The following is a 144,179-nucleotide window of genomic DNA, read 5'->3' on the forward strand; positions in this document are numbered from 1 at the left end:
TTTATAAATATAGAAAAATGTTGTTAAAAATTTATAAATGAAGAAAAATGTTGTTAAATATTTATATTTTAAAAAAAAAACGTTTTATTATACATAGTTTATTAGTGGAAACTTATAAAAAATTATAAAAAATTTTAAAATTTTATTATACATGATTTACATATATATATATATGTATACAAAATTATAAAAAATTTATAAATATAGAAAAATGTTGTTAAATATTTTTTAAAAATTTTAAAAACGTTTTATTATATATATTTCATTACTGGAAACTTGAAAAACGTTTTAAAAAATAAAAAAAAAAACGTTTTAAAAAATCAAAAAACGTTTTTAAAAATCAAAAAACGTTTTTAAAAATCAAAAAATGTTCCAAAAAAAACTAAAAACAACAATCCAAACAACAATCCTAACTTATATATCCTAAACTATCAATCAAACAACCTAAAATCCGAGATCGAACATCCAAAACCCTAAAAAATTGAGATTAAAAAAGGTTTGGGATGATTCTTACATGATTTAGGGTTTGGGGGAGGAATCGCTGGTGTAGAGGGAGGAATCACCGGTGTAGAGAGAGGAATCGCCGGTGAATCGCCGGTGGAGAGAGGAATTTAGAGAGAGAGATGCGGAGATAACGAAGAAAGAAGAAGGAGGAGGGTTATTATATCAGACGATTCCGACGGACACGGGTTCGTCGGTATTCCGTCGGTATAATTAAAATATACCAAATGCCAATTCGCGAAATTTTTCAAGCGGTTTGGTTCTCCCGGGCAAATTGAAATTCCGACGGAATGTGTCCGTCAGTATATTCCGACGTACACATTCCGTTGGTATATTCCGACGGAATTCCGACGACTTAGTGTTTAGGGTGTTGATTTCAAGTTTCTAAATGCAAAATCCAAATCTTTGATAATATATATAGTATTTGCATAAAGATTTAACAATAAAAATGTTTTATAACACGATTTTACACAATAACATTTTTTGTAGTGTAAGCTTATATAAATATGATTGTATAAGTATATAATGTTAAGATGAGATGTTATGAAAACAATGATATGCATACATAAATATTTTAATGAGTTGTTATATTTGAACGGTTGCGATCTAATACTATACTAAACACTTATTATGTGTTATTTTCATAGTTTTGGCATCTAAATTTATAGATTTTTATGATTGAAACTTTATAGAAACACATGTCGTCGGTATTTTCCGACGAAATACCGACGACCTTTCCAATTTTCAATGAAACCCATTGTCGTCGCTATGTCGTCGGTATATTGCGAGGGATTTCCGACGGACCAATAAAAAAAAAAAAAAAAAAACTAATCTGAATCTTCTGAATCTTCATCAAACTCCCCAACCTCGGCTTCCGGCTCTGAATGTACGACAGCATCATGTCCAAACACAGTCAAATTCTCAACGAGTTGAACATTTTCCAAATCTTCAACTGCCTGGGCGTTGCTGGTAGACTCTGGTTGCAATGGTTCATCATCATCAGAAGTTCCATCCACTCGTCCTCTTGGGTTGATTTGCGTTACAGTAACCCATGGATCGTCTCTGTACGTCACCCGAGGGTAACTGATGTAGCACACCTATACATATCAATTATACAAGTATTAGTAAAATATATAACATTAATTAATTATATTGGTAAAAAATTATGAATAGATTGACATACCTGATCAGCTTGCGAACCAAGAATGAAGGGATCATAATATTGAAGTTTCCGCCGCGAATGAACTGATGTAACACCAAACGCATCAATCTTCACTCCTCTATCTGGGGTGGTGTCATACCAATCACAATAGAATACTACACAACGCAATCCAACCATTCCAGGAAATTGGATTTCCAATATTTCTTTTATGTTGCCGTAGTAGACATCGTCACCAGAAGAAGATGAAACACCAGCATCATATGTTGTCTTAGAATGACCTTTCCTTGTGAATGCATATCCTCGCGTACAAAATTTAGGATATGATTTGACCACATAGTTTGGTCCCTGCACAAATTCGCGTATCCAATCATCGAACACAAGACCTCTGGCCAAACCATCATTCACCTATAAATTAAAAACATATATGATTGAAAAGTTAATTAGTTTATATATATTAAATTTAAACTAATCATTTGCATAGGGTAATATGATATATGACTCACATAACTACGAAGCCACGCAGCAAATCCGTTATCTCTAAGTTGTCGAAGCTCATCTTCTGTTGCATGCCTGTGAGTCATACGCAACTCCGCCATATATACACTATATACAAAAATATTATCAATATGAAATAAATTTATTGAATATTAATCTAACAATAAATGAATAAATATTTTTACCTCTCATATTGTAGAACATCTTCACAGTTGGTGAGCAAATATGTTTGCAAATGAGCGTGCTCAGTGTCCGTAAGTCTCCGCTTCGTGAATTTTCCACTAAGTCGTCCTATTTCCTTGAACATGCTTGGGACAGTAACATGATATGTTGCTCTCTCCCCTCTATCATCATGCCGAGCAGGTCTTCGGTGTTTTGTATGCACTTCTGGTGGAAAATAATTTTCAGCAAAGATTGCAGTTTCTTCATTGATCACCTGTGCCACTATAGATCCTTCCACCCTGCTTTGATTTTTGACCATCTTCTTCAGATGATGCATATAACGCTCAAAAATATACATCCATCTGTACTGCACAGGACCACCAAGTTCCAATTCTCTTGCGAGATGAATAGCAAGATGTTCCATTACATCAAAGAATGATGGAGGAAATATCTTCTCAAGGTTGCACATGCTGACTGGTGCGTTTGTCTTCAAATTATTAATACCCTCTTCAGTCACTACTCTGCTGCATAAGTCGCGGAAGAAAACACTAATCCCTACATAGATAAAAGACATAATTTTCGTAAGTATTAAGTTTTTATAAGCATAATTGTTAAATATAAAAATAAATTAAATTGTAAAAATATAATATACCTGCAATTGCTTCATGAACATTACGTGGCAATAATGCTGAAAAAGCAAACGGAAGGAGGCGCTGCATAATTACATGACAATCATGACTCTTCAAGCCAGTAAACTTTCCTTCGCTTCTATCAACGCAGTTCCCCAAATTTGATGCATATCCGTCAGGAAATTTCACTTTATCTGTAATCCAATCAAAGAACTCTTCTTTTCTAGCACCATCTAGCCGATAAATGGGAAAAGGGGCCGTACCGTTCTCATCAACGTGAAGTTCAGAACGATCACAAATATCGACTAAATCCAACCTTGACTTCAAATTATCCTTCGTTTTACCTTGGATGTTAAGGACTGTGTTCATCAGATTATCGAAGAAGTTCTTCTCAATATGCATGACATCTAAATTATGCCGCAATAGATGACTCTCCCAATATGGCAGATCCCAGAAAATACTCTTTTTGTGCCAGTTATGTAGCTCTCCAACCGCATTGACTCGAATGTTTTCATGTCCACCTACATCTGGCGTCCTTTCTGCATCAAAATACCTAAACTGCTTCAACAAATCTTTCCCACTAACTTCCTCAGGTGGACCATCAAACACCTGCTTGTTCTTCGTAAACGAAGTCTTACTCCTGCGGTATGGATGATCAGGTGGTAGAAATCGTCTGTGACAGTCAAACCAACACGTTTTCCTTCCGTTCTTTAGTTGGAAAGCATCTGTGTCATCTTGACAATATGGACATGATAGCTTCCCATGTGTTGTCCATCCAGATAACATACCATATGCTGGAAAGTCACTTATTGTCCACATAAGTACTGCCCGCATCTGAAAGTTTTCTTTGCGCGAAACATCGTATGTCTCAAAACCATGCGCCCATAGTTGTTGCAACTCATATATTAGTGGTTGAAGAAACACATCTAGTGATCTTTTAGGATGATCTGGCCCGGGGACGAGAATTGAGAGAAACAAAAACTCTCGTCGCATGCACAAGCTCGGCCGTAAGTTGTACGGTGTCACAATAACTGGCCATAGAGAATACTGTCTTCCATGCTTTCCAAATGGGCTGAAACCATCAGTAGATAATCCAAGATAAACATTTCTTCTCTCTTCCGCAAATTCTGGATATGTTGACTGGAAATGTTTCCAAGCCTTTGCATCTGAAGGATGTCTAATCTCACCATTTGTGGAATGCTCTGCATGCCATCTCATTGCTTTTGCTGTGCGCTCACACTGATACAACCTCTTCAATCTTTCCGTCAAAGGCAAATACCACATTCTTTTGAATGGGATCGGAACTCTTCCCCTCGTCTCCTGATAACGAGGTTTCCCACAAAATTTGCATACATTCCGTGTCTCATCCGCTCTCCAGTAGATCATGCAGTTGTCAATACATACATCTATCACTTCATACGGTAGTTGAAGACCTGCAACAAGTTTCTGAACCTCGTAGTATGAACCCGGTGCAAGGTTATCCTCAGGTAGAATACCTTTGACAAAATCAGTAATCGCATCCATACATTCTTCAGCCAAATTATAGTCTGTCTTAATACCCATTAATCTAGTTGCAGATGATAAGACTGAATGACCATCTCTACAATTTTGATACAAAGGTTGTTTTCCTGCATCCAACATGTCAAAAAATCTCCTAGATTCGGGGTTTGGTTCTTCCCCTCTATAATGATCATGTACCATCTGCTCAGTACCTACACCATAATCTATATCCGTTCTAGATTCTTCTAACCTAATATCAGGCTGAGGTTCACTAACAGGCTGAGGTTCGCTAGTACTACCATATTCATAACCAGTTTCCCCATGAAGGTACCAAACTTTATAATTACGTGAAAACCCTTTCATATACAAATGAGTCCAAACATCAAATTCTTTTATAACCTTATTATTATTGCAAGAAGAGCAGGGACATCTTAACATACCACTTTTTGCATCCGGTTGCTGTTGAACAAGCCTCATGAATTCTCCAATCCCTTGAACGTATTCTTCCGTAAGCAAATTGGTGTTCGGATCCAAATGAGGTTTATCCATCCACGAACGATAATAAACTTCTGAAGACATGATTTTCACGGAATTGTTATGACTAAAGAGAATGAAGAGAGAATGAAGTGTGAATGAGTTGAATGAGGAGGGGTTGTATTTATAGGAAATTGCTTACGGACCTCCGACGACTTTCCGACGAAATTCCGACGGATGTAAAGCAGTCCGTCGGAATTCCGTCGGAATTCCGTCGGTATTGTCCAATCTCAAACGGCTATACAACGGTCATATATATTTGTCGGCAACGGTCACATGGTTCGTCGGAATTCCGTCGGAAAATACCGACGGAATTCCGACGACTTTGTTGTTAATCGGAATGTCGTCGGAAATTCGTCGGAATATACCGACGACTACAACAGTTACATTTTTTATCGGAATGTCGTCGAAAAGTCGTCGGGAAATTCTGACGAACCATGTTTCGTCGGAATTCCGTCGGAAATGGCCGACGGAATTCCGACGACTTAATTTTTTTGGATTTGGTCGGAAATTTGTCAGTATTCCGTCACAAATGTCCGACGACATTGGTGTCCGTCGGAACCTCCGTCGGAATTCGGTGTGTTTTCTTGTAGTGTTTATGGGTTCTATGATGTGATACAAAACCGATCTGAACCCGATGTGTTATATCTGAACCCGACCCGTACTTGCAAATTTACTAGAATGGGACCTAAGAGGTGTTATAAAAGAGAACCGAAACTCGAAAAATCCGATCCGAATGCCAACGGATACCCGAACGCCCAGGCCTACCTCGTAGCAATAAAAAAATGCTTTTAAACTATTGCTATGGCTACTTATCTGGGCTCCGTTTTAGGTTCTTAGACTCATACTAGAGTTAAAAGTCTTGGGTAAGTAGTACAGTCTATTATAGGACTAAAAGGGCTGGGCTTAGATACTGTATATCGGTTAGGGTTTGGATCAGAGTTTCAGACGTGCTTATCTAATTAATCAGAAAATCACTTTTTATTTATATATATACGGTCTTGACAAATCTATATTATTATTTACAAAATAATTTTTTCGATCCGAACTCTCACGTAAAAGCTAGAGCGGTTAAAATCTAGGTTAACTTTAATGAATAACTAAATTATTTATTTTGTTAGATAATTGATTATAAATTAATACAGTTAAAATTGTGGAAAAATAGAAAAATATTTTTAAAAATAAAAAAAAATAATTCTTACATATACTTTGTTACTATCCAATTTTTCATAAATAAAAATAGAAATTAAGATATAAATAGATGCATAGTTAAATATTAAATTGAATGTAGTGTACGTATACAAATATTTTCAATATATTAATACATGAAACTTTCTAAAAAAATTAAAGCAATTGCGAAAAAATCAAAATATTTATAATACATGAGAGTTTCTAAGAATTTAATACAGTAACAAACTTTTCAAAATATGTATAATACATGATTGCAAAATTTTTAAAACAATAATAAGAATATATATTTTGATGAACAACTTTTTTATATATCAATAATGTGATGTTTGTTTAAACTATTTGAGGGCAATGCCGACTTTAGGCATGTGCGGACGGTGCAAATGCACAGGGTCCTAAAATTTTACTTAACTTTTCTTATAAAAAAAGGGCCCAAAATTTAGAAGAAAAAAATATCTCTGGAAACGTAACATAACAGCGGGTGAAGAAGAACAGTCTGAAACAAAAAAATTAGGTTTTGTCCTTTTGACGAAGGAGAACAGTGATTGTTTAAAAATGCACGTGAGATTTTAAAGGGCCCATATTTGTTTTTGTTTGTAACACCAAAATGACCCATATTTAAATGAGGTTTTGAAATGGACCTAAAACGTTTGTGATCTTTTTTAACTATAGCACCGGGTCTGTCATAAGTTTGAGACGTTGAGAGCACAAACAATAACGTATAATGATGGTCTATAAATTAATAATGATATTAATAAATAATTTTGTAATGATTATGAATGCATGCTGAGACTAATCACCTAGTAACTAAATACATAGTTACATTGTTATAAATGTTGCAAATAGAAATATTTATCTATTACTTAGTCGATCAACTATTGTTGATTTCGTTTTGAACAATACTTACGTTCACCCCCCGCCCCCCCTAATGAATGGTTAAATTCACCTTGGCTGAGAAAAACAACACCGACGTTAAAGCGGTCTGCAAAATCTAGAACTCTAAAAATTTAAAATCTAAACCCTAAATCTAAAACCTAAATTTTAAACCCCAAATCTTAAACCCTAAACCCAAAACTCTAAATCCTAAACTCTAAACCCAAAATCCTAAACCCTAAACTCTAAACCCAAATTCCTAAACCCTAAACCCAAAACTCTAACCCTAAATCCTAAATTCTAAACCCTAAACCCAAAACACAACTCTAAATTAAACCCTAAATCCATCACTTGATCAGGGTTCGAGTTTATAGTTTAGAGTTTTAGAGTTTTGGGTTTAGGGTTTATGATTTATGATTTAAGGTTTAGAGATTAGGGTTTAAGATTTATGGTTTAGGGTTTAGGATTGATGGTTTAAGATTTATGGTTTAAAGCTTTGGGTTTAGAGTTTAGGATTTTGGGTTTAGAGTTTAAGATTTAGGGTTTATGGTTTAAAGTTTTGGATTTTAGGTTTATGAATTAGGGCTTAGAGTTTAGAATTTAGAGTTTTAGTTTTAGAGTTTAGGATTTGAGGTTTAAGGTTTAGATTTTAGATTTTTAGAATTTCGGGTTTTGTCGACGGCATTAACGCCAGTGCTGAATTTTTCAGCCATTTAAAAAAAAAATTATTGTCTTTTTAATTAATCTTACGTGACACTTTGGTTGATTATAAAAAGCGAGGTGAATTTAACGATTCATCATAGGGATGAACCCAAGTATTGTTTTTTTTTTAATTAATTCCTGAATTATATTTCGTCTATTATCTCTTATGAGTTATAAAACCCAAATGAAACTTATATATGTAACTAAAACTGAAACGAGCGCAAATATTATTTTTCGTAAATAATAGATTGACAAAAATACTTTATCAATAGATAGATATGAATATGATGAGCGATACTCTTTTCTTTTTAATTTTTTATACCACTTGTATATAGCTATATCAACTTCAATCGCATCACCATACGAAGTCGTTAAAGCTCATGTGATCATTGGAGGAACCACTATACTGAGGATTGGTCATGTAATCCACAGGTGGCAACGAGGAGGTGGCTTGATGATGCTGATGAAGATCGATTGGGAGGTCCATAAGATTGTTTGGGTTGGGATAGTGATCATTTAGATTTCCGATGAGCATTGCAATAGAATCTTCGTCTTCATCTTTTGGTATGAAATCAAACGCAATATCTTCGTAGAAGTTCATGTCGTTGGCTTCCATCGACTCATCTTCTCTTCCTTCATTTGGTTTGTCTGCGTGCTTTCTTATGGAGAAGTACTGTAGTACGACCAAACAAACAAAACATGCATATATAAGGTGTCTTAGCAATTGGCTGAATTTATAAATAATTAACAACTGACAAAGTTAGGAGATTTAAATGTTATAAATATTAGATTATTTAATATCCAAACGAAAATTAAATAACCTATGAAAAACTGTAGAGTAGTAAATAAGTTCCATGTTTTTGAACCAAAACACTACTCCTACTCAGTTAAATGCCAACATGACATTTACAGGTTTCTAATTACAAAATAATTTGTCTTAGTTATAAAATTCAAGTACGTATGAACTAAATTTCGCACATTATATTATGCTAATAAAAAGTATTTTGTGAGGATAACTTGAAAATAGTATACTAAATTTTTTTATTAAATTTTCACTTGGTCGAAAATAATGGGGAAATAAATTATCTTCAAAATTGACAAAATTTAGATAAATAAAAATAGTATTTTTCTAAAAGAAATTATTTCTGATATGAAACCAAATCCTAAAAACAGTTTGTTAATTTGGTAGAGTTTATGTAGGCTTTTTTTGTGTCAACATAGAGTTTATGTAGTCAAACCAAACAAATTGGCTGTTAAAAAGAACAACTTTTTAGAGAAAAACATATTACATCATTCCCTACTTAGCAAAGAATAAAAATATGAGTAAATAGAAGAAGCATTTTATTAAACATAAAATTTAAATTAATACTAGTCACCCTCATATATTTCACGTCTTTTTTGAAAAAATATATCATGTCTTTAATTTTCAGTTTAGCAAAAAAAGAAAAGAATAAAGAATCGATTTTCAGTAGTATATTAAAACTAGGGTTTGAAATTCTTATAGTACCTTCCTCATACGGACAGCTATCATCGACAGAAAAGGTCAAAAAGGCAATAAATATTTGTCTGGATGCTTAACAAACACAATTTAATGACTCACTTTTTAAATTTCCAATTTCGGACTGCTAATCAATCATTATTTGTTTATTTAAGAGTTTTGTCTTTTTCAAAATAAAACAAGAAAAGAGAGTTAATAAGAGAGCTCACGAGATTCTTGCTTTCGTCCTCGTAGATTGTTAAAAAATCTCCAATCTCAACTCTTTTTTCAGCCACAAATTCTCCTTTAATTTTTAAGACAAAAGGAAAAACATATTATAATAAAATAGTTTAAATAAGTAGTATACTTTTAAAAGAATGTAGTAGCTCCTTAATTACCTGTGTTTTCAAGGACATACATTCTGCTCTTGTTATTGGACCAGAACCTATGTTCACAGTGATGCAAGCTTTTTTAAGTATAACATTAAATTGACATTGATAAAAATTCTAACTTGAATTCATCAAAAAGTGAGCTTAAAAGATTGTTAGTATAACCCCATTGGTAAAATAAAACGATTAAGAAATTGCTTTTGTGAATATAATTGAGTTCATATAAGAGATGAAAACGACACTTAACTTGTATTTGAAAGACCAATTCTGCATAGAGTCCGCATCTCTCATCTCTACTATCATTCCTTCTTTAGTAGATAGCTCCGGAAGATTCCCTTCAGCTTCTCTCTGCGTTCCAAAGCCATGACTTATTTAAGGGATTATTTAATGACTTTTCTTATCGAAAAATGACTTTTTTACTGTTTTAATTAAGACAGATAAGAGACACAATTATAATTTGTTTCAATATAACTATCAAGTAATATCGTTGAACCTTTTTTCCAAATTGTTTTTTTTTTGTTTCTTGATACTTTCCCATAATGATTTCGAGGTATACCATTTAAGAGGCAATTAATTAGGAAAGGCAAATAGACGACTTTATTTTTCTTCAGCATCATTTTGGAATAAATTCATTTAAACAGTTTCACTTTATCTAGTAGAATAAAATTGATTATTTCTCATGTTCTTTCACTCATGTTTTTTCATTATTGGTTACTAAAAGGAAACTATATTGAATCTATTTACATTTTTTCACTCCAAAACTTGAAGAATTTGTAATCCTTCAAACTCCAGATATCTTTAAATAAATCAGTTTAGTTAGAATTTACAAACAATCCATATTCTTCCTAAACTAAAAAACTATAAAAATGTCATAAAAATTCGTACTTGAACAAACACAAATACTATAAACAACTTTACTACATTCTACATTTTGTTGTCATCTTTCATATTCCCCTTGTTTTCCGTGTTGTTTTTAGAGACTGAACTTGTAATTGGTTAAACAATGAAATCGCTAAATATACTACTACTATATTTTAAATGTGGAATGAAATGTTAGAAATAAATCTCTGTGAAATTTCTTAATGAGAGTTTGTGGCCGCAATGACTTATGTACTTTTGTTCCACAAACCTTCTTTGAAAAAGGGGCCAGCCAAATCCTGAAACCATATTACTTTTCTAAAAAATTTCCATGGAATTGAGGTTTCAAATTTCGTAGTTACGTGACTGATAACTATTTCATATTAAAGTTAACTATTTCATATTAATGTTTTACCTATAAAATTTATTTTATCTAACCGGGCCTCGTGGTCTGGTGGTATAGGAACCTCGGCTGAGGTGTCCGCCATCACGAGTTCGAGCCCCGGCCACAACGGATTTAACATCCCTTCCGTTGGGGCGCTGGACCCCCTACGGGGGATAGTTGGGAATGTGGCTGCCCAGATACCAGAGTTACAAAAAAAAAAAAAAAATTTATTTTATCTTTATACCTTAACGAAAACGATGGATAAAAGAATTGTAAGAATTTACACACCTTTGGTAGAACGATCCTCCCAAGTGATCCAACATCGCTGTTCTTCAAGTGTTTCACCAGCAAAACCCTAAGCTTCTACAGTCAACCACAAAATCCAAAACGTTTGATCAAGTTTTATATATATATAAAATCTAAAATATCTAATATGTGGAACAAACCTTGTTATCGAATGAGGAATATCGATAGAGATCTTTCCTTGCTGCAATCTCGGCATTATTTTTCATGGTAAGAACCACTTGTCTCCTTGAACCAACCAGCTCATTCGAACTAGAGTTAGGGCTAGAATTGTTTCTTGATCTTATCATCGCTTTCTTTCTGTTGATCCTGGCCATCTTAGCCGTGTGTGGATCAAGGAATCCACCTCTTGCTTGTCTGAAACCGGGATTACAAACCAGAGAACCGAACTCACTTCCGGTTTGTATAACCGAGATCTGAGGATTCATAGCCGCCGTCTGATCCACAGGACATGCAACGTATGAGTAGGGTTGCAACGAGTGATGCTGCGCCTGATGATGATGATCATAAGTAGGGAACGTTGATAAGCGTGAGCGATTGTTGTTAAGATCCATTGAGAGTTCTTCGACAGAGTTTGCGTTAGAAGAGGAAAAGGGCAAGAAGTTATCCATTTTTCCCGGAGAGAGAAAGAGTTATGAATGGAAGAGAGGGTCGTTGGGGAGATTGAAAAAGGAAAGAGCGAGTGAAGAAGAGACACTTGCTGGAAAACACACAAAAGAAAACGAGTCAAAATGTTGCAGATGGTTCGATGCTGCACCTTATAGGGATAACCATCTCACCACTCATACAAGGAGAGAGAGGAAGAGAGTATGTGTGTGTGGCGCCAGATTGGTGTTTGAATGTATATAATGATTTTTATGGCACAGAAGACCACGAGAAGGTCATTGGCTGTGTTTTTATGAGAGAGAGAGAGTACTGAATGCTCTTTATTTGTTTTGGAGTTACTTCACTATCGTCCTTATATTAATATCCTATTGATTATTGACTACAACTAAATTAATACTACCTTATTAAACATAGAAGTAATATGAATTCAAACATTGAAAAGTAAATATTTTTAGTCTTAGAAATGGTATATCAAAATTTGGGGAGACTGAATTAATTGGCATTCGTATTTTGTACTCCCTCCGTTTCATATTAAGTGTCGTTGTAGAGAAATTTTTTCGTTACAAAATAAGTGTCGTTTTCAACTTTCAATGCAAAGTTTATTAATTTTATTTAACAATTTATTTTCATATTGGTTGAAATATAGTTAGGTGTATAGATAATTATATTTTTATATAGGAAATATATAAAATTAATTGCTTTCTTAATTTGTGTGCATAAACCCAAAACGACACTTAAATATAAACAGAGGGAGTAATTTTTAATTAGTTGGTCATTACAATTTTTCTCCTTTTATTTATATTTTTGAATTTTATTTATTCGTTTACATAATATACTAAATTATTTGAATTAAAAATTTGAAAAGAAAAAATCAATAGAGTTTTAGAAACGATAAATATTTGACCCAATATTAAATTTTGATATTTTTAATTAACCGTGATTCATATTTTGCAGAAACTCAATTAATGCCATTAATGTTTATATTTTGTCGATTTTTTCATATCATTAAAATAACGCTTTGTTAGAGCCAAAATAATCAACAACTATATTTTAAAATAATAATTTTATTTAGCATTTAAATTTTGCATAATAACAAAATTATAAGTATATCAACTTAAACATTTTTTGTGATAGGTTGTGGCGATTACCTTTCTGTGGAGGTGGTCCCCACTCGTCAAAAACTTGAAGTTGTGGTATGCAGTCTTTGACTATTTCTGGTAGTTATTGATTATTTTCCTTTAGATTCTTTTTTTTCAAACAAACATATTTTTTTACATAGAGATTTTTTTAATCTAGGCACGCGCATTTGATTCTGATCTGTGTTCAGTTCGATTAATTCAGATTTCAGATTATTCAGTTTTTCACTTCTAGTAGTCAAATAGGAACCACAAAGAAATTGATTCTGATCAGTTCAGGTTAGTAGGGGTGTGGCTTTTAAGAACCGGGGAAACTCCAATATTGTCGATTCTAAGACCATGATTAACTCCGGTCTCTTAACTGGGTTTTTACTTTCGGTTAAAAGACGGTTCTTAACTTTTCTTAGATTTTAACTAAAAAAAGTTAAGAACCGTCTCTTAAATAAGAGATATAAGAGCCGTTTCTTAGCTGAAAAGTATAAAAAAAAAAAATGTCAAATCATGAATTAAGAACTCCGGCTAAGAGACTGAGGTTAATCATGCCCTAACTCGATTTGGTTCCTTTGTATTCAAACTATTAAAAAAAAAACTGATTCGAGATTTTTTGGGTATGTATATCCAAATTACAAAAAGTACGCATAAAACCTAAAAAGTACTCATTTCATTCGAACAAAACTTAAAATCATACATAACCAAATAAATATGCGAAATACAAAAAACTTTAATTCAACAACCTTTCATGGTTCAAAAACAAAACACACATAAGCAAATATAACAAGTTCCAAATAGTATTGAGAAGACATAATCAACTGATTACTGAACATACACTCCCAAACCAGTTTAGAAATTCTATTGTCTCTCAAACTCTAAATAATAAGTAAAATCACAGATAGTTAATCATATATACGAAAGTGTAAATAGTTAAAACTAATTTCCAAATCAGTAAAATCTACAATATAACATGATCTAACAATATCATTAAAAATGGAGATGATTTTGGGAGAGAATGGGAACAGAGGAGAGTTTCATGCTTTTAGAGAGAGAGAGAGAGAGAGAGAGAGAGAGAGAGAGATAGAGAGAGAGAGAGGGTCGAATGGGGAAGACGAAGTGTTTGGAATAAGGTATTAAAATTTCTCGTCAGAAAAATCTGTCTGGAATCCGTCTAAAAATTCTTCTGGAATCCGTCTTGGCTTTTCAATGAAGTATCAGGATTCGATCCGAAACCACAAACTGTTGGGAATCCATAAAAAAATTCCCGATGTATTGTGGTCTTCGTGTCACAAAAGTAATAACATCTATAATATTATAAGTCAATTTTATGAGTCGTTCTCATATTAATTTTAAAATAGTTAATTATAGTTATCCTTAATAAATTAAAAATATTATGGACAATACCATTACTAAGATTTTTATTTTATTTTTGTTTCCTTTTGCACTTATAATATTTTAAATAATAAGAAATAACTTCCCCTATTATTATTTTTCTTGAATAACATAAATTTATATTAAAAAATATTTCCTAAGAAAAATATGTCAATATATAATAATATTAAAATAAAATAGTTAACAATATTTTTAATATATCTATTATATCAAATAATTAGAAATGATGCAAAGGTATTATAAATAATAGAAGTAGATCATATATTGATCTTTGATCATCTGATCCAATCATATTTTTTTATGTTATAACTAACTTGAAACTAAATAACCAATTGAAAGATTAAAATTAAATTGGGGGATAATTATTAGTTAATCCAAACTAAACTTGGCTAAAAACTGATACCACTTTAGTTTATTTTTCATACTTTTCTCAAAACACTATATAAGAAAATATAAAACAATTAAGAAAGCATATTTTACAAAACTAAAAAATATTCAGGACACAATTCATTTTAACAAAATTAATCCGATTTTATCTATTTAAAACTCAAACCAGTTCTAATTTAACTTTGAAGACTAGCTGCAACTTGATGTACACCAAAAATAAATAAGTGAACCGTTCATATTTTAATATAAATTTGCACGTATAACTAAAACACCATATTATTATTTTTAATAAATTTTTTTATTTTTTCGTATACATAAAATTGTAAAATGAGATAAATTTTATAAGCAATAAAGAAAATTCAATTAATTATTACCATTTAGTTAGTTCATAAGTATTTATATCTTTGCATTAGTATGGGATGCAGTACTTGTATGAAATCTTGAACTGGTCATTCTTTTTGTGTGTACTTTGTATTTAAGGATGGGAATCCATACAAAAATTCCCAATGTATTGTGGTCTTCGTGTCACAAAAAGTAATAACATCTATAATATTATAAGTCAATTTCATGTGTCGTTCTCATATTAATTATTGAAATAGTTAATTACTGGTATCCTTAACGAATTAAAAATATTATGGACAATACCAATACTAAAATTTTTATTTTATTTTTTTGTTTCCTTTTGCACTTATAATATTTTAAATAATAAATAATATTTTAAATAATAAGAAATAACTTCCCTTATTATTTTTTCTTTAATAACATAAATTTATATTTTAAAAATATATATTTCCTACGAAAAATATGTCAATATATAATAATATTAAAGTAAAATAGCTAACAATATTTTTACTATATCTATTATATCAAATAATTAGAAATGATGCAAAGGTATTATAAATAATAGAAGTAGATCATATATTGATCTTTGATCATCTGATCCAATCATGTTTTTTTTATGTTATAACTAACTTTAAACTAAATAACCAATTGAAAGATTAAAATTAAATTGGGGAGGAGATAATCTAAACTATTAAAACAGGAGCACATTTTGTATTTAACCCAGATTTTTCCACAATAATTACCAAGCTATGCCACTCATCAAAACACTATAGTCTTACATTTTGCTATCACATTAATTTCCTAAACAGATAAAATCGCTACTCACGTTTCTTAAATCATTCCACATGCTCAGTCTCAAATAAATTATTATTAACCACACCTACCTTATATAATTCGAAACCAATACTGAAGCTTAACCAAATAAATCGTTACTCTCATTACTCAACCATTACGTACGGTACCGAATCTATATTATAATAGTTGAGTTTTTACTCACTTCTCAGCGCGTCACATCAGCGTTTTGTGGTCTCACTTTTAAAAAGTGTGAAAAAGTGTCAAGTCCATGGCTCGAACCCGGGTTATTAAGATATAAACACCAACATTTATACCACTAAGCTAAATGATACTTTATACATTGATGACTGAACCTAATATATATTTATGAAGGTCAGAAGCTCTTGCTTCTTCAGCTTCCTCTGAGGGTCGGGCCTACAAGTGTATTATGGGTTTCATTTTTAAATGGGGTTCATCACGTTATATAAAAAAAACTTAAGTTTGCAACGATTATGGTTTTCCTATATTGTAAATTGTTGTCGTTTAACACGAGTTCGGATTCTTTTCATCATTGTCTCAAACAAGTCTGAGTAACAGAGTTGTGCCGTGTGTGTTCGTAATCTATTTTTTCACCGGTAAACTCTTTATCATGTCCCCATCTTAAATAGCTTTATCATAAATGTTCCTGATTTGTAGCCCTCTGTAAACCATATATATATATGATTCTCATCTTTGATGAACCCAATCTGCATCTCCACAAAACTCATTGATTCCTCTTAGCTTTAACCATCTTCTAGAAAATGTTTCTCTTTGCCTCTCTAGTTCCTCAAACCAGCGTCCCGACGTCCGTCACTCAACCTTCGAGTCTCTCTGTCTTGGTCGTAGTAGTCAGAGCATAGCCTCTGGCTTCCTCTGCTTATGGGATTCCCTGAGCTTCAAGAAAGACAGGGAGTTTGTGGGAATCACGGTTCTCTTCCTTGATGAAAAGGTAAGTTAATCTTCGATCGATCATACTTATTTAACATAATTGTTTTAATTGATTTCCTGATTCTTTGTTGAATAATATTATTTGTAGATTCCGTGATTCATGGGTTTACTCCCGTCGGACGTGCTAATCATTACAAACCATCTTTGAAAGCATGTTCCATTGTGAAAGTCGATCATTTTGAGGTTGTTAGGTGCTCAAGCATGTACAAGATAACTGATCATCCATTCCCCATTCGTTTCATCTCACTAACCATTATTGATGAAGTCATCACGGGTGCTCCTGAGATCAATTTCCAGTCAAGATTAGACTGTTCGACAATCTTTAAGTGATTGCGAACACAAACCTAAAACTCCCAGGTATATTATCATATTGCATCTGGGTTTATATTATGTTTCGATATCATAACTGATATTTAAACTCGCAAATGTGGTTGGGCAAATCTGTTATGTCCAGGGCTCTGACCTCACCAAAGAAACAACTCGAGTCGTTATCTGTCACCTCATTGATCCGTAAGAAACAATCAACACATAATTCCCTTTATATTACTCTCTATATTGTGCTAACATCAATAATGAAAAATATTTCATACCCAAGATTTGTGGTCATCTATTTATCTCCCTTACTTATCAATATAATTTTACACAAATCTTTATTTTACAGCTTAAAAGAAACCACAATAACCCAAACAATCAAAACATCAAAAACTAAAATCCCAAAAAAGACGAATCATTAATGATCACCTCTCTTTTTGTCTAATTTTACCAATAAAATTCAAAACAAATATATACCAAATCAACCAACTCAACTAAAACTCAACGACACATACATTGAGCTAGCTAAACAAATACAAACTATACGACCAGCTATTTAACAATTTACAAATTTACTTTCGCAGATGCTTACGAAGAAGACGAAAATGAAAACCAAGATAAGTGAAATTACCTAAACAAAAAAGCAGAGTAAGTTACAAACTCTGATAAATACAACTAACAATGATTTTTGTTTACATATTACTCATCAAATAAAAGAGAAACAAACACAACCACACCAGGAGATACAATAGACAATCCCAACATACACAAAGGCGGCAACAACATCTCCACCTGCTCACTCCTCTTGTCTTATGAAAATAATTTACATGATCAATGTCAACAGGCCAATGCTATTGTTTTCTTATGAGAAATACATATATTCGTTTACACCCCATTAAGGCTCAAATACTTATTGTCACTCATTTTATAATTATTTTTACAAGTCTTCATGTATTTGTTTTAAAGGTCCGGTAAAAGCAACAAGTTTTAAAAAAAAGACATATAACCAACGTAATAAGAATAAAAAAAGTTATTACTTAATACACACAACTTACACAAATAAACTGGAGAAAAAATATTCAGAAACAAAAGGTACTCTCAACAACCTTAATATAATTTATGTAATCTCAACAGTACAAGTAACAAATTGAAAAGACAAACAAACAATAAGTTTCAGTGACACAACAAGCAACACCACGAACTATATCAATCACATTACTAACACAATTTAGTCCTTCAAGAGTGGAGAACAGTGCATACACAGTTCATCGTCACAACTCTAACCCTATAACAATAAAAAACTTGAAAAACAATGATCACCCCAAAGACGCAAAATTCACAGCTACAATAACCCTAACAAATATTGAGACGACATAAGAACTCTTTCTACACCCCGCGCTTGTGCGGGGGCAATGCCACTAGTCAAAATAATTATGTAGAACCATCACCTATCTTATATTATTCATAACGAATCCGAACTCGTGTAAACTTATGACCATACATACGTAAACCAATAATCATGTAAACCTATAACCAAATGATTGATCCTAAACCAATAATCATGTAAACCTATAACCAAACGATTGATCAATAATCATGTAAATTTATAACGAAACGATTGATCATATTTGTTTTGCCAATTTTATGATATACCTAATTTGTTAATTTGACATTTTACAATATAATCAACTAATCAAGGTATGGTTTACCGTTTTTGTGGTTTACCAAATTTATAATTTATTTTTAATTCGGACTTATGAATATCATTATAATTTTTTTTCCTTCCAAAACTCGATTCTATTCAACTAATGATTCTTAATTCTACGCAAACAACATTAACTGCAGAAAATCATAACACAATATTCTTCAATTCAAAAACAAAACAGCATCCAAAGATTTTTTCCTATTTTTACTCTGTCAAATAATCAAAACAGGTATCTATTAATTAACACAATCAGCATATTCTTTCATTTAAACTTGCAAAATAAGTATTCCTTATATGTAGTGTGTATATTCGAATGTTAATTATTGTATAATTAAAAAGGAATGTGCATATTCTGTTTTGATTTTGCGTAACAATGAAAACTACCAAAAGATTGTGATTTATCCTATTAAACCTATCATTCACATTGCCAACTATATATATTATCTATCCTACGTGAAAAACATATCAACGCAACCCCCCCCCCCCCCCCCAAGAAAATAAACATGTCTAAGCTACAACTTTTTCCCTCTCACCAAACTAAGACCTTTTCAAAGACAACTGGCGCGTTCGAGTGAAGTGTTTGGACTCATGGAAGAAAAAGACACCTTTTGGAGGGGATTCCTTCGAGATGATTTTCGCTGATGAATGGGTAACGTTTTCTTTATAGCTTTGTTCCATGCTTTATACTGCTTTGCTTTACTTCATTCTAATATGAACGTTTTTTTTTTATTAGGGTAACAAGATCCAGGCTACTTGCAAACGAACTCTCATGTACCGAGCTCAACGTGATTTGTTGAAAGAGGAATGGAGAGTTATTGAAAAATGTCACCAAAATCCAGCTGGTGGTAAATATCGAGCTACAAATCATCCTTACAAGATGACAATAGCAGAGGATGCCTTCCTATCCGGTTCGAATTTTAGTGATGATAGAATGTTCCTAAATCTTGCCAGTTATGAAGAAATTGGAAATGGAACTCTAAAGGCACCTTTCCTCATAGGTAATCTCTAATTTGATTGCATTTATATATTTTGTGTTGTTTTTAATTTATTTACAATATAAGAAAACATAAACTATGTTTTTTGGATTTTCTGGCAGATGTAATAGGGAGAGTCCATGAACTTGGTGATGTTCAAACCGTCCAGGTGTCAGGAGAAGACAGAAAAAGAGTTCAATTTTTCTTGGTTGACACCGAGTTTGTTATTCGAAACCTCTGTTTTTACATTGTATTCTATAGTTGTATTCTCCATTTTTGTCTACTAATTACATATAATTTATTAATGATCAGAGGACACAATATTGCATGTTGTCTTTGGGGAACTTATGTTGAGCAACTAGAACCTTTTACTGAGAACACCAAAGATCAAACAATTGTTTGTTTGATCAGGTTTGCTAAAATCAGCTTCTTTAGAGGTATGAATTTGATCATCATATAAACTGAAAAATAATATGATCACCATATAAACTGAAAAATATGTTTTGTATATATTATAATATAGAACTCATATTATGTTCAAACATGTGAAATTATGTAACACTTGAATGATAAATAAATAAAAAACATTCAGAAAAATATATCAGTTATTAGTTAATCCAACCAAACTTGGCTAAAAACTGATACCACTTTAGTTTATTTTTCATACTTTTTTCAAAATACTGTATAAGAAAATATAAAACAATTAAGAAAACAAATTTAACAAAACTAAAAAATAATCTCGACACAATTCATTTTAACAAAATTAATCTGATTTTATCTATTTAAAATTCAAACTAGCTCTAATTTAACTCTGAAGACTAGCTGCAACTTGATGTACACCAAAAATAAATAAGGGAACCATATTATTATTTTTAATAATTTTTTTTATTTTTCGTATACATAAAATTATAAAATGAGATAAATTTTATAAGCAATAAAGAAAATTTAATTAATTATTACCATTTAGTTAATTCATAAGTATTTATATCTTTGCATTAGTATGGGATGCAGTACTTGTATGAAATCTTGAACTCGTCATTTTTTGTGTGTGTACTTTGTATTTAAGGTTTTTAATTTTAAAATCCTTTCCAGAACAATCAGAAAATAAGCATTTTGCTCATGCCAAAATGTTTTTTTTCGTTTCCATATTCTTTGCTTATGTCATCTAAAATGTATATACGGAAAATGTGGAAGCTAGTCCTGAAAATGTAAAAACTACACGTAATAAAAAAGTGGAAGCTAGTTTACCCCGTTTAATATAATCTTTAGATGACAAAAAAAAAGTGGAAGCTAGTAAGTATTGTTTTTTTCCTCAAAAGTGAAATTAAATAAAAGCTCACGCAAGCTGAAGTCAAAGTCTAGATACTCCAAAAACATAGCATAAACAAAACTCGAAAAACAGCATACGAACTTTACTTAAAACAGAGCACATGTTCAGTCTAAATCATACAATAACAGAATCAAGTTTTTTTTCTTTGATATACATATCAACTGATCCGGCCAGCTCCGGAAAAAATGCACTTAGTGCTAAAGAGTAGAATGATTACTATATTGTCGGATCCAAGTTTGGAATGCTTTCCGACTAATGCCAAATGATGAACCGATCATCTGTTTTTTTTTAATACAAGATTGTGTTGTTAAACTTTTTAGACAAATAATTCTAAACAATGATAACTAACAAAACAAATGTAGAAAAGAGAAACACAAGTATGGATCCAAAATAAACTAACACATCTGTTTTGCTTATGGAGAACTAAAATTTTTTCATATAAAAGCTCCTTAATTGCTTCTGAAATAGTTGAATTTTAAGGGAGATAATCTTCGTATTAATCCATAAGTACCACAGTTCAGACTGACTTGAGAACGGTTGTCACTCTCATTTTAATACTCCAGTATGAGTCACCGAGACAAGACAACTCTTTATATTGCTCTATTGATAATAACAGAGTCAAAGAGATTACTGTTCCATAGAATGTCATGCTGCCTTTCAAAGTAACCATTAACAATTGAAGCCGGTAAGACCCATCACTATCAAATGAAGAACCATCAACAATTGAAGCCGGTAAGACCCATCGCGGCCATCCGCAGTAGATTTTTCAATTAACTTTTCTAAACGTTCAATTGAACCAAAATTTTTGTCTTACCAAATCCATTGGAAGAAACATACAAATGAAAAATAAAAAACTTTACAAGATTTAAAATAAATTGACAATAAAAAAATCAAGTGACATGAAGTAAAGAAAATCAAAGAAAAAAAAGCAAAACAAATCAAATAAGCCGATGTTGGAGCTATAGAAGCCTCCAGCCATCGGCTTGAAACTATAAAATCTATCTATCTCTCTCTCTCTCTCTCTCTCTCTCTCTCTCTCTCTCTCTCTCTCTCTCTCTCTCTCTCTCTCTCTCTCTCTCTCTCTCTCTCTCTCTCTCTATCCTGACGGCTAGGGTTTTGGGACCGATCATCTGTTACGATCCACCATGTTAACTACATGGACCAAAGCCCAAGTCCACATTAGCTAAATAATGATAATTTAGTTTCCAGAAGAAATCAATTCAGGATCAACGTGGATACACGCTGAGCCTCAAGAGATTACTACTAGAATACCACCACTTGGTTAACTGAACTGAGTTTGGTTAACTGACTTGAGTTAGAGTGAATGCAACCATGGTGACTGACCTTTCCTTCTCCCTCTCTCTCTCTCTCTCCTGACGGCTAGGGTTTTGGGACCGATCATCTGTTACGATCCACCATGTTAACTACCTGAACCAAAGCCCAAGTCCACATTAGCTAAATAATGATAATTTTTAGTTTGCAGAAGAAATCAATTCAGGATCAACGTAGATACACGCTGAGCCCCAAGAGATTACTACTAGAATACCACCACTTGGTTAACTGAACTGAGTTTGGTTAACTGAATTGAGTTAGGGTGAATGCAACCATGGTGACTGACCTTTCCTTCTCAAAGAATTCATTCATCCAGCAGGGCATTCTTATGCCACATACGAATTTGTAAGATTATATCCTAAACTACACTTTGGGTTCCTGAAAAGAAATATCTTACCCAACTTGGGCTTCTATGAGAGTAAGTAATCACACCCGCAGTATGTCCCATGAAAACTTGCTAGTCTAAGTGCTTGTGCAACGCTTTGATAATTTCCAAAAATATTATTGAGTTTCAAGCTTCTCATACTCTCCAAGAAGCATTCCCAACTTTTGATTTTCCAATCGAAACAAGACATTATCTGAGAAAAGGATAGATGGCTATAGCAGAGTACCAAACTTCTATTGCGAACAACCCATGATGCACATTATATATCTTTGTACAATCGTGTGCAATCCTCAACACATGATCCATAATTACTAAGATTGAGATGCAACAACCATTAACCGGGGCATACACATTCCAAATAGCCCATACTTCTCAACATAGGACTTTCAGATAAGATCCTTGTAAAATCATGAAATTTTGTGCAATCGTGTGATAATTGAATTTTGATCCGTAGATTATCTGCAAAAAAATTTTTGATAAAAAGTCCATGTGTCCAAACAGTACCGACCCAAATGTTTTAGAATAATAATGTCCAACTCTTGTACGAAAATCATTTCTGAGAACATGACATGAAGAAACTGGTAACGAACTCGTGCCCACTTTACAAAGACACCTACTAAACTCCCAGCCTGGACCAAATCCGTGCTCATATATATATGACTCGGTTGTAATATACACGGAACCATGAGTTGTAAGGCTTGTAGCCAAAATTCTAGAGAACAAAATTATCAATATGACATAAGTATACGAGCAATATGTCTTATATGAATAAAATATCTAAAATATTTGTCCGCTTTGTCGGTCTAAGTATACTAATTGTATCCATTGACGACGTTTCTGCGAGTTTATTTCGTATTCATGAATCTCCCAGTTGACATTAGCCAAAGGACATTTTCCGTTAGGACAATCCAAGTAATCCACATGTACATTCGTCTCATATCTATAGTGATAACAACATATTTATAATATTATACATATATAGACATGCATCCAAAAGAACCGTAATAACATAACTCATACGTGAATAACCAAAGTTATAGCAACACAAAACACCAACATTCCTCCCTCTGCTTGTATACCCAATGAAAGCCATACCAACGAAGAAATGTGAAACACAAAAATCTAAAACTTGAAAACTATTGAGTTCTCCGGCCCCGTGAGAAACTAAAATTAACCCAAATATACCCTCCTAATCCCAGTGAAAAGAAACACCAACCCATGTGGTGGACCTCAGAATTACATAGGTGAAAAGAAAAGATGATGGAAGTCAGGATCATATTATGTACATACAAGTATAATTTACCTTGGTGAACTTAACAGTCAACCATAGTAAACCTTGAACCAATCTTGAGCCCCAAGAGATTACTACTAGAATACCACCACTTGGTTAACTGAACTGAGTTTGGTTAACTGAATTGAGTTAGGGTGAATGCAACCATGGTGACTGACCTTTCCTTCCCTCTCTCTCTTTCTCTCCTGACGGCTAGGGTTTTGGGACCGATCATCTGTTACGATCCACAATGTTAACTACCTGGACCAAAGCTCAAGTCCACATTAGCTAAATAATGATAATTTTTAGTTTGCAGAAGAAATCAATTCAGGATCAACGTGGATACACGCTGAACCCCAAGAGATTACTACTAGAATAGCACCACTTGGTTAACTGAACTGAGTTTGGTTAACTGAATTGAGTTAGGGTGAATGCAACCATGGTGACTGACCTTTCCTTCTCAAAGAATTCATTCATCCAGCAGGGCATTCTTATGCCACATACGAATTTGTAAGATTATATCCTAAACTACACTTTGGGTTCCTGAAAAGAAATATCTTACCCAACTTGGGCTTCTATGAGAGTAATCACACCCGCAGTATGTCCCATGCAAAACTTGCTAGTCTAAGTGCTTGTGCAACGCTTTGATAATTTCCAAAAATATTATTGAGTTTCAAGCTTCTCATACTCTCCAAGAAGCATTCCCAACTTTTGATTTTCCAATCGAAACAAGACATTATCTGAGAAAAGGATAGATGGCTATAGAAGAGTACCAAACTTCTATTGCGATTTGCGAACAACCTATGATGCACACTATATATCTTTGTACAATCGTGTGCAATCCTCAACACATGATCCATAATTACTAAGATTGAGATGCAACAACCATTAACCGGGGCAGACACATTCCAAATAGCCCATACTTCTCAGCATAGGACTTTCAGATAAGATCCTTGTAAAATCATGAAATTTTGTGCAATCGTGTGATAATTGAATTTTGATCCGTAGATTATCTGCAAAAAAAATTGATAAAAGTCCATGTGTCCAAACAGTACCGACCCAAATGTTTTAGAATAATAATGTCCAACTCTTGTACGAAAATCATTTCTGAGAACATGACATGAAGAAACTGGTAACGAACTTGTGCCCACTTTACAAAGACACCTACTAAACTCTCGGCCTGGACCAAATCTGTGCTCATATATATATGACTCGGTTGTAATATACACGGAACCATGAGTTGTAAGGCTTGTAGCCAAAATGCTAGAGAACAAAATTATCAATATGAAATAAGTATACGAGCAGTATGTTATGTTTTATATGAATAAAATATCTAAAATATTTGTCCGCTTTGTCTGTCTAAGTATACTAATTGTATCCGACGTTTCTGCGAGTTTATTTCGTATTCATGAATCTCCCAGTTGACATTAGCCAAAGGACATTTTCCGTTAGGACAATCCAAGTAATCCACATGTACATTCGTCCCATATCTATCGTGATAACAACATATTTATAATATTATACATATATAGACATGCATCCAAAAGAACCGTAATAACATAACTCATACGTGAATAACCAAAATTATAGCAACACAAAACACCACCATTCCTCCCTCTGCTTGTATACCCAATAAAAGCCATACCAACGAAGAAATGTGAAACACAAAAATGTGAAACACAAAAATCTAAAACTTGAAAACTATTGAGTTCTCCGGCCCCATGAGAAACTCAAATTAACCCAAATATACCCTCCTAATCCCAGTGAAAAGAAACACCAACCCCCATGTCGTGGACCTCAGAATTACATAGATGAAAAGAAAAGATGATGGAAGTCAGGACCATATTATCATACAAGAATAATTTACCTTGGGTGAACTTAACAGTCAACCATAGTAAACCTTGAACCAATCTTGAGCCCCTTTTGTTTTTCTTGAACAACGCGAATGAAAATGATGGAGATGGTGAGATGAAGAGGATCCGAGGGAGATTTATAGTGGCCAAGAACAACATTGCCCCTGATTTTATCTCTCTGATCCAAGCTTCTTCTCTCATCTCAAAACACAAAAGAAAAAGTGATGAAGATGAAACCCTAGCTAGTTATAACCAATAAGTTTTGGTTTATATCAAGGACGTAAGGGAGGATCCAACGATATTATTTGTTGGATCAAGCCATGCTCCACTGGAAACACTTGCATTATTCCAGTTGTTGTGGTAGTTTGAAGGATCTAAGGATGATGATGACATGAACCCATTCATGTCCCCGGAGATCTCACCAAGCTTCCCTTCTTTGTTCACATCTTCATTGTCACCTCCAACATGCAGATCTTGAAGTGATGCTAGGGTTTGGAGATGGGACTGTCCCATCATCTCACCATTATTGTTCATGGGCTTGTGTGCATGCTGGAGAAGAGTAGATGAAGAGGAAGATACCGAAGACCCAAATAGACTCGAGGGAAGAAATGGTTTGTTTGTTGTAGAGTTGTTGATGAAGCTACCATTAATGGTTTGGTCGTGACTCATATGATTTTGAAGCCCTAATCCAAGACCATTAAAACCAGATGAGAGAAACTCACCCTCTAAACCACTTGAAGTCTTTGGAGGATCACTGAAACGGCTTGGAAACATTGGAAGACTATTACAACTGCTCACATGATCTGATAAACCATAGAACAAGGGATGATGATTCATGGAAGGGAAATGGGAGATCTGATGATGAGGATTATTAAGGGATGAAGAAGTAGTCGTCGAGGCCGTGGAAGCCGCGGTTGCGGTTGCTGGCCTTTTCACACGTTTGTTCTTCCGGTAGCTACCGCCTACGGGAACGTTACGGAGGGTCCCACCTCGTGTCCAATACCTTTTGCAAGCCTTGCAAAAGTGCCGCGGCTGAGAGAGGCTGTAGTTGTTGTAGTAACAGAACTTTGTGTTCGATGAATCGCAACGAGGGCATTTAAGTTGCGGTTGAGGCGGTTGCTGCTGATGAGACGGAGAAACGATCATGTTCTTGCTCTGCATACTTGCCTGAGAAGAGAGGAAGAGAGAAAGTTTTATTTTTTTAGATTGTGTGGTTTAACTGAAGGCAAGAGACCAAAGAGAGGACAAAAGGATATTATTCGGATCCAAAAGCTAAGAAACAAAAGATAAATGGGTCAATATTATTTAGAGAGAGAGAGAGAGAGAGAGAGAGAGAGAGAGAGAGAGAGAGAGAGACCGGTGGATTTGTATTGGGAGACTGGATGATAGGCATCTTCTTCTTTTGGTCACAATTGCCAAACATATCTTTCTTGATTAAGCTCTTTTGATCTTGTATTCTTTCTTTGTTTCTTCACTTCTTTAAAAGAGAATCCTTTTGAAACCAGCAGTGTAGAGACAAAGTGCTGTTGGTTAGTGAAGCCACTAACCTATATTACTTACTGTTTTAACTTTCAAAGACTGCAGCACAAAGATTCTTGGTAGATGCTTTTTAAGCTTATATTTTATTTGTAATATTGTTATTTGTGTCACTATTTATTAACTTATGTATATATAGATGTCACTAGGGTTTTCTCTATCTAGTTGTACTTAACATATAGCTACTGGCTGTTAATTAAGATTAGATGTTCAAGATGCCTCTGTACTAGAAATGGTCCTTACACTGGCTTAGTTTTACTAAACTATATAATTAGATATCAAGAATTTAAACATCATTTTCTGTAAAAAAGAAAATAGATCAGTTTCTTTAATTTTAATTTAAAATCATATTTTTAACTCAGAAATAGAAAACAAAAAAAATCTGCGATTATTTGTTTAGAAAATTTTGCTCCCCAATTACTACCTAATAATTTGAAAAAAAAAAAAACTGGTTAGAAAAATCTACTTCCATCGTCTGAAATATATCAATCCCTTGGAGAGGAAAACATCCATCCAATTATTTTGAACCAATCATAACTGAAATTTCAAGACATTGTTAAAAAATTGCTAAATGAAATAGTATACCAGCTTTATCTGCCCACTTCGGGTCCTCCCTAATCTGTATTCAAAATCGTCTACAGATATCTTATGGTCTCCACCATTATATGTACAACTTGTCATCGCATGTTTGCTGTATTGTTGTACTGCCTTTTTTCTTGAGTTGTCACTATTATGATTTAACACGCATATATAAATATATAATGATGTTCAAATCAGTAAAACAACACGTACGAATTGGTGGAAACGTTCATAGTTTGGTGGAGCTTATTTATTTAGTATTGGATCCCAAAACCGATGATATGTAACAGAAAAAGAAAAAAACTGAACACAATTTATAGTGTATCATCTTTAATGTGAGAGTTAAGTCCATTTTCAATCGCTGCAGATTTCACTATAATCGATTTTTGGAATCTACAAGTTTTTTCTTCTCTTTTACGGAAAGAAACAGTCAAAGTTTGTAGGCAAAACCTACGCGGTGGTGGGCTAGTGGTCTCGAGAGAGCAACAAACCCAATACGGACCCGGCTTCGAAACCCCATGGAGTGCCGTGGGCCTTGTGGGACTAGTCGGTTGACTTCGGTCGCCGGATCCTACGGTTATCAAAAAAAAAAAAGTTTGTAGGCAAATGAATGCATGTCTAAACTACTCGAAATACCTATAATGTACACTTAAAATTAAATAATAATTAGCAAATCCGTATTTATGCTTTACCATTTTAACTAGGACAAAATATGTGCTTTGTGCAGGATAAAACTACTTTTACATTATAAATGTTATATAACATTACATGAAATATAATTTGTTATATAAAATATTTTAACTTGAAAAATTTTCGATTAAAACGTGAATTTCATACTGAAAAAGACTAAATTGGATTAACTAACCGGACCATAATTTTGATAAAAGTACATTTTAACTTCATAATGGACTTTGATCAAGTTCATTATTAAGTCAACCTAAATTGTAAAACACATTATGAGTGAACTACTTATTTTCTTTTAAGGTAAAAATTTACGGAAAATAAGTGCAATCAATTCCCAAATAAAAGTCAAAGATTTGAATCGCACATCACGAATCAGACAATAAATTATATGGTTTTATTAGGTCAAGATATATTTAAAATTATGGAAACTTAAATTTGCATAGCGCTAATTTTGCTAAAGTTTTGTTGTATGTCATGAAACTTAGATTTACGGAGGCCTGCCCATATCACTTCTTTGCAGTATAGTTTTAACCGTTTATCATAATATTAATATTGTCCTGTTAAACTATAAGATATGTATAGAGTAGATGAATGTAAATGAACTATTCAGATAAATATGACATATATATATATATATATATATATATGCAGAATTTGTCTGTTCAAATTTTAATTCTTATAAAAAACATCAGAAACATCACGTACCTTGATGGTATAGTGACACATCAGAGGAAGTATGTCCTTCTGAAAAATATTGAAAATTGTTTCTTAGTTCTAATTGAATTTTTTTTTGGTATAGCTAAGCAACAGATTTCTTATTAAGCAAATGTCATAGATTCTTCTAAAATACGAAACTTTTTTTTTTTTTTTTGCAATTGATGATGTTGGTTAATGTTGATATTAGAAACTTGAAAGAAAATGATGAAAGGTCACGTTTTAGTTATTTCCAATTAGGTAATACTTCAAATGGTATTATTATTGTATAAAATTATAATCTATATTATTAAAAAAGAAGTACCCATTTGAAAATGTTCTTACTTCATTAATTAAACTTCTTTTTTTTTTGTCTTTTTCAATTGCATTTATGAAATATCCTAAAACGAATAAAACTGTCTAATTTATTACTTGTCTTTTCAGTTACATTAATGAAATATGCTTAAATGAATTTAATCTTTCTATTTTATTGTTTATCTTTTTCAGTTACCTTAATGAAATATTCTTAAATAAATTAGGACATAATGTCATTTAATCAACCAAAAAAATTCATGAGTTATTTACGTGCATAATTTTAATAATGGAGATTTTTAAAAACGTGCATCATTAAAATATTACCTAAAACATGCAGCACTAATATATAACATGCATCAATAAAACTAGAATTTGACTCACACAATTGTACAGATATTATTTTCAGTTGATTAAATTTAAAAATAATTATTTATTCAAAAAATATTTAAGAATGACTATGTTTTTAAAAATTATATGGTATTATTTGTTCATAACTCATTTGTCATTTGATAAATTGTTAGAAAGAAAATTTTAGCATAATATAACTCAGTTGTCATTTGCTAAATTTATGGTTTTTATTTATATTTTTATTATTTAATTATAATATTTTCATTTTATATTTGAAAGATAAATGGATTTTCTTTCAAACAATATTTTTGTAAATGTATTTTTTAAAAATAATCAATTAAAATTGTTATTATCATTGAATATCATTATTTTTGACATAATTTGAGTTTTCGTTTACATCAAAACTTATCATATTTTAGGATAATTTTAATTTAAAATGTAATTTTCATATTTTTCAAACAAATTCTAAAAATATTTTTTAAATATTTTGTTATAATTGTTAAAAACATATTGAGTTGCATTTCAAATAAAAAGGTAAAGATATTAAAAATATTTTAATTAAAATATGTAAAATTTAATATAGTTTTAAGGAAATGGTCAAAATAAAAAAAATTACACATAAAATAATCATGATTTTTGTTAACTGGGCGGATCATTATTTATATGATATCGCATACGAAAGAAAAATTTCTGTTTTTAAAATTATCTAATTAACTCTATATTCATTTTTTTTTATATGATATCACACATTCGTAAAAAATAGATAGTTTAAGATGCAAAAAAAAAATATTTACTTAATGAATATAATATGAACGAATATTACAAATACATCATTTAATAAAATAAATAATTAAAAACTAAAAATTCATATCTGCGCTGGTCCGCGGGTCAGTGTCTAGTATGTATTAGAGTGATACCAATGTCAATTTATGTAATATGTCTAGTAATTAGAGGGTAATTTTAATGACGAATTGAGAAGAGATGTGGTGATGACACATCAGTTAAAATGGCAAACTTGTGAATAAACTACAAAACTAAGGTTGCTCTATTAAAATGCTTGTCTATTAATAAGTAAGGGATTTTTTGGAATCGAACCTGAATTACTTTTATTAAACTAAATTTCTTATCTACATTCTCCCTGATTTCATTTTCTTGTAATAGAATCCGAATTACTTTTAATAAACTAATTTTTTTATCTACTTTGTCCATGATTAAATTCATTAAACATTTAATACATCTATATGTTTATGTTGGATCAATTGGCTTTGCATTTTGGTGATTGTACACAATAAGCTTACACATCTGACATAGCTGACCTAGCACTTTAGTCCGGATCACCATAAATCTTTTTTTTGTCCAAGAAACGATTATATTAATCCAGAGACAGAAACAGTTTAAATGAGTATAACAGGAGGTAAACTCAACGGTAACCTGACAAACAAGAACTACAACAACGAAAACAGAGATAGATGTGTTTAAAGAGTGAAAGGACCCGAAGAGATGCTTCACTTGATACCCAAAAACTATTGTTCGAAAGAACAATCGATGATAGTTGAAAATGACGTTGACGCACCGATACGAAGACGTTGGAGATCGATATAAGACCGTCTCCGATGATGGAATGTTGACATGTTAGATAGGACCTCTTTCTCTCGATGTTGCCTATATGGTTCTGGAGCTTCTCACCATAAATCTATAACAAGGAAAAAGAATCCAATTAGCTCTCTTAACTCCTAAGATACATTTCATCGTAAGGAAGTATATGGAATAATATATAACTCGGTTAAGATCCGCGCCTTGCGCGGAATAAATATTATATATAAATTAGTTTTATGTATTATATGTATTTTAACATATTATATATTCTTTTACATATTATTAAATAATACATATATATTGATAATTAAAATTCAGTAACTATTATGTATATGATTAAATTGGTGCACACATAAATAAATTTTATTAATTAAAACAAATTTTTTTTTCTATTTTATATGATATAAAATTAAGTTTTAATGATATTAACATAGATATATAGTACATTTTTAATATTGATATCTGTTAAATAATATTTTATACTCATATTATTTTTTGATAATTTGTACTCCCTATGTTCATAAATATAAGATGTTTAGGTAAAAACACACATATTAAAAAAAAACTATTTTTTGTCTAGAAATATCATTAAAAATATTAATTAGTGGTATTCAACCAATTACAAAATAAATTATTATATATGATTGGCTACACAGTTTTTAATAAAGTAAAAGTTGCATAGAAAAATGAAAACTTCTTATATATTGAAACATCAATTTTTTTTAGAACATCATATATTTAGGAACGGAGGGAGTATTTTTTATAACAAAAATTTTGAATCAGTGATAACAATTTTTTTTGTGGGATGTTTAATAGTTTTAGTCATTTATAATTTTAAAAACATTACGAAAAGTTTTAAAAATAAATATTAAGTTGTCAATATTTGTTCAAAATTTTTATCAAAAAAAAAACAAAGCAAATTTCGAAATTAAAATACATATGTATTTTTATATGGTACATAATTTATTTTAAACAATATTAATATATTAATATTTATTAAATGAGACTTCTTATTATATAATTTTGTAATCATTCATATCTTGTTATGAAAAAAAAATTTAAACAATGGATCAAAAAAATTTCAAAATGAGATTTGTAACAACTTTAGTAATTTATAGTCGTTTTTTAAAAGAGTATTTGCACTCTATAGCTATGATTCATAAAATAATTAGCAATATGGCGAAGCTGTTTAAATCTACTGTTATCAATTCGTAAATCCCTGCAATGCCCCTACATGTAGCCCTGCGTTTAGACTGACAGTCTGACACAGCTTTAGTCATCTCTATTCCTATAACTAGACCCTACGCCTATGCCCCTTTATCCATTTCTCTCTCTTTATTTCTATTCTCTTGTTGATTTGATAGCCGGAAGCTCTCTGATTTTTCATTGAATCATGAATCTTTTCTTTGGCCAAAGATCTCATTCAATCCTACAAACTCTAATTTTCTCAATCAGCTCTGAAGTTTTTTCTGTCTCTTTGGTAATAATTCAATCTCTCTATTCATTTTTTTTATTTCTCTTCTTCAAGGATTGGAAAAATCTCTGCAATGATCTTGTGTTGTAGCATCTGCCCAACCCTTTCATTATGTTTCATCAATGAAGGTTTCTGGAAAGCCATGTTTTTTTTTGAAATTCATAGGCCTTTTTTGTTGGTTTCTGGAAAGTCACATGCTTTTTTTCCTATAGTTTAATTTTCATTTGGTTATGTTCGTTTAGTTAGTGATTTTGTTATGTTGCGGACAGTGCTAGAGAAACGATTGTGTAATGTTATCTTGTTTCTGTGCTCATAGGTGGCTTTAGATTTCATGGAAACAGAGATAGGAAATCAAGAAACAGCAAGAAGTACGAGCTTGATCTGTGATCCGGTGATGGCGGATTCAATAGACAAGATGGTGATTGAAACTTGCAAAGTTCGGGACTTGTGTTCAGATTGGTGGAGATTCGATTAGATAGTCTTCAAGATTTCAGAAGTCTCCTCTGCCTATTCTATTTACTTGCAGGTTTGTGTGTGTGTACAAGCTTGGGACTTTTATTGTGTTTGATATATAACTTCTTGTTTTCACCTCTGCTGAGCTTTTGATGGATGAAGCTGCCTTTTTTCCTCTTAAATTATGAGCTAGTTTTTGTGTTGCAGTATGAGTAACGTTGTTGTGTTTGATGGTGTATGTTCTGTAGGCCAAAATGGGAGGTAGTCAGTATGGTGGATGTGGTCCGTTTAGCCTTGGAACTAGGAGCTGATTACATTGGTCTTTAACTTCATGTCAGCATCGTTAAAAAACTGAAGAGTTCTGTTTTTCACAAGGTGTTTTGTAATACATTGTACACATAATAATGATGAATATAATGTATCTGGTAGCATTTGTTATCCAGTTTAGCTTAAGTATATCCAGTAGCGTGAAAATGTATATGGTAGTATTTGTTAAAAATCGGATAAGCATGATGGTTTGTAATCCTTTGCACTAGTAAAAACATGGACATACCTACGAATTTGCTACGCAAATTTCGTAGCAAAATCGAAAAAACCACGAATTTGCTACGAAACGCTATTCGTAGCAAACAGTATCAATTTCGTACCAAATTTTGCTACGAATGTAAACGTGGCAACATAATAGCTACGATTTTGCTACGAATAATTCGTTGATACATAATAGTTACGATTTTGCTACGTTGGTGTTACAGAATAGCCACGATTTTGCCACGAAAAATTTGTGGCTACATGAAACCCTATACCCTAAATATGTGTTAACCCCATAAACTCTAAGAATAAACCTTAAAATCTAATCTTTTCATACTATAACCTTAAAACCTAACGCTCCAAATTAACCTTATCTAAAAAATATTAACCTTATATCATAACACAATACTAATTAAATAACTTTATAAATTATATTAAATCAAGTTGTGTTACCCTTTAACCCAAACCTAACCCCAATTCTATTAGAACTTTTCAAGTTTATATTTTCAATTTAGTCTTTTAAAATTTTAAACTCATACAATAAAATATATACCTCATTACCTATTTTCTTAACTCCAAACCTTTAATCATAAATATAAACTTTCAACTTTAAATTTTTAATTATCAAACCCAAATTCTAATATATCTAAGTTGCAATTCTATTGAAATCAAAACATTAACAACAAAAACATAAATATAATCCTAAACTATGGTTGTTCCAAAAAAAAAAAAAATCCTAAACTATGGAATCTAATAATAAACTATTAAAGAAATTGAATGCTGATTTTTTATTGGTTCATTTTGGAATGGTGTGGATCACCATTTTCTGTTCCTAACCATTGATAATATTAGATCCAACGGATCAGATTGATTTGGTTTTGTTTTAACTTTTTCTTCTCTTCTCTCCCCTCACAAGCTTCATCGTCTCATCTCCTCTTTCTTTGTTTTTGACTAAGATTATTCTTTCTTCTCCTCACGTACTCCATCTTCTGCTCCTCATCTACTCTTTTTCTCCTCTTCTTCTCAATCTCAACTTATCTCCTTTGCTCAATCTCCATTCATCTCCATGTCTATCCCTACTCTACCTCCATTCACACCTGCCGTCGTTAGCATTAGTCGCCATTGTCGTAGAGACCAAGCCGATTTCATGACTCTCTGTTTCATCTTCTTTCTTCATCGTTTGTGAAGAAGCAAGGTGTTTCACTCCTCTTCTAATCTCTTTCTCTGCATCTCTTAAGCTATTTCTAATTGTTTTTCTTTGTTTTGTTTACAGATCTGAGAAGAAGCAGACACGTCGGAGGTGGTGGCGTGACGGAGGAAACGCGCTGGAGGTGGTATCGTGACGGAACAGACATGCCGGATCTGGTGGTGTGATGAAGGAAACGCGACGGAGATGGTGGTGAAGCACTGAAGCTACGGCGGTGGAGGTGCTGAAGCCGACGGTGACATTCCTCTGTACCCGTATAGATGACGATGTATTTGTGTGTATATCTGTGTATTTGTGTAATATATATAATAATGATAATTTAAAACAAATTTTTTTTTTTCTGAATTTTTTTGAAATACCCACGAATTTGCCATGTTTCGTTTCGTAGCAAGATTGGTACGAATTTAATCGTGACTATTTCGTAGAATTTTGCTACGAAAATTTTCATAGTAGAATAGTGGCTTCTTTGCTACGATTTTGATACGGCCGAAATTTGCTACGATCGTATACCCACGTTTTTGTTTTCGTAGCATTTTGTGGCTTATCCTTCATATAGTTACGAAATTTGGTTCATAGCCACGGAAAAAAAACGTGGCTATAGCGTTTTTTTTTTTTTACTAGTGTTGTGCATATTAATAGTTGATTATGACAAATATATGAATATGTTGCTGTCTTATTCATTGTCTTCTAACTAACCACAACACTTATGCAAGTTATATAATATCACGAAGACATAATGGTAGATAATAGACTAATTTTTATCAAATCTTTATTATTCAAAATCATTAATTGTCATATATATTTTAGCCACATTTGGTAATTCTGTTATTTTTATTTAAGGAAACAATGAAGAACATTAATAATTAATTTATGATTAGTTTAATAAAAAGTTTATCATATATTTTGATGGACCAACATATTTTTCTAAAGATTCTAAGAATGATTGCGGTGATGACACGTGGCTACAAAAAATGTTGTAATGCTTCTCTTTTAATATATAGGGGATGTTCACACAAAATTAAAATGTGTTGTTAAAAATAAAATAAAATGTCTAATTATTTTACAAGTAAATACTTTTTACTTTTGTTTATGGATAGTGATTCAACCACAATAGCAACATAAACCATTTATATGTACTAATCATGAAAAGTAATTATATAAATATTATCCAATTTATTTTATCTTATCTTATTAAAATAGAATCATCATATGAAAATAAAGTTGCATTTATGTGATACTAGGTGGACGGCATGCACGCATGTGCGGACACTAATATAATTCTTAGATTGATGTTTAAATTCATATGATTCTTCATGATCAACTTCATGATCTTAAGTTAACATATCATATATGTATGCAATAAATCATTGATGCATGTTGATATAGTATTCAGACTGTCATATATAATTTGGTAGAAAATAAAATATAGAAGCAATATTATTGAATTAAAATGACATTGAAATCATTAAATTAAGTGTTTGACATAACTTAAATAAAGATAAATTCAACATAACATTGACTCCATTTTAGTTTGACTAGATATTTACTTAAATGTCACTAATTTTTGAAATGTGACTAGAGATTTCATCACAGGTCATTTGGTTATTATTTTACAAATTAAAAATTCCAATAAAATATGTCACTACACATGATATTATTTTACGATTATATGATATTTTGAATACTTATTTATTTTCTTGTTTACTATAACAAAATTTTAGAAAACCTTTAAATTGTTATTATTTAAATAACTATTTAAATTCTTAGTTACTATTGAAAATATCACAAATACTTCTTATTTCAGTTTTATTTTTGAAAACGAAAAAATAATTCTATAATATTAACATTATCAAATAGGTGCAAAAATCATTTTATTTAGTTTTGAAAACTAATTAATATAAATGTAATATCCAAACTAACTAAGTGTATTCCATTTTTAAACTTTTATAATTTTAGATTATGAATATTTTTATCACTTTAATCATAATGATCTACAGATAAAAATAATAATTTAATTTTTATTAAATTAAATTTTGTAAATAATATAGTTATGCGCTTTTAAATCGTGAATGAAAATCTTAGTAAATTTAGACGTTGGATCAACTGCTAGCATAAATCTCTTTTTTTGTCATCTCTTTACACCAAAATTCCATTATCTTAGTGATAAGAAAAACTCCTATATTAAAAGAATAATAAATTATTATGTCATGTCTAATACTTCTCTAAACATAATCCTAACCAATTTATTCTTGTCATCTTTTTTCCTTGGACACTCTATCCTAACTCGTCTCCAGGAATCCACCCTTCTTCTTTCTTCTCCTTTCCTCCTTCATCAATATTTTTCATTCGTCCTCTATTTGTTGTTTTCATTTCTTCTCATCTCTTTGTACTTATTTTTATAGGCGAATGTCGCATCAAACAATTATGTAAAATTGTGAAAAGCTAGACGATGGTAACCCCATATATGCAATGAATCAAAGAAAACTGATACAATCGAGTACAACTGAACACAACAATTAAACCCAAAAAAACTGAACACAACAAATATAATCAAATAAAAGTTAGTTTGACAAGTACAATCAAATATAACCACTACTACATATTATAGCTAATAAAATCAAATATAAATAGTTTGGCTTATATAAACCAAAATACAACTGAAATTATAATTATCCTAACTAGTATAATATATACATATTACACTGGTTAAACTAGTACAAATAATAAAAAGTTGTACAATTATTTATAAATTACCGTTATATACCATTAAAGATATATTTATGCAATTAAAATATGAATAGTGTTGTAAAAACGGTGTGTATGCATCAATTTAATAAAAGATTGTTTTTTAACACTGATCTAATTGTCAATTATATCATCATATAATTTATATTTCGATTACATATGATTATTAACTACATGCAAAAATAATAATTTATTGATGAACAATATCACCAATAACAATTTCACGATGTAGTTCTTTGTAACATTTGGATTGACAGAAATTTTGTATGTATGACATTTTCGACGAATAATTTTTTTCGGCAGCACACGACCACAATGAAAAATCTACTAGTAAGATTTTAAAAAAATTTGATAAATTGTGCAACTTATAATTTAAAAAATGTGCATCTTCTGAGAATTGAATCTCAAGTATGGTATAAAAAAAAGGTGTGGTATAAAATCCTGATAAAATAGTTGAAAAAAGAACAAATATTTGACCATGTTTTCTTTAAATATTTGCACGAACCAAAGCAAATGGTATATATTTACTGTTTATGGAAATGTTGTCTTGTGCCAAGCCCTAATTTTATCTTAACAAGACGGGTCAACTAGACAATCTAGACTTCTAATCGATTAACTTACATTAAATTAAAGTATATATATTGAAAATGCAAGAAGAAAAAGATAGAGACAATAAAGGAGAATGTAACAGGTGAATCTTTCAGAGAGATCGAGGAACAGCACATATCACGGTAAGTGACATTCCTTTGCATAATGTGGAATTGGAGTGAATCCCTAGACCCACATCACCTTAGTAATCCCACTTCCAACTCTTTATTAGTATAATTTTATGCACATTCCAACAACCATATTATATACGCATATATCATCCAAGCTCACTAGTTTATACGCGTCGGTTTGAATATGATATGATACTCTCCCCCTATAATAGTACTAGTTGCACCTTTTGACAGGTTAGTAATAATTCAATAGACTGCCTATAATATTTTAGTATAATCCAGTATCGCTAAGCGCGATCGACAATAATATTTTAGTAAGGTGGAGAATGTTAGAGATAATTGATACATTCAATGATATAACAATATGTAAGTTGGAGAAGATATACTTAACATTAAAAAAAAAAACGTTGGAGAACATATAGAGATAAATATAGTTTAAAAAATCAAAATGTGTAAGTTTCCACTCAAAGGGAGATATCATATAAGTTTTTTTTTCATACATATTGATTGACGTCGGTTTGGGTGATTACGATAGTAATGGAAACAATCATGCACAATTTTCTGAAATTGCCACTATTGTCCAAACATAATTGACATAATTGTCCGCGTAGTAGATCAAATTATCACATCATTACTAAGTCATGAATAGCATGAGAAAATAAAATACAGAACCTTTAAGAATTAAATAAGAAGTGGGGTAAGATTAGAGTGACAAGGAAACAAATGAGAAGAAGGGTTTCGAGAAATGAAAGCTCCAAGAGGAAAGGGACAGAAGAGAGCATAAGTGCATGTGATGTTCCATCTCACTCACTGCCAACTCCAGATGGGTTCACATTACTTTACTTTATTCTCCCTCGTCTCTTTCCTTACATTATCTTTGCTTCACTTCACTTTTTCTCTAATAAAATACTAACAGAATTAGATTTTAGGTATATGCATCAAAACTAAATCTATAATGAACCACGTTGTGGTAGTTTATGGTTTCCGCTGATCGGTCGAGGAGTTATCCTATTGGTCTAGACCATGGATCAATTCTTCTTCAGTGCAAAATTGTTAATTCTACATGTAGTAATGCAGATATAGAACCATTGATTAAAGCCCCTTTGAATATTTAGAAAGAGTGTCCATCTGTAGATTTTATCTCAATTTGAAAATTAGTTTGGACCCTTCTGTAAATTCGTAATATTCCCAAGTTAATGATTAAAAAAAAAGAAAACGAAATCATATAACATCTTATTACATGTTTGCAGTTATTAACTGCATTTTATCAATGCTCAAAAATTCAAAATTCAATCAATATATCATATGCCAGAACCAAGTACTCAAAATATACACGAAAGAACAATCGTTAACAACCACATCGTAGTGATCTAGTGATTTCCATTCAGTCTAGGTCAAGGATTTATTTTCTTTAGTGCAAAATTGTTAATTCTACATACGGGTAAACGACGTTGGTCTCAAACTCGTACATAGAACAATTGGGTTTACTTTTCACCGTGGACCAGCCAATGGCGGACTCACTAAGGGCAATGGGGTGTCATGTGACACATGTTAAATCTCTATAAATACATTTTCATTTTCACTTGGGGAAGTCGTCTGGACTTCATGGAAGTCTTCTGATGAAGTCTCCCTTTCATAATAGATCTGAGCGTTTTGGTAAGTTCTTATGTCTGATTTTTCTTCATTTGGTAACTTCTTGTTGTATAAAGTTCTTACTTTTTTCCCAAACTAAAACTCTCCAAACCCACTCTAATCTCTTTGACTTGAAAACACCAAACTTTATATGAATTTTCCAGTTTTGTCTCATGTCTTTCTTACTAATCTATCTTTTTTGCAGGTTTTTAATTAGATGGTACTCATCTTCCACTAATTTAAAGGTAGATCTATTATTTTTAGATATGTATTTTTGTGTGTTCTGTAAAGGTAGATTTATCTAATATTTCACTCATTTTTTTCTGTTTTTAAGCCATTTGAACGTTTTTGGATATGCAGGTTTTTCAGATCTGGATTTAATATGCAGGTTTTTCAGATCTGGAAGACTTCTGGGACGACTTACCTGTTAGTCGTCTGGAAGTCGTCTGGAAGTCATCTGGAAGTCGTCTGGACTTTTTGGAAGTCTTCTGACAAAGTCGTCTGAACTTCCTGTAAAGTCGTCTGGACTTCCTGTAAAGTCGTCTGGACTTCCTGTAAAGTCGTCTGGAAGTCGTCTGAACTTCCTAAAAGTCTTCTGACAAAGTCGTCGGAACTTCCTGGAAGTCGTCTGGACTTCTTAGAAGTCGTCTGGACTTCTTAAAAGTCGTGTGGTCTTGTCTACTCATGTGGAATCCAAGCTTGTCTTTGTAGAGGAATGATCTATAATAGTTTTGTTTGTGGTCTGTTTTGTGAATTGCATGTCTACTCTTTTAGTTGTGAATTTTTTGTAAAATCAGTAATAATGTTTTCCAAGATGTATTAAATGTGCTAACAATGTGTTTACACATTTACAAATCAATGAAATAATAGACTTCAGTAGCCTTTTTCTTATCTTTGGATCTCTCATATGCAATAATAAACTCCAATGGCCTTTTTCTCATCTTAATAAACAAGAATGTTGGTAGCTTTATATTGATACAACATTTTAAGAAGCATTTTAACTCTTCTTCCAACTCATAACAATAGTCATCATTATTGTCTATAACAATAATACTTAAGAGATGGAAACAAACAATAGTAACTAGTCAAAGCATATCATATTTTATTATAAGTTTGCGTTGAAAAACTTAGTCAAATTTAGTAAAACTAAGAGAGAGAACATATTTTGTAAATATGAGTTTTACATATCTTGAAGTTACTTATCACTCTTAAAAATACAAGTTATTCAAAAACTAACGTAGAAGACTTAAAAACTAGCGGAGAAGACGCGGACGACTTCAATCTAAGTTGTCCAGACGACTAAACTATACGTCGTCTGGTCAACACAGAGGTTATTTTTGCAATTGACTTTGAAATCTGTTATTTCGGACGACTGAAAAATAAGTCGTCTACTATTGTTTGGCTAAAAAAAAACTCCAAAAAAGCTAGATGACTTACATTTCAGTCCTCATAGGTTAGTTTTGCATTTGACTGGATTATTTCAGAAGTTTGACTTTTCTGGACGACTTACATTTCAGTCGTCTAGTGAAAATTAAAATAATAATATTTTTTTAAAAGTAGACGACTTACAGTTAAGTCGTCATAGGTTAGTTTTGCAATTGAAAAAAAAAACTTCAAAATTTAATTATACACAGACGACTTATAATTCAGTCGTCCACGAGACGACTTACTTGTAAGTCGTCCAGGATTTTTTTCCGAGATTCTGGTCAAACCTCGTAAATCCTAGACGACTTACATTTCAGTCATCTCGTGGACGACTGAATTCTAAGTCGTCTGTATATAACTAAATCTTGAAGTTTTTTTTTTCAATTGCAAAACTAACCTATGACGACTTAACTGTAAGTCGTCTACTTTAAAAAAATATTATTATTTTAATTTTCGCCAGACGACTGAAATGTAAGTCGTCTGGGGAAGTCAAACTTCTGAAATTATCCAGTCAAATGCAAAACTAACCTATGACGACTGAAATGTAAGTCGTCTAGGTTCTTTGGAAATTTTTTTGAAACCAAACAAAAACAGACGACTTAACTTTCAGTCGTCTCAGGTTACAGATTTCAAAGTCAATTGCAAAAATAACCTCTGCGTTGACCAGACGACTTCCAGGTAAGTTGTCTACAGCCAGACGACTTCCCAAGTAAGTCGTCTGACGAACAGATCTGGAAAAAAACTCGATGTCATACCTTAAATTGGTGAGATAAGTTCCTTAGCATACATAAGGCTTCTCCAAGCACACAGAATCACAAACGAAAGTAACCCACCCAGAATCGTTAGCTTCTATGACTCTATGAACCATAAAAAATTTAGAATCAAAATCTTGGGTTTTTTTAGCTCATTGTGGAGAGAAAGTGAGAGATATGTTGTGTTTAGTTCACAAGAATGGAAAAAGAAGAAGGGTCAATCGATTTTGGGAGCATTAAGAGCTTCAAATTGGTTGTTCATGGTGGTTGTGGTATTGATGACAATGGCAATCTTGTAATTACTTGAAGATGATGAGGGTGAGAGAGTAAAAATGTCATTTTCGAAAAAAAAAGAAAAAAAAATTGATGGCATTTTCGTAAATTATATGAACTTGTGGGGTGAATAGGGCAAAACTAATTTTCAAAAAAAAAAGAAGGTTAGTTTTGTGTTTGACTTTAAGTTATAGGTCAATTCTGCAAAAAGTCCTGTGTGATCAATTCAAAGTTGCATAAAAATATGAGCATACAAATAATCTGTTAAAATCTCACTGTCATATATAAATTCTACAAAAAAAACTCAATTAAATAATTGGTTAATTATTTATAATGTATGCTTATTTATTTATACATTTTGAGTCATTTCAGAATGTATATGTTATAAAATAAATAAAATATTACCATATATAATAATATGTTGATATATTGATATATTGAAGTATAAAAAATTTAGATTGGTCCAGTTAATAAATTTACTTAGATTCTTAGACCATTGATTTTGAGTATATTAATTATATTTATATTTGGTTCAATATATAATAAAATCAGATTAGTTAAGAACATTACATTTAGTTCAGTTGTGCAAAAAAAAAAACTAAATAAAAAAATCTTAATCATGGTAAGTATAATATAGTTTTACCTTATTAAAATATTGGTTTACATTAATTTTTTATTTTTCGTTTTTGTGATAATCTGAAAAGGTATATATTGATATAAAACATATTTTGTCTTTTTAATATATATTATGTTGTTTAGTTATGTTTTGAGGGGGAAATTATTTATTTTATCAAGCTTATTTTTTGGATTATTCTTTATTATAAGATGAATTTATATATATTATATTAATTTTTATAGTTATTTCTTTAAAATATAGTTTATTTTTAAAACCAGAATAAATAAAAAAGGAAAAATACAAAACTTCAGTGACAAAAAATCATCAAAAAGAAATATTTATAATGTGGGGTAAACTTGAAATTCTCCCTTCATGTTATGTTTAAAAAGAAAGTTACTATTTTAAAATATCAAGCTTATATTTTTTTTGTGAAATCAAATTATTTTTAAAATATATCCACGTTTTAAATTTTTTATAAATATTTAGTTTTTTATATATATGATTTAGAAACCAGTAAAAAAGGAAATAAAGAGTAAAAAAAATAATGACCAAAAAAAAATCAAATAGGTTTAGAAAGATTTATAGAAATTTTCCTTTTTTTGTTATTTTTTTGGAAAATAAAATAAAATTTATTAATAAAAACTAAAAATAGAAATATTGATAATGAAAAGTACATAATACTTTTAATTTTTTTTTTTACAATAAAAGACAAAACGAAACTAAACAGATTTCTGATCCAAAAGACACCTCAGGAAAACTGAATCAACATAAACCATAACAGAACATGCGCGAACCCACTCAGTAGAGAAAGGGGTGCACATGCACCAATAATTTTTTGAAAAATTAATGTAATTGTTAAGGAATTTTAAATGTGCATCCACTATAATTCATGATAGTGCACCCACTAAAATTTACATTAAGCCCAAATGAAAAAAATAAACATTTACCCCATCAAAAATTAAAATTATCTTTAAAATCCAATTGTATTCTCTATTTTGTTGTTGTTAAACTCCTAACAGTTCGCTCAAAAAATTTAATTGCTTAATCTTTTATTCTTAAACACGCACGTGCAACAACCATCAAATCAAATTGACAAGTTTTATTCTCTTGTCTACCATGCAAAACAGGTAACTAATTTAATAATCTCTCTCTTAATGCTTTGAGTTGTTCTAAACAATGTTTACGATTAGTAATTATTTAGACAGCATCTAAGTTTTTGATTCAGTAGTAACAGTCCAAAAGTCATAGAAGTGGCTTTACTCTTGACTACAGTTGATGATTTTGCAGGTTTTACATGTTTTTAATTTATTTACCTTTCATTAATCATGTTTTTGGTAGATTTTGCATGTTTAAATTATGTTACGTTTTCGGTTTTAATTAGATTTATCTTGACAATGAAAAATAGTTTATTGTTTAATAATCTTTATTTTTGGTGTATAAGTTTTTAAAGTTGATTTATATTTTACCAGTTGCAGCGATAAGTATTAAAATATATTTTTCTACAATGAAAATAGTAAAGACAATTCAACGAAATCGAATGAAATGTTATTTTTAAATGATTATCTCATTTTTTATTAAAAAATTATTTTTTAATATATATCTAAAATATGTTATTTAATATTTTATTTAATGTTTTCATTGTAAAAAATTTATGGCTTCGTCCCTGTAGCAGAAAGTAGATTTCTAGTAAATTGTGCCAACTTTTCTACTATAGTATTTAATAATTTAAAATTATTAAGATATTAGCATAATTAATTATTTTGAGAATTAACGCGAGAGCGACACGTAGAGTCCGAAGAGTCTACGGTACACATACATACTTTAGTGCATATGCGTCTAGTATGTGTTTGTGTATAGTATGTGTTAACATATACTAGTACTATTTATCTACAACGATGCATGTGGGGGGGGGGGGGGGGGGGGGGGGGCAGAGCGAAAACCTCTGGGAAAAACAAAAGCATTAGCATAGGGAAACTCACGAATTTTGTAGAACTTCAAGGGGATTTTCTCTTCTCCCCTAACGTTCCCTTCTATATTTAAGTTAATTACTACAGAATATGAAGTCTTTATTTAACTTTTTGTCAGATGGTTAATTTTTTAATGCCCCGAACTCGTTCCATTTTCTCGAACTCTATGTTACTTTGTCTTCTCTAGATTGCTCTTTTCTTTATAATAGTTGCTTTGGCCAAAAGAGGAAAATATTTAATATTTACATTATTTTATTGTTTTCTTCGACACTGTTCTCACAGTTTGATTGGCAGTTGATTTTCTATTCCATTGCATCACAATCGATATTAAAGTAGCATATTCAGTTATAATACCAAAACAAGAAAAGGAATGTTTGGTTTTGTTTATATCCAAGATTTTTGCGAATACAAAGACAAAGAAAAGGATGATGTTGTACATAGTTTTAGATGGTTGTAAGATTGAAGAAAGAAGGAAATGATTTTTAATGTATAATAAAGGAAGGAAGCTTTTTATTTACTTTTAGACAATCACAAAAACAAAATTCCTTTTTTTTATGTCAAAAAAGAATCCCTTAAAAAAGCAAACAAACAAAATATGTAAAATGGTAAACAGAAATTAAAAAATGTTTTGTTTCGGCACTTGAAAGAAACAGCTATACAAAAATAATTGATAGTGGTCAACTGGTAACGACAAAAGACAACACGTTTCAAGTTTGATCCATCTGTTTCAAGAATTAAATCAAACTGTTCAAAAAAAGGAAATAAGCTTTTTATTTACTTTCAGACAATCACAAAAATGAATCCCTTTAAAAAGCAAACAAACAAAATATGTAGAATGGTAAATATAAATTAAACAATATTTTATTTGACCACTTAAAAGAAAAATCTATTAAAAAATAATTGGTAGTGGTTAAGAGAGAAAACAACAAGTTTCAAATCTGATCTATCTCGTTCGAAAATTAAATTAAATTAATTGTTCAAAAAAGAAAAGAAGGAAGACTTTAATTTACTTCCAGACAATCACAAAAATGGATCCCTTTAAAAGCAAACAAACAAAATATGTCGAATGATAAATATAAATTAAACAATGTTTTATTTCGGTACTTAAAAGAAAAATCTATACAAAAATAATTGGTAGTGGCCAACTGGCAACGCGAGAAGACAACATGTTTCAAGTTTGTTCCATTTGTTTCAAAAATTAAATCAAGTTAATTGTTCCTAGAAATCCACATGAATATGAACTTTTATTTTCGTCACATTTAAATATTCAAAAAAGAATTTATCCATAGACTACGCATTTTCTCAAAAGTTAGCCCGGACTCTTTCATATATCCGAGATACCTCATATTAATAAAAATAATAATTAAAAAGATAATTGGTAACGAATTACGTTAAGGAAAAATTGAAACAAATTCAAAAGAAGAGTTGCCACCAAAACAAAAAATACACATATTATTTCACCTTGTTTTTTTTTTCACCGTCCATCGCTATCATCCTATCAAATCGCTGCTCGTTATAAAATGATGTAACTTCATTTCAATTATTATTGTGATCAGAGCGAAATCTCTAAAGATGTGAAAGGGCCGGCCCTGGGTTAAAGCCCGTAAAACAAGGGCTTTTGACGCCATGGATTAATAAAAATTTAGGGGCACCAAATACTAATAGGTCTCATTAGTTTAGTGGTTTGTGTACTTCCCTTCTTGTCCTATTGATTGTTGGTTCGATTCTTACTTTGAAGTTTACTTTATTCTTTTTATTGTTGAAGATAATATCAAATATATAGTGATTATCCATTAAGGTTTTGTCTTTTTATAGACACTAAATATCTCTCAATTTTATATAATTGTTGTAGAAATATCTGTTCATTAACCGACTTTCTCTACTCCTATAAATATGAGTTGTATCAAAGCTCAATAATAATAATCATCTCACGTACCTTCTCATAACTCATTCTCTCTTTACGTTATCTCAAAAACAAGCAAATCATATATATGTATATATATATATACACATATAAACAATAAATAAATCTCTGATATATAAACACTCACTTATTATTATTCAACACGTTATCAGCACGAAGCTCTGACCAACAGAGGTTTATCAATCCGAAAATTTTTAAACCAGTCGAGGTAATGTTTAAATTTATGTGTTTCAATATAGTTAATTTATTTAAAATTTTATTATTGTTCCGGAGTGAGAGGCTAGGCCTTCTCCGTTTATTTTCGGGATGATAGGCGTTGCCTTTCCCGACTGATCGTTATGGTAGGCTATGCCTTCACGATCAGAGAAACACGTGGTAGGCGTTGCCTCCGTGAATAAAAAAAATAAAAGTCAAAAATGTCAGACTAAGTCTCCTCGGATCTTGAAATAAGTAAAAGTCAAAATGGTAGACCATGTATCCTCGGACTTTGAAAAATGATCAATATGGTAGTCTAAAACTCCTCGGATCATGTGGTAGGCTAAGCCTCCAATTTTATTTATGCTCTTTAAATTTCTGCAATTTAAATTTATGCCTTTAGTTTCTTCATTTAAATTATGCATTTCAATTTCCGTCTTTATATATAATTATTCTATGAATTCGGTTATCATATCAAATTTGACAAAGCTCAAAATAAATGCCCTTGATATTACGGGAAATAGTTATATGACCTGGGCAGTGGGTGCAAAGATGCACCTAAGAGAAAATAAGCTTTGAGAAATCATCGATAAGTTGAAACTATATCGGATGAGAAAAAGATAAAGCCATGATAATTTACACCACTTTAATGATGGTTTATAAGATGAAGTGTATCATGAGAAAGATCTAGAAGATCTTTGAATAATCAAATCCTTGAAAGAAAGGATTCACCAAATTGTTGGAGTTGATGTAAATCCTCTGTGAGAATTGAAAAGAAAAGAAACTCATGATACTAAACCATCAAGTCGGTCCTTCTTGAAAAGGAAAAGGGTGTGGATGCGGTTGAAACCGCTATCGTAGTCGTGGAAGAGGACGAGGAAGAAGATTCCGTCCCTATGAGAATAATGGAAACTTCCACGAAAAATGAAAGTAGTCGGGTGATAAAAGGCAAACAGAAAAGGTTTGCTATAGATACGGCTAGAAAGAAAATTGGGTACGTAGCTTTCGTACGCCAAATATTTAGCCGATCTATATCGAGATTCAAAAAGAAAAAGAGAAAGGAAGTGAAATAAACTTCATCTCTTATGAGCCCGGACCATCTTTTCATGGCTTGAATACTCATCTTGATGATTCAGATTTTCTGGTTGGTCCAGAAAATAAAAATAAAATATCGATGTGATATGAGAATTATCTTCATGAATAAGATTTTGAGAGTCAGGATGGATATACCTGACAGATATTGAGTCATCGTACATGACTACTAAAGGTAACAAATATCTTTCCTCTCTCAAAATAAATAAGTATAGTATCTAGTAATATAAAAATTACTATTGACTCTAGAAGAGCTTATGATGAAAAGACATGCATAAGAAAAAGATGGCAAAATTATGAGTGGTAAACCTGAAGTTTACTGATATATATAGCCATCTCCAATAATGTTATCGACATTACTGTGAAATGTTGAAAAACCAGAAGTTTTTCATATAGCATGTCTTAAAAGAAAATAAAGGAAACCATCATGGGTGATGAATCATCAAGCAAGTTCACTAGATGTGATTTCTTTAACCAGATCCCAAATTAGGATCTCAATCTAAAGGATTTGAAACATAATTCATCCCAAATGGGAAAACTGGATATGTTATTGGTTCTAGAGTGGGATTCAGTACGAGATTTTAGACATGGAGTGTCATCATCTCGAGGGAGAGAATTAAAGAATCCTAGTGAGTGGAACATTGAGAAATTATGTTCGCACTTGAAAAAGAACTTGATAAAGTAAATTCAAGTAAGATGATCCCCATGATCAGGTGTAAACATGGACAACTGCATGTAATAACGACATATACAATCCAAAGGGATAAAGTATATGGATAATTAGAAATATGCTCGCAATTTTGCTAGAAGCATATGATAAGCTGATAAAATGAGATATGTGAAATGGATTACAATGAAAAATAGAATAATCCATTTACAAAATGCATGCCAGACATTTTGATGAAATAATGAAATCTTATACTCCAGCTGAAAATGCTCCAATAAGAAAATAGTGTCCTAAACGGACGATATATGAGTCTATGGCACGTTAGAGACGTGATAGATCACTTTGGTTCCAAAGAGTCCTCGAAAAGGAGAAAAAATATAAATAGAGGATGAATCTCATGATGAGACCGTTGATATGGTTAATATAATAGTCATGTACCCGTGTAAATCATTGATGATGATAAAGAGATCTCGATTAACCATATCAGTACAGGTAAAAAGATGGAACCAAATAGAAAATAGATTGTCAACAATAAATAAAAAAGCGCTATATAAATTATAATTATAAATCTACCTCTATGTATGAGGGTAGAGTGAATTTATTAGCCATCAATTCGATATAAAACACGTTAGAAAAACGAGAAATTTTTGGACCAAAAGTCCAAGGTATATATTTTTCTAGATAATGAAATGAAAGATGACCTTGAGGTATGAAAAACAGCTTGTTCCAAGGTCACTGGAGAAAATTTAAAATAGATGCAATATATTGATATGTCTGGCAGGACAAAAATGACTTGAGTTGCATCTTGATATTTAGAAGTCCCTGGAGAGTTAAAGATGCTCTCGGGAATGTTTAAACTCTGGAAAAGTTAGAACAAGCCGTATATAAGGTATCTTGAACCAGTAACTGGTGATATATTTACGACACAGTTTGCCGATTGCCATTTGATGAGGATGAGTTTCTAGCGTTAGGGGGAGGAATTAGAAAAAAATCCCTAAGAGATTACATGGTGAACATAGTCGTTATTACACCTTGACTCCCCAATGAATTAATGAGAGCTGTAAATTCAGAAAATTGTGCATTTGCATAATTTGGTAAACCAGTTACCAAATGTGTTCACAGATACGACATGATATACCCGCTGAAAATGTTCCATCAAGAGTTGATGTTCCTAAAGAACAAACTGATGCTAACAAAATGAATGAGCCTAGGGTTCAGTTAAAGAGGGGGAGACTAGCGGGTTCTAAAGATAAAAAATCCCCGAAAAAAGTTTTTGAGCAAAGCAGAAAGGTTCGGAAAGAACCTAATATTGAAAGATGTCTGAAAGAAGACATAAGTGGAAAGGTTCCAGAAGAACCTGATACTGAAAATGTCTGAAAGAAGATATAGATGAAAAGGTTCAAGAAGAACCAAATAAAGATATGGATCCAGATGACGAGAAGTGAACAGAAAAGTATGAGATTTCCATCAACTACGCACTTGATGAAAAGTAATAGATAAAAGATGTTGATGGAATGTTCTCTTTTTCTGTGTCCAAAGATATCGATCATGAAAATGATGATCCCGATCCAAGGTCCATTTAGGAATGTTAAAAGACATGATTGGGAGGAGTGGCAGAAGGCCAATCGAATTGAATTATTCTCCCTAAATAAAAGGAATGTCTTTGGACCTATAGTCATAACGCCTGAGAATATAAATCTTGTTGGGTATAAGTGGGTATTCGTGAGAAAAGTAACACGATATAAAATCTGATTAGTTGCCCAAGGTTTTTCTCAGAGACCGGAAATTGATTTTGAGGAAACGTATTTCCCGGTAATGGATGCAATTACTTTTAGATTTTGATGAGCCTAACGGCGTCTAAAAATCTTAAAATGCATCTCATGGACGTTGTGACTGCGTATTTGTATGGATTGTAGGATAACGATATATATATATATAGCATTGAAAGAAAAATCCACGGAGATTTGTTCGGTCAGTTACAGCGATCACTATATGGATTATAAAGAAATCGTCATCTGGCTTTGTGATCATTGATGTATATGTAGATGACCTGGACATAATTGGAACTCAAAAGGAGGTTGATGATGCTCGAACTCATATGAAAGAGGAGTTCGAAATGAAAGATCTCGGCAAGACAAAATTTTGTCTTGGGCTCCAGACAGAGCATATCTGAGAAGGAATATTTGTGCATCAATCAAATCATACGAAAAGGTTATTGAAACGCTTTTGTATGAATAAAGCGACTCATTTGAGTACTCCAATGGTAAATAGATCTCTCGATGTTGAAAAGATGTTTAAAAGATCCTGGTAAGATCTTATATAAATAAGTACTTTGGAGATGCTAATAGTAATAAAGCATATATGAGCTTATATATATCTTGCGAGTTGTGTTTGATTAAATATACTTTTAGACACTAATGTCTTTGCGAGATATAGCTCATTTCCTATTTATGGAAATTAGAACGGCGTCGAGAACATATCCGTTCTCTCCAAGGTACGTATTGATTTAGGATTGATTTATCCTAGAAACCCCGAGTTTGGTATGGTTTTGCAGATAATACATGATATTTATAAAGTCGAACACAAACCGGATATGGTTTTACAATTGGTGGAACCGCGATCTCTTGGCGGTCCCAGAAACAAACTCTGGTTGCGACATCTTTGAATCATACATAAACTATTGCGCTTCACGAAGCATGTCGAGAATGTATGTGGCTTCGGTCAATGAGTCACCACATACAAGAATCAAACGGAATAGTTAACGAGAAAGAGCCGAGGAATATATTTGAAGATAATTCGGCTTGTGTCGCTCAACTCAAAGAAGGCTACATTAAGAGTGACAGAACAAAGCACATCCCTCCAAGATTTTTCTCGTACATAAGAGAGCTCGAGAAAAATAAAGAAGTGGACATCGAGTATGTACGGTCATGCGACAATCAGGCTGAGTTGCTCACAAAGGCTCTTCCCACTACAACATTTCTGAAACACGTCTATGGTATCAGAATGCGGTATTTGCGTGACCTGTGACGAGAAAGCTAGGTCCACTATTCTCAGGGGGAGATTACGGCAGTGTACTCTTTTTTCCTTGTCATAGTTTTTATCCCAATGGATTTTTTCATGACTAGGGTTTTAACGAGGCACTGCGTAATACAAAATGGATAATCAAGTGGGAGTGTTGAAGATAATATCAAATATATAGTGATTATCCATTAAAGTTTTGTCTTTTTATAGACACTAAATATCTCTCCATTTTATATAATTATTGTAGAAATATCTGGTCATTAACCGACCTTCTCTACTCCTATAAATAGGAGTTGTATCAAAGCTCAATAATAATAATCATCTCACGTACCCTCTAATAACTCCTTCTCTCTTTAAGTTATCTCAAAAACAAGCAAATCATATATATATATATATATATATATATATATATATATATTAACAATAAATAAATCTCTGATATATAAACACTCACCTATTATTATTCAACATTTATCAATATATGATCATTTTTATGAAGAATCATATTGTTTTTTGTAATAGTTACTTTTATTTATTGAATATAAAGTATAAAATAAATATTAAATTAACTCTTAAGGCTATTTATTTCTGAAATATTTGTAACCTCTTCCATTGATTGTTGTTCCATCTACAAATTTTCCATGTAAGTTTTATTTTCATTTTTTTTTTTGTGATTGTGTAATCTGTTTTAAGAATTTATAAAAAAAATGACGATAAAAATTTCCTAAAATTTAAACAAACATAAAACTATTATGAATTAGGTTCTAGTTCTGATTTTTTTTAGAAATATCATAACTTTTTACAAGTTGAACGGATGATTGCTATCTACAAAGGATTTTTTACCGTATATTGTTAGTACTTCCAACCTTAGTTGATGTATTTAAAAACAGAAGCTCATAGAAAATTAGTTTGTCCGAGTATGTACACAATAAAATGAGTTATCAATGATATCACGAGAATATTAAAGGGCTACAATGATATTTTGCATGGTTCTAATTGCATATCAAAAATGCAAAAAGATATAACTGGGGGCAGATTTTTTTATGCGCTTTAGGCGCCATTCCGATCCGGACCGGCACTGTGTGAAACAAACTTCTTTTTTGTAACTTGAGATTCACCACGCAAGATCAAAGGGTATAGTATATATGCAGACATGAGACTTATATCTACTTTTAGTGTATGCTTCAATGATTTACTTTATTTTTTCTTCTAAAATAGAGTAATTCTATAATAGAGTTAGATGTTGCTCCAATAGTATTCTATTTTTAGAGTGAAAAATAGAGTGATGAACAAAAAAAATAAGTTACTCTATATATAGAGTATACCTATATTTTACTCTATTATAGAGTGGAAAATAGAATACCATTGAAGCATTTTTACTCTAAACTCTATTTTAGAGTGGAAAATAGAGCGGGATTAGAGATGCTATTAATAAACTAGAAGCCGAGATATAAAGCCGGCACCTTAAAATTCTATTAGAGACAGGTTTTCTTTAACAAATATATAGCTCATCAGCAAAGTTCAACTATTTTTGTCTTAAAATTATTTTGCAGTTTGAGATAGTGAGCTTTACATCGCAATAGTGGTAAGACCAAGTTACCTTATGATCAAACGGTTAGTTAACAACTCGATTTCCATGAAACAAGGCATGACACGTAAACTTGAGATGCACGAGTACATCTGGATCGAGTTGAACAATGTAAAAGACAAGACAAGCTCATCATTTGAGAAACAACATTACGAATTCACTAAAAAAATTAGATATACTTTTTGAAATTCTATTATCTATATGACTTTATCTTTTGTATTTATCATATTCATTATCGATCTAATCCAGTCCTAAAAAACTAGCTTACTAAAGATCTGTTCATACAAAAATTTTCTGTTGTTTCTATAAATCTTACTGTTTTGAATTTACTATAAAATTTTGATTGCAGATATTAGTTCCTCGATCCATCATTTCAAAACACTGCTAAAAACATATCATTTAAAACGTGGGAAACCGTCCATCGTGTCAACCTGGCTTTAATATCAGTTTAGGAATTCAGATTAGAGATGCAAGAGATCAACATCTCGGCTCAATCGATTCTGATGAAGCTCGACAAATGATATTGGGGTTCCTCTGGCGTTTGCTACGTTGACATTTGAGTTATATATTCTTCATTTAGGCCATCAAGAATGTAATATAAACATTGAGATCCACATGATCTATGTTTTCTCCCGGCAACGCTAGTCTTCTTAGTAATATAACAACCGATCTAAAAAAGTAAGCAATTATGATTAGTTTAAACAGTTCTGGTTTCTGTTTAGCCGCTAGGGAAAGATGATGCAAGAAATATAGAATGAGAGGATTGATAAACAGTTGCAATCGTGTGATAAGTGTTTAAATATGTTACAAGCAGAGGAATCCAGAAACAGTACCAGCACATTGTAATCTTCATCCACAAGCTAGAGAGAAACCCTGCAGAGAATGCCATTTTGTCATAACTTGCTTGGGATCACATCGCGGGAAAGCTTGGTCGGCTTTACAAACATCTCTTGGGACTCTGCAATGAACTTGGCAAACTGTGATCCTTTCTTTTGTTTGTTATTAACGTCTTTCAGTAACTTTGGTAGAGAGTGCTCAGTGTTTGGCTTAGGCTTTGGTGACAGTGATGGCATCAAAGCCCATATCGATGAGAGTTCTTCGTTTGGTTGATCTAGTGTTTGAAGGATCTCCATGTTTTGCATATCTGTTTACAAGACGACAAGCAAACACTTACTACTCTCCGCTATGTTTCCATATGCCAAAGAACAAACAAGATTAGACAAACCTTGTGCAAACTTGAAGATTGGTGCCAAGACTGCGCATGGGATGCTGAAGTTGAGATGCGGTATAATTGTCCCTGCTCCATGTCTTGCGTTGCTGCAGATACAAACAAAAACACAAACATTCTGCTGGAAGCAAAGCAATGAACAAATCAACTACAATCTGATTAAAGAAGACTTTAATCTTGTGTTAGCTTTGTCTAATCTAATGATTCATCTCGTGTACAAACTGTGTTTGAGATTGATCTTCTGTTTACCTGGTAACAAGTCCAATCATATGGCCACTTGAATTGACAACAGCACCACCACTACCACCAGGATGCACAGCTGCTGTTGTTTCTAGCATTGCAGGGAACTCTCTGACATTTTGTAAAATGAGTTGCGCATACAATCTCTTCTTTGTGTGGACTACCTTTGCTACAACTCCGGAACAAACAGAAGGAGAAAGCCCTATTCACATATCAGAAATATTAGTAAAACAGAACTACTTAACAAATTAGATTGAACAAGATTGTCATTGGATTAACGAAGTCTTTTACCACATCTAGGTCCGAAGAGTCCATGTCCAACAACATGTGCCGGTGTTCCCAAAGGAGGAGAAGAAAAATCGGCAGCAATAGGTTGGAGCTTTCCAGGAACATCTTCTAGCTGCAGTAAGGCAACATCCAACTGTTCCTTGCAGATATAGACCACTTTAGCAGGACACCAAGTCCAAGAATCTTGTTCACACAACCGTACACGTATGTCTCTATGCCCACTCTGAAGGAAATTGTGCTTGTACTTCTTGACATGAAGATCTGTTGGAGCTTTTCGTGGCAGTGTTTGACTCTCCTGTTCCCAAAATCTACTTCTCGTGGAAGAAAACTCCTCAGCTCCTAAGACATGAGGTCTTAAACCATTGTCGTCTCCTTCACCATATACTAGGCCACCTTTTCCAAACCTCCACGGCTCAAGAAGGTGAGCGTTTGTTAGTATGAGACCTTGTTCGTTGAGAACAACACCGGATGCCCAGACACCATCGTTGACCGTGATCAGACAAATCGATTCCATCGCTTTCCCAACAGCCACTTGTACAGGAATACTAGCATCTGGTTTGATACGTAATATCTCATGTGATGGTTCCTCAAGCAGTAAGTGGCTGCAAGCAGCTGTGATTGCTCCCCATGGAACCACCAGCTGCTACCGAAGGCTACAGTTTTGTATGAAACATTACAATAAAATTTCAATTAACACAAATGAAGTGGAGTAGGCGTTGACAAACCTGGACTTCAACGCCACTGTTCTTTTGTCTTAGCGGTCGAATCAGAATGCCAATTAAGTGACCATTCTTACCAAAAACTGGAGCCCCTTCCATACCTGAAAGAGATTGAACCGAAACGGGATAACAAGTTTTAGCTACTTGAGAAGAAACAAATAAAGCACATATATAGGAACTACTGAGAAGGGTACTACACACCAGGGAGACATCGAACATCAGCTATAATCAGTGAATTCTTTAGCGATCCAGAAGAATAGCAGTTCGAGATGGAACCAGTTGATACGCTGTTTCAATTCAGTTTAGATTCTCAGAATTAAATGCTGACATGATGATCTATAAGCGAGTAACGCTACCTGTTAAAAAAGTGTAGAGGTGAAAGGATTCCGAAAGGAGAGCCAAGTGTTACAAGTGTATCACCCTTGCTACTTGGGGAAGCGAGATTTATCTTTGGCTGACCCTGATTCACACAAAATTTGCAATAGTCTAAAATATTTAGATATATATATATATATATTATACGGCACTCTTAACATAAGATGAATTATAAATCAGAAAGTAGAAAATGAAGAGGGAAATAATTACCAGTAAGCTTAAGGAGACTCCTAGAAGAGCCATTCGAGTGGCAGACTTGGCCATAAACTTAGCATCATTTGGCTCATCACGTTGCATCAAGGGCTTGCTGTAATGTTTCATCTAGAAGACGTATCGAAAACTGAATCTCAGTAAAGTAGACCGAACATTTTCATTTCTAAGAAGAAAATACAAAAACGCATCATCTCTTCTATTTACTCGAGAAAATACATGTCATCCGAATGTTTCCTTTTGCACAAAACTAGCTAGCCATCAAAGAATATTATTTGTTATGCATTTGACTTACATTGGTTGAAGGCTGAGAAACGGCATCACCAGATACCAAAGACCAACCAACATCCCAACCAGAATCTTTTGAACCAACAGAAGTCTCAATAAGAGACTGGAGTGCAGCAGAAGATGCAGGGACATCAACCTTGTAGAATATTAGTTATAAATTAGAAGTGGGATATACCGTTAGAAAAAAAGGAGCTACAACATTTTACAATCTCAAGAGCTATTAGATATTTGGAGGTAATCTCAATTTCAGTAGCTTCATAAACCATCACCCATAACAAGAGTGGCTTCAAATAGCAAGAAAGACTCAAAAATCAAGCCATACCAAGGAAAGAAGTTGCGCAGGAACCCAAAAAGGATCTTCCTTCTCCGAGTTTAACTGACCCTGAAAAGAATAAGCATCTGTATTCTATCACACCCTGAAATCTCCAAAAACACTCAAAACATTCAACATAAACTATACTCATACCTCCACCATGATCTCAATCCGAGCACCAGGAATCAACTTCACCGCCTCCTTTACAAGAAAAAAATTGACACCAAGATTGAATTACCACATCAGAAAAAGTCATGTATGATCGATCATGTATATCTGACCTGAGAGATACTAGCTCTATGTGCCAAAGTTAAGAAGGGCTCAACAAGAGAGGCAACAGTCAAAACCAGCGCCATGTCCTGACCATCTTCACACAAGATACTTCTTGGAAACAACACCCCAGAAGCTGAAAGTGTTGTATTCCCATAACTTCCCCCCCAAAAAACACACACACATAAAAGTTTCAGACACATTGATAGAAACAAGAAAAAGTTTGAAGCTTTTAGAGTTTTGAGATGGTTGTTCTCACTGGTATTGATGGAAAGCATGTTTCCTCATCTTCAATCCCTTTGGGTCCTTCAACATAAAACACAGAATCATCAACAATCCCTTCGTTTCAATAAGATAAGATATGATTATACGAATTGGGGTGAGATGGGGGGGAAGGAGGAGCTTACAGGGCCTTGGAGTTTGACCAAGACGGCCAAGTTCCGGGAAAAGGTGACAACTTTGGATGGATCCATGGTCGAGAGAGAAGGTAAGATTTGATTCTTTCTGATGCGCACAGGGTAAATTAAAACGAAACTCAGGCAGAATTGGTTTTGAGGTTTGGATTTGGTAAGGAAACGACAAGAGGATAGGTTCTCTGATCAAGGAGAGGGCGGCTACCATTTAATAATCAGAAAATAAATATTTACCAATATTTGAAATCTAAAAGATTGAAAAAAATAAAGAAAAACATGTCGTTTTACTCGTATTGCAATCTTTAGACTTTTGTCAAATTATCAACAATCTATTTTGAAAATGACTTCTTAGCCATTTAATGGGTTTGGTATCCTATAAATTTAAATTACCTGTGGCATTCCGGCGCGTAGCGCCGGATTCGTATGTTTTATTCTTTAATGAATTCAAAATTGTTTTTTTTGTTCCATTTGATATTGGTTAGTGATAGTAGTATATTACTTTGTTTTAAAGTTGCTTAGATCAAAAAGAAACAACATATGTGGTTTTCATATATCGATTCAATAAAAATAGAGTAAATATAATTGAACTTAAAACATAAAGTAAAGTCGATGTTCCAAAAAGGAAAACATGTAAATATATGTGTTTGTTTTATGATTATCTTGTGTGAATGAAGATAATAATTTTGCCATCCTCCTAAAGCAATAACAATCCTTGCATGTTTTGTTCATATCATGGATGTGGCAATTTGTAGGATCTTCATTGTAGACGCATTGGTTAAACACTTTGCCTTCAAATGATTTTAAATCTAGTAAGTGAATTCTTAATCATGGTCCAGCATTGTTCGAACTTGGGCTAATTATTTTCACATGATAGCTTATCCATATATTCTTTCCTTTTTCGAAACAACGAAAGGAAAGAATATTAATGGTTTACATCTTCAGATTGTACTGTTGTTATGTACTGTTGTTTAGAGTTTACATCTTCAAATTGTTGAAGATGGTTGAGTCCTTTGATAAATTTTGTGGTGGTAGAAATATTTATTTAACCCCTAGATGTATTGGTAAGTTATTTTGTATAGTAGTACTCAGCTTTATGGTGGTGCCAGTTCTTGAGAAAAGAGTTTATCTGATGGGCATTGTGGTTTGGTCTTTGAAGTTAAGCTATATTGTTTTAATAACATGTCATTGTGTGCATACTATGAAATATAAATTCGGCTGAGGTGCCCGCCATCACGAGTTCGAGCCCCGGCCACAGCGGATTTAACATGGTTTCCGTTTGGCCTTCAGGACCTTCCTCGCCAGTTCCAGTTGGACGCGGTGGGATAGTCGGATTAAGTGAGAGGTCCGGATACCTGGATTATCAAAAAAAAAAAAAAAAAAATATATATATATATAAATTGGTTGAGCAAGAAGATTTATCAACATATTAATGGAAGTAGACAGATAATACTTTTTATTAGTTATTTAGTAAACATGATGGCTTATTAAAGTTTCAAATTTCATAAGCATAACAAAATAATAACATAAAAATATATCCGACTGAAAAATTATTGGCTGATCGCTTGAGGTGGTGGAGTTCTTAACGTTATTGTAATAGAAGTATTCTTTAAGCTCTTCTATGTAGTGTGTTTTCTCTATTATCATTTTCAGCGTGTGTTTTTCTTTTCTTTTTATAAATGTGTGAATATCAATAAGAATTAAACCGGTGTTACATGTACAAAGAGTAGCATTGAGATCATTTGTTGCCAAAACAGAAAGTTAAAAAACAACGAAAGGGTGTAGATGATGGTGACTTATAGAAAGTTACCAATAATTCTCTATGAGTGCCTTAACCAATTCTGCATAAGGTTCAATGTGTACTTGTTTCTAACATCATCATCATAATTACCTAATAAAGCTCCAAAATCTTCTTCATCTGCTGACCAAAACTCTCTCATTAAAAACTTCCGACTGTTTTGCGTGTTAATTCACATTAGATTCTTTGTCAGAGATCGTATATGTGCTAAAGTTAGCTTGACTAATACGTTCAAATCATCTTTGCTATTCTTTTGAGAAGATTACTAATTACAAAAAGTTAAATATGTTTAAAGTAAATTATTAATCATAGCTTGAGGACATGATACATCATGAAGTTAACATTGCTAAAAGGCTTGAAAGTCATGTTTGATTCAAATAGGCATAGTAATAAAAAAAAATGCAGATTTAAAGGGCTCAAATAATAGCTCGACATTCATCTTCAAACTGTGTATTATCACTGGAGCTATCAAGTAAATTTATAGAGGGCATCCATGAACCTGTGCTTCAAATTTATCAGTAAGGAAAGAACTATTGGTCTTTCGATATATTTTTTTGAATTTACCAAGTTAGACCATAATTATATATTTTTTTTTTAAATCTACAGACTCACGATTTTTATTACTCTTGAATACTACAAAAAAAAAATATTCTGGTTTGAGTGGTTTTTATTCAAATTTAAAAGGTATTAAAAAAAATTTCTTGGTAAAATTTAATTTCTCTTTTTAGGGTTTATGTCCACAATTCAATTCCTAAACGATATTTCAATTAATGAATGTCCTATCTCAGAAATGGGCCTTCTTCTTTTTTGAGAAAGAATTATTGAGGGTAGAGCAATAGCGATCAAAGCTTTCATCATTTTGAAAGATGCCCATGGGGTTTTTTTTGTTACTTATAGATTCATCAAAGTAATCACACAGTTTGATATTTGATAGATTTATTCCTAATTTGTTATTTTTTTCGTGTTTGTAGAGACTTCTTCGAGATCATCAAAGTTGTCTAAATCTTCTTTCTACTTAACCTTTTGTAGTTCAGTTCAGTTGAAATTATGTGATTGCTTGCAAATAATAGAAGTATTTCAACACCAAAAGATTAAAGATCTCTACATAGAAGTATTTGAAAAACCTGACACTACCCTTCTCTATATTTTGATTTCTTTGTTAGAAACCAGGCATGTTTCCACATTTTCATACTCTTTTAAAGCTTCTTCTGCTTCACCTTCTGAGCTTCCAGAGCCCAAAGCTAGAGACACGTCCCTGCAGCATATAATAAAGATGAGTATCTTAGTTGAGGGTCAGAGAAGAAAATATTTACGCAGAGAAATGACACGTTGCAAAAGAATATAAACATACCTTCCTAGAAGGAATTTAAACCACTGCACTGAAAGTAGTTTATTTGTTATTCTTTCTTTAAATCATCTGCATATGCTTTCCGTTGTATAGATTCAAGCATTACGTAGAGGCCAGCTAGGTAGATCAGAGGGGGAACTTAATGCATCAAGACAAATTTATGGTACGCGATATCAATCATTACTTCATATGGGTTCTGAAGTTTCGTAATTGCTTCGGCTGCTCTCTCTCTCTCGCTTCCAATATTGTTGTATGGATTGCCCATCATCGCCTATAAAATCATTCATAATGCTTGTATCAAGAAAGTAACAAAATCAGGGAAACATTCACTTCAGAGAAAGAAATAAACATCATTACCATTTTCCTACATTCTCGCCTCAAATAAGCCATGGCCATAGTATGGCAACTGAGCCCAAACCTGAGTAGTGGACAGCACAACTGAGCAACCAAGAAACATCATCCAACAGAATTATGTGCAATGCGACACGTGAAATCTAGGTGCTTGTTGATAAAATATATCAGAACGATGAGGAATGCTTCTTCGATAAACATATTGAAGTTAACAAAAGACCTTTATTAAAAGCAAAACTCTGGAGAAAACAAACTAAAAGACATGAAAATTTCAAAGTGTACTTAGAGTTTACTAAAAGTATATAGTTTTGCAATGCGAATATCTTCCTGTAAAGGAAAAAAACTTGAGATGAACAATAACAGATGATATTCCAATGTGATCCTGCAATACTTTACAGTAGAAAACGCTTTTACCTTTGATCAGAATTTGTTTCTTTGATTTTTCCACGTCTGCTTTCCATCCTCGTCCTCCTTTCTTTTTTATGGCGAGTACGTCTCCTCATTTTCGTATCAACATATTTGAGCCTGTTAAAAGACAAGAAAAAGAACAAAATAATGAAAGTGAGAAAGTATCATAAAAAACATTTGGAAAAGGAAAACACACAGAGGTCAGAGGAGGCAGTGTGTCTTCAAGAGATGAATCAAGGAGATAACAATAAGCATTCCTCACAAAACCATATGTGTTCATAGAAGTTGTGGAAGAGATCTCTACGGAAACCTTTAGTTTCTCTATGCTTTTCATTTCACATTCAAGACCTTGTTTGCAATCTTGCATCTCTCTCTGTGCTGGATCATAAGTGCACAAAATCACGCTTTCTGTGAATATATCTGATTTTTTTTTTTCATGTTTCATTTTATAGAAGAGACAAAACAACTCTCTAATCTCAGTACGCATCAAAGATATTTTACCATGAAATCCTCAGAGAGTTCAGAGGAGAGAACTTCAATAAGATATTTTCCGAAAATCTCTTTTAGCTTGTCGTGATTCTCCTTTGGCTCTCAATGTTTGTTTCTGAAACGATTACAATAGCCTTCTCATCTTTTCCCTGTCCTACAAAACCGAAAAACAAAATTCCAATTTCAAGAATAATAAATCTAGAAATAAGATTTTTTATTTGGCAAATTTCCAAAATAACACATTTCTAAGTTTATATCACAAAAATAGCACTCAAAAACAAAAATGACCAAAATAGCACCTTTCTAAGTTTATCCTTTGAAAATTTTAATTTTTTTATTTTTCAAAATTTGAAATCTTATCCCCAAAACCTCATTTCTCAACTCTAAACCCTAAACCCTAAACTCTAAATCCTAAACCCTAAATCCTAAACCCTAAACCCTAAACTCTAAACCCTAAACCCTGAAATTTAAACCCTAAACCCTAAACCCTAAACCTTAAATCCTAAACCCCACCCTTTAACTTTAAACCCTAAGTTTATGACTTTTGATAAAACATTAAGTGCTATTTTTGTGACTTTTGACCTTGACTGCTAGTTTTGGAACAAAAACGATTTAGTGCTATTTTTATTTTTTTTTCTTTTTTATTAGTACCACAAAAAGCTAATTACAGGTTCGAAGAAGGTAGAGGAAGAGGAATCAAATATAACGTAGACGGGGGAAGGTGGGTTGTAGAAATTAACGGAGATATGTTACGACGTGGGTCGTAGAACCGGCGGTGGAGGTAACGGTTTAGGAGAAGACAAAGATAGTGATCGTGGCGTAGTAGAGTTGTAGGGCTACGAAGGCCCAAATTAAAATAAGAAGCCCACGAAGAAACCCACAAAAGGTTAAGTGATGAAGCGATTTAGGTACGTCAACAAAATTTAGTTTCGTAGAATTAATTTAGATGACACGTGTCCAAATTTGCTCCTAGGTAGCAACATCGTAGACGGATTTAGTTGATTGTAATTTTTGTCTATGGGGTCAATCCATAATTAAATAGAAAATGAAATTTAAACCAAAAATACGACCCAACCTAATGTAACTACCCGAGCAATCGTAAATGTAATTAGGGTTCGTCGATTTGCGATTACAGAGAGCGAGAGGAGAAGACAGCTAGATCGAGCTTCTGAGGAAGAGACCGGTCTGGCGGTGGAGACGCAACCCTGTTATGATTCCTTTTCATAACTGTATAACATTATTACTATCTGAAATTATCATATATTAGCCGTAAATGGTCGAGGTTTCAGTTTAGGTTGATTACAATGTTATAATCTGTACAGTCTTCTTCCTTCTTCCTTTTGTACAGATGCTAAAGCTGTCCATCTGTACAGTCTTCTTCCTTCTTCCTTTTTTATGTATTTGTTAACTCAAACCTTTCTGTCTACTTGCTCTCCTCTGTTTCTCTTTCTCTTTCTAGCTCTCTCTTTCTCCTTGGTTAAAGTTTTTTTTTGTTGAAAAAATATCTCTGGTTATTTCTATATGTATTAATCCAAAGATATTTTCTGTGTTCTTCTAGACTAAGATTCATCAACATGGAATCTACTGAACTGGAAGACATAAATTTCTTTAGTTCCTTTCCCGACCACAGAAGCTAAAGTTTCTTCACTCCAACCACAAGCTCCCTCTGATCCGACTCTGTATCCGAAGACACGGATTCACCAAAGCCACATAACGAAGAAGAAGACGAGTACGTCGAAGAGTTGACTCTTTCTCTCGATCTAGCTATCTTCTCCTCTCTCTCTCTCTGTAATCTCAAATAGACGAACTCTAAACACATTTACGTTTGCTCGGGTTACATTAGATTGGGATGGGTTATTAATTAGGTTGGATGGGTTTTTGGTTTAAATTTTATTTTTTGAATATTTACGGATTGACCCCATAAGCAAAAATTACAATCAATTAAATCCGTCTGTGATGTTGCCACCGTATAATCATTTACTTCGTATATGTGGTATGCATTTAACATAAATGTCGTATAGTTTTTGACACATTTACATACATTGGATGGTTTCCACCGTATCAGAATAAACATGGTGTAGTTGGCAATTTTTTTTCCTATTAGTAAGCACTCTAAACATAGAAAGCTATGTAGAATTATTGGCAAATCACCGGTCTAATCTGCATTTTACTGTTTCCTTATTCCTAACTCCTCTCCGTATAAACGTTTTCTCTATGCTACCAACTTTATTCATGTTATAAGTACTTAGTATCGTCTGAAAGGTTTGCTCCTTAGGACCAGAACTAAGAGAACTTTTACTCGGGGCATTATCACGGGGTTTGATTAATCAGAGCCATTGTCATGGGAATTGAATTAGCACAGGGAGGCATTTTTATTTGGATTAGTTAACTTTAAAAAAAAAAAGTTTAGCCGGGGGCACATGACATTATTGATCATAACGTAAGTCTTGCTCATGTTGCTCCACCAAAATTATCTGCAAGATTTCATTAAAATCCCAAACCATACTCCACACTTTCTTCCTATTAACTGTGATCCTCATTAACCTCTTCCACACCGTTTGACGGTGCTATGGTACATGATGACCATAATCACAATAAAACACGGCATAGCTAGTCTATAAGTAATCTGGATGTTCAACTACCAAGGACTCTACCACTAAACCTTCATAGAAAATAACTAAACCATCGTTACTCCTTTTAGGTTCTATTGTGTAAAACCATTTGTAGCCCAAACTAATATGTTAATCCAAAATATTTTATTGGAAATAAAATGCCAGGAAAACTGCATTTGTCGTTTGTTAACCTTTGGCATTGCTTAATGTTCATGATGGTCCCATCTCATAATTGTGCTAATTTTTCAATCTTCTTTATGAGCCACAGTTCATTCCTCAAGCTTGAAAGTTGAAGTCATCTTTGGGGAAGATTGTACATTCCACAAAAAAAAAACACTCTTTCACTACCATAAACCACCAACATTTTAATAAAATAACACAATTAATATATAAACAAAATTTTATTAGCATTAGGAAAACATTAAAGTTAAAGCATAGGTATTTTCACTATCAAATCCAACGATGTAGGTAAGATTCAACCTCCGATTCACGATACAATTTTTTTTTCACAAATGGCTATTCTATACTTCACGTTACAAGTTACAACTACAAAATACACAAAAGAAACTTACAAAACCCTGCCCAAAATGATAGTGTCCATGCATATTTTTATCTTCATGAAGGACCTTCATTCCACAAAATACCTAGACCACCATTACTCTATTAAGGTTCTATTGTGTGAACTGTGAAACCATTTGTAACCCAAACTAGTATGTCAAATCCAAAATAAACACAAGCAATACTTTGTTTTCATTAGAACTAAAATGCCATGGAAACTGCATTTTGTCGTATGAAACCTTTGACATTGCCCATTTGTTCATTAGTTCCATCTGATAATTGTTCTAAGTTTTTAATCTTCTTTATGAGCCTCAAATCATTCCTCAAGCTTCAAAGTTGAAGTAATTTTTGGACAATATTGTGCATTCCACCAAAAAACAACAATCTTTCACTACCACTCAAACCACCAACATTTTACTAAAATAACACAATATATAAACATGATTTTACTAGCATTAGTAGAAACACAAAAGCAGATGCATGTTCACTATCAAAACCAAACGAGATAGTGAAGACTCAACCTCTCCACTTGCAAGTTACTACAAAAACACACAAAAGAAACTTGCAAACCAAGCCCAAAAAGGAAAACTTATTGCATAGGTGGAAGACAGTTATATAAACAAGCAAAACCTAGACAGACACGTGACGGTAGATCTAGACACCATATTTACATCACCCACTTGTGTCACTCTGACTCGCTTTTAACGGTGCTGACTCCTTGACTCGCCGCTGTACAACCTGCGACACGTGCAATCAACAAGTAAACCATCAACTTATGATCTAAACTATCCGATTCTGAAGCTACTTAACAACCAACGGCTGTGATACAATAGTAAATAGGAAAAATATATTTCCCATCTTTGGTTACTTCGATGCTATAGAGAGTTCATGGCTATACCATATGCACAATAAAGGAGGTGGTTGATATGGTAAAACAGAATAATGTTTTATTGGTTTTCATTTAATCCACGCGCCTACTAAACACAGTGCCACGTGTTCCTTCCTTTGAGCTTCGTTATCATCGCTGACACATAAATAACTCATACCAAGATATCAGTAAATTAAAACGAACCAAACCATTCCTAGATTTATCCGGTTCGGTACTTTAACTAGTTTCAAAAGTCAGAACATAAAAGCTGACCAGATCACATGACTTGTTCCTCTATATTATGATTTATGATCATGACATCTAAGATTTAAAGTCTTTAAGCATATGACTTCACAGAAAATAACATATAATTAATGAACTCACCAGTCGTAGACGGATGGAGAATTTGGGTGGGCTGGTTTATCAAAGATGTTGGAGCCGATGGCTCTCGTGGCGAGGTTGCTTCCAGGATTAAAGACGCTCCTCCACACGTTATCCTTATGTGGCGTTGTCGGAGTGGTCGGAGTAGTTGGAGTTCCGGGGCTCACTACCGTCGGCATAGTCAACGACCTATGCATCACCTTGTTGCTTCCTTCTCCTATATATTTCCATACACACTAATTAATATCTAGTTATGTTTACAACCAATCTAGAAAGTGCTTAACATAGTAATGATGATACCTCTGATATTAATGGGTTGGGTGGTGATTTTACGGAGGCGGGCTAGGCCACGGTCAGGTTGAGGTCCGGCAACAACATCATCCCAAAGCTTATCTAGCAGAACCATCTTATTTTTATTTGATTTCGTTTTTTTTTGTTGCTCCTGAGTACTTTTTGTAGAGAGAGATGTGGAGTAAGCTTTTGGTAGTGGTTTATGACTTTTATAGACAGCTTCTCAAAATATCTTGATTATTTATCTATTAAAATTGTTTTTCCACTATGCCATTTAAAACAATTCAATTTCAGTTTCTTATTGCAAATTTTGTTACTAGTGAATTTTCAACTACCTCACATAACTGTATTTTAAAATTAATCTAATTACATATATGTTTATTTCTTATATTGTAATCAAAATATGTTACATTGAAATTATATGAGATTTGCGAAAAGATATTTATACTATTATTTTTGAAACCTAATTTTCAACCATAATTTAAAGTACATTAAATTTTACTGTAAATTGACCTAAATAGCAATTCTTTAATCGTTGGGCTCTCATTATGCGTTTCATGCTTAATTTTACATTTAGAGTGTACGATTTTAGTGAAAGATATACGTGATTACATGAGAAATATTTGGAACAAAAGACAATGAGTGAGGAGGTTGTGGAAATATAAAAGTGCAAGTGGAGTATGATGGAGATATAGATAAGGTCGAGGAGTCATGAAATGGGACCAATAAACTAAAGAGCCGTGAAATAATCACAAGGTAACATATTTTACCTTATTTTCATTTTCTTCCTAAAATTACTATTTTTGCACTTTTTACCTTGTAATTTTAGGAAGAAAATGAAAATAAGGTAAATATTTGACTAAGGTAAAAAATTTGACTAAGGTACCGTGTACGATTTTGATGAAAGATATCTATAATATGATGGCAAGGGTTCTGGGTGGTGATTTTAGGGTTTTGGGTAAGGAAGTGCAGGATGAGAATATGGAAGAGATCGAGGAGTATGGGAGACCGCCCGGAGATCCACCGGATGCTCCAGACTCTTGGGTGAAGAAGGTATTAGGGTGAAATAAAGGAGAGATGCATGTACCGGAGGAGATTGTGGACGAGTCTTTTGTGGAATCAAATCTGAAACTAGAGTTCCCGAATGGTGAGGATGGAGAACCGGTGATAACGATTGGAGAGGAGGTTTTGATTGCTATGAATGGTTTATGGAAGAGATGTATGATTGTTAAGGTCTTGGGGAGGAGTATCCCATTATTGAGCTTAACGAGAAGGCTGAAGGAGCTATGGAAACCTGTGGGATCAATGTTTGTGATGGATCTCCCGAAGAATTTTTTCATGGTTCGTTTTGGAGTAGAGGAGGAGTATATGAATGCGCTATCAGGTGGCCCATGGAGGGCTTTTGGGAGTTACCTTATGGTGCAAGCATGGACGCCTGAGTTTGATCCGCTGAGGGATGAGATAGTTACGACACCGGTTTGGGTTTGTTTAGCACATATCGCAGTTAATTTTTATCATAAAACGATACTGATGGAGATTGCCAAGGGGTTAGGAAAACCGATTAAGGTTGACTGCACCACGCTAAAAGTCGAAAGAGCTAGATTTGCGAGAATTTGTGTGGAGATTAACCTTAATAAGCCATTGAAAGGGACAATGATGATTAATGGTGAGAGGTATTGCGTATCATATGAAGTAATCTCGACGATCTGCTCGTCATGTGGTATGTATGGACATCTAGCATATTCATGCCCACGTAAGGTACTGGAGGAAACTCCTATAAATGTGGTTGTTCCAGTGGACATGACACAAAAGAATACAGAGGTTGCAGGTATGGATACAGATTTTATCCCAGTGAGACAGACGAGGAAAGGGCTAACTCAGAATGGGCAGAGAGGAGTTACACTGCGGAGTAATGAAAGTAGGGAGATGGTAGGAAATAAGACGTTGATCGGTAGTAAAAGTCGGGGGGGGGGGGGCTCGTCAAGAGAGTATGTCGGAGGAGATAAGGGTGAGAGTGGGAATAGAGAAGAGAATAAAGAAAATGAGAATACTACTAATATGTTTCTGGAGGAGCGAGCAAAGAGACTAGGAAGGAATTCTCGTTTGGAAAGAATGAGAACAGAAAGAACCTACAACCAGCTCGATTGGGTCCAAAAGATAAGAAGATTAGCAACATGAGACAAATCCTCCTAAGACCAAACTGAGAAATCTTGGGCCTATGCGGGGTTTGGTGTTTGGCCCAATAAGTGGGGAGAGTGGCCTGTCGGCGAGAGGGAAGAGACTACGAGTAGAGAAGGAAAATGTCGGCCGACCAGGTGGTGTTTTCGCAGGAGATGGGGAGCTAGACATAAATGAGAAGAATTCTGGGCATGTGTACGATAAAAGCAACGCTCAGGAGCAACTTGCAGAGATGGAGAATCTGGAGTTGGATGAGGCAGAAGCTAGTGCGAGCCAAGGACGAGAAGTCCTGGAGAGTGTGGTGGCATAACATTTTGCCCCGGTGATTCTATCTATTGATTATAAAGATCTGATGAAGTGCATTCTGTGGAATTGCCGGGGGGCAAATAAACCCCAATTTCGAAGATCGATTAGATATTTGGTGAAGAAGTTCAAGACAAATATCCTTGTTGTTTTTGAAACTCATGCTGGTGGAGAAGCGGCATGCCGGATTTGTCGTGGTCTAGGGTTTGAGAACTCGTTTCGGGTAGATGCATGTGGCCAGAGTGGAGGTTTATGGCTGTTATGGAGGGAGGAGATTGGAGAGCTTGAGGTGGTCAAGTCGTCGGATCAGTTTATACATGCTCGAATCGGGGATGGAGCAGAGGTGATTAATCTGATTGTTGTGTATGCGGCTCCTTCACCAAGCCGTAAAAGTGGCTTATGGGCTGCTTTAGAAGAAGTTTTGCGTAATGCGGAGGGTCCGGTGTTCGTTGGGGGAGACTTTAATACAATAGTGAGGATAGATGAAAGGAGTGGTGGGAATGGGAGATTGTCTGAGGATTTTCTAAAGTTTGGTGATTGGATAAATGATATGTCACTGATTGATATGAGATTTCATGGCAATCAATTCACATGGAAAAGAGGGAAAACTGAAAGCACATTTGTAGCGAAGAGGCTGGATAGAATATTATGATGTGCCCAGTCTAGACTCAGGTGGCAGGAGGCAAGTGTGAGGCATTTACCTTTCTTAGCATCAGACCACGCTCCTTTGTATCTACAGCTCACACCGGAGGTTAAGGGTGATGCACGTCGACGTCCATTTCGTTTTGAGGCGGCATGGCTACAACACAATGAGTTTCAAAACTTGCTAACAGCTTCATGGGATCGTGATATTGATACAAGAGAGGCTTTGCGGAGGTTGGAAGTGACACTCCGAAAGTGGAACAGAGAAGTTTTCAGAAATGTCCAAAGAAGGAAAGAGAACTTGTTGATGGAGATTACAGAAATACAGGACAAAATTGAGCAAGACCTCTCTGATGAGATCTTGGTAAAGGAGGGAGATCTATTAAAAGAACTTGAGATCATCCTCGAGCAAGAAGAAGTGCTCTGGCTCCAAAAGTTGCGGGAGAAGTGGTGTGTGCATGGAGATAGAAATACCAAGTTCTTTCATATGTCGACAATCATTAGGAGAAAGCGAAATCGAGTGGAGAAGCTAAAGAAAGATGAAACTCAGTGGGTATCAGATGCAAAAGAACTTGAGAAGCTAGCGGTGGATTATTTCAGAAAACTATATTCTCTGGAAAACATGGATACAGACATATAAATACTAATAGAGAGGAGATTTGTGGGGCTTACAAGACAAGAGAAAATGGATCTTGACAAAACGTTTTCTGCGGAGGAAGTAGAGAAAGCGGTGAGAGCTATGGGCAGCTTCAAGGCACCAGGTCCGGATGGGTTTCAACCAGTTTTCTATCAGAGGTGCTGGGAGACAGTTGGTGCTTCTGTGATCAGGTTTGTCCTTCTTTTCTTTGAGACGGGGATGTTGCCGGAGAATACTAATGATGCACTCGTGGTGCTAATTCCGAAAGTGACGAAACCTGAGTATATTACTCAGTTTTGACCGATAAGTCTCTGCAACGTGTTGTTTAAAACTATCACGAAGGCCATGGTAGGGAGACTGAAGAGTATTATGCCTAAACTGATTGGTCCTGCTCAGTCTAGTTTCATCCCGGGTAGATTGAGTGCGAATAACATTGTTGTGGTTCAGGAAGCTGTTCATTCGATGAAAAAGAAGCAAGGCCGCAAGGGTTGGATGCTGCTGAAACTAGATTTGGAGAAAGCATATGATAGGCTGCGTTGGGATTTTCTAGAAGATACACTAAGGACTGCTGGTTTGTCTGAGAATTTGGTTAAGAGGATTATGGAATGTGTGTCTAGTCCATCAATGTGTATTTTGTGGAATGGGGAAAAATCTGAACCGTTTAAGCCATCAAGAGGACTGCGACAAGGTGATCCACTCTCCCCGTACCTGTTTGTCTTATGCATGGAGAGATTATGTCAACTGATTGAGAAAGCAGTGTAGGATAAAAGATGGAAACCGATAAGATTGTCGAGAGGTGGTCCACAGCTATCTCACATTTGCTTCGCAGATGATCTAATCCTATTTGCAGAGGCATCGGTGACGCATATTCGAGTGATCAGGAAATTGTTGGAGAAGTTTTGTAAAGCCTCTGGTCAGAAATCAGAGATTTTCTTTTCTAATAATGTCTCTAGAGGAAGAGAAGAGAGAATAAACAGAGAAAGCAGTATTGCATCAACAAAGGAGCTGGAAAAATACTTGGGGATGCCGATACTACAGAAAAGAATTAATAAAGATACTTTTGGGGAGGTACTGGAGAAAGTAGCTTCACGGCTAGCAGGATGGAAGAAACAAACATTAAGCCTTGCATGAAGGGTAACATTGACAAAGTCGGTTCTGTCATCAATCCCAGTCAATACGATGAGTACGATTAGCATGCCAGTGGGTATACTGGAGAAGCTTGATAGCCTAGCGAGGAGCTTTGTGTGGGGAAGTGGACAACACTTAGTCTCTTGGGATAAAATATGCAAACCGAAGGCGGCCGGAGGTTTGGGGATCAGGGTGTCGAGAGATATGAACAAAGCCTTGTTAGCTAAAGTGGGATGGCGTCTGTTACACGATACTGAGAGCTTATGGGCCAAAGTTTTACGAAGTAAGTATGGTGTGGGGGACATACATGACACAGATTGGATGGTAGGGAGTAGCTCTAGCTCGTCAACATGGAAAAGTGTGGTAATGGAGATAAGAGAAGTTGTTCTTGTGGGCCATAGCTGGGTCACTGGTAATGGGAGAAATATCAGGTTCTGGACGGATAGTTGGATAGCAGGCCAACCAGAAGGATATGAAGATATAACAGTTAGAGATATGTGGGGGGGGGGGGGGGGGGGGGGGGGGGGAAGGTGGAGGTTGGGATTTTGATAGAATTACCCCATTGGTAACAGCTGAGAGAATATTAGAGCTTATGGCAGTAGTAGTGGATACTGTTACTGGAGCAAAGGACCGTTTGGCATGGGGGCAGACTCCGAATGGACAGTTTACGGTGAAGTCTGCATACGCCTTGCGTACAAGAGATGAGAATCCAAGACCGCAGATGGGGAGTTTCTTTCGATCTATGTGGCGCGTTGTAGCACCTGAGAGAGTTCGAATGTTCCTCTGGCTAGTGGCAAACCAAGCAATCATGACGGATGCAGAGAGACATAGAAGGCACCTGAGTGGGACTGACTTATGCCAGGTCTGCAGAGGAGGAATTGAGACTATAATACATGTGTTACGTGATTGTCCTGCGATAAAAGGTATATGGGAGAGATTTATTCCGAGAACGAGAAGGGATGCTTTCTTCAGAATGCAGTTACTGGAATGGTTATATAAGAACCTATGTGAAAACAATGCAGGTGGTGGTATTCTGTGGGCTACTATATTCGCTTTGACTATGTGGTGGGGATGGAAGTGGAAATGTGGAAATGTATTTGGTGATACCCGACTGTGGAGAGATAGAGTCAAGTTCTTACGTGAGTTGGCTAAGGGAGTTATAGCCACCTTGTGTGGGGGTGGATGAAACTGAACACGGACGGGGCATCACATGGGAACCCGGGGCCGGCGGCTGCAAGGGGAGCACTGCGAAACGGAGAAGGCGAGTGGTGTGGTGGTTTTGCGATTAATATAAGTAGTTGTACGGCACCATTAGCGGAGTTATGGGGTGTGTACTATGGTTTAGTGGTTGCTTGGGAGAAAGGGGTGAGAAGGCTGGAGGTAGAGGTCGATTCTATGATGGTGATGGAGTTTCTTACGATAGGGATTGGGGATACTCATCCGCTGTCTTTCCTGGTACGCTTGTGCCATGGCTTCTTGACAAGAGACTGGCTGGTCCGATTCGTTCATGTGTATAGGGAAGCAAACCGCTTAGCTTATGGTTTGGCTAACCTTGCATTTTCTCTTCCGTTTGGTTTTCATAGTTTTGTTGTGGCACCGATTGAGGTCGCTGTTTTAGTTCATGAGGATGTTGCTGGACCGTTGCGGCCACGATAAACTCGTCTTATAAGCTGAAGTTTGAGTTTCTTTTTTAAATAAATTGGGAGTCATTCTCCTATATTCCTACCCAAGAAAATGAAAGATATCTATATCTATATATATGTCCTGTGAGGCCACGTCAGCGCCACGTCATTAATTCGAGTGTCATGGTCTCGACACGTGTCCCGCCTATACGTCACTTTATTAACTCGACAATCGGATGGGCTTGGCAATATGGGCTTTGAATAATTTTTTTTGGGCTGAAATCAAAACTAAAGCTTGGCCGTAGTCGCCTTCGACTTCTTCAAGAATGATGACGGGGGACACATCTTCATGATGATTCTTTGGGTGGAGCTCCGTTTGAGTCGTTCCGTTTCATCTCCTTTGAACCGTCACATGAAGCATAGATTCAACGGCATTGGCGACCTTCTCAACTCTTTAGACCCATTCCAATCACGATTACACATTCAATGCATCTATTCAAGGCAGTGATCTCCAACTATAAGATGGTAAGCTTTCACTCTGTAAAACTCATCTTCACTACTCTTGAAAAAACACTAGAAAATTCTTTTCAGTAGAATGGCAAATTCACAGAGTGCGTTTATATACAGAATCCCGTAAGCGTTTATATGTATAGATTTTCAAAAAGTGTGTTTTTTGTATTGTCAAAATCTGGGAATCATCTAATACTAATTGATAGAATGCTTTTCTATAGGGAAGCAAGATATAACAAAATCCATTTTCGACCTCGCCGATTTCTTGATCCAACTATTTCTCCTGCAACTACATAGTTGTTAGTTGTCTTCGATTCTCTCGACGGTTCCTCCAACATCGATCCTGCATGTTCCACCGGTTCCATCTTCGGTATCTAGAGCCCCAATGGCCACTCTTAATAAGGTGAAACTTCCTCCTCCGGTTGTCTATTAATAAGCCCTCCTTTTGAGCTTATTTGATCATCATGTCTTTGACTCTATCAGATTTTTCAATTGTTCTTTGAAGTTGTGACGGAGACAAGTGCATTAGTTGTATTGGAAGTGAGCTTGGTGCCTTTTTTTTTCTGAAATCAGTTGGTGTTTCGATGGGAATGCTTCAACACGAAGAATCTGATTTCATTAAATGGGGAGAGATATTGCTTCTTGACTCTTTGAGTACAAATGATATGGTTGAAAACTACATTGGATCTTTCTCTGAGTCATTTCCGATTCCACTTTCGTGCCATCTCCTTAACCTGATACTGAATGCTGCTTTCAAAGTCCCCGGGAAGCTCCAAAGGTGGAGAATATTGCAGCTGGTATTCTTTGGGATTTGTGTAATACTACTGAGAGGCTTTTGTCACAAAGTGTGAAGCATCGTTCATGTGCTATTAGTTTCCTCTTCCCTGCTATTTTCAAGGAATTCTCTTCTCAGTCTTCTCTGAAGATCTCACTTCAAGGGAACGTGTACATACTTTCAAGGTAAGGTCAAGGAAACAAAGAGTTATGCGCTTTTAGGTTGTTTTTTTTTAATCGTGTTCTGATCTTTAAAGCTGTAAAAAATCCAGGAATGGCATCAAGAAAAGGATTTCGGAATGCTGCCAGAAGCTGTTCTCGGTTGGATCAATAGAGAGAAAGGATGCTTACAATGTTCTCTCTTTGTGCCTTTCTTCTGGCTCTTGGACGGACGGAACAGAAAGTTATGTCTCAGAAAAGGACCTTGTCTAAGAACCATGAATACGATATATATTTAGATCTCTCTATATATATAGATCCAGCGCTCAAATATATTGTGGGGTTCTTAGATCCTAACCTCTCCGGGAGATCACGTAATGCAAGATCTAGAGCTCAGAGATTTTGTGGGGTTCTTTGAATCTATTAAAAGCAAAGAAGAAATCAGGTGTGCGTAAAGGAGTTGTAACTGATTCCAGTGAAGGGTGCAAGATGGGTAGAATGGAACGTCTCATGCTTCGTCCCCACAATCCTCATCTCAGATACAAGGTTTGCGCTATACTAAACTCATATTTGTTGTTCTGTATGTCAAGCTTATTATCTTCAGTGCCTAGCTTTCTTTCTCTTTATTCAAAATTTCAAATATATGTTTAGAGTTTTTTGTTGATATGAGTTTTGTCATTTAAGGGCATTGTTATGTGGCAAAAAAGCCATGCCCCTATCAGTCAAACACAGTAAAATATGAGCTTCTTTCTTTTGCTTTCTATACAAGAGCTTAAACAATCTGAAATCTTACCGACTTGATGGATTTTTTACACTTCATGTTTCTTGCAGCCAAATATAGAAGGAATATGCCATAATAAAAAATGTTAGGGAGAAGTTTATACAATAAAAAGGCACTCATGTATGTGGTGTTCTCTCTGTGGCTGCGTCCCTTGATAAGCAATGCTTCTTTTGATTACGTGTAATGCATCTATGAATGTCTTCAGAGTTGGCTTATTAATTTCATACCCTCAAGAAACATTAGATCGTTGGTGTGTTTCCTGCAATGGACCATATTGAAGGTGAAAAATATCTGAAGCTATTTGTGATCCTAGAACCAGAAGTGACATTTATGCTGAGGTCAAGAAAAGAAGGTTGTCTAATAGTTGCTGTTGGACCCAATTTCGTGGGCCGTGAACAAAGATATGAGCCGTAAGGAACTGAAGCCCATAGCAAACAATCGAGCTCGAAAATGAAGACTCCGAGGTCCCGGAGATCGCGGAGCAGTCCCGGAGATCGTGGAGCAGTTACGAAGATCACGAGGTCGACTTACTATAAAGGAAGGAGACTGGACATGAAGAAGGAGACGTGGAAAACCCTAGAGAGAGCTACACACTTACATCGACCTTGTTCTCATCCCAATCTTAGATTCTTTATTTATGGATCTCATTTGTATCACTCGATCTAGTTCAACTCATTGTATTCGATCTTATTCATCAATAAAGTCCATTTTTACCTACTGAAAATTGTTTAACATCGTTGTATTCTAAAGATATCGTTGCTTACATCATTTGTCTTCCCTAGATCAAACCCCGATCACTATCAAATACTTAGTGTAGATTTTAGGTTCTACAACTGCCAGTGATGGTCTTTTGGATGTAATGACCAACCAATAAGTCTGAAATAGCGAGGAAAGAGGATACAAATTTTGATGAGGGAAAACAAGCACGGTGCACCACCTATAGCAGTGATAGAGAGAGGGAAAGGAATGGACCATGCTTGCCAAATAGCAGTTGAGTACGTCTTCACCAGCTCTTCAGAAAGGAAACAAAGACTTCTTTTTTGGGTGTTAAAGCAGATGAATATGTTGGTCCAAAAAAAAGTAGATGAATATGTTGCAATGTTTTCAGATATAGCTAATGAAATTTAATTGCAGCCATGTCACATTAACCTTTTCCCTTTTGTTTTTTTCTTTAAATCCCTAAAGTTTTTGTGATTTCATTATATTTACATAATTGTCTTTAGATCTTCAAATTTTCGTAGTTTTTCCATAGATCTGTATTTCCATCTTTATGTGTGCATGTTTCAATCTCCATGTGAAAAAGCTTAAGACAAAATAAAACTCTACATGTGTATTTTAACTGAGATTCAAACTTTTTGAGAAATAAGGAAAAAGAATTCAGCTCATTTTTTTTCAAAGAATAAATTATTTAGTAATCGTCAAAAAGTTTATTTCATATTAATGTGACGTTGTATTAAGAAAAAAACAAATAGTGTTATCCTTCTATTACCTAATTAATAATTGTATTAAAAATACAATGCAACTATTAAAATCAAGATTTACATTATTAATTAGTTTATATGGAATATATTTTAAAGTAAACTATTTTCATACGTTTTTGTAAATATTTGTATTTTGTTAAAAAATATTTAATCAAAAGTCGCAAAATTTCAAAGGAAATTTAACAGTTTTTAGAGTAGTAATATATATATATATATATATATTATAGTTTTAACCCAACAAAGCATTTGACCGATTGTAACTGATATATCAAGTTTAATAATATAAATTTATTCTAGCTATTTAAATTATTTTCAATTTTTAATGGGCGGGCTCTAATAGATTATAATCCTCCGTGTTAGAGCAAATGCGGTCGTGGCAGATGCAATTACAGGATCATCATGAACTTTACCGCACCCTCGTTCGCAAAAGAAAGTAGACTTGCACACTCACCTCACTACTACTAATTTGCCACTATCTATTGATGTTGAGGATGTGTATGTTTGGGTTGCTGGTGATTCCCTTTTCCATGATTTCAGGTCCTCAACAACGTGGGAGGTGCTGAGGCCGAGACAGGTGACAAAGAGCTGGGTGGATGTCGTTTGGTTCAAAGGAGCAATCCCCAAGCTAAGCTTCAACATGTGGGTTGCGAACTATGATAGGCTGTCAACACACTCCAGGCTTGCAGCATGGGGACTACATATCTCCGCAAACTGCCCCTTCTGCTCCAACTACGAGAAAACTAGAGACCACCTCCTCCTCTCATGTGAGTACAGCCAAGCCATCTGGAGGGAGATCTTCATCAGGTGTTAACCGCCTGCATCGCCTTTCGCAAATTGGTCTGAGCTTCTTTCTTGGATCAGAGTTGCCCGATCTTCAAAGCTAAATCTACTAAGGAAGCTTACAACACAATCAGTGATCTACCAACTGTGGAAGCAGAGAAACAATCTGGTTCACAATCAAACATCAATACTGGCTGCAACTGTGTTCCACGGCATCGACAGAGAGCTGAGGAACATCATCTCAGCAAGGAGACACATGAAGAGATTTGACTCCCTCATGGTTATGTGGCTAAGATAGTTGATCTTTGTAGGAAAATTAGGCTCCATTTTATTTTTTTACTTTTTTTTTGCCAAAAATGGATCAATTTTTAGTTATTACTATTGTAAGAACTCTTCTTTCATGATATTTACAGTGCAGAAGAAAAAGAAACGTAAGAAAGACACAAATCTATTATCATTCACAAATGTCCAAAACCATGGGAAGTTGTCCCGTTATGGGCAGCCACACTGGGACCCACAATGAAGGTGAAAGATACTGAGTGCGACGGACACGTGGGCCGTCAGAAGTTGCCATCACATGACTCGGTTTTAGTCTTTTACCATAGATCACAAGTATAATCTAATTTTCAATCTCATCACCAAAGAGAATCTTACGCAATTCCACAAAAAACTAATATAATATAATATATAGTTACAGCATCATAAGAAAAGATAATCAAAGGAGGATCGGATTCTTCCATTCCACATCGTGCTTACAGATTGCAATGTTTTAGATCGCTCCACAAGCCATCTGTTGACTTCAAAAGCAAATGGTTTAAATAGCCCAAATTCATGCACCCACCCATAAGATTGTGGTTTTTGCATTTGTTTCTCCAATTTAAGTTATAGGAAAATGGACTTCTAAACCCAAACCCATGTGCTATTATCATATCTACTACAATGGCCCATTTTTATTAAGTGTGATATAAAATTTTTACAGCTATTTTTTTTATTGTAGTTTTAAAAACTATTCTAAATATAATTGATAATGTTAAAGGATGTAAATAAAAATTAAAGCTAAAGACATATCATATAGCTCAATCAATCACTTTCGGTGTTTAACTACTGAACTATATTTTTACTTTATACTCTTAAAAAAGTCCAACATACAAATGATACAAAGTGAACAATGTTTTAAGAATATTACAAAAAACATTTTGGTATATACCTTATCAGCTGCAAAGCCGGCTCATTGGGAAGGGACAAGAGGTGCGACTGCCCCGGATCCAAGCCCGTATCCCCCGTATAATACTAATTAAGGGGTCTAATTTTTTTATAAATCTATATTTTTATATATAAAAAAATTATAAATATAATAAATAAAATCGAAAAAAGCCCAAAATTATTTGATATGTATATAGTCTTATTTTCATTACAAAATATTACTGATTACATTTTAAAAATATTTTAAACATTATCTGTATATAAATTTTAGAGGATATTTTTCTTGCTCTAAGACCTTTAAAAGTGTTGAGCCGACCCTGATCAGCTGATCCCGTCACTTTTGGGAAAGATGCACTTAGTGCTGCAGTGTTGACTAAATACCTGTTTGAGTGGAAGCCAAAACTCAAAACTTTTCACATAATTGTGTTTTGTTTCGAGAGAAGTTCGATCCGGGGAGGAGGGCTCTCATATAATTGTAGAAACCGTAATGGTTTTCTAAAGTAGTAAGAGCTCAAAGATTTATGTGCCACGACTTCTTCTTTGTGCCGACGACTCTAGATGGGAGCTGCTTTTAACGCTCTCCCGATGATTGCGCATCCATCAAGGTGAATAAAGTCAAACTATCCAAACTATACTATACTACTACAAGATTACGACCATTCAGACGTCCGATAATTGGAGGTTACTTTTGTCTTTTTGAATATCTCCTACCCCGGAGACCGGGAATGTTGGTCACGTGCCTTTTTTGGTTATCGACCCACCAACACCTTATCGTTTTTATCTACAAACACAACCTTTTTAAACTTAAGTATTATTAAATCACCCATTAGGTCTTATTAACTATTTAATTACAACAACTACAAGTCTACAAATAACCACCTCCACCGACTCCATAATTTCATACATTCCCCATAAACCGGTACATCTTTCAACAAAATTAATATACTAGTAATCTATGTTGTAAATTTAAGGATTTAGAACCGTAAGTTTCTGTATATTATTAATGAATAAGTGTTCCCTTTATATAGGAGTTATAAGAGAGATAAATAGAAATACAATAATAGGAAAGATTACAAATAATAAACATAAACAAATTAAGAAATAGGCAAGTTGTAGCCGCCTCTCTTTCTTCTCCAAGTCTCGCGTCCGCCTCTCTCTCTCTAGGGTTGGGTCGTCTCTCTCTCTCTAAGTGTATTGGCCGGTTATGGACCGGGCCGGTTATGGACATCCACTAATTGATTTATAACACTCCCCCTTGGATGCCATAACCATACAGGGATTGTAATACGCTTAATGTTGCCTCATTAAAACCTTATCAGGAAAACCCAGTGGGACAAAACCATGATGAAGGAAAAAGAGTACAACACGTACTACTCCCCCTGATGTGAACCTCAGTGGAGGTCCTTCAACCTACGCATCCCAATCTGATGCGTGAGCTTCCTGAACGTGCAGGTAGGAAGTGCCTTAGTGAATAGGTCAGCTGAATTGTCACTGGATCGTACTTAGACGACCTGGACCTCACCGGCTTTCTGAAGCTCGTGAGTAAAGAAGAACTTAGGCAATATGTGCTTCGTCCTATCACCTTTTATGTAATTGTCCTTGAGCTGAGCAATGTACGCAACATTGTCCTCATACATCACGGTTGGCTTTTTACACTCGGCCATCCCGCAATCAGCTCGGACGTGTTGGGTCATCGACCTCAACCAAACACACTCGCGGCTGGCCTCATGTATGGCCAAGATTTCCGAGTGATTAGATGAAGTGGCCGCGATGGTTTGTTTCATGGAACGCCATGATATGGCCGTACCTCCATGTGTAAAGACATATCATGTCTGTGATCGAGCTTGATGTGGATCTGATAAATAACCAGCATCAGCAAAGCTAACTAAACCATCTTTGTTATGGTTAGTATAATATAGACCCAAGTCTTTCGTTCCTTGCAGGTAACGAAGAACATGTTTGATCCCATTCCAATGCCTCTGGGTCGGACAGGAGCTAAACCTAGATAGTAGGTTCATGGCAAAGCTTATATCAGGCTGTGTGTGAGTTACCAAGTACATTAAAGCTCCTATGGCACTGAGATATGGCATTTCGGGACCTAGGTCATCTTCATCGTCCATCTTGGGACGGAATGAGTCAGTGTCCAGGCCGAGAGACCTCACGACCATGGGACTGGTCAGAGAATGGCAATCGGCCATATTGAATCTCTGAAGTACCTTTTCAGTGTATGTCATCTGATGCACAAGGATCCCATCATTTATGTACTCAAGTTGTAATCCCAAACAGAATTTTGTTTTCCCGAGATCTTTCATCTCAAATTCTTTCTTAAGGTATTCAACCGTTTGGGAAATTGTATCCAGAGGTTCCTAGGATATTCAGATCATATATTTCGATGATTATCAATATTGTTCTCAAGAACTTGATGTACATTCAACTCAATACCCTCTAGTACTTTCATTATCCAGTGGACCATATAAATATGCAGTCACTACATCAGTTTGCTGCAAGTCTAATTTTCTCTCTTATATAGCCAGACTTATGAGAAATCTTAAAAGTAATTGCATCCACCACATGAGAGTATATCTCCTCAAAATCTATTACTGGTCTTTGTGAGAATCCTTGTGCAACATTAGCTTTATATCTCACGATTTCTATTCCTCACAAGACCCATTTATATCCACTAGTTTTAACATCATATGGCGTCTTAATCATATGGCCAAATACACCTTTCTTCTTTAAACTATTTAACCCCACGTTTCCATTCAATCTGTTCTACGAGTGCACACTCTTATATTGATGTGGTTGATGATCCTTGCTTATATTCATAAATTCAAGTGCTACCTTGTATCATCTTATGTCGACATTCCTTATTGTGTTCCATTATGTTCCAGACATGATATAATCGATTGAGATTCATTATTATCAGGACCTTTAATACTTTGCAGCTTGGCGTCCCAAGCTACATTGTTTGGTACCTGTACCTTAGAGCCGGCCGGCCTTATCTCTATGTCTAGGATGGTTTCCTTGACCTTGGATTTGTTTTATCATTCTATGCAACTTTCTCTTTTGTTTCCGAGGATTCTTATCTTTTGGAACTTATTGGTCTATCTTGTATAGACTCTGTAGCAACTTGATTGTGTCTCTCTTGGACATTAATTTAGTTGTTGCTTTACAAGCTGGTTTATATATGACTTAGTCATTCTTTTTCGGGTCAACAAATGTGTCTGGCATTTGATTAGCTAGCTTTGTAAATGTATAATCTTTGGACGTCTATTTCACATTCTTTAGTCTGATGATCTTGCCAAGACAATGATGGTTGATGCCATTCTGTTTCTCTTACCAGCTTATTATTTTCTCCCCCTAATGTTGGATAGTCGGATCCATTAAAATTTGCAATTTCGTGTTCTTGGCCACTAAATAGATCACCCATATTTAGCTCAAGGTACTTCATTATTTGTGGGAGATTCATATCCAACATATATCCCCATCCTCATCCTCTTCTAAGGATCCATCTTAGACTGCACATATATTTGTGGTAGCTTATCCAAATATCTCAAGATGTTATATGTCTGGCACTCTGGCACTCTGGCTTATGACCCGTAATAAATTAGAGATGAGAATATCTATGCTCACTTAATGGTCTGATGCTTATTAGTTAAGATGCATGTAAATTCGTGTGTCCCCAAACCTTGGACTGAGAGTTTGGACCTATGGGTAATGGCCAATACAGATTTATAAAAGGATTTAGCCAAGCTATATATAATATGGACATGTGTGGATTTGTCCTCACTGCCTTGTCATGGACATACTATAATCTTTAAGTGCTTTGGGACATCATGGCCTAATGAGTTTCCCTTGTGTTCATGCTACACACGTGAGATTATATAGGATAACTCTTTGTGCCCTTTCCAATATCAATTTCGCATCATGTTTTGGACCAGGATGGCCAATCCGGTCATACCATAAAGTGTATAATTTCGTGGGTAAACCATTCTGGTTACCATGACTATTGCCTCTATCATACTGATCTTGGCATAGTCTAGATCAATAGAGAATGCATGTATAGTTTTTTTTTAGGACTCATTATGGCCTTGGGCGATTTTATACATATATCTGAAGGAACTCTTTGTTTCCTTCGCCCATTGTTTCAATATGGAAACCATTCATTCTTATATCTCTATATAATCTCAATGGATTTTTCTGGGTGAATATAAAGCATCTAAATGCTTGCCCTTATACATATCTGGCCATAGCCCTTAATGTGTACCATACCCGCAAATCATATTGGCGTTTTCAAAAATCATTCATTCTTTTTATTAAGTTTTAATAAAACAAGTTCATAGAAATGAAAAACATAGAAATGAAAAACATCAAAACAAAGAACATAGAATTTAGATTACAAATGTCGAAATCAATCTTCAGTTTTTTTTTTTTTTTGACAATCTGAAGTTTCATAATCCATAAGATCGTCCTTCTCATGATTGAAGTCATTTTCATCATCTTGGTAAGTCATATGGGCTTCCGGATTCTTCCCTTTCAAGCTCTCTTGATAGAGGTCAACTAGATGCTTGGGAGTCCTACAAGTCTTAGCCCAATGATTGCTCATTCCACATCTATGGCACACGTATTTCTCTGATTTAGTCGAGTGTTGGAGTTTGAAAGAAGATCTACGGCCACGACCATGGCCTCGTCCAAATGAGCCACGGTCCCATCCATGGTCTCGACCATTTCCTCGCCTGCGGCCAAAGGATCTTCGACCGCGGCCACGTCCGTTCAATTTGTCTCGACCACGGCCATGCTGGCAGTTTCCTTGGACGTGGTTGGACTCTTTATTGTCCTCTGTAGCGTGTGCATCAGGTAGTGGAGCTGATTCAAGTGGTCTCATCTGACTGATTCTCATTTGTAATTCATTGTTCTGCTCAGCGAGCAAGAGACAAGAAATAAGATTAGCATAGGTTTTGAAACCTTTCTCTCGGTACTGTTATTGTAACAGCACATTGCTTGCATGGAAAGTGGAAAAAGTTTTCTCAAGCATATCCTGTTCCGTAATACTTTCACCACACAGTTTCATTTTAGAAACAATCTTAAACAGTGCATAGTTATATTCGTTCACAGACTTATAGTATTGGATCCTTAGATTCGTACAATCAAACCGAGCTTTTGGCAAGATCACCGTTCTCTGGTGATCATATCTCGATTTCAATTCATTCCAAAGATCTAGTGGATTCTCACTGGTTAGGTATTGATCCTTGAGACTCTCAGCTAGATGATGACGAATGATCAAGATGGCTCTGTAACGATCCTTTTCATTGGCATTATTGTTCTCGGTGATACACTCACCGAGTCCCTTGGATTTCAGGATGATCTTAGCATCGAGCGCCCACTGAAGGTAATTGTCTCCAGATAGATTTAGGGCAGCGAAATCAAGGTTGTTGATTTTCGACATCTGAAGTTATAGATTAATATTTTTAGATCTTTTAGGAATAGTTTTTAATGTTTAAACGATTAGGGTTTTATGTTCAAACAATCAAACAAGCTTTCACAGCCAAGATCTATGCCTCACGGCCAATGAGCAAGCCGCACGGCCATGGATGCAAACTAGTTCGTTTTTATGCATTTAGTTTGTCGTGTAATTGTAATCCTAACATGGTTTGTTTCTATCAGTTCATGATGCAATCAAAACAAGCAAACCTATCGGCCAAGCAAAGATCAAACCACACGGCTATTTGATTCAATTCAACACCATTCCTAGAATAAGTTCTAAGTGTAATTGCAATCAATCAATGTGATTAAGTTATGATATGAATGCAACAAGGCCACACGGCCACGAGCATGATCAAGTCTAGAACAGTTTAACCTAATATGTAGTTTCAGATTTCGATTTTAAAATAATCTAAACTTGGTCATTAGGGTTTTAGTTTAAAGAAGCCAAACAATCAGATTCGAGTTTGAACAATCCTAACAATAGTTCTAGGTGATCAAATCAACCAATCAATGTTCAATTTCAAACAATCAAAATCGATTTTCAGAATTAGGGTTTTAGTGTTTCGATTTTATCAACAAGCAATTTCAATTTCAGGATGATCAAATTCAATCTCAATCAATCAATCAATCAGTTTTAATTAATCAATAGTTTTCGAATTAGGGTTTAGGGATTTCAAAAATTTGATCTAAGATCAAAGAGATTTGATTTGAGATTCAAAACCTTTAAGGTTCTGATTTTAATTGATCAATAGATCAATCTCGATTTTTAGGGTTTAGGGATCGAACTTATAGAGCTTCGATTTACTCACTTAGGGATTGATCTATTATCCTATGGCTTTCATCTTAGAGATTATATTTTAGGGTTTTATTCTTTACAAACAACCAAATTCGATTCATTATGTTCTTTGAATTCGAAATACCTTTAGTTTAGTTGTTTGTAGAAACCAGACCACCAAGAATGAACCTCGAGCTTAGACACGATCGGGACGCGAGCTGGCTGGGACACGAGCTGATTCTATCGGATTGCGAGCGGCTCTGATGCGAACGGGAGCTGTTGCTATCGGATCGCGAGCTGTTGCTGTCGGATCGCGAGCTGTCCTTGATGTAGGATGGAGCTGAGTTCGTATAGGATCAGGAACGCCTTGGGGCTGGAGCTGATCAGGTGGAAACGAGCTGGAACGGAGTCACGAACGGATTAGGGTTCGTCGGTATCGTCGGGTTCGGATTAGGATTAGGATTCCAAAGCAAATCGGTGCGCACTGTATCTGTGCGTGAGGGCGCGTCAGTGGTTAGATCGACAAGCGGTTTGCACTGAATGATTCTTCTTGGCCAGGGTTTCGATTTGATATCTTGATCGTTTTCTGGGTCCTCACGGTTTGGGAGAACGGTCTCTTCGAAGTTCCAAGACAGATTCCTTTTTTTTAGGGTTTTAGGGGTTTAGCGATTTTGTTTTAGGCTCAGGATGTTAGAGGCTAACGTGCTGATAATGTGTTGTAAACTTAAGGATTTATAACTGTAAGTTTCTGTATATTATTAATGAATAAGTGTTCCCTTTATATAGGGGTTACAAGAGAGATCAATGAAAATACAATAATATGAAAAATTACAAATCATAAACATAAACGAATTAGGAAATAGACAAGTTGTAGCTGCCTCTCTCTCCTCTCCAAGTCTCGCGGCCGCCTCTCTCTCTAGAGTTGGACCGTCTCTCTCTAAGTGTATGGGCCGGTTATGGACCGGACCGGTTATGGACCGGACCAATTATGGACCAGACCGGTTATAGACCGGACCGGTTATGGACATCCTCCAATTGATTTATAACAATCTACTTTATTTATTCTGTCCTCTTTCTTGTCACTGTAAGTCAATATGTTGAATTGGGCATCATCAGTTAAACATCGGTTACAAATATCAACCCAAAATAGCTAACCAATTAATACGAAAAGAAACAAGAATACATGTGTAGAAAGTTAATAAGTTTCGGTAAACTCTGCGAAACAGGACCGTCTTCGTTAAATAAAAAAGGGAAAATTGTTTTTTTAGATCCAAAAAATGATAACTTTGTCTTATTAGACTAATCTCATATACTTTATGTTCTATAGTTTAAATATTTTCAAAATGACAACACTGCCCTTAATTTCAATGAAAAAAATCAAAATTACAATTAATAAAACAATTATTAAATATTAAAATCTAATTTTTAACTAAATAATGGAAAAAATATTAAAAATCCCCCCCAAAAAAACTAAAGTTCAAATTTTTTTTCTCAGAGGGATCGATTGATCCCGTAAGCAATTGTTCGATCTGAACCGGTCGATCCTGATAAATATATCTAGAACAACGAAAATATGCGGAGCATATACTGATCGGCCAAGTCCATGTCAGTCGATCGCAGAAGCTCGATTCCACTTCGATCGATCGATCGCGTCTTCAGGTTCGATCGATCCCGTACCCAGTTAAGTCTTCCAAATTGATTTACTGGGTTTCGTCGGTTAAATCTGGTTTGATTCTCACTTGATTTGAACCGAATAAACACGAGATAAACTCTGAAATCTCGATTTCTAATCAAGCAAACCTATTTTTCTCTTCTCCTTGAAGAACAAAGAGGAGAAGAAGATGGCGTGAGAATAGGTTTCCAAATTTATTTTTTAATTTTTTAACTTTAAAAGTTGATTCTATAAATCACAATTTTCTTTTTAAAAAAAATCGATTTAATAAATATAAGGAAACTGAATATTTCCAAATATTTTCTTCCCATATTTTTGGAACTGATTTTCCATATCCGTTGAATCTGTATTCTACTATACGTAGAACACAATAAACATGTTTGAAATTGATTTCTACTAGTTTTAGATTTATAGTAATGTGTAGATTTCGATTTCCATAGGTTTTAGATTTATAGTAATGTGTAGATTCCGGATTCTACCAATTTTAGAACGATAGGTTAAGCGCGGAATGGGTTTTCCAAATAGTTTTATATTACTATTATTTACGTAGATCACGTATTCTAAACATATTAGATTCAATGAAAAAAATGGATTACATTTTCTACTCTGTAGAATGTCAATTCTACTTTTTGTAGAACAAAATATGAAATTATGATTTAAACACTTTTAGAACTAGAAAAAAATACCAATAAATTGATATAGGTATTTCATCAGTAGTTACTATTTTTTAATTTTTTTTGTTTGTAAAATTATTTATTTGATTTATTTTGAAAAATACTAAAGGGTATTAGAGAAAAAAATGGTACAAAAAAGAAATTAGCCTAATAGGATATAGTTATAATTTTTTGGCCTAAAAAACAATTTCCCAATAAAAAACTAGTCATGGATTTCCAAAATTTAAGAGTTAATATACAAAATATAAGACTTTAAATTGTTAAAACTATATTTTGTTAAATTTTATTGACTTGTATAATTTAAAAAATCTCATCATCTATCTGCTTGTGAATATATTCACTGTGAATTGAGCTTTCGATGATTGTGTATTTCTTGAGATAGTGAATTGTTGGATTCTGGTTCTGGTACGACCCAACCGTAAGGATCAAACATCAATGGTTTATTTCCTTGCTTGCTCTTTTTGCGTGGTTTTTTTTTTATTGTGGGACTTTCATAGTGTGAAACGAAAGACTTTGAGTCTTTGACATTTTTCTATATACTATTTTTCGTTTAAAATTAATTTCGTTTTATAGTATTATATTTAAATATATGAATTGTAATTTTAATGTAGTTTTAATTGATTTCTTTCTTTCATCCTTAACTAAATTAAGAAAATGATATAATATAATTTTGTAATTGCCAAATAAAGATAAGAGTAAACATTTAATTATTTTTTTCGAAAATTATGTGAAAACGTTAGATAGGAGGATCTCGTCTGAAATAAGAGAGAGTAGGCGTTAACTAAAGAATTTAGTCTTGATAAATGCGAGGACTGACTCTATCAAAGAAGATTATTAATGCGCCGAAGTCTTCATATGAGTTTGGAAATAAAATCTGAAAAGAGAGCTTATCAAGCATGCATGAACTTGTGGACACTAAAGAGAGAAAGAAACACAGAACTTTGTGGACGGAGCTTCACAAGACTTGGGCTGAATCCAACGATAAGGACAATGATATCACCCGCTATAGCACCTTACATCCGTCAGATTAATAGTTCGCCTATAATAGCTTACGTGCGCATCACAACACTTGATTAAACTCCATATTCTTCATCCAGAAGAAAAAAACAACACTGAAGAAAATTAAAATATTAGCGGTGGGAGCATTTAAGCTAATTTAATTCAATTTAATATTCACTTTTTTTACCTGCACTCACGTCCCTTGCTCTCTCACGTTCCGTCACTCTTCAGAAAAAGGAAAACGAACAAAAGAACAAAAATAAAAATAAAGTTGTCCAATGGAGAAATGAGATTCTTGGAGAGATTCTTGAGAGACAAGTTTTGGTTCTGAAAGATCAAAGATGATGATGCTTCGATATACACTCGCGTGTCTTCTCATTTTCTCATTTGGTCTCACTTCTTCCTCTGCTCGCCAAGGTTCGTTTACCAGATGTTGAACTTCCATCTTCACTTCGATTTAGAGTAACTTTTTTTTTTTTTTTTTTTTTTGTGTGTGTTATGTAGCTCTCCTGATTCGCAATATGCTCTCTCCTGATTCAAAATCTTGACTTAGATTCCGTTTTCTATGTCCCTTGTTTTCATCGTTTTTTTTTTTTGTAGATCAATATTTTGTGAATTGGATTCAGAAATAATAATTCCATACCTCCAATATGCTCTTTTGCTTGAACTTATTGAAATTTCCAATTCTTGATTCCCCACGATTTGTGTTTTGTTGATGCCCATCCAATAATAATCTATCTTGCAATTTAACAGCACCATATTCATTGCGGATCAGCTGCGGAGCTCGACATAACGTTAAAACACCACCAACTTATGTACTTTGGTACAAAGACATTGCCTATACTGGAGGAGTACCTGCAAATGCAACCCCGCCTAGTTACATAACTCCTCCCTTGAAAACACTTCGTTACTTCCCAATCTCCGAAGGTCCAAACAACTGCTACAACATAGTCCGAGTGCCAAAGGGACATTACTCTGTGAGGATATTCTTCGGTATAGTTGACCAGCCTAACTTCGATAAAGAGCCTCTCTTCGACATATCAATCGAAGGCACTCAGATTTACTCTCTCAAGTCCGGTTGGAGCAGTCACGATGACCAAGTCTTCGCCGAAGCTCGCGTTTTCCTCATGGGCGGCACATCCACGATCTGTTTCCACAGCACTGGCCACGGCGATCCCGCCATCCTCTCCATCGAGATTCTCCAAGTTGATGATCAAGCTTACAATTTCGGCCAAGGCTGGGGAGAGGGGGTGATTCTGAGAACCGCCACGAGGCTGACTTGCGGCACTGGGAAGCCGAGGTTTGATGAGGATTACAGTGCTGATCGTTGGGGCGGCGATAGGTTTTGGAATCCAATGAGGTCTTTTGGTGAAGGTGCTGACTCTCCCAGATCAACTGAGAATACTATCAAGAAAGCTTCCGTCTCCCCGAACTTTTACCCTGAGGGACTCTATCAGTCTGCCTTGGTTAGCACGGATGATCAACCTGATTTGACTTATAGCATTGACGTGGAGCCTAACAGAAACTATTCGGTGTGGATGCACTTTGCTGAGATTGATGCTACCGTCACTGCTGAAGGGAAAAGAGTGTTTGATGTTGTTATTAATGGTGACACTTTCTTTGAAGATGTGGATGTTATAAAGATGAGTGGCGGTCGGTACACGGCGCTTGTTCTCAATGCGACGGTGGCTGTGAGTGGAAGAACTTTGACGGTTGTTTTCCAGCCTAAGGGAGGTGGTCATGCGATTATCAATGCGATCGAACTCTTTGAGATCATAACTGCCGAGTTTAAGACATTAAGGGATGAAGGTAAACACATTCTTCTATTTATCATTTGGAATCTCATGTGTTCCTGTAACACTGGATCACTATTGTCTTATTATTGTGCTTTTCAGTGAGTGCCTTACAGAAAATGAGAAAAGCTTTGGGGCTTCCTTCAAGGTTTGGATGGAATGGTGATCCATGTGTTCCCACACAACATCCCTGGAGCGGAGTTGATTGTCAGCTGGACAAGAACACCAGCATATGGGTCATTGATGGACTGTATACCTCCTTCCTCTTGTTTTGTGCAAACATTATTAAATCAGCTTAACTCTACAATCTCCATCCATGCCTCTATGGTTTGTTGAACTCTTTATTGATGAGATAGGCTCTACTCTCTCAAATATGAAGTCAACAATACATCTAAACTAAGTCAGAGATACAAGGACTCTTTCTTTTGTTTAGGCATCTCATTAGTTAAAAGTTTATGGATCTCTCATTATTATTATTATTATTATTATTATTTTTTCGTTTTTCACCATGTTTTTTGAGTTGACAAATTGTTTATTTGTTCATTCTGCAGTGATCTTGATAACCAAGGTCTGAAGGGTTTCTTACCAAACGACATCTCAAAGCTGAAACATCTCCAGAGCATGTAAGCCAATACTTTATTCTCTCATAAACTGCAAATGCCAAAAACGTTTTATTCATATATATTTTCCAATGTTTCAGAAACTTGAGTCAAAACAGCATTCATGGAGGAATACCTGCATCGCTTGGAAGCATTACAAAATTGGAAGTTCTGTAAGTGAATCAGTTCGTTTATTAATCTTTCTGCATCCTATCTTTTCGATTCTGAACCCTTGCGCTTCTTTGCAGGGACCTCTCCTACAATTCTTTCAATGGATCTATCCCTGAAACCATAGGAGAATTAACATCGCTGCGGATTCTGTAAGATCATCTACTTGCTGTTTGATTTTTGTTTGGGTCCATGTGATTCATACGGTATCGTATTGCAGGAATCTCAATGGAAACTCTTTGTCAGGAAAAGTACCAGCAGCTGTGGGTGGAATGCTGTTGCACAGAGTAAGATTCAAGTAAGAATAACGAATCAGAAACCAAGTCCTTTAACATTGGCATGTGAAGAAGAGTCTCTTCTTGTTACCAACTGTTTCTCTGTATCTTCTGCCAGCTTCACAGATAACGCAGGTCTTTGCGGTATCCCGGGGCTTCCAGCTTGCGGGGCGCACCTCTCTTCTGGGGCCAAGATCGGGATTGCATTTGGTGTTAGTATAGCCTTCTTATTGCTCGTTTTATGTGCATTGATATGGTGGAAGAGACGACAAAACATTCTTCGAGCACAGCATATTGCAGGTAAAATAATCATTTGGGTCTTTGGTGGAGATTCTTACGTTTAGTGACATTGTTTTAAAAATATATATGTGCAGCAAGAGGAGCTCCTTATGCGAAGAAGAGAACCAATGTATCTCATGACATTCAAATGACACGGCACGGGCATAACAATAACCATGGCCAAGCACGTACTGCTGTTGAAAATGGACCGAGCTTGTTGTCCTGATTCCCACTTCTGTATTTTTCGTTCAGCAACACGAGTCTTAAACCTGCAAGGGACAGAATGTTCATAGTCGTGTCTACCACATTGGTCGTCATCACAAGTAAACAACAGAGAGAACATAGCAAGAGAGAGAGACCCTTGTTCACTCTAGTATGGCTCAGTTCAGAGAAGGATACAAATGTAAATCGTCTTGGGTTTAAACGAGTTTTAGATATTCGTTTTTTTTTTTCTTGTTTATTTTATGGGATTAGTCGTCTTTTGTTTCTATTTTGTTTGGTGGGAGTTTAGAGAAAACTACAACATAACTAAACATCTAAATATATTTACTCATTCAGTTTTTTTTTGCTAAACCATTGTCATAAATCAACTTGATTATGTCGACAAAAAAGAATCAACTCGATTAATAGTTTATCCAAATAAAACCAAAAAAATTATTTTGAATTTGGTGCAAATTTGATTTTTAAGAAAGTTATATTTGTTATAATTGTATTATATGGTTTTGTTTTATGTTACGATTATATATATATATATATACATATATATATTATCATTTATGTAGTACTCGTATTACATATGTGAAAAGAGAAAAAAAAAAAAGAAAGAAAGAAGCACGACGTTTTAGAAACACGATGTTTTAAAAGCACGGCGTTTCCAAAATATGACGTTTTCGAAAAATTTCTTATCAGTAAAATATTATTTTGGAAACATAATAAGTCGGAAGGAGGACATGAATTAAGCAGGATGGGATTGAAGCACGACGGAAAACCCCAAATTAGCTAAAAACACTAATTTTGGTATTATGAAATTTCTCGGGGAAGTCAGAGGCTCGAGAAATATTTTCCGTCAATATCAGAATTTAGTTTGAAATTTATTAAAATTATTCAGCGCATCAGAACGAGAGCGGAAAAATATTTGGGATTGATCGCGGATCGAAAATATGCCGGAAGGACCGAAATCAGGAATGAACCGAGAAGCTCGTGGTGTCTTAATGCATGTGATCAGGACGTGCTGTCTACTATCTAACCAGCTGAGTGTCTACCGAAGTGCGTGCATATAAGCATGACATGCCATAGCACTAGTATCTGCCATCGGCGCAGGCGAGCTGACATGCAGGGGGCGGTGTGTCGCAATGCATGAAATCTGTGCATGCTGAGAGACATGTGGACGTGGGTGTGTCCCTGTACATGAGAAAGAGACATGCATCACAACATGTAGACGTCCGTGTGTCGCCGCACATGCGACCAGAAGCATGCGGGTCGACACACAGTCACTCGTATGACCACTTCTCATTGGCCAGCCATTTTTATAAATACCAAGCCACTCTCCACAATTTTCACTCATCCCATTCCATCAAAAGCACTCCAAAACTATGCCTAGAGAGAGAGAGAGAGAAAGAAAGTGGTCGATTAAGAGTGTAGTCGAGTTTTGAAGACCGATACTCCACCGAGAAGGCCAGTTTTGTCCAATCGATGATTTTCTGCGATTGGTACGTGGAAGCTCTGCCCAAATCAGTCCGTCCAAGCCAGTCATAATCTTTGATGATCAAGTAGAAGTGCTGTCCATGATTAGTTCAGTTCCACGGGTTCAGATAAGTCGAAGTTCTGAAGCTCGATACTCCGTCAGGAAGTCCGAAGAATTATCCAACAGCTAGAGAAGGTTCTACTCGAGTTGAGTTCAGTCCAGACCAGTATCAGGGTAAGTTTTGTTCAGTCCAGTCCAGTCCATTCAAGACGTCAAGGTTGGGTTTTGGCTAAGTCATTTCCGATCAACCAACTGTTTATCGGCATAGAAGATTGTGAGTTGGTTTTGTTTGAGTTCAACTTGGAACTTTGGTTAAATCGAGTCTGCATATAAATTAGAATGATCATGTTATTGCATGATATAGTCCTTAGGGTTATTTATTTAAATCAGACTCAGTTTAGCATATGCTAAGCTGAGATGAATGAAATTAAGACTGAGTTAATAACCTGACAAGGACTAGGACTATGATTAGTGTGCATCATATTTCCTATTTTTGCGTGTTGATATGGTTGAGTGCAGGTTCCCATTATATTTAAAGATAGTTTCGTAGCAGGAGACCAAACTATCTGGATAATGGTTTAATTGAGTAGATTGATTGAGTAGATTGCTTGTTAGATTTAATTAAATGCTTACTCGTTTAATTAAGGTTAGTCATTTCTTGGTAAGGGAGTGACTAACTGGTTGATTTGGTTAGTATTGATATTGTTGTTTAGTTCATTAGAAGTACTAGAGGTCTTAGGGCACATAGGCCGGACTACTTCTACTAGTTGTTAGTGTTTTAGAGTCAAGAGTCTAGATAGGTAGTCTGGAATCTAAGTCCTTAGGTTAGGTTCTAGATTAGGTTTGAGTTGAGAGAGTAATGCCGATAGCATGTGCGAAACCCGCCCATGCTAGGCATGTTTAAGGTGATTAGTGTTTCCTCGATCTCGTACCCAGCGGGTTCAAGGAAATCCCTTATTCGCTAGATCGGGAAGACTCAGAGGAACGAGGTCATGGCTTATGGCTGAGTTTATTCAGAAAGTGCATTCTGATCACAACACATTACAATATAGGCAAAAGGTTCGACAAGTTTTATTGGAAATTATAAATGAAATAGGTCCCACTTCCATTTTCATACGTTACCTCTTGAATTTTGTAACACTCTTCCTTGGAGCTATTGTCGTGAATCGTTAGTTGCTTTGTTAAAAACCTCTTTGGAAAATCCAATGCAAAAACCATAGTAGTATAAAAAGAGTACAGTTCAGAAGCTCTCCCTCGAGTAGAGATTGTTACAGGTTTTGTTGATGATGCATTCCAATGCTATAAACACGTTTTCTGAATATTGTATTGGACAGTGACTTCGTAAAATGGTTTGCAGCATTGTCACAGAATCGAACATATTTCACTTCAATTTCTTTGTTTTCTCAAGTTCTTGGGTATATGAAAAGAACTCTGGTGGTATATACTCGGTTATGTCGCTTTTGATATATGATTTCTTTAATTGAGCGACGCATGCTGCATCTTCTTTATATAAAATGGTCGGTTCTGATTGACGCATATTCCACTATTTGAGTGGATGTGTTGGCTTATTGATCTAAGCCAAACCACTCTCTACTTACTTCGTGTAGAACAATTGTTTCAGCATAATTTGAGAAAGTGACTACAAGCGTTTGCTTCTGAGAGCGTCAAGATATATCACTTCTTGCAACTGTGAAAATGTATCATATTGGTGATAGAGACTAATGGGGGTCAGGTAAATACCCTGCTGCGCTGAATCTTGCCAAAAGATAAACGGCAAATGATGTATCAGGTTGAGTACATTTTGCAAGATACATAAGCACTCTTATTGTACTTAGATATGACACTTCAGGACCAAGTATCTCCTCATTTTCTTCATGTCGTAGAAAAATATCATTTTCAACATTCAATAATCTAACGACCATAGGAGTGCTTAGTCGAATTGCTTTATTCATGTTAAGTCGTTTCAACACTCATTTTCTATATGTAGACTAGTGTAAAAATATACCATTTTGATGAGAATGTTCAATTTGTAACCCAAGACAATACTTTGTCTGTCTGAGATATTTCATCTCAAATTCTCCTTTTAAATACTCGGATGATTTTTGTATTTCTCTTTGGATCCCGATAATATTTAGATCATCAACATATTTAGCAATACTTACAAATCCAGATGTCGTTTTCATGATGAAAACACATGGTCATATATGACTGTTTAGTATCTTTATTTAGTTAAATGTTGGTGTAGCGGAAGCTACGATAACACAAGTAATCTACTGATTCTTAGAATACCTAGAATAATTGCCTTCTTAAGATCGTTGAGAGTCGAAACTCTATCTGAAAACAATGTAAAATAAATAACTGTTTCTCTGTATTTTTATTAAACGTCAAAAGCTGTTGGACTACAACCGCAAGACCAAGCATAAATAACAAAACTAATGAAAACCCTAATTTAAGAACAAAGCCACGTTAAGGACTAGACCCAGCAATAACAATTAATAAAGCTCACAATAATACTAGCCAAACACGTGACCTAAGTCTAACATGATGGCACCGGAGACTTGATGTAGTTGTCAAGATGCGCTGCATAAGTCCCTCCGACGATGAAAAGAGTTGACATTGTTTCTCTGAAAATATATTGGTATGAAGATATACTCATCAAACCTCCAAGTTCTTGCTAATGGACACTCTCCACGTAATGCTTTTGTTAACACGTTAGAACACATAATGTTCAAAGACGTTGTTGATCTGTTGCAGGTTTCAAAAACTTTGTCACCAAAGATGAAATCTATGGTTTTGGAATCTTCTTATACACATAATCAGACAGATCTTCCCCATCAAAGAGATCACAGATTGGATCCACATCTTCAAATATCAGATCTTCATTAGCGTAGACATCAAAGATAGGCGGACCATATAGCTCTTTGTATAGATCTTCTTTATCATCACTAGCCGCAAAAAGATACTTGTTGCTGCATCCTTCAACTTCTTTGTTTAAAAGAAGATCATCATGTTGACACAAAATTAGTGGTTGTTGGTTCAGCTGGAGCACCATACGTAGGGCATCTTCCAAGGACTGTTGCAATAGATCACACAGATTTTGTTGAAACTCGGCCAATACTTTCTGCAAGGCGTGAGCTTGCTCGTTCCTCCATCCCTGGAGATTCTTTCTTGGTGACATGATAAAAGAACCATTTCGGCTCTGATACCAAATGGTGTAGGGAAACTACGATAACGAAAGTAATATATTGATTCTTAGAATACCTAGAATAATTGCCTTCTTGAGATCGTTGAGAGTCGAAGCTCTATCCGAGAATAAGGTAAAAGAAATAACTATTTCTCTGTATTTTTATTAAACGTCAAAAGATGTTGGACTACAACCGCAAGACGAAGCTTAAATAACAAAACTAATGAAAACCCTAATCTAATAACAAAGCCACGTTAATAACTATACCCATCAATAACAATTAATAAAGCCCACAATAATACTAGCCCAAACACGTGACCTAAGACTAACATGATGGCGCCAGAGACTTGATGTAGTTGTCAAGATGCGCTGCATCAAATGTTCATTGAGACTATTATATCACATGCGTCCAAATTGTTTTAAGCCGTATAATGACCTTTGCAATTTTTTTAACATAACTCTTTAGGCTTAGAACTTAATGGTTCTGGCATTTTAAATATTTAACGGATTCTCATATAAATATCAATGTCCAAGGATCCATATAAATATGCGGTAACAATATCCATTAGACGCATCTCTAGATTTTAATTGGCGGCTAGGCTTTTCCAAAATCTAAACATGATTACATCCATAATAGGAGAATATGTTTCTTCATAACTGATCCAAGGTTTTTGAAAAAATCCTTAAGCCACAAGACAACCTTATATCTCATAACTTTGTTATTCTCATTTCGTTGCAAAAAAAAACTCATTCGTATCCAACTGGTTTCACAACATCTGGTGTGATTATAATAGGTCCAAATAACACTCGTTTGTTAAAGGAGTCAAATTCAACTTGTATTGCATCTTTTCATTTTGTCGAGTCGTGTCTCTTTTGAAATTTAAAGATATATTTTGGTGGTTCTAGATCATCACCCTCTTCATTTATTTCCTTCGAAATAAAGTACGAGAAAACATCATCAACACCATTAACTTTGATTCAATATTATGAATGTAATTAATATAAATCTCATGATTTTCTTCAGAATCATGATGTTTAACATTGTCATCAACCTTATAGCTTATTGCTTCCAACTTTTATGCTATAGTGGAAGGATTTTGGTGTTATGTCTCCTTCTGTTTCCTAGGATTCATATCCTTAGAACTAACAGGTCTACCATGCTTCAAGCTTATTCTTGACTCCCTTGTATTATTTTCTATGCCACTTTCATTTGGCATTTCCATACGAGCATGAGCATTTACAGCCGGTATATGTGATTTTGTAACCGATTTGGTGTCTGCAAAAGCATCAAGTAGGTTATTTACGATGCTTATTAAATGCATAGCTCGATAGACCTCTAATTCCGACTGTCTGGTAGGAGGATCAATGTGTTGTAGAGATTGTAACACACCATTTGATATATTTTCCTACTTTTTTACTTTCTCCCTTAGAACTGAGAATACTTTTTCATCAAAGTGGCAAACAGCAAAACATATCGTAATACGTCACCAGTTTGCCAGTTTGTGGTTCTAGATATCATATAATTGATGGAGAATCATAACGAACATATATCCCTAACCTCCTTTGAGGTCACATCTTTGTACGTTAGGGAGGTGCAATTGGCACATATACATCGCAATCAAAATAATTTACTGAGAAATATTTGGCTCGCGTCCAAATGCCAACTTTATTAGGAATTATTTTTGATATGCACTTGGTTTCACCTGAATCAGTGCTTTTGCATGCAAAATAACATGTTGATGTATAGTGTATTTACATGTTTTTAACTATTTATTTTAGTCATTTTAGTGTCTAAGTATTGCATTTAGGTGTCACTAGGTGTTTCATTTGTACATATTGCATACACAGGTGTTTGGAAAGCACAATCATAAGTTATGGGGCAAAATCGAGGATAAATATGAACAAAATGGAAGTTTGAGGTCAAAACCAAAGATCTGCAAAAGCTCAGGGACCGAACGTGCAAATACGCAGAATTTGGCCATTGTTGTGTCGTGAGTTTCAGAGCGCTCACCATGAAGAAGCCAATCTGTTGATCCGTTCTGCTCGATCCTTCCAGTCAAACCCAAGCTTCAATCTGAATAATCCGTGGGTTCTAATCGAGCGATGAGAAGAAGTGTCGCTTGCTCGCTTTATCCCCTTCGATCCGAGTTCAAGCTTCAGTACGTGAAGGAAAAAACGACCGGTGGATGAAGATTGGAGTGCTCAATCCTCTAGTCTCGACCCAGCTCTCACTATGACGAACACAAATCGGCTGAAGCATAGAACTTGAAGCGCTCAAGTCTTCATGCTCGAGCCAGCCGTGGCGATTGATGGCTGTGAGTTCGATGGTTAAGCAACGGATGAGACAACACGGTGGTGCCGTGAAAAGACGACGGCGAGCAGTTGCAGTGACGACTGCGAGAAGAAGACCCGAACTCGAGACGCGGCCGAGAAGAAGACCAAATGCAAACGCGTTTTGACACAAAACGCAGTCGCAGAAAAATAGCATTCAGCTTTTTGCCATTTAGCGATCAGCGATTGAACCCTAATTTAAAAGAATATATATATGTAACCCTAGTTATCTTGGAGATAATCTTGTTTTATCTCTTAAGACAATCACCATTGGAGTGAAAGACACAATCTTTATCATCTTTTATCGTATTTTTCTTTTGAATCTTCAGTATTAACTGTTCACCTCTCTCTAAACATGATTTGTCTTGAACTTAACATGAGTTTAAAATCTTTCATGACAATTGGTGAGTAGACTCATCTTGAATCTATGGGTTAAGTAGATCTGAGGTGATTAGTGAAGAGTTACCATTTGTTACTAGATCTACTTGTTTCTATGCTTGTTAAAGGTTCTTTATGTTAGATCTGACTTGATCTCTCAGATCTAGATTCTAATTTATTTCACGCTCGGATGGTGTTTGTTGAAATGCTTGAACGGATTTAGTGAAGCTCTTGCATGATTGGCCAACGGAAGTTGATGTTAAGACTGCTAGATGGTTATTAGACTTGTAATTCATGCATGCTAGATTGCATTAGGCCAACGGCAGTTGATGTTTAATTCATGATAGCATAGAGGTTTTTTGTCACGGAAGTGGATTAATCTATTTGAATGAGAACTAGACCTATAGAACTTGTAGATTGTTTGGATAATACCTTGACTTGGAAGCTAGTCATCTTGGATCGATTGCCTTATACCCATGGGTTCTCTCTTAATATTGATTGAAAACTTGCTATGTTCTGTGTTACTTTAGTTCTTAATTTTAGTTTAATTACATGCTACTTGGTTACCATTCCGACTTATCTTGATAGCACTTAAATTAAGTAAATGTGTTGCATTCTCACTGCTTATAATCATCTTAGGATTGGATTGACACCTCAAATACTACATCGGTTTGAGGATTAAACTTATCCTACATCACATGTCCCTACACAGAGGTTGGGAATTTTGATCTCATGATAAATGGTCTTTTAGTCAGTTGCAGACGTTTAATGATTCAACCAAACCATTTTGTGTATGAACATGAGCAACGAGATGTTCGACATCATTTCCGGTTACCATTCAATAATCATTGAATACTTGGAAAGTTAATTCACCAGTGTTGTCTAGTCCAACTCTCTTTATTGGGAAATTAGTAAAATGAGCTCTTAATTTGATTATCTGAGATAAAAATCTTGCAAATGCCACATTTCGAGAGGACAACAAACAAAAGTGTGACCATCTACTTGACGCGTCGACCATTACCTTAAAAGAATATAATGTTCTAAAAGATGGATGTATAGGTCCATAAATAGCGCATTGAATTCGATCAAGTAACTTTGGTAACTCTTTATCTATTTTGGTTGGCTATGGTCTTATAATCAATTTTCCAAGGGAACACTCAGTACATGCTATTTCATTTCAATGATAAATTTCTTGGGGTTTCACTGAATGACCATATGATTTCTCGATGATTTTGCGCATCATTATGGTGCTTGGATGATGTAGACGATCATGCCATAGTGTAAAGTCATCATGATTTCCTTTAGTCACCAAATGTGATTCAATGACATTTATATATGTATGATGCAGACTAGAAGAAAGTTTTGGTAATTTTTTCAACACTTTTAATTTTCCCGATTTCTCAAGAGAAGTAAACATATATTTCTTTCCATCCTCAGTTGCAGACTGAGTATCAAATCCTGTAAGATATATGTCTTTAAAACTCAACAAATTTATTTTAGAATTTAGAGTAAATAGTGCATTATTTATCAAGAATTGTGTCCTATTATGTAATGTGAAATGGGTTTTACCAATCCCTCCAACAAGTCTGCACAACCCAATATTGTGCTAGCAGTGATATTTGCCGGTTTTAATTCAGAAAATATTTTATATGTTTCAGAATAGTGTGCGTTGTTCCAATCTGGTATACAACTATCTCTAGCATTGATCTTGGTTGATTTTCCATTTATAATGTCCATTTATTAATCTTCCACAAGCAACAATTATTTATGGTATAATTGTAGAATTTCAAGACTCACATGATGTGTGCTTTAAGCTTCTATGATAGCGGTTTCATCAAAATCATTCGCAATGTCAGACGCATCGAGATCCGTTGTACCCTCAGAATGTTCTGCAAAGTTTACCACTTTTCCTTTCCCTTTGATGGAATCTTTGTATAAAGCACAAAGATGTGCAGAGGTACGACATATACGAGACAAATGTCCCTTAGTATCGCTTCTGAAGCAAACATCTTCTAGCTTTTGGGAGGTACTTCCTTGGTGTTAATTTCCCTTAAGGGATTGCTCAAAGCGGATCCACTGAAATGAATTTCTATCTTGTGGATTGTATTTTATTCCATGAGAGTTTTGATGGACACGGCTCCACAAAGCCTTTATTTTCATTCATTGGTTTCTTTGCATTTAATGCGTTTGCTTCAGGAAACGCCTTGGAACCAGTTGGACGAGTCATGTGATTCTTGATCAGAAGCTCATTGTTCTTTTCTGCTATGAGAAGCGCCACAATCAAATCTAAAAACTCGGTATATCCTCGCAACCTATATTGTTGTTGTAGTGATATCTGGCTTTTGATTAATGTGGTGTATGTCTTCTCAAGCATTTTAGATTCAGTCATGGTTTCACCATAGTATCTCAATTTAGCCACAATTCCTAACACATCAGAATTGTAATTCATCACTTTGTCGAAATCTTGAAATCTCAGACTTTGCCATTTATCCCGAGCAAGTGGAAGTGATATATCTTTCTGATGATCGAAAAAATCTTGTAGAGACTTCCATAACTCTTTACGATCCTTCATGTTGGCATATGTCATAAATCATACTTTCATCAGGGTGTCTTCTAAGGAGGATCACTGATTTAGCCTTTCCTTGAGGCGTTGAAGTATTATTCTCTTTAACGGTTTCAAATAAACCAAGAGATTTAAGATAAAGTTCGATATTGGTAACCCAAGAAATGTAGTTGGTACCGCTGATGTCTAGAGCGAGAAACGAGAATTCTCGATGTTTGCCATTGTATTTTAAAAATTAAACAACAAACAACATAATTAGAAATATTATTTTATTAAAATAATTGAGGTATGGGGATAAGTAGTGCGATTATAAGGAATACACATGGATAAAACATTAAAATGAAAATAACTATTTTCGTCGGGAGAGAATTCTCTAACGAGTAGACCATAGAAGCAATGAATAAAAATTCAATTAAAAAAACGAAAAACATATTAATAATTTTTTATTGAGTAAGATGTCGGGGAGATATGGAATGAAATGAATGAATTGTAACTTTATTTATATATTTCAAAACACTGTTCATTAGCCGTTAACTAGCTTTTTGTAAAGTATTTTTAAAAAATATTTTTTATAGCCGTTGGAAATAAAAACATAAGATAAAAATTAATTTGAAATTATTAATAATCATCATAAATAGCTTACCAATTTTTTTTAAAAAAAAATAAATAAAGATGGCAATGCTTCCTTTATATATATATATATATGTCTATATATATATATATTTATACACAGTGATAAATTACCATATTAAATTTGAAAGTAGTAAAGTATAATGTTAAAATTAACTATGGTAAAAATGAAAAATAATGGTAACAAAATCATCTAGCAACAAATTAAATATTTAGGTGTTATTTCAGCCGTTACAATGTTTTACGCAACCATTATAAAATTAAAAAATTATGACTGGGGGTAGCAGGGCTGCATTCCGGTAACCATAAACCTAACAAATAAATAAAGAGGTCTCACTCTGGTCACAATAATCAGATGATGATCACGTGTTATAATTATATTATATGATTTTTTTATGTTACATATACACATATATATATATATATATATGTATATTTATCATTTATGTTGTATTCATAACAATGTTACGTATGTGAAAAGAGAAACAAGAAAAGAAGAAGCATACCAAGTATAGAAAAAGAAGGAGAATGTTATTATTCTTGTTTAGAAGGAGCACTCTGATCACAGCGTATTACAACTTCTTATATAGGCAAAAGGTTCCACAATTTTATTGTAAGTTATAAATGAAATGGGCTCCATTTCCATTTTCATACATTACCTCTTGAATTTCGTAACACTATTGTTTTCATGTTGTTTAATTATAGAAGTGAATTCAGATCAAACTGTATTAAGATATAGTTCTGATTTTTGGATCAGTTATTTTGGTTTTGTTTGGAATGTATCGGTTCGGTTAATCTAGATTGAACACCCTCTCTTAAACCCAAATCAACCGGTCCTTGAATTTTAAACATTAAACATGTTTGTCCGATTAAAACTGAAATCTAGTAAACCGGGTCTTCTTTTTTTCAAATTTGTTTTCTTCTATGTTCTATCATCGATTCATTTCTTTGTCGGTTTGCCCATAATTCGTTTATCTGTTAGTATGACTCCTAAACTGTTGGAGGCAACGTCAGTCTACAGATTGATATCGACCTGTAAACAAAAAGGCCAGATCGATTTTATAAGCTAAAACTACAGAATTTGTATAAATGATCATGTGTTAGTGACAATGAGAAAGCGAAAGAAGAGAAGATAGTGTCAATTCTTAAATAGTGAAAATGGAGCTTGGAAACAACATAGGTGGAGAAAAAGTTATTACCCCGTTCTACATAAATGTCAAAAGAGTTGTGTTTGAGAGGTTAAGCAATACTTGAGTCAATTTTTTTAATTTGATTTGCAGAAAAACTTCATCGTTAGTGATGGATGATGTAGAAAATAGATACAATGTATCTAAAATTGTTGGCGAGCAGTGCATAGGTGATGACGAGTTGAGGGATCTTCTGGCTAAGAAGGCTGCTCACATTGCTCAGTTGCATCGTAGGGATCTGAACGACTCTTTCCGAAGCATTGAATAAGATATTGCAAGTGAGTATTTCCTTCTTTAGCAACAATATAATGTAAGGAAACATTTAAGCTAAATGTTACCCTTTTGCACGGATCCAACTTAATCATCCTAGAACATAGGAAGCTACTTCTTTTAGGTCCTAAATTTGAGTTTTCAAAACTATATTAATTTGTTTTCTTTACCCACACATTGCAGTGTGTACGTGAACATTTTAAAACTAACAATCGCGCCAAGAATCTGCTAAAACAGGCCAAGGTAAGAAAAATATCTTCCCACTCATGTTTCAGATTTCACCAAATACTATAGCACCTTTGCAGGATATTCATACACAATATTCATAAGTTTTTCTCTATCAATGAATCAATAACTATCTCAAAAATCAAAACTCTTCATCAAACAAAACCCAGGGAAGAAAAACAAATCCCTAAACATATTATAAATCTAAGTTTAATCATTCAGATTCAGTTTAAATAAAAGTCAAAGATCAACAATTTAAAAGCGAAAATCCGAGATCCATGAAAAGGATTACCAGCAATTTAACTACAATGTCACATATACTTCTCCAAACTCACCAAATCAAGTTTTAAGGTATCTTCTCAAGAATATATCATGAATCAGAACTAAATTCTTATGAAGATGACATTTTTAATGTAGACATGTCTGCTGAAAGATGAAAGATTTATCATAAAAATGGTACAAAATGATAGTAATAGTCTGTGAATAGTGTCATGTACACATAGTTAAATAATATATTTTTATGTATATCATTGAAGTAGGATTTAACACATAAATCCAGTCCTTTAAAATATTTGAGATGCATTTATTTGACAAGATTTACATGGTCCGCTGGCGAAACCTAACCAATCCGACGAAGGGCTACCTTGCCTCTTGATGTAGGAAGCTACGGATTGAGTGGATAATGATCAAAACAAAAATCACCTTGAGGTCAAGTGGTTACTCAACAACCCGAGATTCATTGAGTAAGACATGACAAGCCTGCCATAGATACACGGAGTAATTGGATCGAGCCGAACAATTTAAAAACAAATCATGCTCATCGTTTACACATCACAACACTACTAGTTCACTGTGATACTTAAAATACTCTCATATAACTGTATTGTATTTGACCTGTTTATTTGTACATGTAATATTTATTATTAACATTAATCCAATTTGTGGAAAATATCTTATTAAAATTTAGAATACTTACTTTGTTTCAAATAAGTAGTCGTTCTAGAATTTTTCACATGATAAGAAACTAAATAAATATTCAAATTTACCGTTGGTTTACCATTAGAATTGCATAACATTTATAGTTTATCTTAGTTTAATTAAATGAAAAGGAAATAAATTAATAGAAAAATTACATTGAAATCACGAAACGACACTTGTTTTACAAAATTTTATGTAACAACGACACTCGATTTGAACTGAGGAAATATTATTTTTACTGTTTCTCTAAACCTATCAAATTTTTTTTTAAATATCACTTCGGATTTTAGCTTCCACATATATCGAGCGCAAATACTCAAACAATATATCGTGGAATTTATCAAAGAAATATTGTGAACTTAAATATAGGGAAAGAAAGAATAAAGGGTTTTGTGGTTACAAAAGAAAAAGAAAAGGTTTTTTTTGTGCTAAATTTTGTTATAAAAGATAAGGTTGGTTCGGTGGAAACTTTAAAACTGAAAACCCTAATTTCTAGAGAGCCCCCATTGAGTTGTTATCGTCATCCATGGGAGATACAAAACCTTTCATCTAGAGTACACAAGAGAGAGAAACAATGATGATATCTAATCTTCCGGCAGATTTGCTAGAAGAAATACTTTCTAGGGTTCCGGCCACATCTATGATACGATTGAGATCTACTTGCAAACAATGGTACAATTTATTCAAAGACCAAATGTTCGCCGAGAAGCACCTTCGTAACGTTCCAAAGAAGCTTCGTGTTATCACGTTGAAGGAAAATAGGCTTTTTCTGCCGAGCGTAGATCTGAACTTTGTTCCTCCGTTTATTGAATTTAGCGATGTACTTAGCCTAAATAATTCTAGTAATTCAGAAGAGGTCCATATGGACTCATGGACTCAGCTTTTCACTGCGATGGTTTATTGTTATGCACCACCGGGGAGGATGAATTCGTGGTTTGGAATCCTTGTTTAGGTGAAACCACGTGGATCAAACACAGCGAAGGCAGCAAAAAAGTAAAAGAGAGAAAGCCTATGTATGCTTTGTAAGAGAGATACTATAAAGATCTCCTCTCAACTATAGTATATACACATTCCTCTGTTTTAGGAAATGTTAGTTATTATCTAACTTAGTCTCCAAGACTAAACTCTGTATATAAACCTCTATTGTACATTACGTTTATAATATCAAAATACATTTCCTATACGGTATCAAGAGCAAACCGATAACCCTAGATTTTTTTTTTCAGCCGCCATCCCCATCTTCTTCTTCTTCTCTCCCTTCTCTCGAGCTCTTCCTTCACACATCCATGGCTACTAACGCTAAAATCGTTGATACAACAAAAGCTCTTTTCAACCTTAACATGGTTAATGTTACCAAGTTAACATCAACCAACTTCATGACATGGAGCCTTCAAATCCAGGCTCTACTCGATGGCTATGATCTGGCTGGTTACCTTGACGACACAACCATAGCTCCTCCCCAAACCGTCACTCTCGATGATCAACCAGTCGTCAACCCTGACTACTCCAAATGGCGCCGTCAAGATCGCTTGATATATAGCGGTCTCATCGGCACTCTGTATCCATCCATTCAGTCACTCGTCACCAACACCAAGACCTCCCACGAGGTCTGGAAATCCCTCAGTGCAACCTATGCTACTCCAACCCGCGGTCACATTCAACAACTTCTTCTGCAACTGAAGCATTACACCAAAGGCGACAAGAGCATTGATGACTACATGAGAGAACTCACCAGCCGCTTTGACCAACTTGCTCTCCTTGGAAAACCATTGGACCATGAAGACAAGATAGAGTACATCGTTGATGGGCTCCCGGAGGACTACAAAACTGTTGTTGATCAGATAGAAGGGCGCGACACTACTCCCTCCATTGTGGAAATCCATGAGAAGCTTATCAACAGAGAGGCAAAGCTCTTGGCAGTCACCACGCACACCTCTGCTTCCGTACCGATGACGGCTAATATGGCTACCTCCCGTCCTAAGCAACAACAACATCGTGGCAACAACTGGAACAACAATTACAAGCCGAACCAGTACAATCCGCAGAAACAAGAGAACAAAACCACAAAAGGATATCAAGACCGGTGCCAAATCTGCAGTATCTTTGGTTACAGTGCAAGGAGATGCCCTCAGATGCAGCAACAGCAAGTCAACCTCACGGGCTCACCGTTTCGTCCGTGGCAACCTAGAGCTAATGTAGCTGTCGCTGCTCAACACCCGTCAACTGCTTGGCTCATGGACTCCGGTGCTACACACCACCTGACTAGTGACCTGCACAACATGTCTCTGCAACAGCCATACCTTGGTGATGACTCAGTGATGATAGGCGATGGCTCAGGCCTACCAATCACACACACTGGTTCAATATCTCTTCCTTCTACTGCACGAAACTTATTTCTGAATAATGTTCTATGCGTGCCAAACATTAAAAAGAACCTTATATCCGTTTATCGCTTATGTAATGCTAACAAAGTATCTGTTGAATTTTTCCCTGCTCACTTTCAGGTGAAGGATCTCAGCTCGGGGGTCCCGTTAATCCAAGGCAAGACCAAGGATGAGCTCTATGAGTGGCCAGTCAACCCATCTACCCTTCAAGCCTTTTTTGCTTCATCTACCCCTAAAATAAGTTTGTCCGATTGGCATTTTCGTCTAGGACACCCGTCTGCTTCTATCCTCAAAAATGTTGTTTCTCATTTTTCTTTATCCTACAAACAGTCTGTAACCCAAAACACTTTGTGCTCAGATTGTTCTATCAATAAATCTCATAAATTACCCTTTCATCAAACTTCCATTACCTTCTACTCGCCCACTTCAATATATTTTTACCGATCTCTGGAGTTCTCCAGTTGTCTCCATAGACAACTATAAGTACTACCTTGTGTTAGGAGACCACTACAGCCGATATACTTGGCTCTACCCATTAAAGCTTAAGTCGCAAATCAAGGAGACATTCCAAGCTTTCAAAGCACTCGTCGAGAACTTCTTCTCTACAAATCGGCACAATATACTCAGACAATGGAGGAGAATTCATTGCTCTCCGCAAACTCTTATCCGAAGCAGGCATCTCTCATCTCACTTCCCCACCTCACACTCCGGAGCACAACAGAATCTCCGAAAGAAAGCATAGACATGTGGTCGAAACAGGACTAACACTTCTCACTCATGCTTCCATGCCCAAGTCTTACTGGTCCTATGCTTTCGCCACAGCAACCTACCTCATAAACCGCCTACCAACTCCTGTTCTTCAGATGGATTCACCATTCCACAAATTGTTTGGTACTCTGCCAAACTATGCCAAAACTCGCGTCTACGGCTGTCTTTGCTTCCCTTGGTTGCGGCCCTATACACACCACAAACTAGAAGATCGCTCTATGTCTTGCGTCTTCAATGGCTACTCTCCCACTCAGAGCGCATATCTATGCCTTCAGCCCCACACCGGTCGAATCTACGTTTCAAGACATGTACGTTTTGACGAAGCAACCTTCCCTTTCAAAACAAACCTCAAACCTACCCCGACCTCGACTATACCCACCGAAACACCTCCTCCTCCTTATCCCCTCGCTACAATAATACCTATACCTCTTCAGCCCCAACTACCACCCAATCCCACTCCACCTGCTCCACTCGTAGAGCAAACGGGCACTCCGAGCTTGGACCCTCACCCGTCAGTTCAGGTACAATCTTCAACACCTACTTTAAGCATTACTAACAGTGACAATGGTGGTGCAACGTTAACTTCAGGTGCAGCATTATCATCTCCTGCCACGAATCAGAACATCGCATCTTCTCCAACCGTAGCGGGTTCCTCTGCTGAATCTCCCGCACCGGCTCTCTCCACTACAATGGCTTCCTCTGCCTCTCAACCTCCGCCATCACCAACACTACCACCACCAGCATTGAGCAATAACCACCCAATGGTGACTTGACGGAAGAACCTGATCACAAAACCAAGTAAAAAGTACAACTACTCTGCCGCTCTAGTGTCTGCTATCCCAGCTGAACCAAACACCATCACTCAAACTCTCAAGGACAAAATATGGAGAGATTCAATGTCGACGGAAATAGATGCCTTCGTGCGCAACGGCACCTTCACTCTGGTCCCACGCAAACCGGGTTTCAATGTTGTCTGTCGCTGGCTCTACAAAAATAAGTTCAACTCCGATGGTACTCATCGTTGTCCAAAGTCAAGACTGGTTGCTAAGGGATACAAGCAAGAGTTTGGCAGGGAACACTAACGGATGAGGTATATATGGAACTGCCGCCTGGGTCCATCGACACAGACAGACCGGACTATGTGTGTAGACTGCATAAGGCTGTCTACGGGCTCAAACAAGCTCCCCGAGCTTGGTACATGGAGCTTCACACCTTCCTCCTCAGTCTGGGTTTCACGAACTCTCTAGCGGACACATCGCTCTTTGTTCTACACTACAGAGGCCACCATATCTGTCTACTGGTTTATGTCGATGACATTCTAATAACTGGCAACACCACCATTGGTATTCAACGCGTTTAAACCCTCCTTGCGGAAAGATTTTCAGTAAAAGATGTTGAGGACTTGAGCTACTTCCTCGGAATCGAAGCTCATCGTACACCGAGCGGTCTCCATCTATGCCAACGAAAATACATACTGGACTTGCTACATAAGTATGACATGATGAACGCAAAGCCAGTAACCACGCCGATGGCTTCATCTCCAAAAATCACTCTGAACTCCGGTGTCTCACTCTCGGACCCTACCAAATATCGACGTCTAATAGGGAGTCTCCAATATCTTCAGTTTACGCGTCTTGACATAGCATATGCGGTTAACCATCTATCACAGTTCATGCACAAGCCAACTGAAGACCATTGGCAGGCTGCAAAACGCATTCTACGCTATCTAGCTGGAACTCCGACACACGGTGTTTTTTACTCTGCCAAGAACAAAATAGTACTTCGAGCTTACTCAGATGCCGACTGGGCTAGCGACAGTGATGACTATATCTCCACAAACTCTTATGTCATCTACCTCGTCAACATCCCATATCCTGGTCTTCAAAGAAACAAAATGGTGTGGTGAGATCATCTACAGAAGCGGAGTATCGTGCAGTTGCAAACGCAACATCAGAAATTATATGGATTTGCAGTCTTCTCTCTGAGCTTGGGGCCTCGCTTCCATCAGCTCCAGTCGTCTTCTGCGACAATGTAGGAGCAACATTCCTCTGTGCTAATCCGATATTCCATTCTCACATGAAACACATCGCCATTGACTATCACTTTGTTCGGGGACAAGTACAACGCGGAGCTCTAACTGTTTCACATGTCAACACTCTTGATCAGTTAGCGGATGCATTAACGAAACCACTCACCCGAGTTCGCTTCTTGGAACTGCGGAACAAGCTTGGCGTGACACCCACGCTGCAGCTTGAGGGGGCGTGTAAGAGAGATACTATAAAGATCTCCTCTCAACTATAGTATATACACATTCCTCTGTTTTAGGAGATGTTAGTTATTATCTAACTTAGTCTCCAAGACTAAACTTTGTATATAAACCTCTATTGTACATTACGTTTATAATATCAAAATACATTTCCTATATGCTTTAGGATACGAGAACAACCAGTCTTGCCACAGCTACAAAATCTTGATGTTTTGGGACTGTGACGAATTATACGATGGCCAAGTCGATGGATTTAAACTCTATGATTTTAACTCTAATGCGTGGAGAGTTGTTAATTATCCCAACTGCTTCATAATGAATTCTCATGGCGTGAATGTGAAAGGAAATGGTTACTGGAACGCTTATGATGACAACTACGTCGACTAAATTCTCAGTTTTGATTTTACGGGAGAGAGATTTATACGTTTGTGTTTACCTCCTCCATCTCAAGGCTGCATGTATATGTCTCTATCAGTTGTTAGAGAAGAACTCTTAGTGTTACGTTGTGTGAAAGGTTCATCAAAGATAGAGATGTGGGTGACGACCAATAAAATGGATACTTCTGCTTCAGAATTGTCATGGAGCAAATCCTTTACAATGAACTTTGGTTTTCCTGTCATAGTTTACACGAGTCTTTTAGTCGACGAAGATAAGAAAGTGGTCTTGTGTGATACAATTGTGGGGGACCACTTGAGCGGGGCTTGTACTATTGGAGAGGAAGATAAATATTACTCAGAAATCGCTTTTGAAGGAATGTCTATATGAGCACGTCCTCATATTTCCAATTATGTTCCAAGTTTGGTTCGAATCCAGCAAGGTACTGGATCAGATGTTTTCAGTAAAAGTCCTTGTAGGAGAAGGGATGACGAGGTGATACTGAAATGTGTGATCATGACACCCAGTTTTCACAAGAGATTAATGACATGATGTCTGTAGATCCTAAAATCTACACTAAGAATTTGATAGTGATCGGGAGTTCAATCTAGGGAAAGTAAACGATGTGGGCAACGATATCTTTAGAACACAACGATGTAATCAGTTTCCGGTAGGCAAAAATAAACTTTTATTGATAAATAAGATCGAATACAATGAGTAAAACAAGATCGAAGAGATCGTAAAGAGAAAAGATCTAAAGATGGATGAAAACAAGGTCGAAGTATGGGTGTAGCTCTCTCTAGGGTTTTCAACGTGCCCCCCCCCCTTTCCTATGCGCTGATCTCTTCTTATAACGGGCTGCTCTCGTGATGCTCGCAACCGTTCCGCGATCTCCGTTTCCTTGGATCGATCTTCTTCATGCTTCGTCAAAGTTGGGCTCCTCTCGTGGTTGCGTGGACCAAGCCATTCGGGCCCAATTGCTTAGTTGACCTATATTGGGTCCAACATTTGTCCCCCAGCCCTTTTGGTTTATTGGGAAACCGAAAGGGTGAGAACTGACATAACCTGACGTCGTCGCGATTCTCGGGAAGTAGGATGTCACGCCTATCGACATGATTTGACTTGTCGGCCATTTTTCAAATTGTGTGGTTGAGATCGATAGTTTGTGGCTGGTTAATTTTAAACGCTTCGGGAACCATTTTTTCTTTTGTGTATATATATTATACTTTACCGAATATATCGTCTTCTTCAACACAACGATTCTACTTTCTCTCTCATTGTTTTCCTCTTGGTATTTTTTCCTGTTTCGAATCTATGGTGCCTGAAAAATTCGGTCTTCATCTCCCGATGATCCTCGATGTGAAACATATTGAGGCCATCTACGAACTCTGGGAGTTGATTATGCCGTCGAGATCGAACGTCCTGACGATAATGAAACTCCGGAGACTGTGAGGCCGGGGTACTGTGGGGCCTACAAGTCGCATTTCGAAGACGGAGACTTGTCATTTCCTCTTCCTCGTTTTCTTCTTGAGGCGCTTGCGGAGCTTGGGATGGCTTTTGCCCAGATGGCGCCTAATTTCTTCCGCTACTTCTTGGCTTAGTGGGTCCAAGGTAGGGAGGAAGGTCTCGAGTTTGGCCTCGGGGAGTTAAAGCAACTGTTTGCTATTAAGCGAAATAGTGGCTTCCCTGGCACAATGATTCTCGCCCCTCGACCCGGCCGTTCTATCATAGACGGTATTCCTAACAGGGATGACCGGTGGAGGGAGAAGTTTTTCGTTTTCAAGATTAACCCGGCGTCGGTCGGCGACTTCGATTTCGGAAGGATCCCTAGGGAGTGGTCCGACGAGATTGGTAAGTTTTTCTTTTTCGAAGTGAATTCTGCTCTTCGGTCTCTTTTTGGCGTTCTCAACTTTTCTCCGCTTATTTGTAGAGCCCTTTGGTCCTGCACCTATGTCTCCCGAGCTTCGTGGATTAATCGCCACTCTGCAGCGAGGTAGTCCTCGATGGCTCGCTTTTACTGTGGATCGAATTCGAACTGCTTACGCTCTTCCACCAGGTGAAAACCGTGTAATCCCTATTGGTCTGGCGGCTCCTGTTCGACCGGGGAAGGGTCGTTGTAACAAAAGTAAGCTGATTTTTCTTCTCTTTCATTTTTCGAAAAGATCTGAGCTAGATTTTTTGCGTGTTCCTCAATTCCCCAAATCTGTTTCGTTCAGGGGCGAGGGAGAAGGAGGCGTTACATGATCGTCCTGGCGAGTCCTCTGAAGTCGGGTCGTTTGAACGAGCTCAGAAATCTCGGCGCGGACCGACTCTTTTATCGAGATTGCAGGCTCAGTCTTCTGGTCTTATGGCTAGGCCGGTGTCGATCGCATCCACTGTGGGTGGGACCCGAAGGGCGCCGAACACTTCAGCCGGTTCTGTCGGTGATGGAGCTCTTGATGACGACGTCGATTCATCGACTCAACGACATCGACTCACCGACATCGACGTCGAGCTCTAGAGGAAATCAATTATGTGAGTTCAAATTTTCCGAGCTCGGGGCTTCCTCTGCCGTTGCGGGCTTCTGGTGAAGGTACTTCTCAGGTTGACCTGAGCGCTCATCTTCCGGACGTGCATGAGACCTCTTCGTGGAGATTTTCGTACGATAACGAGGTACCGATCCTCGAGAATCCCGAGCGTCTCGCTTTGATCTGGCGTAAGCTCAGAGAGAAGGGATGTGAGCTTCCTTCTTTGGGGGACATGCGAGAACGTGATGCTTATGTTCGGATGGCGGTCGCGAACGCTAAGGTAATCTATCCCGCGATTGCTTCTGACGTTTCATTGGATAAAATGATGTCTGCCTGAACTTTATTATTGCTTTTGCTTAGGCTATGGAGGCGAGCAATGAATATGCCGCTTTGATGGAGAGGCGGTTGGCTGATTTTCTGAGCAAAGAGGAGGTTGGCAGTCATCTTCTCATGATTCAGCAATTTCGAGGTGAGTTGGAGGCCGTTCGAGTGACGGAGCAGCAGCGTGAAGTCGAGATTGAGGGATTGCAGAGGAAGTTAGCTGCTGCTGAGACGGAGAAGATCGCTGTTCAGAAGGACCTCGACTCAATGAAAGAGAAGCATAGGCGGGAGATCGAAGGTCGTGACGCGGCAGCTCGCAAGGAGCGCAATCTTGCTCGTCGTTCTCTTACTCAAGAATATGACGCGGTTCTGGCCGTGGTGAACGATAAGCTTTGGAAAAAAAAGAAGGAGACGGCTGCGGAGATTCGTTTGCAGGAGGTGCAAGCTCGTATTGAGGCTTTGACCGTGTACAGCGAAGGTGGTTTCGAGCTTGAAGAGGAGTTGGAGCGTCTTAGAGACCAGGAGATCTCACTCGATGTGGATTATGGTCTTGCTTCGGTGTCGGATCTTTCCCTTAGTCGCCTCGAACTTACTGAGGTTTCTGGTGATTCGGTCGATCAAGATTGATGCGAGAATTGATCTCCTTGCTTTGGAGTTTGTAGTTTGTTTTGTTTTTAATTTTTCTTTTGGTTTGTTGAAGAAACATATATATGTCTTCAAAATCGATTATCGGGTTAATACCTTTCTTATCGAATGCTTTGTTCAACTTTAGCTTCATTGAGCTTGTTTGTTTTAACCTTTAGAAGGTATAGAACATAGAGTGATCAGGAATCTGTTTTGTGGGCCTTTATACGCCCTGATGGCACAATTGATTGGGTGGGTTATGCTAGCATTTCAAGTCTTCTAAGTGATAGAAGGAAAGTGACAAAAGTTTGTTTGGTTGTTTGGGCTGCGCTCGGTGTCGAGCTGCCTATGTACCCTCTTCGAGGGATCAAGCCTATTCGTAGTTCTGTTTCGTTTTTACTAAGCTATAGACCGGTAGCCCCCCAGCTCGGAGCTTGACAGACTTGATCGAGGCCAGTTTTGCATTTTTCTAGCTCGTAGACTCCGGTTCGGATTTCTTTGGTTACTTTGTATGGGCCTTCCCATCTCGTTCCCAGTTTTCCTGCTCCTGGTTCCTTTGTTCCGTCGAACACTTTTCGAAGGACTAGGTCGCCGATGGAAAAGGTGCGGTTTCTTACATTGGAGTCGTAGTAACGTGCCGCGGCTTGTTGGTAATTTTGTACACGTACTGCCGCTTTTTCTCGTTGTTCTTCGATCATATCTAGTTGATCGATCAGTAATTCTTCGTTGAGCGCGATGTCTTCTGGACATATTCTGCGTCGTTGGCTTGGGACCTCGATTTCGGCTGGGATTACGGCCTCAATTCCGTAAGATAGTGATAATGGGGTTTCATGGGTTGCTGTGTGAGGAGTTGTACGGTAGGCCCAGAGGACACCGTACAGTTCTTCGCCCCACCTCTCTTTTTTTAAGTCGAGCCTTTTCTTGAGGTTGTTCATTATGGTTTTATTTGCGGCTTTGGCATGACCGTTGAATTTTGGATATCGGGGGCGCGGCCTTAATCTTGATTTTCCACTTTTCGGAGAATTCATTGAATATTTTCGAGATGAATTGCGGTCCGTTGTCGGTTAATATCCCGTACGGTAAACCATGTCGACATATAATGTTTTTCCAAATGAAGCTCGTTACCGTCATAGAGGTGATTTTGTGGTATACCTCGGCTTTGATCCACTTGGTTAAATATCCTGTTAATACCAAAAGGAATCGTAACTGGGCCGGCCCCGATTATATCAGCGGACCTACTATATCCATGGACCATTTCAGGAAAAGGTATGGCGATGATATCGTAGATAATTTTTGTGTCGGTTAATGTGTCATCGGTGCGGGTCTTTGGCATTTGTCGCATTTTAGTGCGAACTGCTCGCTGTCATCGGCGATCGTTGGCCAGGAATAGGCTAGCTTTTTTATCCTAATTGCTAAAGATCTTCCGCCGGAGTGGCTCCCACATGACCCTCCATTGGTCTGTTTCAAGATTGTGAACGCGTCTTTGGGCGATGCACCTAGCAAATATGGCTCGTTCAGGCTACGTTTGTATAGTTTATCTTCCATAATAAAATAACGCGAGCTTCGGTCTTTTATTTTTCAGGCTTCCCATCTCTCTTCGGGGAGCTCACCGTCTTTTATGTAGTTATATATTGGAACTCTCCAGTCTGGTATGGCCTCAAGTTCTTTTCAGAAAGCTTCGTGCGCTTCGCTGTTAGTTTCATGAACGGCCTCTTCGAGGATACTTGCTGAGGTTGCGGTCCTCCTAGTCCTAATGGGTGGCTCGTTAGGGGATGGTCGCTCGTCGAGCTCACTGTTGGTTTCGTCGTCGAGATTCTTATTTGCTCTATTGGCTTTGCTTCGTGTCATGATTGCACCGATGCAAGGAGGATTATCCCCTTGAAGGTCGGTTGCTTTGCATTGAAGATCTATGCTGGGCTTCTCTACTCCTTCTACTGGTATTACACTCCTTATTACCGGATTGGAAGACGAAGCTAGCGCGGCTAGAGCGTCGGCCGACGTGGTATCTCCTCTTGGGATTTTCGTGAGCTCGAATTTGTCGAACTGCTGAGTGATCTCTCATAGAATTGCAAGATATGCTTCCATTCTTTCGTTTTTTGCTTCATATTCTCCATGGAATTGGCTCGTGACTAACTACGAGTCGCTGAAGGCGCTAATTTCCCGGGCGCCGACGCTTCGTGTGATTCGTAAACCGGCAATCAGGGATTCATATTCGCCTTCATTGTTTGATGCGCTGAATTCCAGGCGAAATGATTGCTCGATCATTTCTCATGTCGGGGATTCAAGTTGTATTCCGATCCCGAACCCTTGTCTCGACGAGGCTCCATCTACGTGTAATTTCCATGTTTGGGTATTCGTCTCGCGTTATCCTCCTTCGGGACGAGTTCAATGACGAAATCAACTAGTATATGTGCTTTCGAGCTCGGTCATGGTTTGTACTCGATGTCGTATTCGCTGAGCTCGATTGCCCACTATGCCAATCTTCAAGATTGGCTTGGACTGTGGAGTACTGTCCGTAGGGGTTGCGATGTCATGACTGTGATCGAATGCGACTGGAAGTAGGGTCTTAATTTTCGAGCCGCGGTTACCACTGCTAGTGCTAGTTTTTCCATTACGGGGTACCTGGTTTTGGCGTCGACCAATGATCTACTCACATAGTTGCGACGTATAAAAAGAGGGTCTCTCCTATGATCGGTTTTGATAGTACGGGCGGCTCGCTGATATATGCCTTAAGTTCTTTTGGGGCGGAGTCGTATTCGGTGTTCCATTCAAACTTCTTATTTCCTTTCAATAGCTTGTAGAAAGGAAGGCATCTGTCAGTTGACCTGGAGATGAAACGGTTTAATGCAACTATTTTGCCGGTGAGGTGTTGTACCTCTCCGATTGACCTCGGAGGTAGGGTATCGATGAGCTCCGCAATCTGTTTTGGGTTGGCTTTGTATCCCCTTTCAGTCACGAGGTATCCGAGGAACTCTCCGGAGGCTACTCCGAAAGTGCATTTTGTAGGGTTCAGTTTCATTCCGAACTTGTTGAGAATGTTAATGCACTCCTGGAGTTGTAGAACGTGGTCGCTGGCTCTTGATGACTTCTCTAGCATTTCATCTATGTAAACTTCCATAGTTCTTCCGAGTTGCGTGGAGAACATCTTATTTACTAGTCTTTGGTAAGTAGCTCCGGCGTTCTTTAATCCGAATGGCATCACTTTGTAGCAGTAGGTGCCCCGCTCGGTGATGAAGCTCATTTTTTCTTGGTCGTCGGGGTTCATGAAGGAAAGTAGTTCTTGTCTGTGGGAACCGAAATTCGCACTGTCGATTTCCGTTTAAATAAGGAAACTAGGAAAACCCTAATTTTCCAGAGGTTCCTGATATCTGCTAATACCACACGCCAAGCAATCAGAACACAAGAATAACAACGATAAAGTATAAGAAATTGAAAAGAGAGCAAAGTAAATATTATTCCGTATTCGCGTTTGAGCGTTACAACAAGGTAAGAGCCTGGGCTACGAGAGCTGTCGGCGAGATTCCTATTTCTAAAACCCTAAGATGGCAATAACCTAGTTGAGTCGCAGCTCGAATAACAAAAACGGAAATATGCCTAATTGCTCTAAGTGCTAAGTTTTCTGTGAAAAAGTTCTCCCTCCATGCATCTTGCCTAGGACTCCTTATATACTGGCTCCAAGGTCGGTTTACGCTTTTCCCTTTCTGCCCTTAAGCCGCCATAGCATAAAAATGAAGATATTCTATTTTTTCCGATCTTCGTAATTATCTTCAAAATTTCGTATTTATCCGCGGAAAATTGACATTTATCTTTCTTTACGAACCAGGCGTAAACCGTCATGCGGCTTATGGGATGTGGTTAAGAAATCGTAAGTTGGGCTTGGAGTCATGTCTTAGGTCCCTTTGGGCCATCTTCCGACTCGAAGCGTTTGTTACGGCTTCTTTCGATAAAGAACGAACTTTCCGCGGTTTTTACGGTAAAGTTTGATCGATAACTTAGAATGGCGGGGAATCGTGAAATGGTTTTGCTACGGTCTTGGGGAAATAGCATCGAAGGGTAGACGAGAACGCATGGACTAATGTCGTATCGATGTTTTGGAAGAGCTCGGTCGCTACGTAGCGACCGAGCTTTGGCTCGAGCCTGGTCGCTACGTAGTGACCGAGCGGAATGGATGTTCGGTCGCTATGTAGCGACTGAGCCTTGGCTCGAACTCGGACGCTATGTAGCGACCGAGTGGAGCTCGTGTTCGGTCGCTGCGTAACGATCCTTTTCGGGCTTTTGTCCGATGACTCGCGTTTCCTCCGTAAAGCTTTTCGTTGAGAATAATCTATTTCGAAAAAGTATTTGTCGAAGAATTTTTCTACGTTTTTCTTCTTCGGGGATTTGGACGTTAACTTCGTCGTAACCGTTTTTGACCCCAACAGTTAGCCCCCCAGCTCGTTGGGAGCGTGGATTTCTAGCGAGGTCCCAATGCGCGGTATGGGGAGTTTGGACGAGATTGGTGTATTTGGGCGAAGTTCGTGTCCAAAAATCCGTAAGTAAATAGTAATTTCTCATGCCTATAAGAAGGGAGGCAACTTCTTCACAATCTTCACACTTACTCATTCTCATAGAGAGGTTTTTCTTGAAAAGTTCTTTCTCTTTTTCTCTATCATTTCCTTCTTGATTTAAAAAAGAAAAACACGAGATGTCGAGTACGAAGAGGAATTCGAAGAAAGGGTCCTTGCCCGCGAACGTTTCTGAAAAGCTTCGAGTGCCGAAGATGGAATTCGTTCCTCATTCGGTAGACCCAGCCGAGAACGAGTCATGGTGGGTGGCGTGTTACGGTTCGATCACGCCTCCCATAGAAAAATTGTTCCCGGTCATGAACCATCGCCCGGTGGAGGAAGGTGCGCCGAGTAGGAGTACTAGTGGATTCCTCGAGGTCATGCGGTCGTTCTACCATATTTCGGACGCGGTGGAATTCAGGGTTTCTCGTCAAGGAGAATGCGCTAGTAGTCCACCAGAGGGCTTCTTTACTTGTTACGAGGCATTCGTAGTGCGTTGCCGTTTATTGTTCCTGATCCCCGAGATCATCGTCCGTGTGTTGGGTCATTTCGGGGTGGCGATAAGCCAACTGAATCCTCTTGGCATCCAGCACCTCATAGGGATCCTGGTCCTGAGCTACGAGCATGGTCTTTCTCTCACCGTCGATCACTTCGAAACGCTTCTACGATTACAGATCATCAGGGACACGGACACGTACAGGCTGGTTCCTCGGAACTTCATGTCAGTGGCAAAGGGGTTCACTTCTAACTTCAACTCATGGAGGAAGTTTTTCTTCTTCGTTCGTGTAGACGCAGCGTCCGTTGAGGAAAGTTGTATCCCACTGTTTCGGAGGTTGCCAAACGATCGTCCCTTTATCAACCCTCTTGCTTCGTTTCCTGAGGACATTATTGCGATGAGGAATGGTCCTTTTTTCTGGACTTCCATTACGCCGAAGAGAGTTCGAAAGGCGCTGAGGTTTGTGCATCCTGGTCCTGCTTTGGGCGGAGAAACAATGAGTGATTCCGAACCTGAAGACCAAGGTCCCAACGCCGCTCTCACGATTGTGACGGGGCCGAACTCTTTAAAGGGGAAAGATATTGATCTCGGCGACCTGGAGTTTTAGGTGGACGATTGCATGCTTCCAAGATGGGATCCGAACCTTGCTTTCGGCGATGGAAGTGGTACGAGCGAGGTCCCTATTCCGGACTTTGATGATTTCTTCGCTGGTCTTCCATCGGGCTTTGACGCTCCTCAGGCCACGAGCGAGTCAGGGAGGCCGAAAGTTGTTGCGGAAGGATCTCGTATCATTAACGAGGTATAAACTTTAATAATTCTGACGATCGTTATTATTATTTTATGCACATAACGTGTCAATCGGTTTTATAGGGTTTGAACTTTCTTGGATTGGCCATTGAGGCGAGCCATAGAGAGGCCATGATCTATCGCTTTAAAGCGGAGAAGGCGGAAAAGGATCTTGCTCGCATGCGAGACGAGATGCTGGCGCGAGACGCTCAACTCGTTCGTGATCATGCCAGGGCTGTTCGTAGGGCGGAACGAAAGGGCAAGAGGGAAATCATCGAGGTGATGAAGACTCGCGCTTCTCAATTCCAGGTTGAGTACGGGAATCTTAAGGGCGCTTTCAACTCGCTTGGAGACTTCCGTGAGTGTCACGGCTCCGTCGGGAGCCTTTGGAAGACGCAGGAAGATGACTACGTTTTCGAGAGGGAGATGGAGTTAATGAAGGGTGGGAACCTTTCCTCCAATCGATGGGAATATCCAGGGATTGTGGGATCCCATCCCGGTTTCCCCTGATACCGTAGAAACTACGACAGATTTTGCCGGTGACGATGAGGAAGTGAACTTTCCTGCGGATGCATTCGGAGCTTCCTTGTCCGGGAGTTTTAACTTTGATCTGTGATCGTTTTGACGGGAAGTAGTTTTTCCCTTTATCTAGTATTTAGCGGCCGAGTGTGGCCTTTGTTCATATATGTCTGGCGGAGCGTGGCCTTCGAACTTTGTATGGGCCTTTTTTTTGGCTGTTTTTGTCGGGACTGGCTGTTGGTGGCTTTGAACCCCTACCGTTATGCGGTTTATATAATGGATGTTTGTTTGAGTTACTTTGTTTTAGAGTGGGTTTTGAAGTAAACATGAGTTGTCGTCTCATATTTATCTTCGTTGAAGCGTTCAATCTGTCTGTTTGTTCGAGACGTGAGTTTTCGTAAAAATTATTTACGATCTTTTTGGGAACGTTGAGATATGAACGAAGAGACATGTTTTAGGATCTCGTATCGTTTAGATATCATGTCTTTGAGATGTCTGAGACCAATGCGATGGGTTTAGGGCAAGACATAGGTTTACTCTCAGTTTTAAGGTTTGTGCGGTGACTAGCCGGCTATCGGTTTTCCTGTTGCGATTTCTAACTGATTCGTACCGATTTAAAGTCCGCGATAGGTTCTCGGCTTATACGATTTGTATGATATGAATCGAGCATCTTTCCAGAGACAATTTTTAAGCCAACTGGAAGTGCTTGACCAAAATTTCGGATTTTTTTTGTAGCGCGCTTTCGTCCTTGTGTTGGACGTTTGAAGATCAAAAGAGTGATCAAGTTGCGTTTCTTTAAGACGGCTGATGTGTTCATTGGGGCCAATCGACGAACGAAATGTAAGATTTGTAGTGGTCGCGTTCGGACAATTTGTTCGTATTATCTCGATTTTTAACTTGGCGACGTCTCGCAGTTATTTCGAAGACTATACGTATATTTTTGGTGCTGAAGTGAGATTGTTTTGCGATTTTTTCTTAAAAAGAGCGACGCATATTTCGTAAAACTTTTCGAAATCTCTATAGAATTCGATTACAATAACGCATCTTTTCCTATGTGGGAGTATACGAGTATAAGCACCCACTCCCCCCTTTTTAGAGAGGGGGATAGCTGAACTCGTCCTTCGACGAGCTGCCTACGTACCCCTTTCAAGGATCAAGCCATCTTGTAGTTCTATTTTATGCCGTGAGTATAAGCACCCACTCCCCCCTCTTTGGCACTCTATCTTCTTGTATCTTGCGAACTTTTTAGCTTTGGCGTTCATTTATAAAGATTTTACTGATGTGCGTTCACTCTAACACTAGAACGTGTTTGTTTTCCACTTTGAGTGTTGATCTTATAGATGAAGTTGTTCAGGTAAAATATTTCCATACCAATAATATCATGTCACTGATTCCAAAAATATGTTGTGATACATAAGAGCGAAATGATTTGCTATATATGATATAGCGGATTCCTCCAACTAGCAGAGCGGCGAATTGAATCTGATGAAAATCTGGAGAAAGCATTGAATATAATGCTGCAAGTAAGTCCTTGCCCTCACGATATCCTCAACAAAACTTTCAATCTTTCTTTTATGTTTGAGTTATCAGTTTTATCACTTTATGTATTTGAATGATATGTACCACTACGTATATCTCAGCCTGTTCGTGATATAAAAAACTAAGAGCACGCCAAAAATCTACCGGAACAGGTCAAGGCAATAACATGTCCCCCCCCCCCCCCCTCCTATTAGCTTAAATATCCCGGTTATATATTAAACCGTTGGTTTAGCTTCCTTTTACTAAACCAATGTCATATATATATGAAACGATGTTACTAACTTTCAGCTAAGAAGCTTTAATTGAAAATATTCAATATGGTATCAGAGCCACTCATGGCTTCTTCTCTTTCATTTCGTGATTTCTCGAGTTGAATCTGTACTTCCCATCGTGATGTGGAAAGCTTGAAGGTGCGCTCTCAGATCGGTCGTACCATCATACTTCAGTACTTTGATTTTTCATGGATCGGATACCCTCGTATCTGAGATGCGAGCGGTGAAAGGGGTCTTCCGAGCCCCTTCCAGCATCCTGTCGATCTCGGGGGCCGCGCTAGTAGCTTGATTGATTTGGGATTTTACGGCTCTTACTTCTGCCGCAGTCTTGGTGATATAGTCGCGAAGATCGCGTATATCCGACGTCTCGTCAGCAGATTTCCGCGCTTGTCGGCATTTACTGCGAGTGAGCTCGGTTTGTTTTTCAGCCAGTTCTTCTTGTTCGTTCCAATAGAGGATTCCCTCCTCTTCTGTCATTGGTTTATCGAACGGAGACCTTTCCCGAATGAATCGGCTTCTGGTCCTCCTTGGATGTCTGTCGACGTGCTCATCAGTATTGTTGGAGACATCGCTAGGATCCAGGTTGACTTGCTCGACTCCGTTGTCCTCCGAAACCCTCGCGGGAGGCGGAGGGCTTTCGGAGTTTCCCTTTTCGATGAGAGATTTCTCGCTAGGGTTTCGACCCGAAGGTCGTTCCTGTGCGGCTCCAGGCCTGTTTAGTGGGGTTGCAAAGTCGGGTCTTTTCCCGCGGACTTTAGTGGTTCCGCGGGGGCGAATTGCTCGAGTCCTTGCCGTTAAAGTTTCAACTTGTTTGGTCAAGGTGACCTTTTTTCGTAGGTGGCGAACATCTTTTTAAACTCCTCGAGCGCCGCGGCGTTGGCTGGTGCGTTGGCCGCGGATACGTCCGCTATGGGAGTGTGGAGATCAGTGCCGCTGCCTCCGTTAAGAGGAGTTTGCACGTTATCCGTGTCGTCAGTTGACATGTCTGGTTGAGCGTGATGTGGTTGAGAGTTAGATTGATCCGTACCCCCCCCCTCCTTCTAGCGCCAAACTGTGGGAACCGAAATTCGCACTGTCGATTTCCGTTTAAATAAGGAAACTAGGAAAACCCTAATTTCCCAGAGGTACAGGATATCTGCTAATACCACACGCCAAGCAATCAGAACACAAGAATAACAACGATAAAGTATAAGAAATGAAAAGAGAGCAAAATATATCTTATTCCGTATTCACGTTTGAGCGTTACAACAAGGTAAAAGCCTGGGCTACGAGAGCTGTCGGCGAGATTCCTAGTTCTAAAACCCTAAGACGGCAATAACCTAGTTTAGTCGCAGCTCGAATAACAAAAACAGAAATATGCCTAATTGCTCTAAGTGCTAAGTTTTCTGTGAAAAAGTTCTCCCTCCATGCCTCTCGCCTAGGACTCCTTATATACTGGCTCCAAGGTCGGTTTACGCTTTTCCCCTTGTGCCCTTAAGCCGCCATAGCATAAAAATGGAAATATTCCATTTTTTCCGATCTTCGTAATTATCCTCAATATTTATCCGCGGAAACTTGACATTTATCTTTCTTTGCGAACTAGGCGTAAACCATCATGCGGCTTACGGGATGTGGTTAAGAAATCGTAAGTTGGGCTTCGAGTCATGTCTTAGGTCCCTTTGGGCCGTCTTCCGACTCGAAGCGTTTGATACGGCTTCTTTCGATAAAGAACGAACTTTCCGCGGTTTTTACGGTAAAGTTTGATCGATAACTTAGAATGGCGGGGAATCGTGAAATGGGTTCGCTACGGTCTTCGGGAGATAGCATCGAAGGGTAGACGAGAACGCATGGACTAATGTCGTGTCGATGTTTCGGAAGAGCTCGGTCACTACGTAGCGACCGAGCGCTTGATCGCTACGTAGCGACCGAACTTTGGTTCGAGCTCGGTCGCTACGTAGCGACCGAGCTTTGGCTCGATCCCGGTCGCTACATAGCGACCGAGCGATTTCTCGGTCGCTACGTAGCGACCGAGCGGAATGGACGTTCGGTCGCTATGTAGCGACTGAGCCTTGGCTCGAACTCGGACGCTACAAAGCGACCGAGTGGAGCTCGTGTTTGGTCGCTGCGTAACGATCTTTTTCGGGCTTTTGTCCGATGACTCGCGTTTCCTCCGTAAAACTTTTCGTATAGAAGAATCTATTTCAAAAAAGTATTTGTCGAAGAAGTTTTCTACGTTTTTCTTCTTCGGGGATTTGGACGTTAACTTCGTCGTAACCGTTTTTGACCCCAACAGTGTCCAGCTGTGGCTTCTACCAGCCGGTCGATGTGTGGTAATGGGAAGCTATCTTTTGGGCATGCTTTGTTGAGATCGGTGAAATCGATGCACACTCTCCATTTTCCATTTTAATTTTTTACTACGATTGGGTTTGTGAGCCAGTCAAGATATTGGACTTCGCGAATGGAGCCAATTTTTAGGAGCTTGTCCACTTCGTCGTTTACAGCCTTGGCTCGTTCGGGTCCTAGCTTTCTTCATTTATGTTTGACAGGCTTAAACGTAGGGTCGACGTTTAGGTCGTGGGAGGTGATACTGATGTCAATTCCGGGCATGTCTGTTGCTGACCATGCGATTGTTTTGATAATTTGCTTGAGGAAAGACAAAAGGTCGTGCCTGACTTCAGGAGGGAGATCATTTCCGATGCTGACGCCTTTTTCTTGGGAGCTTTCGTCTAGAGCGACGACGCTCGATAGATCTTTGGCGGGGTTTTTTTACCGTGAGATCACGGATGAGTTAGACGTTCTCTCCTCACAGGGGAATCCTCCGGAATCCGGTCATATAGCAGGCTCAGGATTGTTTCTGGCTCCCAGGTATGGTTTTTCGCCGGTCGATGATAAAAACTTCAAGCATTGATGGTAAACCGAAGGGACCGCCCTCATCTGGTGTAGTCAGGGACGTCCTACGATGGCGTCAAAGGGCATGAAATGATCAACTACAGTGAACCGGGTCTCCAGTTCGACGTCGTGAGTTCTGGCGGTCAGTGGCACGATCCCGAGTGATCGGACCGACTTTCCTTCGAAACTATTGAGGGGAGTCATTTCGTGATCAATTATTGGGGTCAGTTGACTAATTGATCGAAGTGTCTTTTGTGAAACGACGTTGACGGCGCTTCCAGTGTCGACGAGAATCTTCGAGAAGATGGAGCCCGCAAACTCCAACGTGGTGACTAGGGCATCGTCGTGAGGCATGTCAAGCTTTGTGATTTCGTTTTCGTGTAAATTTATAGTCTCGACTACGCATATTATCTCTTCTGAAGGCGCGACGCCGGGCTCGTTAGTTGCTTGCCGTGAGGTGTCGGATAGTTTGTCACTGAAGAGAAAATCTCGTCTTCGGGGAGAGATGCTTTGATCCTTCACGTCGTGGATGATTTTTGACGACTTTGGTTTTCCCGATCTAGAGAGGTCGAGATTGATCGATTCGACGCAGTCGGATCGTGCGTGATTAGGATCCATAGTCGCGCTTAGGAAACTTTGATCGGTTTCTTAGCAAAGATGTTTTTCGTTTATCTTCCCCACCAACGGCGCCAAAATGTAGATCAAATTATTTGATAGTGATCGGGAGTTCAATCTAGGGAAGGTAAACGATGTGGGCAACGATATCTTTAGAACACAACGACGAAATCAGTTTCCTGTAGGCAAAAATGGACTTTTATTGATAAATAAGATCTAATACAGTGAGTAAAACAAGATCGAACGATACAACGAGATCGTTAAGAGAAAAAATCTAAAGATGGATGAAAACAAGGTCGAAGTATGGGTGTAGCTCTCTCTAGGATTTTTTACGTGCCCCCCCCCCTTTCTTATGCGCTGATCTCTTCTTATAACGGGCTGCTCCCGTGATGCTCGCAACCGTTCTGCGATCTCCGTTTCCTTGGATCGATCTTCTTCCTGCTTCGTCGAAGTCGGGCTCCTCTCGTGGTTGTGTGGGCCAAGCCATTCGGGCCCAATTGCTTAGTTGACCAATATTGGGTCCAACAATGTCCTAATCAGATGAATGGAGATAGAGTGCACTGATTTTAGCAGTCGTCTTAGAACCCGCGGTCGTGGGTGGAAGACGTAGTGTGTTATCTTGTGACACAAGTGATCTCTCCTGATATTTATCCACCCGTTGAACCCGTCTCTTTGTCTAATATATATTTGTATAATCATCGCAGTTTCTGCGAACCTTGAAATTTCATTATCACCTTGAACATTATCTCAGTTCTCAAAAAGGAACTCTTTGGCACTCTATCTTCTTGTATCTTGCGAACTTTTTAGCTTTGGCGTTCATTTATAAAGATTTTACTGATGTGCGTTCACTCTAACACTAGAACGTGTTTGTTTTCCACTTTGAGTGTTGATCTTATAGATGAAGTTGTTCAGGTAAAATATTTCCATACCAATAATATCATCTCACTGATTCCAAAAATATGTTGTGATACATAAGAGCGAAATGATCTGCTATATATGATATAGCGGATTCCTCCAACTAGTAGAGCGGCGAATTGAATCTGATGAAAATCTGGAGAAAGCATTGAATATAATGCTGCAAGTAAGTCCTTGCCCTCACGATATCCTCAACAAAACTTTCAATCTTTCTTTTATGTTTGAGTTATCAGTTTTATCACTTTATGTATTTGAATGATATGTACCACTACGCATATCTCAGCCTGTTCGTGATATACAAAACCAAGAGCACGCCAAAAATCTACCGGAACAGGTCAAGGCAATAACATGTCCCCCCCTCCTATTAGCTTATATATCCCGGTTATATATTAAACCGTTGGTTTAGCTTCCTTTTACTAAACCAATGTCATATATATATGAAACGATGTTACTAACTTTCAGCTAAGCTTTAATTGAAAATATTCAATATGGTATCAGAGCCACTCATGGCTTCTTCTCTTTCATTTCGCGATTTCTCGAGCTGAATCTGTACTTTCATGGCGGTGAGCTTATCGGAGCTACGATTGATCTCTCTTTTCGTCGATTTCATCGTTTTTCTGCTGATTCAACTTGTTTATGTTCTATCGCGATTCTTGATTTCGATCTTCGGTGTTTGAGATTGCGCATTCGTTCGATTCTCCTTCGCGTCTTCTCTAATCATGAGTTCTACTGCTGTGAATCCCCAATTCTTGGACCATTACGAAAATCCTTACTATCTTCACAGTTCCGATCATGCTGGATTGATTCTCGTCTCCGATCGCCTCTCTTATGGTGCGGAGTTTCATTCTTGGAAGCGCTCGGTTCGTATGGCTTTGAATGTTCGCAATAAGCTTGGGTTCGTCGATGGTACGATTCCTAAACCCCCTGATAGTCATCGTGATGCTGGATCTTGGTCTCGTTGCAATGATATGGTCACTACTTGGATTATGAATTCTGTTTCTAAGAAGATTGCTCAGAGTCTTCTTTATATGCCTACTGCTGAATCGATTTGGAAGAATTTGTTGACTAGATTCAAACAAGATGATGCTCCTCGTGTGTATGAGATTGAACAAAGTTTACGCACTCTTCAGCAAGGTTCCATGGATGTCACCATATATTATACTGAGTTAGTGACTCTATGGGAGGAGTATAAGAACTTCGTGGATCTTCCTGTTTGTACTTGTGGACATTGTGAGTGCAATGCGGCTGTTCTATGGGAGAAACTACAGGAACGCAGTCGAGTGATAAAGTTCTTGATGGGTCTCAATGAAGTGTATGATGCTACTCGTCGTCAGATATTGATGATTAAACATATTCCTTCTCTTGAAGATGTCTTCAATATGATTACTCAAGATGAAAGACAACGGAGTATTAAGCCTGCTGTGAAAAATGATGATGTGATATTCCAAACTACTGGTTCTGCATCTGAATTGGCTCCTTCCTCTGACGCTCCAGTTCTTGCTGCTCAACATGGTTATCGTCCTAAGCAGCGTCCTCTCTGTACTTACTGTGGTCAGTATGGTCATATTCTTCAGAAGTGTTTTAAGATTCATGGATATCCTCCTGGTCATCGCTTTCATGGCCAAGCTCCACGGGGACATTCTTCAACGGCTTTGACTCCACGAGGACAACAAAATCACAGTGGCTTTTCTCGTCCTCAGAGTCAACATCAGCCATCTCAATATCCACCTTCTAACATAGTTGCTAATGTCACCAGTGCACCGATGATGAGTTCCTCTCAAACATCTCCCCAGAGTTTGGATATTAACCGTATGAGTCAGGACCAAGTCCAATACATTCTTCAACAGCTTCAAGCCTCGGTTCGTCCTTCAGAACCTTCAATTCAACATCAGACTGCTTCTATAACGGAACATGGACACATGGCTGCTCAATCATCTTCTGGTATAATACTTTCTTTATCCTCAAATCTCCGTCATGAAAATAACATCCTTACATTCAATCATCAATGCCTTTCTTCCCTTTATAATTCTTTGCCTAGTGGTTCTTGGATTATTGACAGTGGGGCTACGGCGCATGTGTGTTCTGACCTTGCACATTTTAGTGACCTCTCTTATGTCACTGGTGTCACAGATTATCTTCCAAATGGTCATAGAGAACCCATTAACCATATAGGCAGTGTGATTGTTTCATCAGATATTACTTTGCATAATGTGCTCTATGTACCTTCATTTCATTTTAATCTCATAAGTGTTCGTTGTTTACTTGTTAATAATCATGCATCTGCTCCTCAACAGAACTATGGCTTTTAGTGATCTAATTCGTAAAAATGAAATGGTTCAGCAATTTTCATGTGCTTATACTCCTCAACAGAACTCTGTTGTTGAGAGTAAACACCAGCATATCTTGAATGTGGCTAGAGCTTTTTTATTTCAATCTAGTGTTCCCTTGATCTATTGGACAGACTGCATTTCAACGGCTGTGTTTCTCATTAATCGCACACCTTCTTTGTTACTTGCCAAGAAATCTCCTTATGAGAAACTTGTTTGTAAACAACATGTTTACTCTTTCTTACGTTCTTTTGGTTGTTTGTGTTATGTCTCGACTTTGGATAAAGATCGTCACAAATTTACTCCAAGAGCTGATCCTTGTGTTTTCCTTGGGTATTGTTCTGGTTACAAAGGATACAAAGTTTTGAATATCGAAACACAACAAGTTTTTGTTTCTCGCAATGTTGTTTTCAAAGAAGATATTTTTCCATTTCATTCTCTTGATTCTCCTGTTTCTCCTGATGATTTGTTTCCCAAAACTATTCTACCGTTGTCTACTCCTGCTAGTTTAGACTCGGTTCTTCAAATTCATCATGTTACTTTACCTGCATCATATGCATCTTCATCATCCACTGCATTACCCTCTGTGCCAATTTCTCGAAGAACTGTACCATCGATGATAAGACAGAGACAGCTACTGCGTACAAGGCCACAACGGACTGCTCGTACTCCAGGTTATCTTTCTGAGTATCACTGCTTTTTCATTACTAACACATCTCTCCCTTCTACCTCTTCTCTTTACCCTCTTGATTCAGTTCATACCTACTCTAACCTGAAACATTTATATCAACACTTTCTTCTCTCTTATTCCATTGACCCTGAGCCTACAACCTTCAAGCAGGCCATGTTGTCACCAGAATTTCGAGAAGCAACTAATGTTGAATTGCAGGCAATGGAGGAAAATCGAACTTGGGATGTTGTTTCTCTTCCTCCTGGAAAGAACGTTGTGGGATGTAAGTGGGTTTTCACCATTAAGTACAGAGCTGATGGGACTATAGAACGACGTAAATCTCGTCTGGTAGCAAAGGGCTACACTCAACAGGAGGGTGTTAACTACACATATACCTTCTCTCCTGTGGCCAAGTTAGCTTATGTGAAGTTACTTTTGGGTCTTGCGGCTGTTAAAGGATTGGAGCTTACTCATATGGACGTGTCTAATGCTTTTCTTCACAGTGACTTGGATAAAGAGATATACATGAGCCTTCCTCAAGGTTACACTCCTCCACCTGGTACTACTTTGCCGCCTAATCATGTCTGTCGTTTGAACAAGTCCATTTATGGCTTGAAGCAGGCTTCACGACAGTGGTACCACTGTCTCACTGATGTCTTTTTTGCTGCTGGCTATGTTCAGTCCCCGTCTGATAACATATTGTTTGTTCGCCGTTCTGGCGGCTCATTCACTGCAATCCTCATCTATGTAGATGACATCATGATTGCTAGTAATGATGATTCTGCAGTAAAGATTCTCAAAGACACGCTTCATAAGAATTTCAAGATCAAGGATTTGGGTGATTTGCGTTTCTTCTTGGGTCTTGAGATAGCTCGTACTGCAGCAGGCATCTCGGTTTCTCAACGCAAGTACGCTCTCAACCTCTTATCTGATACTGGATTGTTGGCTTGCAAACCGTCTTCAGTTCCTATGGATCCTGTTGCCAAACTCAGTATCAAGTCAGGCACTCTTCTTCCTGATCCATCATCTTACCGTGCTCTGATAGGACGCTTATTGTATCTGACAATAACAACAACTGATATCACCTACTCGGTTCATTGTCTCAGTCAGTTCCTTTCTGCTCGTACAGATGTTCATCTCCAAGCTGCCCACAGAATCTTGCGCTACATCAAGTATAATCTTGGCCAAGGATTGTTTTACTCTGCGTCCTCTGAGCTTTGTCTCAACAAATTTGCTGATTCGGATTGGGGAGCTTGTCCTGATAGTCGCCGGTCTATCACAGGTTACTGCATCTATCTTGGGAGTTCTTGGATATCATGGAAATCAAAGAAACAAGATGTCATCAGTCGCAGCAGTACTGAAGCAGAGTACAGAAGCATGGCTCATGCGACTTGTGAACTGTTATGGTTTCAGCAACTTCTCACCTTTCTTGGCATTCAACTCACGACTAAAGCGAAGCTCTTTTGTGACAGTAAATCTGCGATCTACATTGCTACAAATCCGGTCTTTCACGAGAGAACTAAGCATGTGGAGATCGACTGTCACACGGTTCGTGATCAAGTCAAGAATGGCTTCCTCCGGTTGATGCATGTTGCGAGCTCAAATCAACATGATGACATTCTCACCAAACCACTTCAGCCGGGTCCTTTCACCTCCATTCTTTGCCGTATGTCCACTTCAATCCTCTTCACTCCATCATCACCTTCTCTTCCTTCCGCTTCTTCGGCTTGAGGGGGTGTATTAGCTTATATATCCCGGTTATGTATTAAACCGTTGGTTTAGCTTTAATTGAAAATATTCAATACCTCCTCCCTTGATTTTACTATACAATGACATGACATGACTCTCCTTTAACTCAATTGGTTTATGTTTATTTTGGCTTTTAGAGTCACCAGGTAAAGCTGCAAAAGCAAAGAAGCAAACTTGTCTTCATCGTTGGAAGCTTTGTTTTAAGGATTTTGGGCTACTTGCAATTCTATTAACGATCACTTTTGTTTTGAAGAGAGCTGAGCTTTAGAGATTGGTTATAAGAAACCAATTTTTTTTTCTCTTAGCAGATACAAAAATAATAAATTCCAATGATAAGTGCAGAAGTAGAGTTATTAATTTCCTTAATTCTACGTATTAAATATATGAAATCCAGTAACGAATTGAGATCATTTTTCACCAAAAGCCCTTGTAAACAATTTATAAAGAAAGGAAGAAAAAAAAATATATGGTTTGATCGATCGATCGGTTCCAAGAGCTTCCACTATGTTTATGGGTGCCAACCATGAAACCTCTCACTATTTTAGTCTTTTGATGAGTCCGAACCAGTTACACAAAACTAAGGAGTAGGCAAGAAATAATCTGTTGGTGGACCATATACCATGTTGTCAATCTTTTCTATAATAAAAGATCGACGTGTCATCTTTGGCGGTTCGGGTCCTAGATTGTCATAGTTAAACTTGGTGAGATGCTCTTAGCTCGAAGATTGCTTAGGGTAGATGTTTTGCAAGGCTTGTGAACGGTAAAAAGATTTGCATTTGGAGGGTGCAACGTGTATCATTGGATGATAGATAAGACTTGTAGTGTGATAGATAATGTTTTGTCATGTTATGGTTCCTCTGGGTTCAACTGGTATGAAATGAAGATAGAATCGATCTTAAGATTTTGGGGATTAAAGGAAATTTGGTAAATATTAACAAAAAATCTTACAAGTATAAGAGTCTATATCTATATAAATTATTTTTAGGGGCTATAATTTCAATTTATTTTCATATAACCCTATATTTGATCAATTCTTTTTAAAATTTTAAAAGTCATAGGCCATTATATTATTATTTTTTGGTCAAATAACGTTTTCAGAGTAGATAGTGGAAATTACAACTATTATTAGTCAATGGTTTTGAGGAACTACAAGGCAATGTTTCATGGACGAGGTTTCTTTTCTGGGAATACTCTAAGCACATACAATGGAAATTTCTAAGAGTATGCGCAGTAGAGATATCTGCACACGTTTCTTAAATTAAAATAATAATAAAAATAACTAAACGAAAGAAAGAGAACGTTAACGATTCTTGTCCCAGGGACAGTCTCTTAGGAAGAGACTTTTATTGCATTTTCACCTTTTCACTTGATAATATCTTTTAACTGTTAGAATAAAGTTATAGAAACCCATTACAGTTTTCGACCACTAATAATGATATCCTAAGGGCATCCGCATCGGTCAAAAAAAGATTATAGTTTCTTGAGAATATAATACGAGTATTGTGTAGGCCTGGGACGGATCGGGTATCCGGAGAATTTTAAGGTATCCGGATCCGGATCCTTATCCGGCGAATCTATAATTTTACTATCCTTATCCGGATCCGGGGTTCTCGGATATCCGGGTGTCGGATATCCTTCTAAAAATTATAATATCCGGCGGATATCCGGATCCGGATTTGGATCCTTAAAATAAATAAATAAATAATATTAATATATATAAAATATTAACAATAATTTAAAACAAAAAATATATAATGTTTTGAATTATTTCTATGTATAAAATTACAAAACTTACATAAAATTTACATATACTATTATAAAAATAAAAATATATTAAATAAAATTAGTTTTTTTATATAGATATTACTATTTTTGAAATAGTTATTAATAAAACTTACGGATCCGGATATCCGGACTAAAAAATCGAGATATCCGGATCCGGTAGAATAGTTTTGGGAAACAAATGATGTACGAGCATTTTACTATCCGGATCCGGATTCGGCCCCTCCGGATATCCGGATTTTCGGATCGGATCCAGATCGAATCTCGGATCGAATCCGGATCTCGGATAAAAATCCCAGAACTGGTATTGTGAATATATTTTACATTTGCGAGTAAACTTTTATGGATAAATAAAAGTGAAGCAATTGGACAGTGCCACATGTCTTCGTCGGCTCTTTAAAATCAGTCAGAGATTGGTCGCAGAAAAACTAGAAAGTATTGCACTCTAGAACACTTTATGAGTTGTTAATAACACTCTAGGATACTCTGTGCTCCAAGAGGACTTTGTTGGCTCTCTACATGTAAATGAGAACTTGAAATTCCACAACTACCCTTCTTCTTTCTAACAATTAAGAAACTTAAATCTCATTTATCTTCTATTTTCCCTGAATTTCTCGATCTACAAACTAAATTAGGGTTTTTGATTTCTGCATTTACCTTCGATTCTTTAATTTTTCTCACTAGATTCATAGAGATTCACCTTCTCAGATCACCTGTTTGTGAATCCGACGATCTTTCTTCTTGTTCCGCCGGAACTCAAACCCCTGCTCTGGAATGGTATTTCGTTACAAGAACCTCGTTAAAACCACTAGACGAAAGGGACAAAAAAGAGAGATGATGTAGAGATGTGAGTTTCTGAGGACACTGCCCATCATCTATTCTTTTGAACCATGCCTGCAAGTGCCACCTTCGAAGAGAAGATGCCATTGAATCTCATCAGTTTAAGAATGAAGCTTTATGTGTTATCTCATAATCCGTCAGATTCACCCTCGACGATTGCTCCGCCGTCAAAGTGAGGTACCTGTATCACCGTCGGTTCCAGCTCCTCGGAGGGTGAGGAAGAGTCCACTTAGCTTTGACACCATTTTCAGACAAGTAATCTCAGAGGATAATTTCAACTTAGAGTTCTTATCTTCTTGCCTTGAATTTAAAGATTGATTCCTTTTTTGCATATGATTTGAGTAATGTGATTATTTCCTATGGCTCTGCCATGCTAGATTATTCAACCTATGTGTAGTAGTTTTTTTCTACGGCCTATGTGTAGTAGTTTTGTTGCTGTAAACAACAGACTCATCATCAAAAATCTCATGAAAGTTAGTTAGTTACTTTTTCCTCCTCTTGCAGAGAGCTAGGAGGTTTACGACTTTACGGCGGTGGGATCAGAAGAGGATGAGAGCAAGTGAATATGGCACACACAAAGTTTTAGCCTTCAAAATATGAATCTACTGAACACACGCGTTGGTGGATGTTGTTTGTTTGGGTCTTCATAGAACTTTCTTGAAATGAATTATATTTTCATTTCATTTGCTTCTTTACCTTGACTCTTTTTCTTATCACTTTTGTCCAAGCTTCTTACTGACTCAGAGTGTCTCTGTATCCAGCTGGATACCTCTTATGCAGCCTTGCACGTTATGTTGAAATAAGTACGATGATTGTTTGCTACAAAGGCTTGCAACCTTGCACATTATGCATGTTGCTTTTTGCTATTTACTTGTAAACAATTTTCATTTGTACACACATGAAAGCTAAGATTTATGGGTTATGAAGAACAATGAGCATAATACAAGGAAGACTTAGTGTATGATCACTCAACAAGATACATGCAAAGTGCGTGTGAGATTTAACTTATCAAGATTTATTTAAACTGAAGGTCTACATGTGTATAAGTGTACATGTGAATTTTGTCAAATGATGTACGAGAAATATGTGTATATGTGGATACTAAATTTGCTATCCATAACGGTCAAAGATTAAAATACGTGTGTACAATTCCATTGTTAGGTTTTACGTAAGAACTTGGGTTTATACACGAAAACAATATGTACACAGTAATGTGTTCCATAATAGACACAATCAACTGGTTGTACACAATGAGGTTTGTGTACACATGGACATTAACCAAGGTGAATATTACAAATGTGGCTTTCACATGGAGAAAACATTTAAAACTTTTTACATCTCAAAGCATCATCATTTTAAAACTCTTTTGATCTCAAAGCGTCATCATTGTTCACAGTCTTGTGTACATGTTGTATGTCTCTCACACGTAATAGATACACGTTCATGCAACAATACAAAACAACAAGCTTATGTCCACCACCATCGTCGAAGACTTGAATGACCATCAAGCTAGTGTCCTTAACAATAAAATTTAGAGAACTTGATGTTGCGGAGTTGGGTTAGCATAGTGGAGAATGTGAGGCGCTCAATGTTGATAAATCAGCAATAGAGATGTCGTCGACGTTTGTGATCAACACGCCACCGCCATCAGAACCCAACAAGCACCATTTTCTACTACACTTTCCTCCCTGAAGGTGTACATGTATATAAGTGTACATGTGAATATTGTCAAACAATGTACGAGAAATATGTGTAAATGTGGATACTAAATTTGCTATCCATAACGGTCAAATATGAAAAAAAGAGTGTGTACAATTCCAGTATTCACTTTTACGTAAGTGTTCGCTTTTACGTAAGAAACTTAGGTTTATACACGAAAACAATATGTACATAGTACACATATTCCATAATAGACATAATCAACTGGTTGTACACGATGAGATTGGTGTACACATGGACATTAACCAAGGTGAATATTACAAATGTGGTTTTCACATGTAGAAAACATTTAAAACTTTTTTACATCTCAAAGCATCATCATTTTAAAACTCTTTTGATCTCAAAGCGCCATAATTGTTCACAGCCTTGTGTACATGTTGTATGTCTCTCACATGTAATAGATACACGTTCACGCAACAATAAAAAACAACAAGCTAATGTCTACCGCCATCGTCGAAGACTTGAATGACCATCAAGCTACTGTCCTTAACAATAAAACTTAGAGAACTTGATGTTGCGGAGTTGGGTTAGCATAATGAAGAATGTGAGGTGCTCAATGTTGATAAATCTGCAATAGAGATGTCGTCGACGTTTGTGGTCAACACGCCACCCCATCAGAACCCAACAAGCACCATTTTCTTCTACACTTTCCTCCCTCCTCTCATCGTCATCTTTGTATTTTTACTCTTCTTCACTTTCGCATTCTTCTCTGTCATCAAATCGTCATCTCTCCCCTCATTCCTCTTGGTCCCCAAATCTTCACCTTAAACTAACTACGGTGACTTCCCATTCTCTTCATCTTATATTTTCCGCCTTTCTCAAACATCAGTTACCTTCTCATGTTAATTACTCTCCCACATCTACAACTTTCACAGATTTGTGCCACCATTGGAGCTACATCGATTTTTTCACCACCGCACTTTGTGTTTTGTTGCTACAATTCAAAGATCAAATTGAGATAAAGTGACTTTAAATTTGTGTGATTCAGATTAAAACAATTAAATAAAAACTGCATTTTAAAATTTAAAATAAATTGGTAACACTAGAGTGAACTGGATCCCAAGGCACCTGGATTCGAGTCCTCTGGGATTCCGGAGACCGTCCGTGACAAAAAAAAAAAAAAAAAAAAAAACTGCATTTTAAAATTTAAAATAAATAAAACATGAAATCACGTGACACAGAAATGAGGAGAAGACAATGACAAAGTTTGTTGTCGGTGGGGTTATTGAAGTCTTTGACAACCCAAAAACTACTTTAGTAGTGAAAAGTGTTCCAAAGTGTAATAAGAAAGTGTCTATTTATGTAAATCACTCGAGAAACTATTGTATTTCTCTTTCCTTCCATCTTTTTTTTTTTTTTTTTTTCATCTGAGTATTATTATTTATGGACAAAGTCCAGAAAGCAAAGTCCATACAGAACAAGACCAAGGCCCAACCGAAAAAACTAAAACAAAGAAAAAACATAAGGAAAAGCCCAAAACAAAGGCCCATCCGGGCTTCACCGAAAACCTAACACGTCGAAAGACAGGTGTTAGAACCTCAACAACGAGGCAACACGTGTCATTAACTCCCTTCGTATTCTCCTCCTCCGGAGAGACACAAATCGTTTCGCCGGAACCTCGCCGGGAAACACAGCTAACTTCCCATTTTCTTCACCGCCCGACGTCTCCATCGGACTAAACTTCTCGAAACCACCGGAATCACCCGGGACCACCACGACGAGGTAAGGGAAATTCATCGTCTGTAACACATACCTTTGTGTTCGTTCTTCAGAGAGCTTCAATCGATCTAAATCGAGATCTCTTCCAGGAGCCAAACCACCGAACACAAGGCATAAACTTCTACCGCTTCAGATCTTAACCGTAAACCATTCAAAATCGCTACCCTGGTTCCAGCCGACATCACTAGAGTGAAAAGTGAATCGCCGGAGTCAATAAGCCAGCCATATCGTGTTGTAGGAACCACTATATTCTGGAACCAAAAGCCCGAACCTCGGGAAACCTTCACCGAAAGTAGAAACCAGTGAGATAAAGGGATGAACTCCCTCGATTTTTCTCTCAAAGGATCTGATCAAGATGATCAGACAATAAAAGAGAGCTTAAGTTTTCTCATCATCTCCTCCGTGAAAGATTTAGATAGAGAACGGAGAAGAGAGAGAAAACTTTAGTTCTCTTTCCTTCCATCTACCTTCTCTTTCCACTTTTTCTATTTTTTTCTATTTTTTAAGTCCAGAAACGATACAAGAAAGGCACCGTTGCGGATGGCCTAATATTTTGGCACGGGTTGGGCTTTCTATAATTGAATATGTGAAAGTTGGATACTCACCCCCCCTCCCTACCTTTTAATTTGTACATGAAAAATTCATGTTTTAATTTTAATCAATGCATTTTACTTTGAAATTAGAGCATAAAAATTTTAAAAATATGAGTGGAAAAGTTTTATTGCTAAGCAAATAAAATTAATCAAAACTAATTAATCAAAATAAGTATTGACTAAATAAAAATTTAATAATAAAAGTATCGTAGTTTGATATATATACATATATACACTTATTATAAATATATTGCCAACTAAAAGAAATGAAATATCTGAAATATTACTATTAAATATACCAAAATTTCGCCATAATTATAAAAATTAGTAATTAATCTCACTTTTTCAATTTAATATTATTTGGTAAGGAAATTTTGAGTTTTTCTGTTTTTCTGTTTTTATTTCAGAATGTAACTAGTTTTTTTTAAACCAACTAGTTAATTTTTTAACCATCCACAATCTTCTTCTCACGCTTCTATCTTCTTCTTCCACCTCCACAAACCTTTGAAAACGTTTAATTGCAGTTTTAAATTAGCTTTGTAAATCTAATTATTTATATCTATAATTTTATTTCTAAAACCATCTTTTTTAAGGAAAAAAACATCTTCTCTTAAATTCTATTTTTTTATTTCTTCGCATATATATTTTCTATGTTATTTTTGATTTTTTTTCTTCAAAGAGTGATACTTTTCACATTCGGAATAGTTTTTTATAGGGGCGGGCATTTCGGTTATTTTTTTGGTTCGGTTCAGGTTCGGTTCGGTTTGGTTAGTTCGGTTCAAGTATTTTTCCAACTGAAGTAAACCATAGTTAGTTTGGTTCAGTTTGTTTTCGGTTCGGTTTATATTCGGTTCGGTTTGTATTCGGTTCGGTTTGTATTCTGTTTGGTTTGTTTTTTTTGGATCGGTTTAATTATATTCTTTTTAGTTTAATTGTTCTAAGAGAAATTATGATTTAAAACATAAATTATGTAAACATAAACTATGTGAACTAAATTCAATATAAAAATGAAACAAAAACCTTTAAAAAATCACAAAATATATATATAAAAATTAAAACAAATGAAATTTAACTAAAGTAAAAACAAACTACATCATTAGTAATGTTTTTTATATCATTAAAAATTAAAAAACCTGCAATAAATAAAATATTTTAAATCAAAACATTTTGATTATTACATATTAGGTTAGAAGAATATAAGTTAATGAATAAAAAATGAAAAATTTGTGGGTTGGTATTATAATTTTAGTATATTGATATTACTAATATTTTTAATTTAAATAATTACAAAATATATCGGTTTATCGGTTTAAACCGAACCAAACCGAACCAAACCGAACCATTCGGATTGGAAAAATCATCAACAGAATGGTTTAAAATAGACTTTGATTCGGTTTGAATCGGTTTCGGTTCGGTTGATTCAGTTTGACTCGGTTCAGTTCGACTCGGTTCAGTTCGGTTTTTTGGTTTTTTGCCCACCATAGTTTTTTTGTGCTTAGAAAATGTGAAAATATAGTGAACGTCAAAATCTTGGAGAGAGATGCAAATAATAAAAGTGGGAAGAGTGTGATTTCTACATGCTACGAAGAAACAGAAAGGGAAGGTACTTCAAAACTTTATGCTATCTATATTTCTTGACACGGTTGTTCTAATTTAAACAATAATTTTCAGGAGTTTTCTTATGAAATTTTGTTTTTTTTTAACTTTCAATTTTTGTAGGATTGAAATGCTCTTTAAGTATGATGATATTCAAATGATCTCTAATGATGTAAATTTTACAATCCTTATTCTAAAAGTGGAAGAGCATACACAAGAACTGAAGTTTTTAAGATGTATTGAAAAAGCATGAAACAATAGCAAAAAGATGACTGAATTCTATATTGATTTATAATATTCTTTTCAATTTCGTAAATGATAATTTGTTTTTAAGTTGATTTATTAATTAAATCTTCTCAAGAATATTTAAATTTTCAATTCTGTTATCAAGATATTATTAGATATCTAAAACAACGTTTTTTCTTGTATGCTTTATACTTCAGTAACTATATAACTTTATGAAAGTATTTGATTCATGTAATTATTTCCTAGCTCTATCATGCAAAATTAAACATTTAGTGAGATTTTTTTGCTCTTTCTATCCTGATAAAACGACCATGGTGACTGGGTGAGTCGAATAGTAAAGAAGTGATGGTACAATAATTGATTTCATTTTTTCCTAGCTGTATCATGCAAAGTTAAAAGTTCAAATACATAGTAAAGAGTTTTTGGTTAATGTAAAACTATATGATAGTAAAACTGGGGAGAGAGAGAGAGAGAGAGAGAGAGAGTTCAGATGTGGGGGAGGGGTCATGGAATGGGAGGGAGAACGTCAGCATCAATGGCATCGTCGTGCGTTGCAGCAAAAAAGACACGTCATAAAGCTTATTCACAGGTCACGTGAACACGAAAGCCAAAAACAATTTTTCTACATATATCTTGAAAATGATCATTTTAGCTTTGGGATATCATTTTACTTGGTTAATTTTATAAAGTAGTAAGAGTAATAATAATATTTTGATCAAAAAAAAAAGTAAAAGTAAGTTTGTCAGAATTCAGACATCAGTAAGTTCACACGTGTATAAATTGTTAGATATGGACCATAGCATTTGTTCAATCAAAACGACAGAGGGTAAGTCTTGTCACGTGAAAGGAAACATAGTTGGCGCATGTTTTTCACTCTCAGTTCTTTACCCAAATTTGTTTGGATAATATTGGGAAATTTTAAAGCTTTATGATCAAATTTACATAACATTTAGTGTTATTGTAGTATTTAAATTTGTATATTAATTATATATTCATGTATTTTTGAAAAAAAATTGTAATTTTTTGTGATATTTTTGTTATCTAAATATACTTTTAAATATTTAAATTTTGTAAATTTTTTATTTAATTTTATATGTAAAATTTAAATTTATTAAAATCTAATTTGAAATATTTATGAGATATAAAAAATTAAAGTACTAAAATGATAAATGACAATATATTTAAGTATCATGAATATAATGTATAATATAATCAACAAAATGCAAATAAACATATGAAATTTTATTTTTTTGAAATTTTTTTATAAGAGCAAAAATTCTATATTAAAATTATTGTGATTCGTTACTTTGAGAATTTTGGTTTTGATAAATGGTTGATAAATTCAAGCACTGTTTATATTATGAACAATAATTATTCAACTGATATAAATGCTCATCTCTTTGGTCAGCAGTTACATACTTACATCAAAAGACTAATTATTTTGGACAAAAAGAAAAACATAATCAGTCAGAGCTATAGATAGAGTCGTTGTGTCAAGCTCCTTTATATTTAATGATCTCTTTGTAGCCTCGTCCTCGTGCATCATCTAATCACATCATAAATTAAATATTGCTACTTTAGTATTTAAAAAAAAAATAAATAGTAAAATCATAAAAGGAAGTCCAAAACGTAGAGAAGGCTATGCCGCTATGGCTGTAACACAGTAGGGGTTACGTAAGCATCCCTATGCAATGCACAAGTCCAGTCAAAGAGGCGGCACCTTATCTTCCCTCTTCGTAAAATACAAAGTTCGTGGTCTTTTTTTTCTGAGAAAACCATCGACGTTGTTTCGATCAGTTACTTGAACTGAGTTTCAGTTGTTATGTTAATTTTTAAATATGTATACATCATATGTTAAAATGATTATGTGTAGTCTTTCTTTTTTACTGTTACAACTTACAAATTATATTTAATTAAAATATAAAAAAACTATACTGTGATTCAGAAAAGGATAAATGACAGTGCATGGAATTGTGTTTGAACCTGAACCTATAGTTTTTAATTAAATATTAGTATTGTTTATCGAGAGCATCAAGATTTTTTCAGTTCATCGATTCTCTAAAAAAAAATGAAAACTAAGAAATTTCTGAATAATGGTGTGCTTTTTTGGGTTTAATGTAGGAAGTACAATGTGCCCGTTGTAGACTTATCGATCATCATAGACATCGAAAATGTTTTTTTTTTCTGGTGCACCCATCAAAAATGTTATTTGTTGTATTATTTTACCCCTAAATTAGATATGTGCTGCTTTCTATTATAAGTATTTTCTATAAGGATATCACTAATTTTACAGTTGTTATCAGAAAGAAAAAAAATAGGGTTTTTTTTGGGGTGAAGATTACTGTATGGCGCTATCTTAATTAGCTAGCAATGATTTTCGTTTTTACAGTATGACACACTAAAACAATTATGCGTTCATTAGCTTCAAAAGTAAGTTAATCTATCAGTCAAGAAAACTAATATTCCATGGCTGATGATTGGGAAACAAGATTTTTCGCATCTGGACAAATTAGTTCATCAGTCAAATGTTAAATTCAATCTGTTTGAGAGTGGACTAGTTTGCTTAAAAACTTATGTTTAAACAGAACTTAGAAAAGGTAAATTAAAAGCGATTAATACATATACTGTCCGCCGTTAAAACTAATCACTTTATAAAGTATGTTATTTTCATTTTTCAGATAACATAATATTCAGTACATTCAATTATTAGAACACCTATACTTTGGTGTAAGAACACCCACGTATAAGGATCGTTCAGTATAACCAGTCACATCGGCAAACAAGCAAAAGAGATCAACGGTGCTTGATCCTTCAAAACTCTAGATGGATAAAACAAGCCGAGGATTACGGGTGTCGTAAGTGGACCCCAGAGACACCTCTTGTTCTTTTAAACTCTCTCTCTCTCATTTTGAGTCAAATAAGTCAACAAAGGAAAAACTCTCTCCTATACTCTCTCTCTAGATTCACTCTAGAACAATGGCGTCGACGACTTGTGGAAGGGAGGTGCATTACAGAGGAGTAAGGAAGAGACCATGGGGTCGTTACGCGGCGGAGATTAGAGATCCTTGGAAGAAAACTAGGGTTTGGTTAGGCACTTTCGACACTCCCGAAGAAGCTGCTCTCGCTTACGACGGCGCCGCCCGTTTCCTCCGTGGTATCAAAGCTAAAACTAACTTCCCTTCTCCTCTCTCTCTTGACCTCAACCACATCCCTTCTCCCTCCGCCGCCGTCGCCGCCGCGGATAACCACCACAACCATCAACTCTGGTTCTCCGCTCCTCCTCCTCCTCCTCCTCTTCACATCTCCGGCAATTACCGCCACCACG

The 144,179-nt window shown here is 36.1% G+C and overlaps 10 protein-coding genes and 5 long non-coding RNA genes across 19 annotated transcripts in view; 10 read left to right on the forward strand and 5 right to left on the reverse strand.

Moving 5' to 3' along the window:
- Positions 1-7,973: 7,973 nt before the first annotated feature.
- Positions 7,974-12,335, reverse strand: LOC125586844 (B3 domain-containing transcription factor LEC2-like). Its single transcript, XM_048756588.1, has 6 exons — positions 11,302-12,335; positions 11,144-11,218; positions 9,860-9,960; positions 9,622-9,668; positions 9,454-9,527; positions 7,974-8,419 (listed from the first exon to the last, which is right to left on the reverse strand). Exons 1-6 carry the CDS (start codon positions 11,767-11,769, stop codon positions 8,102-8,104), a joined length of 1,083 nt encoding a protein of 360 aa, XP_048612545.1. The 5' UTR covers positions 11,770-12,335; the 3' UTR covers positions 7,974-8,101.
- Positions 12,336-25,572: 13,237 nt separating this feature from the next.
- Positions 25,573-27,542, reverse strand: LOC106382164 (dof zinc finger protein DOF1.4-like). Its single transcript, XM_013822130.3, has 2 exons — positions 27,292-27,542; positions 25,573-27,101 (listed from the first exon to the last, which is right to left on the reverse strand). The coding sequence occupies exons 1-2, from the start codon at positions 27,355-27,357 to the stop codon at positions 26,202-26,204; spliced, it is 966 nt and encodes a 321-aa protein (XP_013677584.1). The 5' UTR covers positions 27,358-27,542; the 3' UTR covers positions 25,573-26,201.
- A 5,401-nt stretch (positions 27,543-32,943) lies between these two features.
- On the forward strand, positions 32,944-35,707 carry LOC106379866. Its single transcript, XR_001276199.3, has 4 exons — positions 32,944-33,165; positions 33,476-33,685; positions 33,861-35,335; positions 35,414-35,707. It is a non-coding gene; the product is annotated as an uncharacterized LOC106379866 (long non-coding RNA).
- Positions 35,708-47,620: 11,913 nt separating this feature from the next.
- LOC111209859 lies at positions 47,621-54,119 on the forward strand. The gene is made up of 2 exons (XR_002661265.2): positions 47,621-53,509; positions 53,929-54,119. It is a non-coding gene; the product is annotated as an uncharacterized LOC111209859 (long non-coding RNA).
- A 104-nt stretch (positions 54,120-54,223) lies between these two features.
- On the reverse strand, positions 54,224-58,557 carry LOC106448550 (glyoxysomal processing protease, glyoxysomal). Of its 4 annotated transcripts, none has more exons than XR_007324000.1 (15): positions 58,302-58,557; positions 58,154-58,200; positions 57,906-58,053; positions 57,778-57,825; positions 57,634-57,693; positions 57,319-57,447; positions 57,024-57,134; positions 56,795-56,898; positions 56,640-56,725; positions 56,445-56,539; positions 55,723-56,359; positions 55,441-55,633; positions 55,189-55,309; positions 54,797-55,107; positions 54,224-54,633 (listed from the first exon to the last, which is right to left on the reverse strand). XR_007324000.1 is itself a non-coding variant. In XM_048758706.1 (14 exons), the coding sequence occupies exons 1-14, from the start codon at positions 58,365-58,367 to the stop codon at positions 55,075-55,077; spliced, it is 1,878 nt and encodes a 625-aa protein (XP_048614663.1). In that variant the 5' UTR covers positions 58,368-58,557; the 3' UTR covers positions 54,635-55,074. The 4 variants fall into 4 exon arrangements, 2 of the variants coding, with proteins under 2 accessions (XP_048614663.1, XP_048614662.1); XR_007323999.1 differs by having other exon boundaries at positions 55,189-55,280; positions 58,302-58,556; XM_048758706.1 differs by lacking the exon at positions 54,224-54,633 and having other exon boundaries at positions 54,635-55,107.
- Positions 58,558-63,162: 4,605 nt separating this feature from the next.
- On the forward strand, positions 63,163-64,687 carry LOC125587702. The gene is made up of 2 exons (XR_007324001.1): positions 63,163-63,927; positions 64,257-64,687. It is a non-coding gene; the product is annotated as an uncharacterized LOC125587702 (long non-coding RNA).
- A 1,573-nt stretch (positions 64,688-66,260) lies between these two features.
- Positions 66,261-67,657, reverse strand: LOC106436508 (dormancy-associated protein 1). 2 transcript variants are annotated; one of them, XR_001287130.3, is made up of 4 exons: positions 67,418-67,657; positions 67,121-67,334; positions 66,767-66,892; positions 66,261-66,606 (listed from the first exon to the last, which is right to left on the reverse strand). XR_001287130.3 is itself a non-coding variant. In XM_013877470.3 (3 exons), the coding sequence occupies exons 1-3, from the start codon at positions 67,521-67,523 to the stop codon at positions 66,570-66,572; spliced, it is 357 nt and encodes a 118-aa protein (XP_013732924.1). In that variant the 5' UTR covers positions 67,524-67,657; the 3' UTR covers positions 66,261-66,569. The 2 variants fall into 2 exon arrangements, 1 of the variants encoding a protein (XP_013732924.1); XM_013877470.3 differs by lacking the exon at positions 66,767-66,892.
- Positions 67,658-68,313: 656 nt separating this feature from the next.
- Positions 68,314-72,791, forward strand: LOC106436505. Its single transcript, XM_013877468.2, has one exon. The coding sequence runs from the start codon at positions 68,486-68,488 to the stop codon at positions 69,584-69,586; it is 1,101 nt and encodes a 366-aa protein (XP_013732922.2). The 5' UTR covers positions 68,314-68,485; the 3' UTR covers positions 69,587-72,791.
- On the forward strand, positions 69,627-71,171 carry LOC125587139. The gene is made up of 3 exons (XM_048757303.1): positions 69,627-69,882; positions 70,066-70,511; positions 70,629-71,171. The coding sequence occupies exons 1-3, from the start codon at positions 69,627-69,629 to the stop codon at positions 71,169-71,171; spliced, it is 1,245 nt and encodes a 414-aa protein (XP_048613260.1).
- A 1,583-nt stretch (positions 72,792-74,374) lies between the features above and the next one.
- LOC125587703 lies at positions 74,375-78,809 on the forward strand. The gene is made up of 2 exons (XR_007324002.1): positions 74,375-78,056; positions 78,161-78,809. It is a non-coding gene; the product is annotated as an uncharacterized LOC125587703 (long non-coding RNA).
- A 10,557-nt stretch (positions 78,810-89,366) lies between these two features.
- Positions 89,367-92,897, forward strand: LOC106436509 (receptor-like protein 4). Its single transcript, XM_013877472.3, has 9 exons — positions 89,367-89,627; positions 89,964-91,019; positions 91,106-91,253; positions 91,555-91,626; positions 91,704-91,775; positions 91,851-91,922; positions 91,991-92,068; positions 92,164-92,345; positions 92,420-92,897. The coding sequence occupies exons 1-9, from the start codon at positions 89,552-89,554 to the stop codon at positions 92,548-92,550; spliced, it is 1,887 nt and encodes a 628-aa protein (XP_013732926.2). The 5' UTR covers positions 89,367-89,551; the 3' UTR covers positions 92,551-92,897.
- Positions 92,898-101,770: 8,873 nt separating this feature from the next.
- LOC106417304 lies at positions 101,771-102,533 on the reverse strand. Its single transcript, XM_013858128.1, has 2 exons — positions 102,095-102,533; positions 101,771-101,889 (listed from the first exon to the last, which is right to left on the reverse strand). The coding sequence occupies exons 1-2, from the start codon at positions 102,531-102,533 to the stop codon at positions 101,771-101,773; spliced, it is 558 nt and encodes a 185-aa protein (XP_013713582.1).
- Positions 102,534-113,301: 10,768 nt separating this feature from the next.
- LOC125587140 lies at positions 113,302-115,062 on the forward strand. Its single transcript, XM_048757304.1, has 5 exons — positions 113,302-113,458; positions 113,538-113,732; positions 113,824-114,095; positions 114,191-114,394; positions 114,475-115,062. The coding sequence occupies exons 1-5, from the start codon at positions 113,302-113,304 to the stop codon at positions 115,060-115,062; spliced, it is 1,416 nt and encodes a 471-aa protein (XP_048613261.1).
- Positions 115,063-134,190: 19,128 nt separating this feature from the next.
- LOC106417693 lies at positions 134,191-135,924 on the forward strand. Its single transcript, XR_001283390.3, has 2 exons — positions 134,191-135,236; positions 135,486-135,924. It is a non-coding gene; the product is annotated as an uncharacterized LOC106417693 (long non-coding RNA).
- Positions 135,925-143,417: 7,493 nt separating this feature from the next.
- Positions 143,418-144,179, forward strand: part of LOC106417927 (ethylene-responsive transcription factor 12-like) — a 1,187-nt gene continuing 425 nt past the window's right edge. The window contains exon 1 of the mRNA XM_013858639.3: positions 143,418-144,179. This exon is cut by the window's right edge and continues 425 nt beyond it. Within this exon, the coding sequence (XP_013714093.2) occupies positions 143,831-144,179 (349 nt within the window). The 5' untranslated portion in view covers positions 143,418-143,830.

The sequence above is a fragment of the Brassica napus genome, chromosome C5 (assembly GCF_020379485.1).
Source record: "Brassica napus cultivar Da-Ae chromosome C5, Da-Ae, whole genome shotgun sequence".
Classification (NCBI taxonomy): domain Eukaryota; kingdom Viridiplantae; phylum Streptophyta; class Magnoliopsida; order Brassicales; family Brassicaceae; genus Brassica; species Brassica napus.

Excerpts from the sequence above, each read along its gene's own strand:
- LOC125586844 (XM_048756588.1), bottom strand. The coding sequence starts at position 11,769 with ATGGATAACTTCTTGCCCTTTTCCTCTTCTAACGCAAACTCTGTCGAA. Across the intron at positions 9,961-11,143 it reads GGAGGATCGTTCTACCAAAG|AGAGAAGCTGAAGGGAATCT; the intron begins GTGTGTAAATTC and ends TTTGGAACGCAG. Across the intron at positions 9,669-9,859 it reads AATTGGTCTTTCAAATACAA|GTTCTGGTCCAATAACAAGA; the intron begins GTTAAGTGTCGT and ends CTGTGAACATAG.
- LOC106382164 (XM_013822130.3), bottom strand. The coding sequence starts at position 27,357 with ATGTTTGGCAATTGTGACCAAAAGAAGAAGATGCCTATCATCCAGTCT. Across the intron at positions 27,102-27,291 it reads CTCCCAATACAAATCCACCG|GCAAGTATGCAGAGCAAGAA; the intron begins GTCTCTCTCTCT and ends CTCTCTTCTCAG.
- LOC106448550 (XM_048758705.1), bottom strand. The coding sequence starts at position 58,367 with ATGGATCCATCCAAAGTTGTCACCTTTTCCCGGAACTTGGCCGTCTTG. Across the intron at positions 56,726-56,794 it reads CCTCTACACTTTTTTAACAG|CGTATCAACTGGTTCCATCT; the intron begins GTAGCGTTACTC and ends GAATTGAAACAG. Across the intron at positions 55,281-55,440 it reads ATGATTGGACTTGTTACCAG|CAACGCAAGACATGGAGCAG; the intron begins GTAAACAGAAGA and ends TTGTATCTGCAG.
- LOC106436508 (XM_013877470.3), bottom strand. The coding sequence starts at position 67,523 with ATGGTTCTGCTAGATAAGCTTTGGGATGATGTTGTTGCCGGACCTCAA. Across the intron at positions 67,335-67,417 it reads CCAACCCATTAATATCAGAG|GAGAAGGAAGCAACAAGGTG; the intron begins GTATCATCATTA and ends GGAAATATATAG. Across the intron at positions 66,607-67,120 it reads TCTCCATCCGTCTACGACTG|GTTGTACAGCGGCGAGTCAA; the intron begins GTGAGTTCATTA and ends CACGTGTCGCAG.
- LOC106436505 (XM_013877468.2), top strand. The coding sequence starts at position 68,486 with ATGCATGTACCGGAGGAGATTGTGGACGAGTCTTTTGTGGAATCAAAT.
- LOC125587139 (XM_048757303.1), top strand. The coding sequence starts at position 69,627 with ATGCGGGGTTTGGTGTTTGGCCCAATAAGTGGGGAGAGTGGCCTGTCG. Across the intron at positions 69,883-70,065 it reads AGGACGAGAAGTCCTGGAGA|CGGCATGCCGGATTTGTCGT; the intron begins GTGTGGTGGCAT and ends CTGGTGGAGAAG. Across the intron at positions 70,512-70,628 it reads GGAAAACTGAAAGCACATTT|CTCACACCGGAGGTTAAGGG; the intron begins GTAGCGAAGAGG and ends TTGTATCTACAG.
- LOC106436509 (XM_013877472.3), top strand. The coding sequence starts at position 89,552 with ATGATGATGCTTCGATATACACTCGCGTGTCTTCTCATTTTCTCATTT. Across the intron at positions 91,254-91,554 it reads ATATGGGTCATTGATGGACT|TGATCTTGATAACCAAGGTC; the intron begins GTATACCTCCTT and ends TTCATTCTGCAG. Across the intron at positions 91,923-91,990 it reads TTAACATCGCTGCGGATTCT|GAATCTCAATGGAAACTCTT; the intron begins GTAAGATCATCT and ends ATCGTATTGCAG.
- LOC106417304 (XM_013858128.1), bottom strand. The coding sequence starts at position 102,533 with ATGAAGGATCGTAAAGAGTTATGGAAGTCTCTACAAGATTTTTTCGAT. Across the intron at positions 101,890-102,094 it reads TAAAGGCTTTGTGGAGCCGT|ATTCCATCAAAGGGAAAGGA; the intron begins GTCCATCAAAAC and ends CTTTATACAAAG.
- LOC125587140 (XM_048757304.1), top strand. The coding sequence starts at position 113,302 with ATGATTCTCGCCCCTCGACCCGGCCGTTCTATCATAGACGGTATTCCT. Across the intron at positions 114,096-114,190 it reads ATCGACTCACCGACATCGAC|GTTGACCTGAGCGCTCATCT; the intron begins GTCGAGCTCTAG and ends GGTACTTCTCAG. Across the intron at positions 114,395-114,474 it reads TGGCGGTCGCGAACGCTAAG|GCTATGGAGGCGAGCAATGA; the intron begins GTAATCTATCCC and ends GCTTTTGCTTAG.